Consider the following 141538-nt stretch of genomic DNA (forward strand, 5'->3'; position numbering starts at 1 on the left):
CTATGGGACCAGAGCACAATGCAGAAGCCCAGGATGGGCACAGCAGCAGCAGCAGCAGCAGTGCCCTGCACACCCCACCCCGGGGTCACCTGGCACAGGGAAGAAACCTGCATCCATGGCGCAGTACTGCCAGATATGAGCAGCAGCAAAGCGCCGAGTACAAAGCTCAAACCTGCCCCGCCGGCCCCCGGGCTGAGCTGGGTGCAACCCCCGCCCTACCAGCCCCAGGGGAGCTGCTGCTTCTGCACCTCAACAAGTCAGTCCTTGAGTCCCCAGAGCCTCCGAATGTGAACACTGGCTGGCCCTGGACGCACTTGCCAGAGCACAGCTGGCAAGGGGCAGAGCTGTGACAATAGGTGAACTTGGGACAGCAGGGGCTCAAAGTAGGCATCCAGGGTTAGACCCCAGGAAATGGCAAATGAACACAGGTGCCACAGCTTGCTGCTTGGATAAGTTATCAAATTTATTTATATTTCACCTTTCAAAACTCAAGAGCATAACAAATCTCGCCTCTGGAAAGTTCTTTTAAGAAATACATGAAGTGCACTTAAGCAATTAAGTCTCTTGGTCCTGCCAGTGAGATGGACACGCTTCTCAGCTGCCTAAAACGTGTCTGCACAAACTTCCCTCCACAGTGCTTAGATGGTCACAGCTCAGGGAGGGCGGTCAACTTTTCCAGAAGTGACAGTGACGCAGCTGACGTAACACTCTCTCCAGTGAAACACATCAAAGTGCATCGCCAAATGGCCCTGTCTTTGCTGGTTACCCGCCACCTGCAGCAAGTTCCTTCTTGGTGGGGAGGGAGGGTCCAAGCCTCCACCTGAACCTTGGATCAGAAACACCGCCTTTCAGGCTAGCGAAGTGTGACAGGAGAGAATGACTTAAATCCACTTAAATCACAAGCCTTAGACTGACAGCTTGACAATCATGAAACATGTGTAACTTCAACGCCTCACCAGATGCTGCCTCCCGCTGCGGGCTTGTCAGACAGGACAGGGCAAACAGCAGCCTCTCTGGCTGACATGGAAACCAGTGCCATAAGGAAAGCATGTGTGACAGGAAAGTAATGCTCATCTAAGTTACCAAGTAGAAAATAAAATCGCCTCCTTAGTTACCCTTCTCGTGCTCCAGCAAGCATGTATGCAAGCTCCCAAACAGAAGCAGGCAGGACTCGGCCCCCTGAAAACACATCCTCACCTGACGATCACAGACGATGCTCTCACTGCCTAGCTGACCCTGCACCTGCCGCTGCCGGAAGAGTACACCTGAACCCTGCTCAGCTACCCACGCCGCACTGAGAACAGGCGTACCTGGCTCTAATAAAGGCACCGTGCAGCATTTAAGATGAACTAGTCCATTCTAAGGATCTGCAGGTCTTAGGAAAAGATCACTAATAAAACTTCTGGTATCAGATCATGTGAAAGTTAGAACATCCACCTCAAGAGGGCAGCTGCCGCTATGCAGGTAGGTGCCGCGGCCTAGCAACAGAGGGATGGAGGGGTGGACAGGGACACCAGGGACATCTGCCCAGCCCGTCCTCTGCGATGCTATGTAACCTGGGACTGGGGTTAGGGGCCGTTTGTGCTATCCGTGATGTGGCAAAGGTCCCAGCTGGCCGAGGACCTGAGAGATTAACAGTAGGCGGGGGGGGGGGGGGGGGGGGGGAGAGCAGGCATGACAGGAGAACAGGAAGATGTGGAGAGCTGCACTGCCTTCCACAAGAGGAAGCGGGAGCTCCCAGAAGTAGCTGAGAGCCCATGAGACTGAGAGTCAAGTGACAAACAAGGTTAACAGGGAGGAAGACAACTTTGGCCACAGCCAATGGACAGCAGAGACTCGATGCCCATCAAAGTGACTGTCCCAACAGCGTGGCCAATTCCAGGGGTGTGTACAGTTAAGGAGCAGGAGTCAAAGGTTTCACACTTTAACATATAATGGAGGCTCTAGAGCACGGGAAGGACAGAGACCGCTGCTCACTGGTCGGTGATGGAGCGCCGCAACACCTGGTTCATCATGTCCTCTTCATCCACTTCGTAATCCTGAGGGTGACAGACATCCCGTCTCAGCAGCGGTTCAGGGGCAAAGGCTCACCCCGGGGTAGGAGCACAACAGCTAACTATGTAACCGGGCAAATGACCTCCCCTCTGCCAGCAGCCTCATCTTTACTGAAAACACTTCCCCCACCGTGCTGGTGGGCCCAGGCAGCAGGTCTTCTCCTGAGATATATATATATATATATCCCCAGACTTCTTTTTTTGAGACAAGGTCTTGCTAAGATTCCAGCAAACCTGCAATCCTGCTTCAGCCTCCCGGAGTGCTGCCAGTGCAGGTGTGTACCACCACGGGCCTCAAATCCCCTTCAGGCACTCTGGCTACCCCTCTGCCAAGAGCAAACACTGCAGAGAGGATGCTGAGGGACTGGAAGCCTGCACATGAGTGACAGGCTGAGCTGCTGGGCCTCTAACTCCCCTGTTGAGACAACCAACACCTGCTGTGTCCCCGGGGAGGAATCAGACTCACCACAAAAGTGTCGTACGAAAACTGGTGGCGGCGCTGGATGTGCTCTATGAAGTTGGCGCTGCGGTAGTTGGGGTCTCCCCAGGGCATCGAAGCACAGATCGGACAAACCTTCCAACAAAGAATTGAGGAGGTCTCAGGGGGCTGATGCTGAACCGGCTCCAGCCTTCTGAGGCCGGAGCCTGGACCCCTGCCAGAACCCTTTTTCTGACCCCCCGACTAGGCCTACTTACTCCTTCCCGCACCCATCAGCATCCCAGAAGACACTGCACTCTCCTGGCTCTAGCCACAAGCCCCACTGGTGTAAGCGAGGGTCAGATCTGTGGAAGCCCAGAACAGGGCCTTGCAAGCAGCACTGAAGATGGCCAAAAAGCACCAGGAAAACCAAGCAAACAATCACATGTGGGGGAAAACAAAGCCTATGTGCAGTAATGCTCACATGACAGGGTGAGGCCACAATGGTCTCATAGCAAAGGCTAACTTGGCTTTGAAGGCTGGGTGATAGGTGGTGGCATCAAGCAAATGGCTAGACCAACTGGGGTGGAAGAGTCATGCAGAGAGAAGAGGATACAGCACCCCAGCTTGGACCTGGGACCCCCTGCAGCTACAAGGGAAACAGTGGGGTGGACGAAGACTGGTGTGGAAGGGCGGAAGGCATGCCATGGAGTTCAAACAGGTAAAGACAGGCCTGAGGGAAGGCAGAAGAAAGCTTCAAGCCAAGGAGCTCTTCCATAGAGGAGCTGAACAGAGGGGCAGAAGGACAAAGGCCAAACCAGAGCCATCGCACAGGTCAGGGGAGGAGGCCGCCGAGAGGTGAAACCCAGCTGCAGAGCAGCTGAACAATGAATGGCTAGCAAAACTGGGAGTACAAACAATTCCTGACCAAATTAACCTAAATAATCTGAGGCTCTCATACACAGGGCTGAGGACAGAGCTCAGTGGTAGACCACTGTTTGGTATGTGCAAGACCTTGCATCTGGTCTTCAGCGCTGGAAATTAAACACACACATAAGCACAAAAACTAATTTGTTAAGATAGGGTCTTGTTATAGTTTGTGCTGGCCTCAAACTCAAGGTGATCCCTCCTGCTTCAACCTCCTGGAGTGCTGGGATTCTAGCTGTATCTCACCATGTCCAGCAAGCAAAAAAAAAAAAAAAAATGATATAAAGGCAAAAGAGCCAGGGATTTAGCTCAGCTGCATAAGCACCTGCCTGGCAAGTTCAAGGTCATGAGTTCAATCCCCATAGCCCTATCTTGAGGGTTGGGGATTTAGCTCAGCTACAAAGTACCTGCCTTGCAAGTACAAGGTTGTGATCTCAGGTACCGTAAGTAAATAATAAAAATTAAAAAACTATACTGGGGATCGAACTCACGACCACACATTTGCAAGGCAAGTGCTTATGCCGCTGAGCTAAATCCCCAGCCCCCCCCCCCCCGTTTTTGTACCAGCAATTAAACGTAGGACCTTGCACTTGCCAGGCAGGTGCTATGCTGCTGAGCTATATTATATCCCCAGCCCCCACAAAATCTGACCTTCTCTCTTTTTTTAGTACCAGGGATTGAACTCACGACCTCAAGTTTGCCAAGCAGACACTTACACCAATGAGCTAAACCCTCGGCCCTAAAACCTAATGTTTAAAGAAAATGTTCCTGGGCAACTCATTCAGAACCTCTCCTGTCTCTCAGGAGCTATTCCTACTTCCCATTACATTTTCCTACTCTAGAAAATAAAAATTGTTCTAAAGATAGACATTAAGGGCCAGAGATTTAGTTCAACAACGTAAGCGCCTGACTAGCAAGCGTGAGGTCACGAGTTCAATCCCTGGTACCTAAATAAAAGATATACATTGATATACACTGACATATTTAGGTGGTGACAAAGGGTCATGATCTCTGTAACTTATGCCAAAAGGTTTGGTAAGCTGAGGTAGGAAGTTAGAGGCCAGCCTAAGCTACAAAGTGAGTTTTGAGTTCAAGGCCAGCCTAAACTGTATAGTGAGACATCATCTCAAAAAAAAAAAAAAAAAAAAAAAAAAGGGGGTGTACATACTATATATAGAATATGGCTAAGCAAAAACGGCAAGCTGTTAATTTGTGAATCCAGATGAAGACGAGTACATGGGAGTTCACTGCACTGTTCCTACAATTTCTCTGTAAATTTAATTTTTTTCCAATTAAAAGTGAAAGTCCCTCTTACCACAGACTTGGGATCCGTGCTGTGAGCTACCTTGCAGTGCTCCACAAGTCCTTCCTGATCAAAGTTCTTCTCGGGACAGTAAGGGCAAGGAAAGGTGTAACGATTTGGGACGTTCCTGGAAAACAAAGAGAGACTCTGAGACCACTCCCAGGCAACTCCTCTGGTGTACCCCAACTGGAGCAAGGCCAGGACTCTCACCATCTCCACAGAACCAGGTCACGTGTGGCGGACAACAGCGCTGCTAACACTGGAAGTAACACCACATCTACACCAACCTGTACCAGCTCTGACCAGCATTAACATTTACCCCTCTACTTTTCCAAACCAGTACGCCTCAGCCCTCGAGGGACACATGGTACCCAGAAAGTGAACTTCAGGAAGAAGGTGACAGTCGTTTACCTTGGCTGAAAAGATGGGTTCATCCTGGCAGCCTTTACACCCTCCATGATGTAATTCTGGTATTTGGAGCAGGTGGCCACATGAGCCCGGATCTTAGACAGGAAGAACTTGAAAAGGAAGAATCAGAACCCTCAAGTTAGTGGAAATCTTTTACCAGGCAGAGTCCTAAAACAAGGGCAATCTACACCACCCTAAGTGACAGTCTCACCGTATTCCTAACCACCCCAGTGGGGTGAGACCCTGAGTTCTGTACACTGTCCACTAACGGCAAGGCTAACACTTTACTAGGCCAAATCACATCTACTTCCTCTTAGAGACCTGCTCCACTCAAGATATGCTCTCCATGTACAGACTTGCTCCTAATTGTTTTCTGTCTTGCATTTAGACTAACCTTCCAGCAAGCCAACAGCCACATTTCACCACGTCTGGCACTGAAAACTAATCAGTGAGGTAACAGGGACACAGGTTAGTAACCCTAACCAAACAAAGTATAAAGCACGAGGTTAGGATGAATGAAGGGGGGTGCTGGGGATTTAGCTCAGCGGCATAAGCACCTGCCTTGCAAGCAGGCGGTTGTGAGTTCGATCCCCGGTACCGGCAAAAAAAAAAAAAGAATGTTTAGGATGAATGAAGGGGGTAGGGACTAGAGAGTTGAATCCAGATCAAAAATGCTAGTCAAGTGTCCTATGCCTAAGCCACATTCCCAGCCTTTTTTTTTTCTTAACCTTTTTGAGACAGGGTCTCACCAAGCAGTTAGGTGGGCCATGAGCTCACTTTGTAACCCAGGCAACAATAATCCTCCCACTTCAGTCTCCTGAATGCTGGGATTATAGATGTGCACCACCACACCCAGCTTCCCAGCCTTTTAAAAACTATCTTGAGGGTTGGGGATTTAGCTCAGCTACAAAGTACCTGCCTTGCAAGGGCAAGGTTGTGATCTCAGGTACCAGTAAGTAAATAATAAAAATTTAAAAACTTTATCTTGAGACAGAAAATTTTATCCTGAGACTAAGTTATGCAGTCTGACCTTGCAACCTCAACCTTTTGTTCTCAGTGTAACTAAATGGGATTATAGGCAGGTACTACTATACAGGGATTAACTGATGATGCTGAAGAAACTGAAACCTGAATTAGGTCATATAAAATCTACAATGTGCTACAGAAAGTCAGATGGAGAAACAGTGTTTCACCACAGGTGCTCTCCACCCTCTCACCTCTGCAGGGCTGGGGTAGGAGCCAAGGTCTTCATGCTGAGCCATATTCCTTGACCCATACTGAGCCATATTTCTTATTCAACCTTTATTTTTATTTAAATTTGTTTTCGGTACTGGGGATCAAACTCACAATTGCACACTTGCAAGGCAGGTGCTTATGCTGCTGAGCTAAATCCTTGGCCCTCGATCTTTATTTTTCAAGACAGGATCTTGCTAAGTTGCCCAGGCTGGGCTAGTAATCTTCCTGCCTCAGCTTCCCAAAATTTTGGGATTACTGGTGTGCACTATTATCATGCATGATCTCTATGCAAAGATGGGAACTGAATGCAGGACCTCACACACGCAAAGCACATGCTGACACTTTTGCTGCTCTGGGACAGGACTCGGGTCAGACACACTGGTCAAGCTCTCCTGCTAAGGTACATGCCAGCTCAGATATGCTCTTTTCTTTTCCCATCTTAGGTGTTCTTAAAAAGTGTAAGGAATGAAGACAGGGGGAGAAAGAGAAAAATAATTTTGAGGTGTGCCACACTAAAATCACTGATTTTTTTGAGGCAAGGTCTTGAACTTACAGCACTCCTCCTCCCTCACCCTCCAAGTGCTGGGATTACGGGAGTGCACCAACATACCAGGCTTCCAACAATCACTAATCTTTTTTGTTTTGGCACTCAAGACCTTGTCCTTGCCTGGTCAATAATCATTGAAATGAAGAAAAAAAAAAAAAACATAGGGCAGGGGTAGGGGTGAGAACACCACGCATGCAAGGATGAAGCAATAGGAAATCTCTCTTAAATTTCTAGGGCCAGGGATTTCGCTCATTAGCACAAGCACCTGCCTGGCAAAAGCAAGGTCGTAAGCTTGATCTCCCCAAAAAGAATAGTTTCTAAGTAAAAGAAGCTAAGAAAAAAAATCTTATTACCTAAGCTGTGGCTTACCTTGATAACTGTCTTACCTCGGGCTCATGAACTTGTCGACCTTAAGCACTAACCAAGGTGCCCCCAATACACAGGATGGGAAGCAGCCTTACTCCGCACTGCAAAAGCTCCGCTGGGCGCCCCTAACGCTAACTCACTGTGAACGGAAGGAGGAGGCAATGCATATCTGTGCTGTGGCCACTCCCATGGCAGTGGTAAACAATGAACCTGCCACAGAAAGCTGTCCAATAAGTCAGTGAGACAGAATCTTCAGAAGTGGAAAAAGCACAAGAAATATGTATAACATGATCCCATTAGGTTGGGTGTTGTGACACAAGCCTAACCCCAGCTCTCGGAAATTTGGGGCAGGGTTACTCCAAGTTTGGCTACAGAGTTAAAGGCCAGCCTGAACTTCAGAATGTCTCAAATAAACCCCAGAAAGATCCCATTAGTTTTGTTTTTTTTTTAAATTACGTTTGCTAATACCTTTATATCCATTTACCAAAGACTAGAAGATGCTAGGCAGCCTTCTAAATGGAACTACTTTTGAAGTAATCATCTCAGGAGAACAAGCCTACAGTACTTTATATTTTTGTATGGTCTGGAATTAGTAACATTACCATGACTGAAAAAAATCAATGAGGCGATATACATTTCTTAAAATAGAAGTCAGTAATTTTCCTTTCTAGCAGCAGTTACACTTGACTCTAACAGTTTTACAATGGGTACTTTTCACATGTTAGAAATTGCTACGATTGCACATTAACTTTTATACATGGTTCCTCCCTGCCAAGTACTAAAAAATGGAACCAAACAAATTTTTTTTCTTGTGGTTTGAGACGGCCTCAGTGAGTCCAGGCTGGCCTTAAACTCACTACGTAACCCACCCTGGTCACAAACTCTCAGCTGTTCCCTCGCCTCAGCCTCCCCAGGGCTGGGATTACAGGTGCTAACCATACCCAGCTTGAACCATTAGATTTTATCCACCTAGTGACGTGGATTATGAAGACTCCCTTCCTACTTCATGCGGCAAATAAAAACCTGAGTTACTAATTTGATATTCTTTAAAAATCATGATATTTTGAAAAACTGATTACAGGAAAAAATAGGGGGGGCTGGGGATTTAGCTCAGCGGCATAAGTGCCTGCCTTGCAAGCAGGCAGTTGTGAGTTCGATCCCCGGTACCGGTAAAAAGGGAAAAGACCAAAAAAAAAAAAAAAAAAAAAACAAAAAAAAAAACTAGGGTAAGTGATCTACATGGCTTTCATAGCCAAATATACAACAGCCTAAACTACCTCATTAAAAAAAAAAAAACCCCAAACCAGTGAGGTTACAAAGATGCAAAGAGCAGGGCTGTCCCCACAGATCCAGGCATGCAAAAGTGCTATTAGTCAGTCTCCTAGTCATGCTCCAACTTCAGAGGTGATGTGGCCACGGCTTTACCCCTCGTCTCCACCAAGACACGGGCTCTGTACGGTACTCCCACATACGTTCTTACGGCAGCCATGGCAAGTAGTCCCCGTGCTCTCGATCTGCCGCTCGAGCTCCACAGCTCGGACGCCAGGTGCCAGAGCGCTGCGACACACCCCACAGACAGGTTTCTTCGGCTTCAGACATTCCTGCAGGCATGCAGAGCAAAAGCTAGAACAAGACACACAGAGAACTTCCGTCATGCATCGTGGAGACAAGATGACAAATGGGGATCAACTTTTAAAAAGACATCAATGAATAATGGATTAAAAGCTCATTCCCTATTCCCAATTCAACCCTTCTAGGACAGAAAAATTGCAATGGGGTGGGTGCGTAGAGAGGGACTGAGAAAAACACCTGGATCCATCAGAAATAAATGCAGACTACATTTCTGCATGATCTAGAGAAAGACATCACGGCTAGGGGCCCATATTTTACCGTCTGCCACTGAGGCATCTTTGGCGGGTCAGTTTTCTCTGCGAAACAGACAGGTTTCTACCTCCAGGATTGTTGGAGACAGATTATGTCTAGCAGAGTCTTCCTACAATGTGTAGCACATATAAAATGCACAATAGGGCTGGGGATTCAGCTCAGCAGCATAAGCGCCTGCCTGGCAAGCGTGAGGTCGTGAGTTCAATCCCCAGTACCGCAAAAAAAAAAAAAAAAAAAAAAAAAAAAACAGCACAATGGGAACTGCTACCATTAGGGGTAAAAGCAAAGTACTATGGGAAAATAAAGGAGGGCAGCTAGTTACAACCAAAGAACAGGGCTGGTAATCCTTCAGGCAATCTCTACCTTAGCCTCTGAAAGAATTCACCTGCAGACAAAGGGAGGGCTTATTTTAGGTCTTTAACACTTGAAATTTATAACATACTTGAGAGAGACTTCCTCTTAAGCAGTAGGGAGACACAAGATTTTATTTATTACTGGGAGTTGAACCCATGGCTCTCACAGGCTAGGCAAAAGTTCTACTACTGAGCTACAACCGCAGGCTGAGCCAGAGGCATGTTCACGATGGGGCACCAAGACCAAATCCAAGTTTCACAAAAATAACCCTGGTGAACCTGGACAAAACTGTTTGTTTTTTAGGACAGGTGGTAAGAAAAAAAAAAAAGATTAATGATAGATGAAGACAAGAGATGCAAAGCACTGCTGAGGAAAATGAGAATGAACTCAGGAAATGGTTCAGAGGCAGTCAATACGGTTTAGTAACTTCCCAATTTGGAAAAGCCAAAGATTATGTTTCTAGGCAGGTGGTGACCCTGAGACCGAGTACACAGAAAGAATGATCACAAAACATGAAAAAACTATCAGCTACTTAACCTGGTAGATTTTTCAACTTTTCTTCTGTTTTGGCTTTTTGAGACACATACTTCAGGATGGCCTTCAACTAAGTAAGTGATCAGCCTGTCTCAGCTTCCTCCATGCTGGGCTTGTAGGCATGGCCACTACACCCGAAAGTTTCAAATTTGTGGCTCAAGTGATCCTCCCAACTCAACTTTCAAATAGCTGGAACTATTTGAAAGGCCTGTCCCACCACACCTGTCTCCAAATGCTAAGATTTTAAGGCAGGATTAACAAAATCTGTCCAAAAACTCAGGACACATAATCAAAGGCAATCTTCTGCAAACTTGATGACTGTTTTCCTATCTCTTAGGAATTTCTTTCCTCTTTGTCATTAAACTAGATGTCAGTGCTGCTAGGCAAAATTCCAACTAGGCTGGGAGGTGACAGGGCCTATTCACTTACTTCTGAGAGCAAAGTAGAAAGGAAACAAAGTCATTGTGTTCATAATGGTACATTCTAGAATACAGTACACTGCATGTTCATCTCATAGTGACATATGAAGCAAGGCAACAGACTGGCTGTCTAGAAACAGGTGCCATTTTAATACTGAGACCTGATTAGGATGACAAAGATCTGAAAGCAAAACGTTCCACAAAGACGTGATGCCAACTGCAAAGGAGTGTCTGAAGGGCAGAGAGGAAGCCCCGAGGGGCTGTGGGGGGAAGGGAAGGGGCGGGGAGCAGACCCTACAAAGACAGGTGGTGAGGTGGGTGGGGCCGGGGCAGGAAGCAAAGCCTGGGGGGGGGGGCCATTGCTGTGCAGCCTCTGGCGGGCTGCGTGTGGGCAGCAGCAGCAACTCAGTGATTACTATGTGGCACAACTGGCCTATCAAAATGTTCAGAAGCCCCGTTATGTCTTGAGTTACAGCCAAACAAGTCCTCCCTCCATTAGGGGGCCACTCAGGATCCAACCTAGAGTATCTGCACTGACTACACCCCAGCCCTTTTTATTTCTCCATTTTTAATTTTGAGACAAGGTCTCACTAAGTCCTCAGGGTAGGATCCTTCTGCCTCAGCCTCTCAGGGTGTGGAATTACAGAAATGTGCCACCATGTCCTGCTTCAGCAAGTCTGCTTTTAAACTGCTTCGATGGGTTTCAGTTTCTATTTCCTCCTAATGGTTCTCCTTCAGCCTTCTAGAAACTCTACCTTGTCAAGAGTGCTGTCTGTGCAGAAACTTCCTGTCTTGGGCAGTTAGCCACCAGCCTTTCTCCAGTTTTATTTTTCAAGGTAAATACAAACATTCAGGGCTTGAATTAAAGTTTTAAAAAAAATCCAGTGTCTCACCCACATCTGCCATGATGCTCAAGTTTCCAAGCACAAGAGTTAAAAATCAAGTAGGTAGAGCACAAAGCACTTGGCTGGAGCTAAGGAAGATTTCTCCTGCCTGTATCAAGGAGCCTCCATCTGTCCTCAGAAGGGAACTGAACACTCGGAGCTCTGAGCTCTAATGAGAAACCAAGGCATGCTGAGCCCACTGCCTGTTCAGACGTTAATACCCACCCACACAGAGCCTCGCTGACCCCTCAAATCCTCCCAGTGCACAGTGCACTTGCACAACTGCTTAAACTTGATTAGTACTTATTTGTCAACAATTCGCTGGACTGTAAACTCTGAGGGCAGAATCACCTTACCTGACCCAACAATGTGCTGGAGAGGGGGCATTTGGTCGAGTGGACAGCTGGAATATAGGGTGCAGACAGTGTGATACAATGAGGGGCCAAAAGAAATGGTCCTCATTGCCCTTGTGAACCCTAAGTACTGCTCCATGAAAGGAAAAGGTAAAGGAAGCTCCAGGGAGAGAACAGAGGAAGATAATTTAACCCGGGACTTGAAGTTTGAGAGGGGTTAGTGAGAGGTAAAGATGGGGCGGTGGGAAGGTCCAGAGTAACCGACCTGCAGAGAAGTAGTCTGAAGCTCGAAGAGCTTCGTGTACCTGAAGCAGCAAGCGACAGACACTTGTGTGCAGCCAGTGGCTGCGGAGCCCTCGCCAGTGGCAAGCAGCGTTGGCTGGGTTAACAAAATAGGTGCCTTTGGTTCAGCTGGGCTGAATTAGGCATCTGAAAAGCCTGTCCCGAGTTTATCCACCTGGGTAGGCCGCCAACACCCTCCCTGATCTTGCAACAGAGACACCTGAGGGAATAACGCCCTGGGTCCCAACAAGTGCCTACTATGTCTGCTGATGGGCAAACGGGCTCCCAAGGCCTATGCCAAAGAGATGCCCACGACAAACATCGAGGATGGCCACGGAGAAAATGTTAACTCCGAGATAAAAGGTCACATCCTTATGATCTTTCGGCTGTGTGTGTGTGTGTGTGTGTGTGTGTGTGTGTGTGTGTCGACGCAAGGTTTCTTATGTGTGTGTGTGTGTGTGTGTGTCGACGCAAGGTTTCTTGTGTGTGTGTGTGTGTGTGTGTGTGTGTGTGTGTGTGTGTGCGCGCGCGCAAGGTTTCTTATTTCAATCCCCTCAACCTCAAAGCACCTGGCAGCCCAGGGCCTGTGGCGGCCCCGGTTACACCTTTCATTGTCACACTTGGTCCGCTCGCTAACAGGGTGCAGGCCATCAAAACCAGAAGGAAACCGGCCTCGTACGCCAGGAAGCCGCAGCAGCAGCGCCAGGATCCCTACCCGCCACCCCCGCGCCCTTCCGCGTCCAAGCCGGGCTGCGGAAGGAACTGCCCTTTGTTCCTCAGCCTTGTTATGTGTTTCTCCAACTTCACTGCACTGGAAACACTCACCATAGCTGACACGGGCGCCCGTGGGCCACACTTAAGGCTGCGACACTCGGGCAATTCGAGGGGAACCGTGGCTGCGCCAGGGCGGACCCCGGACCCCGCCTGGCCGCGGGCCGCTGCGACTCCGCGGTCGCTGTCGAGGAGCCCAACACGGCGGGCGCCTGCGGCCCAGGGCCGGGACGGCGCGCCGGCTCGCTCGGCGTCGGGAAAACCGGGCGGAGAGGGGAGGCCCCACGGCCGTCGGTTCTCTCGCCCCCGCCTCAGACCGGCCCGGCTCCATTTCAACCCGGACAGGCGTCCCCTCCACCCCGGCTCGCCACTTACATGTGTCCGCAGGGCACCTGCATCGGCTTCTCGTACACTTCCAAGCACACAGGGCACGTGAAGCGGGCCACGGGGTCGGGCATCAACATGGGCCCCACCAGATCCTTGAGGCCAGCCCAGGCCGTCTCCGCCACCGACGCCATCTTACCGCCGTGGACTGTCGGCCAACGTCCGCCCAGGATAAAGAGCTCGGGGGCGGGGCCTGAGCTCGGGGGCGTGGTTTCTGGAGGGCGGGACTTCCGGCGTCTCCACAACCCTAAGGCTATTGGTTCTGCTAACAACCTGATCTTCAAGAGGGTTCCTCTTCGGTTAAGCCACCATAGATTACACTTTTTTTTTTTTTTTTTTTTCAGAGATTACACTTTAACGGGAACATAAAAACAGGGTTCAGCCACCTTATGCTCGCATTCTTCACCCACAGGAACTGAGACAATAATTCCTATTGTGTAAGGAGCCACAGGCATAGTGGCTGTGTCCCAGCACATAGCAAGCTGAGGCAGGAGGACTGCTGCACGACTAGTTTGGACTGCATGGAGAGACCGTATCTCTCTCTCTCTCAAAAAAAAAAGTTTTGGGGTAACTTGTTATGTAGCAACAGATTACTAATACAACCTTATTGGACAGTTTGCTTATAATTGTTAGATTTAAAATTTTAATTTACCTTTTCTGTTTTCAAGATTTCAGGGTTGTGCTGTGCAATACTTGTGGCTATGTGAATTTAAATACATTTAAATTAAACAGCAGGGTGTCGTGGTGAATACTTAACTCAGCACTCTGGGAGCACTGGGATCAGTGTGGTTTAATCATCAGTGTTGCAAACAAAAAAAATTAGAAGTTGAAGACTTCAGTCTCATCACCCATATTTCTAGGTCGCAGTAGACAGAGTAGATCCAGAATGTTCCATCACTGAAGACAGTTCTGCTGGACAGTGCTGCTGTGAACAGCTCACTGGTGTTGGATGGGCATCTACATACAGATAAACAGGGCGGCACTTGTCAGAATGAAAAGAGGCTGAAGGTACCTTATGTAATGACCAGGGGTTAAATAAACACAGTAGATACAATTGGTGATTCCTCAAGTCCAGGACAAAGCATTTGGTCCATGTTGGTTTGCTGCTGTGTCTTTAGCTTCTAAAACAAAGGATTTGCTGCCAGGGATTTGGGAGACTGAGGCAGGAGGGTGGCCTTGAGTTTGAGGCCAGCCTGGGCTGCATAGTGAGTTCAAAGTCAGCCTGATCTACAAACTGAGACTCTGTCTCAAAAATAAACAACAACAACAACAAAAAATCCCAGAAGATTTTATTAATCTGTGTAGATCTGGAGCCAGACATGGTCGCTCATACTTATAATCCCAGCACTCAGGAAGCTGAGGCAAGAAGATTGCTCAGATACCTTGTAACTGGGGGAAAAAAAACAATCTCCTGCTTCATTTCAGGCCAGATCTCAAGATGAAAGACAAAACAAATGCAGCCACATCCTAAGGATAAACATCAGGGATTGATATTCTAAATAGGTTTTGAACAGTTTGAGGAAGTCAGAAGCTACTAATCCAACGCCCTACAGGCAAAGGCCCTGTTGCCACTTGCTAACTGCCTCGTTTTCATATTGGATCCCAATTTAATGAATCTTGATAGAATTTTAGATGCTACTAAAAAGATAGAAATATGAAATAAAAGTGACTTTTATTCCAAGAATACAGAAAAAGAACCCCTGGCCACTGAGGTCTGGCTTTCTCTCTGTGGGACACGTGGTATGGGGGCATACATGTAACAGGTTTGGGCTGGAGCCTAAGGGGCATTACTGATGCACAGGTAGCTCACTGGAATTTATTTCACACCACAGGTAAATTGCTTAGGGGCAGGGAAGGTGACCTTCAGCCTCCCAACCTCCCACCACTGCAGCGTCCCCTTTAGGGCAAAATCCTTTCATTCCCTTCTTTTTATTATTAGCAAAAAGGGTGAAGTTTTTCTTTTTTTTTCTATTTCCTGCTGATAGGGGCACCATATTGGGGGTTTAGGAGGGTCAACGGGATGATGGTTGATGCCCATGCAGAAGCTGGTGCCAGGTGTTTTAGCCAGGACAACTTTATCACTGGTGAATGCCTGCATGTTAGACTGGAAAAACAAAGAGATAAGGTGTTATGAGGAGGCAGGCCACTATCATATTTAAGGACCCAGGTGAGGTAGAAGGAAAGGTGCCTTTGATTTAGACATGTCATTATTTCAGGACTATGTTGAGGTAGAATCATTGCCATAGTGAGGTAGAATTCTAAAAAATAAGTGTGGGGTTATGAGAGGTGATTACTCCCCCATCTGAAAGGGTAAAAGTTAAGAGGGTAGGAAGGTAAGGCTTGTCTCTGGTATGCATGATGTGGGAGTCTTTAGGAAAGACTGTTAAAGAGTCCTGCTGTAAAAAGAATCATTAATAGAATGTAAGGAATTAGGAACCAAATTGGATAACAAAACATGACTTAGCCTGAGAGTTGTGGCTGTGGGGGCCTTTGTGAACAGGAGACAGGTGGGCGACAGCAGATGAGATGACCACTCAGAATGATCAGATTTAGGGTGGGAGGGCACCACTTAGCCTGAGTGATGTGAAACCAGGATGGGAGTCCAGCAACTTTGCTGTACAGGTTGTCAAGCAGACCAGGTAGGGGCTGCTCCACCTTGGCTGTAGTCCTGTGGATTTAGAACATTTGAGATAAATTAGATCTCCTGGGGATCTGGAAGGATCTGGTTTGGCCCCTCCAGAGGGTTGAGGAAGGCAGAGATCAGCATGTTGTCGGAACAAGTGTCAGAGGAAGGAGAGGACTGGGATATAGTTAATGAGAGGAGGGAGACTTTGGGGAGGAGGAAGATTGTGGAGTAAGAATGGCCTGCCAACTGTGGCCCTTCCAGAGGGAGAACCACCAGTGTCTCCTGAGATCCGCGCCATGCTGGAACTTAGGGCCCTGGGAAACCAAGCAGGCAGCCTGCCTCCCTGCTAAGCAGTAGTGAACTACTGGTGCTTGGTCTAGTCAAACATCCCACTTCCCCTACCCCACTCCCCTGTCCCCCCCCCCCCATTAGCAAATGGGAACCAGAAATCTGGGCATCTCCTGGCAGGCTGACCATAGCAAATAAGGGGGACTTCCTTCTACCATCTCTTTGAAGGCAAATATTTTTATTACTGTTTTGCCTTATTCTGATTAATGGTATTTTTCTATTCAATATTCTGTTTTGATAAGTTCTATAGTGTTCTGTATTTCATTTTATTTTGATATACGTGATTGAAAGAACAACTATTGTAAAGCTAACTAAAAATACTGTTATACCTATTACTGCTATCCCAGTAACCTGCTGTGAAGTTTTGTACCAATTTCACTACAGAGTCTCAGTTGGCTTTATTCTGTCTTGTTCTGTTGTATTTTACTACTTTCAAAATAAAAAAAATTACATTCAAGAAAAAAGAGGGAACAATAGACAGTACAGATGAAAGGATAGAATATATCAATAAACAAATAAAATTGATAGAAAAGAATTAGGTATAGTAAAACTGAAAACTATAATACTGGAAAAAAAATGAATTAAAAAAAGAATGGCCTGCTGTACATGAGTTCAAAAGGACTTAAAAAGGTAGGAGCCCGGGGAAGTTCCCTGAGCTTGGCTAAGGCTAAGGGCAGAAGCTGAGGCCAAGGTTGGTGTAGTTCTAAAGTGAGCTTTGTATGGTGTGTCTTTATGAGGCCATTTGCCTTTTCTATTTTTCCTGAGGACTGTGGATGGTTTGGGATGTGTAGGCACCAGGTGATGTGTAATCTTGAGGCTACCTGTTGAGTGATCTGAGAAATAAAGGCAGGACCATTATTTGACTGAATACCCTGAGGTAGACCAAACCTTGGGATGATTTCCTGTAATAGGACTTTAGTAACTATATCAGGTCTCTCCCTGGTTGTGGGAAAGGCTTCTATCCATCCTGAAAAGGTACAAAGGTGAGAAGATATTTGAGAGTTTTGTGGCAGGGCATGTGTGTAAAATCTATCTGCCAGTCCTGACCAGGATTGTGTCCTCGAAATTGATGGGTAGGAAAGGAAGGGGGTGCTGTGTGTCCCTGAGGAGAGGTCCTGGCACAGAGATCACAGGTGTGAGTAACCTGAAGAATGATAGCCTTGGGGCTGGGGATTTAGCTCAGTGGCATAAGCACCTGCCTTGCAAGCAGGCGGTCGTGAGTTCGATCCCCGGTACCGATAAAAAGAAAAAGACAAAAAAAAAAAAAAAAAAAAAAAAAAAGAATGATAGCCTTTAGAGAGGGGTGTGTGTCTACCGGGGCTAAGAGTTTGGATAGGGCCTGTGAGCTTATGTCGAAACAGTTGTGTAAGTCAGTGCTGATGTCTAAGGCCTGCTGATCTGGGAGAACAAGTTTTGACCTCTGGAAAATCCATCCCTGAGTGTTTTGTGTGTAACCTGGTTTATGAAGTAGCTGTAGCTTCTCTGGTGAATAATTAGGCTGAGGTAGACTGTTTGGGACTAATGGGAGAAGATGGGAAGGATAGGGCCTTTGTGCAGCTAACTAGGCCTGTGAATCTGCAAAGGCATTGCATTGGGCAATAGGAGCTTCAGAATTCTGGTGTCCTCTGCAATGAATAACTGCTGCCTGCTTTGGGAGTAGTGTGCCTCTCGGAGTTTAAGGATAAGAGGCGCATTAATGATGGGGGTTCCCTGAGAGTTGATAAAACCCTTTTTTTGCCAGATAGAGGCATGAGAGTGTAAAATGCTAAATGTATACTTTGAGTCAGTGTATATATTTCTTTTCTTTTTTTTTTTGTCTTTTTCCTTTTTATTGGTACCAGGGATCGAACTCATGACTGCCTGCTTACAAGGCAGGTGCTTATGCTGCTGAGCTAAATCCCCAGCCCCAGTGTATATATTTCTGACTTTGTCCTTTGCTAGTGTAAGAGCCCTTGTAAGGGCAATAAGTTCTGCTCTCTGGGAAGAGGTCCAGGTGGCAGTGGATTTGCCTCTATAACTTGTGACTGGTTAACTATTGCGTATCCTGCCTTCTTTTGGTTGTCTGTGTTTGTTGAACTGCCATCTATGAACCATGTGTCAAAGGCCAAGGAGAGAGGTGTGCTACTGATGTGAGGGGAAGGGGTGGGAGTCATCTATAAAAACTCCATACAGTCATGGTGAGGATGGCCCTCTGAGGTGGGAAGTAAGGTGGCTATACTAAGAGGACCACTAGTTGCAATAGAGTTGCAAGGGTCTTGAGAGAGAGCTAAGTGTACCTGTTGAAGGCGAAAAGGGGTCATCAGGGCAGGGAGCACCTTATGTGAGATAAGGTCACATAGGTGATGAGGTGAGTGTACTGTAATAGATTGCCCTAATGTAAACTTCTTAGCTTCCTGTGTCAGGAGGGCTGGAGCCCATCCTTTTACTGTGTTGTCTTACCTGTTTTGACAAGTAAGCTACTGCTTGAAAAGACCGTGAGACCCGTCCCAAGATGGCGGCACCCACATGATGGAGGGTCTCAAAATGGCGGCTGTCCCCCTCGCGAGCTGCAGCAACCATGTGGCCTGCCGAAGGCTGGAGTGCCCGAGACCTGGTATAGTGAGCAGGCGGTGAAAATGTTGATGCAGGAGAGAGACAAAGACTCCTCAGACAGGACAGATAGTTGTGGCGGAGGGAGTGAGAGGTCGGAGACTGGGGAGGAGCGCTAACAGTGGGGTCCGAGACGCCGGGAGAGTGTTCAGAGGTTTTAGGAGAATTAGGGGCCCCGGGAGAGGGAGGGGAAGCTGACTGTGCAGCAGGACATAATGGTGTAGCAGGAGCAGAAATCTGTAGTTGAGAAGGCTGCGGGGTTTGATCTGGGGGATGGGGAGGAGGGGGTGGGCGAAAGATGCGGGACCTCATCTAGTCGGTCTTGAGGACAGCAGGGGAAAGTCTGTGGCGCAGTAGAGTTAGCTAAAAATATTTGAGCAGGTGTACATGATTTAATGAGAAAAGAACATGTTCTTAGAGTGAGGAAAGCTTGTACATACAGAATTTCTGCTAACTTGTCGCCAGTGTAACAAAAGTCATATAAATTTTTGAGAATAGAGGGGTCAAACGTCCCCTCTTTGGGCCACGGGCTGCCTTTATTTTATTTTTTTAAGTTTTTTTTTTTTTTGTCTTTTTGAGACAGGGTCTCTCTCTATGCAGTTCAGGCTGGCCTTGAGCTCACTTTGTAGTCCAAGCTGGTCTCTAACTCACAACAATCCTCCTGCCTCAGCCTCCCGAGTGCTGGGATTACAGGCATGAGCCACCACGCCTGGCTCACGGGCTGCCTTTAAATTGGTAGTTTGGCCAAGCCTCCTGGCAGTAAAAGATTTTTAGTTTTTATGGTTTTCTTTAATCCAAGAGTACCCAGATTACAAACCAAGCACCCCAAAGGTGTGGTTTTTTGGGGAGAGGAAAAGGTATTTCCCATGATCGAATCACAGTCAAGTGAGCCAACGGATCGTGGCCTAAGTCAGGTCAAGTCGTCACGTGGCCTCTTAGACTGACGGTAATGAGTTCTAAAACTTATGCTTTTTAATCATCACCAAATGGCTCAAGTGGAGTCCCCGTGGAGTACAGTAACGGCTCTGCCTCGGGGCTGCCCCAGGGACATGAGAGCATTACCACAGTCCAGGGCCAGAAAGAAAGTCCGGTGTGGGCCCGGCCCAGCACGGAGTAATCTGGATAGAAATTAGCTCAGCTGCGGTAAATGAACTAGCCTGGTGGTGTTTGCAAACCAGCAGCAACAAGATGAGCAGTTCCCGAGTGTTGAGAAGTGAGGGATTAGTCCAGGATGCAGTCCAGTCCGTGAGTCGGCAGGGCACTCAGCCTAGGAGGGTCTCAGGAGTCACTTGCCCACCGTTCTGCTCAGGGAACCAACTGATAGAATTTTCGGCACGGCTAAAAAGATAGAAATATGAAATAAAAGTGGCCTTTCTTCCAAGAACTGGAGAGAGAACCCCCGACCACTGAAGTCTGGCTTTCTCTCTGCCGGACACATGGCGTGGGGCGTACATGTAACTTAGGTTTGGGGTGGAGCCTAAGGGGCATTACTGATGCACAGGTAGCTCATTGGAATTTATTTCATACCAGAGGTACATTGCCTAGGGGCGGGAAGGTGACCTTCCGCCTCCCAGCTTCCCACCGCTGCAGCGTCCCATTTAGGGCAAAATCCTTTCAAATCTTACCGGAGCGGTTATACTCATTGGTTGGCCATAGTTCTGTCCCATCTCATGCCCACCTGGCGAATTCCCATTTTTCCCCACTTTGGACCTGCTTCACCTTATGGTGTTGCTCTATATAAAATCCCTAGAGAAGGCTGGGGGTCCTGGGCAACCTACTGGGGACCCCTCTGTCTCTCAGACAGAAGCTGTATTTCTCTCAATAAATATTTTCTGCTCTTAACCTTTGTTGTTTCTAAAATTCACTCTGATTTTAGAAAACATATTCATACTGGTCATCTAGTAGGGCGGGAGTTTCTTCCTCCTGTTACAGTGAGACTCTGAAAAAACAAAATGTTGCAGAGCTGAGCAGTGTAATGGGGGAACAGATGGTTTGTGAAGGTGATGGACCAGGGCCCAGGTTTGCCTTAAACTGAGGGGGGCCCACAGCGCAGGACTTTCAAGGCTAACGCTGATGTGGTCTGCAATGAACAGGTGAACTGAGCCCCTGGCGGAGGGGTTCCTGAGAATCTGGCTCCAGGGACTCATTAGCAAAGGAGACCGGGGCTTGGGTCCTGGGTCCTGGGCCTGCAGCAAGACCTGCTACCTGTTGCTGTGTCGCCTGAACCATGTTGCTGGTTTTGTTTCTTTCTTTTGAAAGAGTCTCTGTAACTCAGGTTGGCTTTGAACTCGTGGCAACCTCTCTGCCTCAGCCTCAGCCTCAGCGTCAGAGGATTACAGGTGTGCACCATCACACCTGCCTGCTTGCTTGCTTTCCGGTACTGAAGCTTAAACACGCCTTTGGACTGAGCTACATTCTCAGCTCAAAAGTTTGCGACGGGAACTCACTAAGTTGCATACTTGCCCGTTTATCACTGCACTTACCTACACGTGGCAGAGTTAACTTCCTCGTGTATGCCTACGTTTACAGACCTGTGGGCAGATAATTTTAACTTGATTTCAGCTGGTTCTTCCAGAGTGTGCAAGCTACTAGAGAACCAGGAGGAATTCCTGCCTGCACCCCTAGGGGGCACACGAGTGCTTCACAGAACCACCTTGCCTGCAGGTGGACACGGGCTCCCTCGTTTCCTCCAGTTCTTAAGCATTTGGTATGCCTGGCCATTAGATTACTGCACTTAACCTGGAAATAAAAATATAAAGGGCAGAGCCTCAGCTTGCAAGGAGCTTTGCCAGCTTTACTGGTGTGTAAATGTCTACTTACCCAGTAATTTCTAGATGCTAGGCATCCTGCTAAAGGATATGGTCATGAATCATATCAGCATAAATGATGCAAGACCCTGCCTCAAGCAAACGAACAGAAAGGCTGCTTCTAGCTGGACTTGGTGCCACATACCTGCAGTTCCGGCAGCTGGGAGGTGGAAGCAGGGAGGTTACAAAGTCAAGTTTGTGAGCCCATCTCAAAAAAAGTTAAACAAGAGGGCTGGCGTTGTAGCTAGTAAAAAGGCACTGGATCCAACCCCAGCACAGGAACAAAGTCAGGATTTTACCATCACCAGTTTTTCCTCTAGTTTAAAGCAACTTTCATCAGTGGCTTGTTTTGTTTCACAGGGAGGCCAAGGCAAGAGGATTTCAAATTCACGGCTGGGAAATTTAGCAAGTTCCTGTCTCATAAATGAATAACTAGGCCGGGGATATAGTTCAGTGTGAAGGCTCTGGGTTCAATCCCTAGTATCAGGAAAGGAAGGGAAAGACCTCCATTCTGTGATGTAAGATTCACTCAAGGAAAGAAAAATTACATTTTACTTGAGAGATGTAAACATTTGTCTGTAAAATATTTTGTTTAAGAGGCTGGATGTGGTGGTTCAGACCAGTAATCTGAGCACTCCAGAAACTGAGGCAAGAGGATCTCAAATTTGAACACAGCCTGGGCTACATAGTGAGTTCAAGGTCAGTCTGAAAGGGGCCCAAAAAAAGATTGTATAAGAACCTAAACTGGGTGTGGAGGCTTACTCTTGTAATCCCAGCATTTGGGAGGCTGAGGCAGGAAGATCCTTGGGAGTTCCAGACCAGACTGGGTTACAGGTGAGCTCTAGGTCAGCCTGAACTGCATAGCAAGACCCTGTCTCAAACAAAAAAAGAATGTTGATAGTAATTTGTGAAGAAAATAACCCCAAAGCCTAACATCGCTGTGAACACATAAAGCCAGCTGTTCTGCGGTTGGTAGGGTGTGTGAACCCCTCTGTCAGCCTTTGGCCGGGTTATCTGCTGTCCTACTGATAAGGACATTGAGGCACAGGTGTAGGGTAGGTTGTTCAAGGTCACATACTCGGAAGTCGGTGGCGCTGGGATCTGAGCTCAGGCCCTTTTGCTCCAGAGCCTCTTGTACCTTCTGGCCGGCTGAGGGACGAAGTTGTAACAAAGTTCGTGTGGGTCTGGTTTTCCCCTGCTCCCTTCAAGATGATAGAAAGCACCAAGATGCCTGATTCCTGCCAAGGGTCCTTTGAAAACCAGTACAGTGCTGGAAGAGACTGGAGAACACCCAGAACTCTCACGGGGGCCTGGGCTGCGTGGGTCTCTAATTACAGCCCTTGGTCACAGGGACCTTTGGACTTGTGTACGGTGTAAAGGCTTTGAGTCTATTGGCAGCTGAGTTTGTATTTAGGGAAAAAGAAAAAAGTTCCTTCTTCATGCATTGTGAAGAAGCCTGATGGGCGCCAGCTTTGGGCTCCACACTGCCTTTTCTCGGGTTACAGCCTCCCTGGTGCCTGCTTCTGCCTGGGGGAGCCTGAAAGGCTGCAGTGCTCTGGGAGCCAGGTGGGGTCCTTGGCCGCCAGCTGTGTAACCAGGAGTCTAACCAGCCATGGGTAAGATTTTCAGTGCACTTATTCCCTTCTAGGCACTGGGTGAAGTTTCTCTCCAGCATTATCTGGTTTGTAGTGCAAAATAGCCTCATTGGGAAGGGCCTGCAATGAGCCCCATTTTACAGATGGGGAGACTGAGGCTTAGGCAATGCCACGTACAGTCCAATGTGAGTGCATACTCATAACCATGATGATGCAGGCCTGAGAATGTAGGTTGTATTAGTTAGGGGTTGGACACAGAACAATTAGAATCAGGATATGGAGCTTATGATATTTTTATAATGGTCACTGGGAGTTAACACAAGAAAATGCAGGATTCCATCTAAAACACCAAAGACATAGAATATTTAGTCAAGGCTTGAATCCCACAGCAATGTTTTACATGAGTCCAGATGAAAACCCAGAGCTCATGACAATGCCTCCCACGAGTCCATCTGGAGGTTCAGAGCCCACAAGAAGGAGTCACGCCAGTCTCTTTACGGATCTGTGCTGGGAAGGCCCAAGAGTCAGCGGTGGAAGCCAAAATGTCTATGCCAGCAGGATGAAGGAGCTGTGCTGGTGGGATGAGAGTTCTATGCTGGAGCCAAGAAGTCACACTCATACAAAGACCAGGGTATCCTGAAAGACACCACGGCCATCCTCAGCGACACAGAGGCCCCGAGCTCCTCCTCCGACAAGCACAGTCCAGTACATGCCAGGAAGCAGCGTGACGAGTTCATCCTGGAGACCAAGTGGCGCACGTCTTCCCCTCCGGAGCCAGGAAACACTACTCTACGTGAGGACCAAAGCTTTTCCAAGAGAACCAACGGCTCAAACAGCAACTCGTAGGAGAACCCACAATACAATAATGCCTCAACACTGTAACACCCTCCTTCTCCTTCTCCACCTATTTATGCTGGCAACTTTCCTCAGGTGGAGCATCTTCACTTAGTGCCATGCTGAAGTAAATGCAGCTGGCGTTAAGTTGACCACCAGTTCTTAATCCATAGCATAGGTCGTTTGTTTTTTTTCTTTTTTGTCTTTTGAGACAGTCTCACTATGCAGTTCAGGCTGGCCTTGAGCTCACTTTGTAGCCCAGGCTGGTCTCAAACTTGCAACAATTTTCCTGCCTCCGCCTCCGAGTGGCTATCGGTGAGGTTTTGTTTGTAGACTGGTGTGGACCTCCTGGGAAGAAACGCATCAGGAGCATCTCATTTGGTTGAGAGAAAGGTAGTTAGCAAGCTTTGTCTGTGTACTTAGCACTCTCCAAAGCCTCTGAGGGCTCTTTGCAGAGGTGGGAGTGTAAGAAAGGCTGACCAGCTCAAACGCTAGCCCAGTTCTCGGTGGAGGATGCTGTGGACTCTCAGGTAGCCTACATGTTGGTGTCTTCACCTCGCAGATAAAGAAAGCGGGACACGGAGAGGCATCAGTGTTTTCTCACTGAAGTGCTTCATGCTTGCTGTGAGCCAGGTGAGCAGGTGTAAGGCTACATTCCTGCCAATTTCCAGGGCCGTGGTACCAGGCTCCAGGACGCTATGCTTAGTATCTGCCCACAGTATATGCGCGTAGTCAGCTGAGTTTTCACCTTCTGGTTTTACCTTGGGATGCTTTCTTCCTTGCAAACGGAAGGAAAGCCAGACCTGTTTATGGGTACAAATCACCCAAAACCCCACTCACACACTTGAAGGCTCTCCTCAGTCTCTCAGTCTGTTTGTTGATTGGTTTGTGGGTGTTTTTTTTTTTTTTTTTCGGTCTTTGAGACAGGGTCTCATTATGCATTTTCAGTTTGTAGCCCAGGCTGGTCTTGAACTCACAACGATCCTCCTGTCTCAGCTCCCGAGTACTGGGATTACAGGCATGAGCCACCACGCCCGGCTCTTTTTTTTTTTTTTTTTTTTTTGAAACAGGGTCTCACTGTGTAATTCAAGCTGGTCTTAAACTGACTACATAGCCTAGTCTGGCCCCGAACTTATGGTGATCCTCCTGCCTCAGCCTCCTGGGTGCTGGCATTACAGGTGTGCACCATGCTAAGCTGGTGGCGATGTAATTATGAGCAAAGCACATACAGTTCTGTCCTCATGGAATTCACTGACTCTTGAGGCGAAAGATATAAAAATCATATATAGGCCGAGTGTGGAGGCTGAGGCAGGAGGATCCTTATGAGTTTGAGACCAACCTAGGCTACAAAGTGAGCTCAAGGCCAGCCTAACTGCATAGAGACACCCTGTCTCAAAAAAAAAAGACAAACAAAACACGTAACTGTGCCTGTATCACCGTCCCCAGCTGACTTTATATGTACACATCTACTCCTAGAAAATACATGGTATTGGCTGATGTTTTGATTTTCCATAAAGCCTTTTTTTCATTTCATAGTGTCTTGCAGTTACATAGATTTGCACTCCCTTTTGTGAGTGATGTTTGTCAACATTCGATCTCCTGTTAATGTTTAGCATTGGCCCCCCTTTGGAAGGTTTCTGGTGCTACAGACAATCATGGAACAGGTGGCCTCGAACACTTGTGTGTTTCTGTGACAGATGCCAAGAAAACCAACTGCCAGGTCACAGGGTAGCTTTTTGTTCTACTCACGCTCGGTATTGTTGGAATCATGTGCTACTTTTGTGATTTTAAAAAACTAAAAAATAGAAAGAGGTAGGTAGATGGTTCGTGTTGCTGGCGCTTAGGGAGTGGAGGTGCCTGATCACTGTCATGTGACGTTATATAAGCCACTAATCATTATGTAATAAAGTCTGAAAAAGATGTTCTTCCACATCACCAAGCAGAGAAGTCACAAGCCTTTATCTGTGTTTAAAAGAGGAGAAATGTGACTCTCTTAAGAGACTTCGGGTCTCTTTGGATGGGAGATGACACTGAGTCTCTGTGACCAGGGCTTCCTGCCAGGAAAGCCCTTCTAACCTGTTTCCCTCTTGGCTGCCACAGAACCTTAGAGCTGGAAGGGACTTTTTTTTAGCAGCCTGATGTGAAAATGCAATCTTGTAACACTTGCCAAAAGGGGCGTTTTGGGTTGCTGTAAAGGCAGAAGTGTTCGCTGGGGACAGTTTTTCTCAGCTGGAGTTCCCGTGGACTCGATCGCTTTGCATCTGATTAAATGTGAGCTCATAAAGTACACAGACCTAAAGGTGCTCGGGCAAGCCACACAGGAGGCAGGGTAATTGCTGCTATTTGAATTACTGGTTCCTGGTTTTACAAATGTTTCTCCAGAATTATGTCACTGTCCCCTGAGACAAGAGACACTGGCTTTTAGCCGGGGTCATGGAGAATTACAGAGCCTGCCACCCAAGCACATCTTGGGCACCTGTTGATCACACAGCCACAGAGCTCAGGGGAGCAGGGATGAAACACCTGGGGTCGCGTGAGGTGACAGGTTAAATACACGTGTAACCCACTAGGCTGAGATCTCTGTCTGGAGAAATCAGGAAAGACTGCAGAAAGGAAGTGAGAGCTGAGCTGGGGCTGGGGGCCAAGGAGATAACCGAGGGCAGAGACACCATGGAAGCCAAAGCATCTGGAGACACGCTGGGACGGGGGTGGGCTGGAGTTTGAAGGAGCATCTGCAGGGCAGGCGCTCTGAGCGTGCTGGGGGAAGAGCAGTTGGCACAGAGTAGGCTGTGAGGTGTCTACATGTCTGGGGTAAGTTAGACACCAAATGCGTCCTTCAGTTGTAAGTGATGTTCAAGGAAGCCTTCCCCACCCCCTTCCCATACTGGTATTAATGTGTTTCCATCCCCTCCACGGCTTGTACAATGTGTGATACAAGTGTATCGTGCATCAGACAGTCATGCTTGCACTAGCAGGGCAAGATGCCCAGCAGCAAGACCTAAGCATTACAGCCATGTTGTAACGTTTTAAACCCAGAGCTTCACGCATGGTAAGGACTCTGCCACCGAGCTACATCCTTACCCCCTTTACTTTGCCCAGGCTGGCAGGGAACTTTTGAACCCTCTCCCTCAACTTTCTGAGCCCGGCTAACACAGTCTTGAATACATACTAGTCACCCTGCAAGCACCAGAGATTCAGTGGTGATGACAGTGCAGTCCTCATGGAGCTCATGGTCAACAAAGTGAGTGTGAGCACAGAGAAGCCCGTAGACAGACAGCGGTGCAGACCACGCTAATGCAGCAGGGCTTGGGACCAAGCTGCAAAGCAAGGCTTGTTCTTCCCCACTTCTACTTTCCACATTCAGGGAGGCTGAGGACTGACCGGTTATTTTCCTTGATTTAACCAGGTTAAAAAAAAAAAAAAAAAAGTAAAACCAAAACCAAAACCAAACAAAAACCCCAAATTGTATTTAGATTGCTAGCATATACCAAACGTACTAAGTGGTTTCTCTGTGTTAATTCTGACAATCTTATGAGCCAGGTATCATTATTATTCCATTTTTCAGGTGAGAAAATGACGTTCAGAGAGGTTAGGTAACCTGCCCAAAGTCAAAAATCTAATAACGTGGAACCCTCGTTCTTAACCACATCCCACAGAAAAAGTCCACAATCCTGTAAAAGCTGGAGTTCAGTCTCGCGTGATCTTGACATCTCAGTTGCTCTTTTTTTTCTCACTTGCTCTTTTCGAGCCTCGGTATTTCCGTCTGTAAAATGGGGTCAAAGGATCTGCCTATCACTCTGCTCGCTCAGGCAACAGTCAGTAAGGAGCGCAGCTCGAGGATCTTTTGAATCCGAGATGGAGCCAAATCCGGGAGGTGAAACCCAATTTCCCGGCTCACAGCAGGTTTCCATGACAACTCAACCAGCCACAGTCTAGCGGCTGAATGCCATGCGTCACTTCCGGTTCGTTTATTTCCGGGTCCCAGTCCAACCTACGGCAACGGCCATTTACAGTCCAAAGCAAGATTCTGCCCGTTCTGTGCTCGCTCGTCTGCGCCTTGCTTTTTTGTCTGCCACCATTTCTAGTCACTGCAGTCTCCGGGCATCTCTCTCTGCCCGGGGGCAGCGCGCAGCCGCGGCCTAACCTCCTTTCGGGCCCGCCCCCGGGAAGTCACTTCCGGCCCGAGTGCTTCCGGGTCGCCGCTGGCCCCCGGGTACTGGTCTCTGTACCCTGCTGCCGGCCGGAGAGCGGAGAGCCCAGCGGGGCCCGGCCCGGGCGGCGGCCGCGCCTCCCGTTTGCGTCCTTATCGGGGCGCCCTCGGCGGCAGTCGGGGTAAGTGTGGGGCGGCCGCGAATGGAAACCGTCCCGGTGGAGGGGGCGCCTGATACTGCAGTGCTCGGCGGGCCGGGGAACGAGGTCCTCTCGGCACCCGGGGCGACCGGAGGGCCCAGGTTTTCGGTGCCCGCGGGATCCCTATTGCCGTGAGGCCACCTCGGGGGCTCCCGGGACCTGCTGAGGGTGGCTTGCGGCAGCTCAGGAGGAACACCCCCCTCTTCAGCGATTAGCCTAGCCGGAGGACACCCCGAGGCCCGGACTGCGCAGTGGTCCCCAGGTCAGGCTGTCGTGGCAGACCCGGGCTTGTCCACACTACGTGACCTTGGATAAATCACTTCGTCTTGTCGCCTCAGTTGTCTCATTTGCTAAAGGGAACGGATCTGCTTGCTAGGGTCGGAGTTGGATGAAGTGAGATAACGCAGGTCAAGCACTGCCTGTGGTATTCAGCCGTCATCCAGTAAGTGAATGATAACTCGTGTGACTTCATTCGCAAGCCCGCAGGGGTTCAGGGTGTAGCTCAGTGGTACCGCGCTTGCCCAGCATACCAGAGGCCTCGGGGTCCAGCCCCAGCACCGCAGAAACTAACCCATGGGGAAGCCCGGGGCTGAGACTGGTGTGTTTTTCCCAATTGATATGGCCCTCGGAGGCGGGGGAATCACCTAGCTGGGAATAGCTGTCACCAGCTTCTGTCCACTACAGGGAATGGACACACCTTCCTTCCCAGCCCCTCAGAGGCAGCTGTCCTGAGGGAAGTCGCTTTCAGCCCGGCTCAGGTTATTTTCAGAGGTTTGGGGTGGCCTCCCTGAATGTCTCTGGAGGCTAATGTGGGTGTTGGAACCCTCTAGGGTTTCACAGTCAGGGGCTTTTTTGGATGTGAGTGCTGAGGGTCCTGCTTGGAGCCGGTGCACAGAGGTGAAGTGGGGAGGGCAGAGTGGGTGGGAACCACCTTGCCCTGCTTCTGTTTGGGGGCTGAAGCTAAACCAGGGATGTGTAAACCTGTGGATCCAGGCAGTGCAGGGACCAAAATAGCTTCTGTCTGTGCAGGGAGGGGCGCCTTCTGATGCTGCTTGGGAATGTTTCTGCTTGAATGGGCGAGCTGAGGTAAAGCCAAGCCGGTGCTTTGCCACATGGAGTCATTTCAGTTCTGTTCAGCGGAAATTTAAACAGATACGGTTTTCCCTTTAGATGCTTTTTAAAAATCATTAGAAAAGCCACTGCACCCTTGACTTATGCAGTTTCTCCGCCTCTCCGTGGACTTGCTTTACAAACTGGTCCACATTGTGAGTGCGGGAGGTGAGGACCAGCGCTGCTTGTCTTTGCATTCAGGATATTCAGAGCCGTGGGTTTTTTTTTTTTTTTTTTTTTTTTTTTCCCCTGCTAGCCTGGCACGGCTTGGCGTATCAGTCTTTGGGTTGCTTGGAGAAATTAACAGCTTCTGTCGCAGGGCTGTCTTGGTCTTGTGTAACAAGGCTGTTTTTGCAGAGTATATTTTTTGTTGTGCTTGCAGTGTACTGGGAATAAATTGCTGGCTCTGTGCTCAGAAAAGACATCAGCTATGACCAGCCACAAGGCAGCCTGTGTTCTCCGAAAATGTATTCAGCAAAGATGATGTAACCGCTTCACCGCTGGCCAGCCTCATTCCTTGGCCCTTGAGGTTACATCATAGAGATCTGTGGCTCTCCCAGCCCCATTCTGTATGGGTGGCTGGACATTTTGCTACTAGAGGAATTTTTAGAATTCAGTTCTGCTGGCCCTGCCATAGGTCATTTTAACTGAGCTGAGCCTTTCTTTCTTTCTTTCTTTTTTTTTTTTTTTCTTTTTCGTTTTTATCGGTACCGGAGACCGAACTCACGACTGCCTGCTTGCAAGGCAGGTGCTTATGCCGCTGAGCTAAATCCCCAGCCCCGTGCTGAGCCTTTCTAAGTAGAGCTGTCCAGCGTCGCTGGATGCCTGGTGGCAGTGTCAGAGATTTGGTGTTTGACTTTGGCACACATCCCTTGGGGCTTACAGCAAGTAGGTTGGCCTCCTGATTCTCAGATTCTTCTTTGATTTTGGGGTCGTCATGTAGATATCATTGGTTTTTGCAGAACAGTTGACACAGGGCCTTCACACACTGAATCCCCTGGTAAATGACACCCATTGTAACAGTAAACGAGGAGGAGAACAGGAGAAAACCAGTCCTCAGGGCCTGCCGGACTGAGTTCAAATTTCAGTATTAGCTGTGCATAGTGGTGCACACCTTGTAATCCCAGCAATCAGAAGGCTGAGGCAGGAGGATTGCTGTGAGTTTGAGGCCAGCCTGGGCTACATAGTGAGTTCAAGGCCAGTTTGAACTTCGTAGTGAGACCCTGTCTCAAAAATAAAAACAAAATGAAGCAAAAGAAAATTCCAGTACTGACCCCTTATGGTCTATTGGGCAGGTTGCTCAATGGCGGAAGCTGGCTTCTTCAGAGTTTCTTTGAGAATTAAATGGGGTACAGTTGAAGTGGAGCACCGGGTGCTGGGCACACAGTGGAACCTTACTAATTGTCAGTCTCATTCTCCTTTTCCTTAATTACTTAGTGTTACTTTACTTTTAGTGTTCCATTTTCCCTCACCTTTTCTCTCTCCTTTTGAGGTTGGATTAAAGTTCTTATTGAGGGGCCTGGGGATTTAGCTCAGTGGCTTAAGCGCCTGCTTGGCAAGTGCCAGGTTGTGAGTTTGATCCCCGGCACCAAAAAAAAAAAGTTTTCTTCTTCTTTTTATTGGTACCGGGGATCGAACTCATGACCGCTTGCTTGCAGTGCAGGTATTTATGCCACTGAGCTAAATCCCCAGCCCCCACAAAAAAGTTCTTGTTGGATAGGTTTCCCAACCTTGTTTCTAGAACTTTGAACAGGTCAGCTGTACAGATCCATTTCCTTTTTACTGTTCACAGCAACAACAAGGGTGTGGACTGGGATAGTCTCTCTGCTGCTAGAGTGAGGATGCGGGCTGTGGAATGGTACAGGCCCACAGAGCAGAGCTGAAGAACTGAGTTTGAGGATGGCTGACTTCCACTTCGTTTACAAAAACAAATTGCCAGGCGTGCCAGGTGCATAGCTGTAATTCGAGCACTCAGGAGGCTGAGGCAGGAGGATCATTGTAGATTTGAGGCCAGTCCGGGCTACATAGTAAGTTCAAGGACAATCTGAATAACATAGTGAGACACTGTCTCAAAAACAAATCAGCCTCTAATGGGCAGGGGTACATTTGAGTGGTACAGTGCTTGTGTACTGTGCACCACAAGGCCACAGCTTTGATCCTCAGTGTTGCAAAACAAAACAAACTCTGAGCTTATGGCCGACTTCCTTTGAGAAAAAAAAATCACGGCATCCTTCATGTCTTTTTTTTCCTTCAGTGCTGAGAATCTAGGGCCTCATGCTTCTGGGCAAGTGTTTTACCACTGAACCTATCCCCAGCCCCTTGATGTTGATTTTAAGTGGCTCTCAGACATGCTAGAAAGTAGCCCTGGAACCAGAGGCAGGATGGAAGCTTCTCTTGCAGAAATAAAGCCCAGCAAATGCATAGAGTATCAGCCAGAACAGCAGCAGGCGTCTTTTTGGAAGGCCCCTTGTTAGGTTGGAAGAGATCGCCTTTTTTTTTTGGCACGGGGATTGAACTCACCACCTCACGCTTGCCAAGCAGGTGCTGAGCTAACTCCCCTGCCCAGATCACGAATCTTTGATATTGGGTGCTGAGCGCTGCAGTTACGGAAGGCAGCTGTGTCCCCTTCACTGCGGGCCTCTTCCTGACCTGCTCTGGACAGGAGGTGGGTGCTGTTGGACTTGAGACTCATGGCAGTCGGGGAAACCCTGCCCAGGGGTCAAATGGGTAGGCCAGGCGTGGAGCCTGGGACCGCCTCCTGCTGACCTCAAGGCTGCCTGCAGGGTGTCTTGCCATCTTATGGGTCACATTTCTTTTCTCTCCAGCTGATGCCCAGGATGCATAGGGGAGGGGATCGCATGTGCTCACCTCCTGTGCATCATCCATGTCACCGGCTCTGTCAGACCCTTCCTGTGTGTCAAGGTCTGTGTTAGGTATGGTGGAAAATGGAAGCAGACACCGTCCTTGCCTTTTTGGGGTTTACTGCTTATTGAGGGTGGTGACAGAGAAGTGAACGCCCAAAGTTGATGATTTTAGGAGTGGCCATTCCTGGGTGACGTGACAGGAGGAACCAGAGAGTGGCCGTGATTTGAGATGAAGGGGCACGTGGCTTGGTGGCAGCGCGCCTGTAGTTCCAGCTACTTGGAAGACTGAGGCAGGGGGACCACAAGTTTGAGGCTAGTTAGTGCAACATAGTGAGACTGTCTCAAAATGGAAACGGCTGGGTGGAGTAGGGCAGCGGTGGAGCATTTGCCCATCATGTGTGAGGCCCTTGGTTCTGTCCCCAGCAGTGCCACAAAAAAAAAAAAAAAAGCCTCCGAGCAGGGCCATCCGAGCTGAAGCCTTAATGATGAGGGAACCCAGCTATGGGGAGAATCAGAAAAATGCATGCAAAAGGAACCCATGCGCAAGACCTGGGATGGAAATAAGCACGTTGTAATCTCGGACCCAGGATCCCTGGAGGTGCAGCCTGGCGGGGAAGCCTGCTGTGCTGTGTCCGGCCACGCAGGGTGGACCGTGCTCAGGAGGCAGAATTTCTTCCTGCGCGGCCTGCTGTCTGGCTCCTTCCTCCTCAGGGTTAGCTGTTGCTGTAGCGCCGGGGTTCTTGGGCAGGGTAGTAAGTGGGAGAAGGTGGTCTTTTTGTATCCCTACATTTGTTTTTTTTCTTGCACTGGGAATGGAACCGTATTACATGGTACATATTTTTTGTTTTGTTCTTTTTTTTTTAATCGGTACCAGGGATCGAACTCATGACTGCCTGCATGCAAGGCAGGTGCTTATGCTGCTGAGCCAAATCCCCAGCCCCCTGTTTGGTTTTTTGAGACAAGGTCTTGCTATGTAACCCAGGCTGGTCTTGAACTTATGGGAATCCTCCTGCTTCAGCCTCCTGCCTGCTGGAAATACAGGAATATGCCACCATGCCCATCCCTGGCAAGGATGATTTTCTTAGCCCATAGTTGCCAGGTCCTAGGCCTGTAAGACTCCCCCACTGAGCTGGAGCTAGAGGACTTCATCGGCCATCCCTGGCCCCCAGCAGCTTCTCTCCCAGTCCCCTGCCACTTCCTGTGGTCTGTGGGTCATACGGTACTTTTGGAGCACGTACTCCGCCCCAGGCAGCCCCACTCCATGGTGCTTTGAGAAAGCCTGGCGTCTTGAGGGTAGAGTGTGGTCCGAGCAGGAGCGGCTTTCGAATGCTTCCTCCAAGCCAGCCTGCCGTGTAGCGCTTGCATGCCTTTGTACAGACACTCACACTGACTTGGATTCAGATGAGAAAACACCAGAGAGCTGAGTGATTAGCCCAAGTGACTTGGAGGAGCGGCCCTCTGTTTCACACCCCGACACTGTGGCTCTGGACCCTGTGTTCTTACTTTCTTTTTGTTTTGTCTGAGATGGAGTTTCACTATGTAGCCAGGCTCGCCTTGAATTCACAGTGATCTGCCGGCCTTCTCAGAACTAGATTTCAGAGGTTGCCACCACCTCCGCTTGCCCTCCGTGGTCTGTGCCCGCCATAAACCCTGATTGCCCCTCGAGTTGCTGCAGCAAGAACTGTGCTGGACCTGCGCAGCTTCCCCTGACAAGTGGCTGAGGCCAGAGCGCGACTGCGTAAATCTGTGTCCCAGCTTGGAGCAGGCTCTTCTGTCCGACAAGGGACTTAAAATGCGCTTGCCGCAGAGGCCATGCAGCCGGCACAGCACTGCTGGGGAGACAGCGCCAGAGTGGGGCGCTCTGCACAACTAAATGTGGTCCCATCCGGCTCCAGCTTGCTTTGAACTCTTCAGTGGCTTCACATGACTCTGAATAAGCAAAACATGAAATTCTGTGTTTCCCTCTGTGCCGGGGAGCTAACCCAGGGCCTCACACAAAGCAGGTGTGCTCCCTCTAAGCCCTCACTAAGACGTGAAGTCCTTCATTTCCTCTTGGAGGCCTTGGGTCAGGCCTGCTCCTGTCTCTCCCTCTGCTGGCCCAGCCTTGGCCTCAGCCACCTTCCTGCCTCAGAAAAGCAGGGTGTGGCGGGAAAGGCGTGGACAGCCGCGGTGCCGAGCTGGGCTCTGCCTGTGGGAGCTTGGAGCCTCTGCATCCTGGGTTTGCCCAGAGCCTGCAGTGGCTGCTGTCTCCGAGGCTGCTGGGCGTAAACGAGCCAGCATGGTGGATGCCTCTGCAGCATTCTGCAGCCTTCGGTCGGTCGGCATCACCTCCTCCCTGCGGAGATGGTGCCTACCCCGCTCTCTCACCCGGGCGGCAGGCGCAGCCTCTGTGTCCTCTGAGCTCCTCAAGGCACAGGCGGCCTTAACGGCTCCCTCTCACCTTCACCTTGTGTGCAGGAGCGCTCTGCATGCGTGCTGCCTGGCCGAGCGAGTGGCGTTTTGTTTGGCCTCGGCAGTCAGAAGGTGGGGTGGCCCTTCTCGGGAGTGACACGCTGCTTGTTTCTCCCCCCAGAGCACCGCGCTGGTCCAGCAGGCAGCATGTCAGGGCTTTTGGTGATATCCCTGCCTGCCACCGAGAAGCCATGGAGGAGATGAGGTAGCCTCCTGGATCAGATGGGGAAGCCCAGTTCAATGGATACAAAATACAAGGATGACTTATTTCGGAAGTATGTGCAGTTCCACGAGGGCAAAGCGGACACCACTCCCAGCAAGCAGCGGCCTGGCGGCGATGAGTACCTCCGCGTGGCGGCTTCGACCCTGCTCAGCCTGCACAAGGTGGATCCCTTTTATCGATTCCGGCTGATCCAGTTCTATGAGGTGGTGGAGAGCTCCCTGCGCTCGCTGAGCTCCTCCAGCCTGCGGGCTCTGCACTGCGCCTTCAGCGTGCTGGAGACGGTGGGCATCAACCTCTTCCTGTACCCGTGGAAGAAGGAATTCCGAAGCATCAAGGTGAGTCTGTGGCGTGGCTGGCCACGCTGGTATTCCTTCTCCTTTCCTGTGCCTTCCAGCCCATCCCCAGAGGGGTTCTGCCCTCTGAGCCCCTCCCTCCCCTGCCGTCGGAACCCCAGGGTTCCTGTTCCTGGGAGGGGCAGGCAGGGGCATGGAGGTGAGAGGATCCTGCAGGCTGCCAGGTGGGGAAGGTGCAGGGGGCAGGCGTGTGGTCTTCAGATCTTCACCAAAGGGCCAGAGGGAATCGTCTTGGTGCTTATGGGGAGTTCTCCTGAGAGCCTGTGCCCGTTAGGAGCTGGGTTTGCGCTGGGCTTCTCTGCCTGTGGAGTGGTGCCTTTGTGCCCGCCCAGAAAGCTAGTGGTTTTGTCTCCTCAGCCTCCAAGAGAGGCTGCAGTGCAGTCTCCTTGCTCGGTGCCCAGGGCTTCCCGTGCACGGCTCTGCCCACTGCGGGAGCCGCTCCGAGACTCTGCTCCCCTCTCCTTTCCTCCCGGGCCCTCGGAGCGGCCCTCGCTTTGATGCAGTCTCTGTGTCTGAGACAGCTCCAACCTCTGTTTCTGCCCCTTCCCCAGACCTACACAGGCCCTTTCGTTTACTATGTCAAGTCCACGCTACTGGAAGAGGACGTCCACACCATCCTGAGCTACATGGGCTATGAGCCTGAGCTGGGGACTGTGTACAAGCTCAAGGAGCTTGTGGAGAGCCTCCAGGTGAAGATGGTCGCCTTCGAGCTCTTCCTGGCCAAGGTGGAGTGTGAGCAGATGCTGGAGATTTACTCGCAGGTGAAGGACAAGGGCTACTCTGAGCTGGACGTCGTGAACGAGCGCAGGAGCAGTACAGAGGATGTGCGCGGCTGTTCTGATGCCCTGCGGCGGCGGGCCGAAGGCCGGGAGCACCTGACCACTTCCATGGCCCGAGTGGCGCTCCAGAAGTCGGCCAGCGAGCGGGCGGCCAAGGACTACTACAAGCCCCGCGTGACCAAGCCCTCCAGATCTGTGGATGCCTATGACAGCTACTGGGAGAGCAGAAAGCCGCCCCTAAAGGCCTCGCTGAGCCTGCGGAAGGAGCCGGGGGCCGATCTGGGGGAGGACCTGCAGGACGAGATCATCCGCCCGTCCCCATCGCTCCTGACCATGTCCAGCTCACCCCACGGCAGCCCCGATGACCCTCCTCCCACCTCCCCCAGCAACGGCCTCGGGCTGCTGCGCAGCACCTACTTCTCCGCTCAGGACGATGTGGACCTGTACACCGACTCGGACACCAGGGCTGCGTACCGCAGGCAGGACGCTCTGCGGCCGGACGTGTGGCTGGTTAGGAACGACGCCCACCCCGCCTACCACAAGCGCTCGCCCCCCGCCAAAGAGTCTGCCCTCTCCAAGTGCCCAAACTGCGGCCTGGCCTGTAGCGCTCCCCTCTGCCAGCGCTGTGACAGCCTGCTTGCCGGCCCCCCGACCCCCAAGGCCAGCGCCTTCCCCATCAAGGCTGCCGCCCTCGACAGCCTGGGCCACGGGGCACCTCTGCGGGAGAAGCACTCGGGCCAGGCTCAGGCCCTTGACCGGCTGCCACCCTTGCACTCCAAGTCCAAGCCGTCCACAGCAGCCACCTCGCGCTGTGGCTTCTGCAACCGCCCAGGTGCCACCCACACCTGCACCCAGTGCTCCAAAGTCTCCTGCGACACCTGCCTCAGCGCCTACCCTTACGATCCCTGCTGCAAGAAAAGCGAGCTGCACAAGTTCATGCCCAACAGCCAGCTGAACTACAAGGCCACGCCGTTCTCCCACCTCGTGTTCAGATAGGCCCCGGCACCTCCCGCTCCAAGGGCTACCCCTGACCTCCAGTTCCTTGCAAAGGCGCACTAACGCATCCAGCAGAAGCGGAGGCCTGGACCTGACCGTGGAGGTGGCGGGGATCCGGCTGGCTGCACCTGTTTGGGAGTCCACTTAGGGCCTCCTTTCAGCCGACCAGGAGAGGTGGCACTTATTCCGCGCAGCTTTGCTGATCTCCGCACTCCCTGTTCAGTTGAGTTTGGGTTCCGTTTGGTTTTGCTCTTTCCTCTGAGGAGGATTCTCTCTCCGGGGTCCCCCCCACCCCCCGCAGTGAGACGGAAAGGCCCCTGCGGTCCCCTCCAGATGCCCACCTGCAGCAGCGAGCTAGAGGCCTGTTGGCTCGGGAAATGAGCCCTCCTGCCACACTGGGCCTCTCCTGACGGCTCACCCGCTGGCCATGCGTCCCGAATGCAAGGATCCCAGCCAGGCTCCTGGCCCCCCAACCTTCCTGCCCCTCCCCGAGTCAGAGGTGAGGGGCGAGGCCGGTGTTGCCCAGTGTCCTCAGGGCGTTGCCACCGCAACTGTGTCAGCCAGGGTGTCTGCGAGCCTCCCCCGACACGCTGGGACCGGACTCCGCAGCAGGACCGACCTCTGTCCCTCTCTGTTGTTTGCACATGTCCCTCTTACTGTACTGTACATAGATATTTTTGAGATTTATTTTTAAATAAATATTCAACTTGCTATGTGTTTCAATGAAAGTGGTTAAAAGTTAATTATGTAGCTATTTATAAAGACGCCCTGGGTTCTCAGTCTTCCAGGGGCGGCCTCGTGCCCTTCGCTGTTGTGTCCTCCACTCCCCAGGGTGGGGTGGAGCCCGCGACCGCTTTGCTCCAGTCGGGGGAGAGCCACTGTCCTGCCGCAGGACCTCGATACACCTACCTCCAGGGCGCACTCGCACTCGGGCGGGGTTAGCGGGGGACTGAGGTCTGGCCCATGGACTGCGACGACGACCGGTGGCGGTTCCAGGACCTCGCCCCTCGGATGACAGCCCTGGTCTTGCACCCCAGACTTCCCGGACTCGTCCAGGAGGAAGTCCGCGGGGCTCCCGCTGCCCAGTCCCCGGGTTCCCAGCACTCACCTGCAGCGGCGCTGTCCACTCCTTTGCACTAACAGCGGGCAGCTGCCGGTGCGCCCCTCGCCTCCGCCTCCTGACCGAAGGCCCTGCGTCCCCGTGGGAGTCACGAGATCAGGATTTCCCTCTTGGGGTCAGAACAGGAGTGGGGCAACGATCAGAGAACGAGCTGCCTCCTTGTGAACTTCTGTTTTAGCCATAATTGTCTGAGCTGCACTCTCGGCTGGGAATTTCTGCACCGCGGGGTTTCTGGGAAGAAGAAGCGTTCAGCTCCTGAGCGGGTTTGAATCTGGCTGAACCTGAGGCCACTGTGAATTTGCCGATGTTCTTCCAACTCAGTCGAGTGGTTTTAAGGTTTTCCAAATCTTCTACGGCCCCTTTTTATATCTCTCTGGAAGATCCCGTGTAGATAAACAGTGTGTATATAGAGTTGAGTCCCAGCGACTTTGTTACTGAGGACCAGCCTGTCGGGCATCCATCGTGCTGTGCTTCCTTCTCACGTTTCGGAACTGGGACGCCTGACCCACTTGAGAGCTCTAGTTTTCTAGTTTCCCATTTCTAGATCACTCAACATTACAGTAACTTAGCTCTTCACCAACTGTGATGCCACATCATTTACGGTGGGCAAATTTGTCCTAAAAAACCAAGTCTAGTGTACCTGCCATCATGGAAATACTGTGTTCATAGACGGGAGTAGGAGTCCTGCGGCCACCCTCCTCCTCGCTGTGTATCTTACTGTATGGGGCTGCTGTGATTAAGGTAGTTAAGTATATGCTAATTTAAAACACAGATGTTCTGCATTTGATTCCTACCCAGAGTTGAAATGTTGAGAGATGATTTTAAAATATAATAAAAGTGTCTTCCATTGTTAAATGAAGTATTTTGGGGTTTTATGTCCTCTGTCTTCCCTATTTCTTTTTTATTTTTTATTTTATTGGTACATTTTAGATACATAGTGATCACATTCATTAGAGGAAGTTTATACTTGTACACATTTCTTGATTTTCCCTGCTTTGAAGTTTGAGCTGCAAGCCATGTTTTATGTTTTGCTCTGCTTTGTGTTTGGAGATAGGGTCTTGTGTAGTTCGTGCTGTCTTTAGCTGTGTAGCCAGGCTGGCCTTGAAGTCCTGGCAGTCCTTCTGCCTCCGGCTCCCACGTGCCGGGATTATAGACCTGTGCTGCCCTGCCTGGTTTGGAAGCCATGTGGAGTCCTTTAGGGCGGGACTCCAGTCCCCGCTGCACTAACCTGACAAGTGATAGCTGGCCCTTGAGTGCAGGGCTGGTGGCCCTTGTGCACGGAGACTCCGAGCGTGATCTTTCCATGCGATGGTCCCAGTCGCCACATGCTGAGCTGCTGTTGGTCCCCCAGCTGCCTCGCCTTCCAACAAGAAGACGGGTATCATGCTCAGAGCCTGCAGCAGAATCTTAGCTGAGCTTTCATTTACCTTCTGTCAAAACAGGTTTTACCGTTTTTTCATCTGCCGTAATATTTACTTTACAAGTTAAAGGAAAAATACTGATTTTAAAGGGCTGGGGTTATAGCTCAGTAGCACAGTGTCTGCCTGGCAGTTGTGAAGTCTTGAGTTTGATTCTTGGTACAACAAAAATTGATTTAAAGCAGTTGGGAGGCTGAGGCAGGAGGCCTGCCAACAGTTAGAGACTGGCCCGGACTACAGAGTGAGTTCAAATCTAGCCCAAACTACATAGAGAGACCTTGTCTCTAAAACCTGAACAAACAGCAAAACAAAGGCGCCGGATAGCAGTATGAAGAGAGCTGCTGTGTCTCAGTCGTGCTGGCCTTAAGTACAGCAGGACCTCCGCCTGCCCTGCTGTCCCCTCTTCGGGTGACCTCTGCTGTGGGAGAGGTCTCTCCGTTTCATGCCTGCTGAGAAAGTACCTAGGCCCAGGGCCAGGGCAGGGCCCAGGAAAGGGCAAGGCTGGGGCAGGCCCGGGGCAGCAACCGGCCAGAGGCGAACCCGGGTCCAGGCACAAAGCCAGTCACATGTCAGCATGCAGGGCGGTGGGGACTTCCCAGCAGATTGTCTGTCTGCAGGGGACGGCAGGCGGAGTTCAGCCTCTCCAGCTCTGCCAGCTGCACAGCATCCACGTGCTGCCAGCTCAGGGTGCCGGTTGGTGGCACCCTGTTGTGCCTGCTGGCCTGTCGTGGTGCGTGGGAATTGTGGCAGGCTCCATCTGCAGTCGCCCATCTGCCTCGGTGACAGAGCCCTCACTTTAGATCTGTGGCCACCCAGAAGGGAGGCCGTGTTCCCAGCCTGTCCTGCAGCCAGATGTGGGCATGTGACCTGTTCAGCTTTGTGTGACTTCTAGGAGATGGCCTTCAAAAGGGAGGCTCGCCATGTGCGGGAGGACATTTCCCGAGTAGGTGGAGGGTCACAAGCGCAGAGGTTTGAGATCAGTCCTGGCAGCTTAGCAAAGAAACGGAAGGAAGCTGCCTTTCCCAGTCTGAACCTTCCCCTGGAGCGGCCGTGAGGGCGGGGAGCTAGATAGAGCAGCCCCGCTAGCTCAAAAAGATGTTTTAAAATCTTTTTGTGAAGGATATTGCTATGCAGTTCAGGCTGGCGTTGGGCTCACTTTGTAGCCCAGGCTGGTCTCGAACTTAAAACAGTCTGCCTGCCTCAGCCTCCAAAGTGCTGGGATTACAGGAGCGCACCACCACGCCTATCTAAAAATGAGCTTTATACATTTTAGGTATGCATAATGGTCACATTCATCACAGAGTCTACCTGCACGCATGTAACTGACCTCTCTGTTTCCGCTCCCCTCCCCTCCCGCTCTTCAAGCCCCCCTCCCTGCCCCATTTACAGAGGCTTTGTTTCCATTTTCCCTTTCCCTTTCTATCCCCCCCCCCCATTTGAACGTTTCCTTCCTGTTTCACAGTGTCTGCCACACATTTGGGTCTTTGTCCACACTTGCAGTTTCTCACACCAGGGAAATAGTGTGGTATTTACACTTGTGTCTGACTGACTTCACTTAAGAGTAAGTCTCAAGGCGCACCCATTTGCCTAGAAATGTCTTGCGTATGCCCTTCTTTATGGCAGAGTAGTACCCCATCCTCTAAAAAGCCCACATCTTGGCCCATTCACCAGCTGATGGGCACGCGGACTGTTTGCAGGGTCTGGCGGTTAGCAGCGGGGTCGCTGCAGCATGGCTGCGCGGGGGTCACCGTGCTACAGCTTCTTTGGGGAAGGTATTAGGAAGAGGGACAGCTGTTTGCAGCAGTCCTAGCTTTTTTTTTTTTTTTTGTTCTTTTTCGTTTTTATTGGTACCAGGGATTGAACTCACGACTGCCTGCTTGCAAGGCAGGCGCTTATGCCGCTGAGCTAAATCCGTAGCCCCAGTCCTGGGTTTTTGAGAAGTCTTCACTGATTTCCACAATGGCTCCCCATCTACCACTCCCCCCAGCAGCGGAGAAGGCTCCTTTCCCCACAGCCCCTGCAGCCTTTGTTATTCTGTAATGTCTTGATAGCAGCCATTCTTTCTGGGGCAAGATGGAATCTCAGTGCTGTTTTAATTTGCATTTTTTGAATGATCAATAGTGAACATTTTTTCATGTATTTATTTGTCCACTATTTCTTCATTTGAGAAGTGTCTGTTCAACTTCAGGTGCTCAGTTTTTGGATCTTTGAATTTGAGGCACCTGCTATTTCTGAGTTCTTTATGTAAGTCTACATCGTAGTCCTTTGTCTGAGGAAGAGCTGGCAAAAATATTTTTCCCACCCCGTACGTTGTCTCTTCACTCTGTTGGTGTTTGTCTTGTGGCGCAAAAGCTTTTTTTTTTTTTTCTTGGTCATTTTGAGTCATGGGCTTGCCGTGCAGCTCAGGCTGGCCTTGAGCTCACTTTGTAACTCAGGCTAGTCTTGAACTCAGTGATTTCCTGCCTCAGCCTCCTGAGTGCTGGGATTGCAGATGTGCACCACCACACCCGGCCAAAAGCTTTTTAATAAGATGACATCCCAGTTGTTGATTCTTTGTGAAAGTTCCTTTGTAATTGGTGTTTTAGTCATAATGTCTGCCTATACCCTCTGAGTTCTACCCGTTCTCTCTTCCAACAGAGTGTTCTGTCCTAATATTTAGATCTTTAATTCATTTCAATTTTAGTTTAGCGCATGGTGAAAGATACAGGTCTAAACTTAATCTTCAGCATGTGGAGGGCCAGTTTTTCCAGCACCATGTAGTAAAGAAGCTATCATTTTCCCGATGAATGTGCTTGGCCCCTGTGTTAAAGGTGGCTAAGTACTCTGGAGTTGTTTCTGCGCCTTGTACTCTGTTCCATTGACTCTAGGGTCTTTCTCTCTGTCTCTGTCTGTCTTTTCTTTTTTTGGGCAGGTACCGTGCATGCTGTTTTTATCACAGTAGCTCTGTAGTATAATTTCAAGTGAGGGATTGTGATGTCCCTTGACTTCCTCTTGTTGCCTAGAATTACCTATGCTACTCTAGGTCTTGTTCCAAATGAATTTTAGGATTGTTTTCTCTAATTCTGTGAGATAGGCAGTTGGAATTTTGATTGGAATTGCATTAAATCTGTATAACAATTTTGGAAGTGTGGCAATTTTCCCTATACTGAGTCTTTCTACCCAAGAGCAAGGGATATCTTTCCATTTTCTGATATTCTCTTCAGTCTCCTTTTTCAGATTAGCGTACTTTTTAGTGCAAAGATCTTTTATGTTGTTGTTAGATGTATTCCTGCGTATTTCTTTGTTTTGGATGGGACTGTGGAAGGTACTGTTTCCCTGAGTTCTCTCAGTGTTTGTCATCTGTGTACAGAAGGCCAGTGATTGTTGAGGGCTGACTTGGTATCCAGCTACACTATTGAGTTTGGTCATTAAATCTAGAAATCTTTTGGTGGGGTTTTTGGTGTGTTCTACGTAGAATATTACCTGTGAATAATGATAATTTAATGCCTTTTCCCCCCTATGTTTTTCCTCTTATTTCTTTGTCTTGTTTAATTGCTCTGGCTAAAATTTCTAGAACTGTATTGAATAAGAGTGGTGACAGTGGACCTCTTTGTCTTGTTCCTGATTTTGGGAGTAAAAACTCAGTTTTGGACCATTTAGTATGATGTTGGCTGTTGGTTTGTCATAGATGGCTTTTAGCAGATTGAGATAAAGACCATCTGTTGCAATTTTCTGTAGGGCTTTTATCATGAATGGGTGTTGGACTTCCTCAAAGCTTTTTCTGCCTCTATCGAGATGGTCATATGGTTTTTGTCCTTGGCTCTGTTAATATGGTGCATTACATTTATTGATTTGCTTCTGTTGAACCATCCCTGTATCCTTGGGATGAATCCTGCTTGCTCATGGTGTATAATCTTGATTTGTTGCATTCTGTTTGTGAGTATCTGGTTGAGTGTTTTTGCATCTATGTTCAGTAGGGAGATTGGCCTGTAGTTTTCTTTGTTGGTTGGTTTCTCTCTGGTTTTGGTATCAGGGTAATGTTTGCTTCCGGGAATGACTTTGGGAGCTTTGCTTCCCTTTCAATTTCATTAAAGAGCTTGAGAAATAGCAACATAAGGTCTTCTCTAAATTCCTTGTGAATCTGTTAGGTCCTGGGTTTCTCTTTGTTGGTAGGTTTTTAAATACATCTTTAATTCTATTGATTGATACCGGGTTATTTAGGATTTTTGTATCTTCTTGATTCAACTTTGGTAATTCACATGTATCTAGCAATGTGTCCATTTCTTCTGCATTTTCCATCTTACTAGAATACAAGTTCTCAAAGTAGGTATAGATAATTTGGATTTCTAGAGAATCTGTGGTGATTTTACTCTTTTCATTCTTAGTTGTGTGGATTTGAGCCTTCCTTCCTTCCTCTTTCTTTCTGTCTGTCTTTTCTTTCTGTCTGTCTTTCTGTCTTTCTCTCTCTTATTTATAAGGTTGGCGAAGGGTGTTTTGACTTTATTTAACCTTTCAGAGAGCCAGCTCTTCAATTCATCGAGGCTTTGTGCTGTCTTCGTAGTCTCCATTGCCTGAACTCCTGCTCTGATCCTTACAGTTTCCTCCCTCATGTGAGCTTTGGGCTTGGCTGCCTCTTCTTCTTTTTAGAAGCCTGAGGTTCAACATTAAGTTGTTTCTTTGAGCTCACACGTATTCATTGCTGTAAATTTCCCTCACAGCGCTGCTTTCATAGTTTCCTGTAGATTCTGTATGCTGTATCGGCATTATCATTTAATTGTAAAAACTTTAATTTTTTAATTTTATCTGTGTCCCATTGGTTGTTCAGGAGGGTGTTATTTTTCATGTGTTTATGAAGTTCTTGTGGGATTTTTTGCCACTGATTTCCAATTTCATTGCACTGTGGTCTGATAACATGCATGGAATAATCTCAGTTCCTTTGCATTTATGTAAGTGTGTTCAGTGAGTTAGTATGTGGCATATTTTGGAGGACATTCTTTGTGCAGGTGGGAAGACTGTGTATTCTGATGTTGTGGGGTAGAACGCTCCACAGTCTACTGAGTCCATTTGTTCTAACGTTTGGTTCAGTGCTAATATTTCAGTCTTAATTTTTTGTCTAGTTGATCTGTTTGTGACGTGGGGTACTGAGATTCCCAGTACAGTTCGCATTAGCACTTACTTGATTCTTCATGTCTGTTAGTATTTGTTTTATATAGTTGGGTGTGTGTGTGTATGCTTGTTGTGTCTTCCTGTTGGATCATTCCCTTTATAGGGACGTAGTGACCTTTGTTTCTCCTAATCAGGCTTGGCTTGAAATCTGCTTTGTCTGCACACAGAATAGCCGTCCTGCTTCTTCTGGGTTTCTGTTGCATGGAACATTATTTTTCATCTTTGACTTTCAGTTTTATGTTTTCTTTTTCAATTAAATATTTCTTGTATGCAGCATAATGTTGGATGTTATTTCTTGATCCAGTCTGCCAGTTTCTTGCTTTTGATTGGTGAACTGAGGCCCTTAGCGCAGTGGTTGTAGCGTGTGTGTTGACTTATCCTTGTCATGTTATTTTTCTGTTGCTCCCCCGGCCCCCATTTAATTGCTTGCCTTCCTTGGTAACCTCATTCTGTTGGTGTTCATGGAGCTGTTACCTCTTTCTAGAATGTCCTTTAGAGCATTCTTTCCGAGTGGTGGCTTGGTCTTAGGAATTTCCTCAGTGGAGCCCAGGACTTTTGGGTGGAGCTACATTCCGGCCCTTTCCATTTGCTTTGATGCTGCCGTTAACTTAGTGACCCTCCTGCCTCGGGCCTCGGCCGCCTTGAGCTCACACTGTAGCCCAGGCTGGCCTCAAACTCATAGCGACCTCTGGCCTCAGTCTCCCACAGTACTGAGATGACAGACCTGTGCCATTCCAGGTTTTTTAGGTGAAAATCTGTTACCTTCTTAAGTGTCATTTTCCCTCATTTGCCTATTGTAAGAACCTTTTTTATTTACAAGAGAAGGGCAACTAGTGTAATGAACTCTTGTGAACACTGAGTCCACTGTTAGCTACTCAACAGTTACAAACTGTGACCAACCTGTGTTCTCTCTGTCCTGTCCATCCATCTCTCCTTCTTTTTTTTTTTGTCTTTTTCGTTTTTATCGGTACCAGGGATCGAACTCACGACTGCCTGCTTGCAAGGCAGGCACTTATGCTGCTGAGCTAAATCCCCAGCCCCGATTTCTCCACTTCTTTGAAGCAAAATCCAGACGTGTTTTCTTTGTGAAAGTTTCAGTGCCTATATGCATAAGACAAAAGCTTTTTTTTTTTTTTTTAGGGGGCTGGGGATTTAGCTCAGTGGCATAAGAACCTGCTTTGCAAGCAGGCGGTTGTGAGTTCGATCCCTGGTACCAATAAAAAAAAAAAAAAAAAAGCTTTTTTTTTTTTTCTGAGACAGGGTTTCACTGTACAGTTCAGGTTGGCTTGAACTCACTATGTATAGCCCAGGCTGGCCTCAAATTCAAAGCAATCCTCCTGTCTCAGCATCCTGCATGCTGGAATTACAGGCATGTGCCACCTTGGCAAAACAAGATTTTAAGACAGAGTACCTCTAAGGACAGAATATTTGTGTCTCTCGAGGTCTGTATGTTGGAAATCATAGCCTGGTGTGCCGGCATTAGGAGGTTGACATTTGGGAAGAGATTTAGGGGATGAGGTGGAGCCGTCAGCATGGAGTTAGTGTCCTCCAGGGCTAAACTGAGCATTTCTCTTGTGCCAACTGAAGGCCTAGCAGGAAGACCCTGTCAATGAGCCAGGAAGGGACCCACCAGACACCAGTGCGCTGCCGCCGGTGCTGGGCCTCCTGGCCTCCTCAGTGTGAGGAGGCCGTTTCCACTGCCTGTGAGCCATCTGGCCTGTGGTGTCTTCCAGCTGGAACAGACCATAGACGGTGTCATCACCCAGATCTCCAGCCAGTGTCTGCATGTGCAGTTGGCTTAGCCATGAATGTGGACTTGTGCTTTGTGTCCCCGACAGCCCAGATGAGTCCCTGACACTGCCCCTGATTGCTCTGCCGGTCACCTTTACTTTAGGTCACCACTGTGGTGCCCATGTTCTTGGTTTTCCTCAAAATGCATCTGTCAAAGAAGCTCGAGTTTCGCTTAGGGTTTGCATGTATACCTTTGGCTTATTTGAGGTCCCCCCCCCCCCTTTTTGGCTCAGGCTCTCACCATGCAGTTCAGGCTGGCCTTGGGCGCCCTCTCTAGCCCAGGCTGATCTCGAATTTGCAAATGATTCTCCTTTCATTCCCATTTTATTTAACATAGTCCTCCATTCTCTCAATGTCCTAGAAATTGGTTGTTGTTTTTATTTTTCCCATTTCCTGTTTATTTGCACATGTTGTACAAAAGCAGAAAAACAAACATTCCTCTCAGACATCATTAGGGGCTTCAGCTGCGGACACAAAGGCAGCGAGGAAGGTGGTGGGTGGGTGGGCTCAGTGTGCCCGTGGGGCCTGGGGTCCCCTCTCTGGGCTGTGCCACTCCCTGCTAGCAGCACGAGAGTGGACACCAGAGCAGCTGAACTCGCTCCTCCCGGCTCACGTCCTGTGCCAGGGCCAGTTCCCTCCTCCCTCACCTCCAAGGCAGCGCAGAAGGAAAGGCAACGTGGAGGGGCCGTGGACACTGCACAGAGCACTGCGGCAGGAGCCGGCCCGCTCTCCTGTGTGTGCAGGTGCGTGTGCTTATTCTGCTCTCACTGTGTGAGTGCCCTGAAGCGCACGGGCATCCCTTCTGCTGGTTCAGCCCTGAGCTCTGATGTGAACTCTGCTGTAAATCTCACCAGACGGGCACCTGGACAGCACAGCGACCACAGAAGAGCTCGTCCAGAACGTACCCGTTGGCGACAGAAGGGACTATGGCCAAGTCAGGGGTCTCAGGGCCAGCACAGCTGGTCAGGCTACTCCAGCTCTCAAGGGAGAGAGCCCCTTCCTCGCCATGTGATAAAGGGGCTGAGCACAAAGACCTCGGCTGCAGCTCTGGGCTCCCTCCCTTACCGACAAGGGGGCTAGCTGTCCCACTCTCTCTCCATTGCACAGTAAAATGAGTTTGCTTCCCCATTTCTCTTCCCTTTCTGATAAGGCGATTTAGTTTCTCCTTCTGAACTTATATAGCTAATTCTTTTACTGATGGAAGGGTTTTTTTTTTGGGTACCAGGAATCAAACTTAGAACCTTGCGCCTGCCTGGCAGGCACTTATGCCACTGAGCTATATCCCCAGCCCTTACATTTTGTTTTTGTTTTTTGAGACAAGGTCTTACTTCGTAGTTCGGGCTGGCCTTGAATTCACAGCCATCTGCTTGCCAAAGTGCTGGGATTACAGGCATGAGCTACCATATCTCAGGAGGTGTTTTATGAACCCTAAATAAAAATCTACCCTCACGTGATGTGATAGTACCTTTTGTACTTTTTTTTTAAGCAATTTCCTGGATGATTTTTTTTTTAATAGTAACAATGTTTATTTGAAAATATGAAGAGGGAGAAGCTGGCTCTGCAGAGTGATCTTGGGCTAATAGGAGAAAAAGCAAACTGAGAGTACACCCTGGAGCACGCAGGGCCAGCCACTGTGAAGAAAGTCCTGACAGCAAGTCCAGCCATTTTTAAATTAAAAGAAATCCCAAGGTTGGGTATAGTGTCAGCCATCTATAATCCCAGCACTCAGGATGAGGCAGGAGGACTACCACAGTGCTGAGCCTGTCTGCACGACATAGTGTAAGGGCAGCAGGACTACGTAGTGAGACCCTGTCTCAAAAAGAAAATTCCATTCATCTGTGACTTGGTATAGTTTAGGAAAGAGGAAATACAGGTAGGTGTGATGGCACACACCTATACTCCCAGCACTCCTGGTGGCAGAGGAAGAGGACTGCAGGCTGGGGTCCTGATAGGGTTACGATCAGTTGGTCTGGGCTGGAACTGTTCAGAGTGGGTCCACTCTGGTTGGAACTGGACTAGACCAATTTGGACAAGTTGGAACCATTTGGAACTGGTATGGGCTGACTGGAACCAGTCCAGTCCAGTCAGAACCGGTCCAGTCTGATCAGATATGGTCAGGTCTGGACAGACATGGGTGGAACCAGTCAGGGTTGGTTGGAACTAGTCCAGTCGGGAGCTGATGGAACCAGTTGAAACAGATTGGAACCCATCTGGGCTCATTGGAATTGGCCAGGACCAGCCAGAACCAGTCTGGGTCAGTTGGAACCAGTCAGAATGGTTAGACCTGGCTTAGTGCAGGTGAGGCCTATTCATTTTATGACAGTCTCTCTGTGTAGTTCAGGCTGGCCTTGAACTTTTGGTAATTCTGCTTCAACCTCTCACTGCTGAGATTGCAGGGGTGCATCACCATCACCACATCCTACTCAGATTTTATTAATTTTTTTTTAGGGGGCAGGGACTTGAGACAGGGCCTCTCTATGGAGTTCAGGCTGGCCTCAAAGTCACTGGGTAGCCCAGACTGGCCTTGAATTCGCAGCAACCCCCTGCCTCAGCTTCCCAAATGCTAGGATTACAGGTTCGTGCCACCACACCCAGCTCCATTTTTTTAGGGTCATGCTACCTAGTTTAGGCTGGCCCTGACTCTGTAGCCCAGGCTGGCCTCAAATTTATGGTGATTCTTCCACCTCAGCCTCCTGAGGTGGGGTTACAGTGGTGTAGTTGTGTGCCACCATGCCCAACTCAAAGTAAATTTCAAAACGCAGGCTGCTGATACAGTTCAGGGTGAAGGCCCTGGGATCATTCAATCCCTAATACCACTTAAAAAAATCAGGTCCAAAGAATTTTTACTTAACATCATCTTTTGTCCTCAGGCTGACTCCTGGTTCTCAAGGGCACCAGGAAGCTGCCACGTTGAGATTTTGTCACTGTGAAGGCCCCTGCTTCTGACTGCTGAGAGGGGGCCCTACCCTGAGCCTGAAGATCTGTTACTCACCCCAGAGCTGGCCGCTGGGCAGGCTGGGATTGGACACACAGGACAAGCTTGTCGCTGCCCCCTGCTGTCAGGAGGCAGAATCCTCAGGGCAGAGCTGCAAGGTGGAAGGCAGGATGGCTGTCGGCGGCCCTCAAGGGCGATTCCTGTCCTTCGGCCTGCCGGTGGCCTCTCCAGCCTCCTCACACTGCCCCCCTCAGGACAGGATCTCACACAGGATCTTTATATGTCCTTGCAACATATTCTTCTGAAGCTTGCTTTCCTCCTTAACTCTAAGATTTTGTTGTTTTCTTCATATTGAGGAGTGAAACCAGGGCTTTCACACTGAGCTACATTCCCAGCCTTAGTTTTTAAATTTGAGACAAGATCTTGCTGTGCAGTTCAGGCTGGCATTGAATTCCTATATATCCCAGGCTGGCCTCAAACTGACGGCAATCCTGCCTCAGTTTCTTGAGTCTGGGATTATTCAGCTGTGCACCACCATGCCTGAGCTCTCCTTAGAACGAATGAAGGTTATGGGCTCAAAACTATGCACAATCTTTCTCATATCCTTTCCCCAGCTTTATGGCCTCAAGGAAAATAATTTTTTCTCTTTTTGGATAGGTCTCCCTATGAGTTCAGGTAAGTCAGGTTAGCCTCAAACTTGCATCGATTCTCCTGCCTCAGCCTCCTGAGTGCTGGGATACTTCTGGATTGCTCTCTCCCCTTTACTCTGAGGGTCCCTAGGAGTTCAACGTGAGTGTAAGCTGTAGGTGCCCCTCCGGCCACTCAGGATCTCTCCCCTGCCCTCCCCTCTTGGCAGCAGCCCCATGAGGATCAGGCTAATACTGGCTCAGGAGACTTCATTGCTCAGGCTAGAGACCCCCTCACTCCGGTGTCTTCCTGACACCCACGCCGAGTATCACTGTCCATTGCAGTAGAGAAACACTTGTCTGCACCCAGGCCTCCAGCCGCCTGGACTCCAACGCTGGTTCTTTTGGGAGAAATCGGGAACCCCAGCTGCAGGCAGGGCAGGGACAGGAGCACGTCGTGGCCACCACCCTAGACGGCCTTGGACACCTGTTTGGAGCACATAGTGGACAAATGCTCCGGGCAGCCTCCTCCTGGCAGGATGAGTGGCTGGGCTCCTGCAGGGAGGGCTCACCTGCCCCTCCTCTGGGAGGTGCTGCATCTCCGCAGCCGTTCTGTCCACTGGCTCTCCCGAGATGGAGACACACAGAAGCCAGCTCGGATTCACAGCATTTTTATTCCTAAATAAATTATCCAGTGACATGACTTCCACCAATTTCGAATGCCTAATGCCCAGCGACACAAGCAGGGGCTCCCAAAGGTCCTAAAGATGGAACCCCGCAGGAAGTAGAGAATATAAGCTGGAGAACCCCGGGAGGTCGCAACTGGGGACACCTAGGGTCCCTTCCTGCGCCACCTGTGGGGTCCGCTGCATCTTCCCGCCTAGTCCTGGGCCAGCCTCGGCCCTGCTTCTCCTGTGGAGAACCAAGGGCAAGGATGCACCGGGCAAGGAAGGGCCCTGGCTCCTCCAGGGGGCCATGCGGTGTGGGGGTGCAGAAGCACAGGGGTCTGCAGCAGTCCTCCCTGCTCTCCAGCCCAGAACAGCCCACAGCATGATTGACAAGCAGCAGCAGATGAAAAGGGGGTGGGAGGCTGGCTCCTTACTCTCAAGAGCCTGTGCTTCAGCCTGAAGTTTTTTTCCTTTTTTCTTTTGAGATAGGGTGTCTTGCTACACTGTTCAGGCTGACCTTGAACTCACTATGCAGTCCGACCTGGCCTGGAACTCACAGCGATCCCCCTGACTCTGTGCTCTGCAGTGATGGCGTTACAAGTGTACACTACCCACCATGCTGGAGTTTTCACCTAAAACACTGCCTGGGGCTCTGCGGTCCAGGACCCAGGTGGAATTTAATGTCCTGGCGGCGTGCCAGGTGGAGCAGAGTGCCTGGGTTTCCAGGCCCCAACCCAACCACCCCACAGGGCGGGCGGCCTGTGTTCTGGAGTGCATTCACCGGAGACGGAAGCCACGGACCTGAAAACAATCCACCTCCAGGGCTTTTGACTTCTACAAGATGAGGCGAGGTCACCCTCACGTGGTTGCAGGATGCCCACTTGGCCAGCAGAGGGCAGATGGGGCTCACGGGAGAGCCAGGCTGGCGCGGGTCCCCAGAGCAAAGTTCCCCGCGTCGGCCCAGCGCTGCTTTCGTTCTCAGCCAAAAGGTGGGCGGCAGGCGTGGTGTGGCTGCGGCATCAGACCTGCTGATCCCGGATGGTCTGAACTGAGATCCAAACTCTTCGTGGCTTAAACCAGGAACTTTTTTTTTTTTTAAAGTAGTGAGGACTGGGCCAGGGATTTAGCTTAGTGGCAGAAGAGCCTGGCTGGCAAACACGGTCATGAGTTCAATCCCTGGCACCAAAAAATAAAAAATAAAAAAGTACTAAGGGTTGAACAGCGTCTTTGCACTACGCTATATCCCTAGCCTTTTTAAAAACATTTTTTTCCCCAAGTTCTTGCTAAATTCTTAAGGTAGCCAGGCTGGTTTTGAACTTGTGATCCTCCTGGTTAAGCCTCCCACAGAACTGGAATTACAGGAGTGGCACCACGGTGCCCAGATTGAACTTAACACTTAAAAGAAAAAATGAAGAAACTTTGGCAAGCTATTGAGCTTGCAAAGCAACCTGTAGCTCCTGAGATCAGATCCCAAGTTTCAAGAGAGAAAATAAATTATTCTGAGCTGGGCTCACAGCACAGTACGCTTAGTCTGGCTGCACTCAGGTGCAGGCAAAAGTCCTCTTCCCCTGGCTTTCTTTATCCAGGAAAGAAAGTGCTGGAGGCCAAAATCATGCAAGGCAAGACCAGCTTAAACTACGGGATTCAGGTGAGAGATACAGCAAGACAACGCCCGCGTTCAGCTCTCCAGCCCTCCTGATAACTTCCTGAAAGGTGAGGGGCGGGCGGGAAGGCCCGTGGGTCAGAGGTCGTGCTTCTGCCGCCCCAGCGACCAACCCTGGGCTTCTCAGGTGCACAGGGGCCTTGAGTCCCCACCCAGAGCCCTGTGAGGAAGCTGTCAACAGCTGACAAGATCAAACAGGTATGGTAAGGCCAGGTGAGCCAGGGTGCGCGCGTGGGTAGGAGTGCGCATGCGCACGGGAGCGCAGCACCGAGGCTCCCTGAGGGTGGGGCCGGGGAGACCTTTTCTCAGGGTTCACAGGGGTGCTGGGACCCAAGATGGTAGGCAACTGGGGAAGGGAAGAGGAGGTAAGTGCAAAGAGCAGGGAAGGTGGCACCTGGGTAAGGGTGGAGCTGGGAGTCACGGAGGAAGGGACTGACGGGGAGCAGCCACCAGCCTCCAGCACCTGTGCCAGTGCACACTGGAGCTGTCCAGGCAGCGCTGGCCGCCCTACACACCACGTATTTGTCGCTTTCCAGACCCAAAGAAGGCCCAAAGCCTGCTGTCCCCATCTGCAGGGGTGAGGCTTCCAGCCTGGCAGAGCCGGGCCCCTGAGGCTTGATGCCCACCAGTGTAAACACCCCAGGAAGCCAGGGCGCAGCTGCCCGCAGGAGCTGGGCTGGGTGGGCCCTGAGAGGTAAAGGGAAACGGTCAGTTTCTGCCCCAAGGACGGGGCATGGGAGTCACGAGGCTCACAACTGCTGCGGTGACCAGAGAGGCACCTGGTGACTCAAGCAGATGGCAGCTGCTCCTCAGGTCACAGTGACAGCGTGGCCGGGAACATCACACCTCAGTTGACACAGCCCTCTCCAGGGCTCCCTGAGGACTCCCCTGTAGCCTCCTCCTCCAGCAGGCACCCCCAGAGCAGGGAAGCAACAGCAGCACAGAGGTTGGCAGGGAGGAGGGCGATGCACATTTCCACAGCAGCTGGCACTAGGCCTGCAGCCCTGTGGTGCCCTGGGCGTCGGGGGCACCCGCATCCCAGCACCTGCCCCTTGGTCAGAACAGCTCCTGCTCGTCGTCCTCGGAGCCCGACGGGCCCTGGCGCACCTCCTCGTACCACTTGTTGGTCAGGCTCTTCATCTGGATGCGCCCGTGGTGCAGGTCCTGGGTGAGAGACAGCGAGCTGTCAGTGTCGGCGGCAGGGTCAGGCCGAGGAAGAGGGCAAAAGATGCTTGTCTGTGCGTGTGTGTGCATGTGCCTGCGTGTGTCCGTGTGTCCATGCATCGGGAACAGCACAGGCGATGTCAGCATTGCCCGGCCAACTGCAGCAGGGCCCTTCTGTGTGTGGTAGAGAAGAGGGGCAGTGCTGGCACACCTGACAGTCTGATGGTCAGCAACTGCCGAAGACAGCCCCGGAAACCAACTGTCAGCCAGTCTATTACCGCACAAGAACTAAGCAGGGCAGCAAGGCAACAGGTGTGGAGTCCCACAAACCACCGGCACCCCAGCCCCACACAGCCTCTGGCCCCCACCCTGCTCCCACCCTTGGCCACTGCATGTCCCAAGCAAGGGAAGGGGCGTGTGGCACCATGGCACGGCCCAGGCCCCACCTCCTGCGTGAGTCTCCGTGTGAAGAAGGGGTTCAGGTACTTGGCGTCCAGCCACAGGAAGCCCTTGAGGTCCTGCCGCCGGATGTAGTGGGCTTCGTACTCCTCCTCGGTGAGCTCCGACAAGTGCTCCGACTCAATGGTGTTGCCCTGGGCGACAAGGCAGCCAGAGGCTGTCACCTGGAGCCCTCACACCACCCACGCCTCCCTGTCATGGCCACCAGTGTCCCCAGCCCTAAGTGTGCTTTGTGACCAGTGCTAGGTGGCAGTGGGCACGGTTCCCAGGGAGTCAGGAAATTCCACGAGAACGAACAGTGCCCAGGGAGACGCCTGGCAGCTGTAGGACAGCCATGAGCTGGTGCAGGTGTAGAGGCCGGAGGGGACGGCGTAGGTCTCAGGTCCGGCAGGTGTCCCACTGCCCTGGCCCTCAAAATTTGCTTCCTGCTGCTTCTCAGTGTTGCCCCAAGACGCCACGGCGGCAGCATGTCCTTCCCCCAGGAGCAGCGCCCAGCAGCCAGGGAGAGACGCTAATTCTTTTGGGCACCACTCCGAATTGTAAGACCCTCACGGTGAGGGCCAGTGGCCTGTGTGTGACAAGCCTGGCACTCATTCTGATACCCATGAAAACATTTGGGAACCTATTCAAGAGGTTTTGGTTGTTTTGTTTGAGAGAAGGTCTTGCTGTGCAGCTTTGGCTGGCCTTAAATTCACTATGTAGCCCAGGTGGCAACCCTCCTGCCTCAGCCTCCCAGTACTGGGATTACAGACATATGCCATGAGGTCTGGCCCAAAAAGTTTTCATAAAAACACACAAAAACAAACTGGGCGTGGTGGTACACACTGTAATCTCAGCACTCGGAAAGCTGAGGCAGGAGGATCAATCACTTCACATTTGAGGCCAATCTGGGCTGTTTCAAGGCCAGCCTGGATTACAAAGATCCTGTCTCAAAAAAACCAAACCAAACCAAAACCAACCACAATAACAAAAACCACCCAAGAAACCAGGAGTGATGGCACAGGCCTGTAATTCTAACACTTGGGAGGCTGAGACAGGAAGATTGCTACAAGTTTGAGGCCAGCCTGGGCTACACAGTAAATTCAAAGGCAGCCAACTACATAGCAACTCCCTGTCTTCACACACACACACACACACACACACACACACACACACACACACACGGGCAGGGGAAGGGCCTCTGCACAAAGAACAAGCCTGCTGAGCCCAGGGCAACTGAGGTACTGCCAGCAGCACCGCTGAGGGGCTGGGGTGAGGCCTCGGTACTCCAGCTTAACCCCATATTGGAACGGCCACATGAAGACTGCTGGGTCGTTAATGACTGGTGACCTACAATGAGGCACTAGGAAAAGACGCATCTTGGAAGGTGAGCAGGTGGAACGCACGGAGGTGGGATGCAAGGCACCCGCAGAGGCCTGGCTGCAGCAGGCAGCAGTGGCAGGGATGGTGGAGTCCTCTGTCCTGGAGGAGGCCACCTCTCGTGCGCCACAGTCACTGCAAACCACCCTCCCCTCCTGGGGCCTGCAACAGGAGGTACAGCAAATGTTGGGCAACGATGTGATTTTGAGCCCTCGGTGTGGAATGCGGCCTGCTGGATGGCTGGGCGCCTGGGCACCTGGGAGGGCAGGGAGGAGGCAGAGAGGAGTCTAACGCGGGGCCCTCAGGCTGCCTGGGGAACCCAGGGCACCTGTCGTGACTTCTGTGGCTTCAGCAGGTCAGGGGTGGGCCTCCACTCCAAAGAGCCAGAGTCAGCACACAGCTTTCTCCGCCTCCTCCTCAGCCCCCGCGGGAGCTGTGCCCCTCTGGGCCCACCTTGCCCACCCCAGCCCGGGCCCGCCAGCACTGACCATCTTCTCTGTCTTGCTGAGGTTCACGTCCTTCTTGCTCCTGCGCCGGGCCTTGGCATCCTCGATGTCCATGAGGCGGATGAGGGGCATGGTGCTGCCGCCCAGCAGCAGGATGGTGAAGAGCACGATGACGATGGTGGTGGTGCCGATGAGCTGCCGCTTCTCCATGGGCTCCAGGTCCAGGTGCAGGCTCAGGGCGTAAGGGATGGCGCCCCGCAGGCCTGAGGGGACAGCACAGGGTCAGCGGCCAGCAGGAGAGGAGGTATAGCATCCCTGGCTGGGTTCAGCCCAGCACCATGGACACTAGGACACCAGGACAGACCCATGGAGAGGCTAGGAGGGTGCAGAGAGCAGGCTGCAGCAGAGGGACAGAAGTGGCCCAAATTTACAGCCCAGCTGGCCGAGCCATCAGCTCCAGTCCACCAGGTGCTTATGCAGGGGGCCACTGAACCTGTGACTCAGGTGACTGCTGCTGTGGGCCAAACTCGTCCTGTGTGTGGCCCGGCCCTGTGCTAAGCGCTCTGTGTGCTCAGTGTCACCGACTGTCACAGGAAACCCTGAGCAGCGGGCTCTGGATCCCAGAGGGAGGCCTGGTGAGTGGGACCAAGATAGCTGGCACCACAGCCAGGGAAGGGGCAAGTCCTTCGAGCAAAGCGCGGACCACAGGTCAGCAACAGGAGGCTCCTGCCGGTGAGGTCAGCCCGGGAATAGCCGGGCCCTGGGGAGACTCCAACCAAGGGAAGGGCTGGTGTGCTGGGAGATGGGCCAGGAAAGGGGCTGACCAGCAGGGCTGGCAGCAGGCGGCCAATTCTAGTGCAGCAGGTAAGAGGTGACAATGTGGAGAATGGGTGACTCATGGTGGACCTAGCCAAGAGGTGACCAAGGGGACCAGCCTTGGAGGGGGTCGGGGGCAGGACTGTGGCCTCGGTTGCTGGTTTTCTGCTGGGAAAGAGGAGGGTGTGCTGATGGGAGGGGCGGGGGCCCTGGAGGCAGGAGCTGCCCCACTGCCTCCCCATCTGGCCCTCCTGCCCTGGGGCTCTCACCATCCTGCCCCTTGCTCTGACACTTGGCTGAGATTCTTGGGGACCCCATGCATGACCTTGCGTTAACTACCTCACCGTACAGTTTTCTCCTCACTAGCATATACACTATGAATACACACATACATATACACACCTCACACACCTTTGGAAACAAGGCTTTTTGAAAGGAGAACTCTGGGGCTGGGGGTTTAGCTCAGCAGCATAAGCACCTGCCTTGCAAGTAGGCAGTCGTGAGTTCGATCCCTGGTACCGATGAAAAAGACTATAAAGCATATTGTTATATCCCAATCCACATGGAACATTCCAATTATACAACAAGAAAGCATAAAGAACTCCATATATTCCTCAAAAGTAAATTTAAAGATGCATAAGGACTCCCGTCCAGCCGGAGCTTTACTGCTTTTGGCTCGGGAGGTGAACGGGCTCCCCGAGGGCGCCCCTGCACCCTGTTTTTCTCACAGGCCCCTCCCGCCGCCGCCGCTCACCACTGAACCACATGATGAACATCATCTTCGGTGTGATCTTATGATCCCGGAAGAAATTCAGGAGGTAGGAAAGAGGGAAAATGTTGACCGCTCGGCCAAACAGCACAAGCACCTGTTAGCAGAGAGCGACAGCCGTTAGCACAAGCCGAAGCCTGTGGAAGCTGACGCAAACCGGGTCCTCGGTGACACAAGGCAGGCGAGACCCGCCCCGCGTGCTGGTGGAGGCACCAGGTTCCATGTGTCCCCGTAAAGCTTGGTGCATTGCTTGGGAAGAAAAGACCGGTGCAGTATCCACACAGACCACAGGATGCCACAGGCCAGGGCGGAAGTCGCCAGGGCTGTGTGTCAGGGCCTCAAAGTTCCTCCTGGTGAGCGCCTCAGGGACAGCTGGACCCTGGGGATGAACCCAAATCCTCTGCCCTGAGGCGCTCTGCCAGTCCTTGTCTACTTTGGGACAGGGTCTCACTCACTCCCTAAGTTGCACAGGCTGAGCTTGAACTTGTGAACTTCCTGCCTCAGCCTCCCCAAATCCTGGGCTTAGAGCTGCATGCCAGCACACCTGGGTGACAGACGAGGTGTTCCTGCTTCTCCTGTGGGGGCCGCTCCTCCGGCCAGGAGGGAGGATTCTGAGGGCTGGGTAAGGAACACATAGGCGTGTTCCCAGAGAAGCCGCACACGCCTCGCCTAGCCAGCAGCTGCCCTGGTCTCCGGGTCCTAACGGAAGACAGCTCTCTGCGGGGCCTGGGTGGTGTTCCTGCCCAGCACACGGGAGGCCCTTTGCTTACGCTAGGCCTTGGGTCCTATTCCCAGTGCGGCAGAAGAAACCAAAACAAAATATAGCTTTATGTACAGTTTAAATCCTACCCAAGTGGGGGCTTGGAACTGTTTATTAATTTATTTTCCTTTTCATCCTGGCTCCCCCATAGCTAGCTGAACAGCTCGGTAGAGGCTTGCGGATTCCAGGCTTCATGTTTATTCTGTCCTGGCGAGAGCCTAGTGTGCGTCAGCGGTCAGGTTAACAGCAGCTGCCCCCCATCATCCAGCTCTCCTGCGCCGGACACTATGTGAAGCACATTATGCACTCTCTACGTGGCTGCATTTAAATCTCTGCAGTGGTTTTATGAAGCGGGTGCTATCGCCTCCACTTTGCAGACAAGGAAACCAAAGCACAGAGAGGTTAAGTAACTGGTCCAAGATGACCAGATGGGAAGAGGTAGATGCAAAACTGGCTCAGGCCCCAGTGTGCCCGGGCTGCAGAGCGGAATCTGAGGGTGGAACCGTAAACACCCGCACCCCAGGCCCCTCCTTGCCCAGGAGCTAGCTGCACTGGGGTGCTCAGGGAAACTGAGTTACTGCCCCAGGGCCCCCTCGCACCCACGGGGTGGCCCTGTTTCGCCCCGATATGCAGTCTTCATTCCTACATTTGGGTGTTGGCTCCCATCAAATGTGGCCCCTTCTCCACAGTGACCACGCTGGGATGATCACGGCAAAGGCATCTGCTGCCACTCTGCTGTCCTGAGACCTGTGTATGGGGACAAATGGCTATGACAGATAGCAGCAAACTGCTACCGCCGGCCGGCGGGAGGTGGAAGCATGCGGGTGGCAAAGTGGCTGTCTCGTGGGCTCCTTATCTTCTGTGGCTCAGTTTGCCCACGTGCCACAGAGGTTGGTCTCACCAGTCTGCACATGGTGTACCTGTCTGAAACCTGGCAGAGTGGCTGCTTAGAAGACAAGTTTGCCTCCTGATAGCTGTGTTGTGACAAGTGGCAACACAAGCGAACTGACGGTGCATTTCGCTACACTCCAAGGGGTGCCTTAGCAGCGCACCGATTAACAGGGTCTGAGGAGCCAGCCGCGGACTAGCTAGACAGTGAGCCGGCAGCAGGGTCTGCGAGCGATGAGCTGGCAAGGAGGGAAGAGACGGGGCAGGAGGCAGGGGAGGCCGGTGGGGCTGTGCCCCGAGCTGGATGTCACCGAGGCGGCTTGGATTAGACACTCCAGGGAGCCGGCCTCTTAAATGCTAAGCACACTCCTCCCGTTTCATTCCCAACAAGGAAGGATTTTGATTCTGTTGCAGCTGATTAAATTTTCCTTTCCTTTCTGCCTGGCATGGTGGTGCAGGCCTGTAACCCCAACACTCAGGAGGCTGAGGCAGGAAGATGATTTGAGTTTGAAGCCAGAATGGGCTACAAAGTGAGTTCAAGGCCAGCCTGAACTGCAGAGTAAGACCCTGTCTCAAAAAGACCTAAATAAACAAATAAATACACAGTTTTCTTTCCCTTTTTTAAGAGTGTGTTTTGATTTTTACCCTGCTGCTATGTCCAGTCCAGCTGGAACCAGGTTCCCAAATGCTGATTATCAGAGCTGCTTTGCCCCAGCCGGCACCCAGGGAGGGAAGGGCCTGGGCCCAGTGTGCAGGGTCAGCTTAGCAAGGGGCGCATCTGAGTAAAACTGAGTTAAGGAAGGACAGTCACCATAAATTATTCAGAAAAAGTAGACAATAGGAAAAACCTTCCAGTTTTATAACCACTGTGAACATGTGGCAGTGTTTTTTTCTTCTGTACATAACATTTTTACATAATTATAATTGTTAATCAATTTTGAAATCTGCTTTCACCACCAACCCAACCAACCAAAAAAAAACACATAAACTTATAACATTCCAGATCACTGAAAATTAAAAAACAAGAGACCTTTCCCAAGGACATTCATTCACTTAATTCTACTTCTTACATTCATATTATATGTTTGCAGTTTTTTTTTAACAAAAGAGACTTTAAACACAAGAGTGTCTATGTAGCTGTTGACTTTGACTAGTTAACAGTTACATAAATGAATCCAACATGTGATTACTGATCTGTGAATAAGCAGTTAAATAAAAAAACAAGGAAAATACTTACTATGCACCAGATGACAAAGGAAATTTCAAACTTGTGAGGAAAACTAAAAATGGACAGGCCAAGAAATGCAAACACACATGTTTCTGAAACAAACCAAAGAATGGATTATTCAGCCCCAACTATTTTCTTAGAATATAGTGGTAAATCATTAAGCAAGTAAACATTCAGATATCCCAATCCAATGTAACACTATTTTCTGAAAAATTCTGTAACCAATACTTTGGCCAGACTTTGTACTTAAGCTTGGTGTGGTGGTGCATGCTTATAAACCCAGCACTTGGGAGGCTGAGGCAGGAGGATCATTGTGAATTCAAGGCCAGCTTGGGCTACACAAGCAAGTTCAAGGCCAGCCTGCACTAGTGAGACCCAATCTCAAAAAAACAAAACAAAAGAACCCAGAGTCCTGCCTCTCTGTGTCTGTCTGTCTGTCCCTCTCTCTTCCCCCCTGCTATCCACTGCTATTCAGAATTCCCCAATGTCATGAGTCAGCTGTCAGTTACTTCCCCAATAAACACGAGCGCACTCTGGGAAGACGGTAAATGTAAGAATCCCTCCATGTGCAGAACACTGTGCTTAGCCACGATCCTGCGGCAAAGTGGCACAAACTCAAGCAAGTGACGGCAGCGCCACATGACCAGGATCAAAGGGCCTTTTGTTAACTTGCCAAATGACTGACTTGACACACTGAACCATCCTGAACCAGCAGCATGATTCAGGACGCGGCTCAGCCCAGCGGGGCCTGCAGGAGGAGACTCACGTCCAGCTCTGGGCTCGGCTCTGTGAAACACAGGAGCTCAGTACTGCTCTAGGCTTCGGTACATATCTGAAGAGAATGCACCTATAAATGTCCAGGCTCCCTACTGCAACTGTGACATCCCCCAGAATGGCCCGAGAACTGGGGAGACACAGACTGGTTATATTCAAATGGTTGAACATTGTAAAATAAGTGAGCTTGTTCTAAAACATTTCAGTGATGTTTTGTCTTCCAATGTAGATCTTTAAAAAAACAAACAAACAAACAAAAAAAAAACAGGCCCACATGTGGGATAATATACTCACCCCTTTCCTTCCTTAAACATTTTTAAAGTATTTTTGTGATCAATTCCAAATCAGTGCATTTAGAACATTCTCACATCTAATTTGTGCTGTTCCCTGACAGAACAAATTCTAGTCCACAGATATATAATATGGACAGATATCTTGACTCGCAGATAGATGCTAACAAATGAGTCTCCCAAAGAGACGGCCCATTGCACACATCTGCTCCCCGGGCCTAGTTTCTACTCCCCATGCCAGGAATGGACACTTCCAGTCTTGCAATTCCCCAATCTGATTGATGGGAATAATTGAGAGCTTCTTGTTTGTTTTGAGATATGGTCTCTGTTAGCCCAGGCTGGCCTTGACCCTGCAGCACCCCTCCTGCCTCAGGACAGGTGCTGGGATTACAGTCATGGGCTGCCACACTTAGGGTTTTTTTTTTTTTTTTTTTTTTTTGTCTTTTTGAGACAGGGTCTTGCTATGCAGTTCAGGCCGGCCTTGAGCTCACTTTGTAGCCTAGGCTGGTCTCGAACTTGCAACGATCCTCCTGCCCCAGCCTCCCAAGTGCTGGGATTATAGGCATGAGCCACCACACCTGACTCACACTTAGTTTATAAAACAGAATTTGATGGCTATTTTGCTGTGGATTTTTTTAAATGTGAGGGGCAGGGTCAGAACCTTTAGGCTTGGCCATCGGACCTTCCTCATCGGAGCCGCCATTCTCTGCAAGGCCAGCCCCTCCTCCCCCGGCAGGTGACAAAGTGGTACCAGGGCTCCAAAGGGGGATAAAGTTCAGGAAAAGCCAGGGGATGCTGGCGATGGCAGCTGGGCACAGCCAGTGGGCCAGCTCCAAGGGACAGTGTGAGTGTGGCTCCTCCCCCTCTGTGGAAGGGGGAGGCAGGGAGGAGCTCAACTGCGGTCCCCTACCAGAAGCTCCCCGGGGTCCATCACAGTGCAGCCAGGGTCACTTGCTTAAACTCCCCAGCCTGGCCCTGGAGGGTGCTTTTGTCAAAGGACCCTCTGAGGACAAGTTTGGGAAGTGCCAGTGACTGTCCCCTTCTTTGTCCCTCAGCATGAAAAGCCTTGCAGCCCTGGAATCTGCTCAGTAGAAACCAGGAGCCCCTCATTCTCTTTTCATCCTGGAGCCTTTCTCTTCTAGCCACCGTCAATGTCATTTCCAAGCAGTACATTTTGGAAATGTCACCTTCCTACATTAGAAACACATGTCTCAAATGTTCACAATCAGTAGTTTGCATTATTTTTGGTCTTAAAATTGTTGGCATCAATGTTCCACTCAGCAGGTGTTAGGCCTACTTTATGGAACTGCACAGCTGGAGGGACAAGCCCAGGATGAGCGGTGGGTGCCCTGCTGCCAGGGGACATTGCCGCAGACCCCATAGCAGGCCAGGAAGCCCACTCACTCCGGGTGGGCACACACACAGGGACACCAAGGCTCAACTCACCACACAAGAAGGCCACAGTCCGGAGGGTTTGCTGCATGAGTATCTGGGTGACTGGGGAGAGGTTGTGGTGTGTGTAGTGCGACATCACGATGCCTGAGAACAGGATGGCCATGATGCCTGCAGGGCGACACAGGGGCAGAGACAACAGGCATGAGCACACTGCAGTGCACTTGCATGTGACACCCACACCAGATGCACACTCCTATGAGTCCCCAGAGCCTGGGTCCTAGGGGTTTAGGAAGAAGCAAAAGAGAGGAAACTTGAGGCCTCCTGGAGGCTACTGAGAAGAACTAAGGGTCTTGTCTTGCTCTGGGACCAGCTGGGTGACCTGGGCATCCTGTTTCCCCTCTCAGAAAACAGGTCTGTTTTCTCGTCTTAGGAGTGCCCGTAAGGACGTGAAGTGGTTATCACAGGACCAGGGCACCCAGCTGTCCTCAGGTGTAAGGGGCAGTGACGCGCCAGGAGTGGTAGGGAGTGTGCCTGGGAATCTGGGTGTGGGGAATGGGCAGATTTCAGTGGACTTGCTGGTTTTCTTTTTCTTGGGACTGAACCCAAGGCCTCTGCACCGAGTTACATGCCAGAGCTTTCCTTGCCTTTTTGTTTTGTGGTAGCGGGGATCGAACTCAGGACCACACACTTGCAAGGCAGGCGCTTGTGCCACTAAGCTAAATACCTGGCCCTTTTTTGGTCTTTTTGAGACAGGGTGGTCACTGTGCAGCTCAGGCTGGCCTTGGGCTCACTCTGTACTCCAGCCTGGTCTCAAACTTGCAACAATCTGCCTGCCTCAGCCTCCTGAGTGCTGGGATTACAGGCGTGTGCCACCACTCCTGGCTTCTTGCCTCTTCTTTTGAGACAGGGTTCTGGTAAGTTGCTAAGTTGCCCTGGCAGGGCTCAACCTTGTGAACCTGCTGCCTCAGCCTCCCCAAGTCAGAGCTGGTTTCACGGACTTAGGGACATGGCTCTGGGTTCTCTCGGTAGATCCCATGTAGCAGCAGGAAAGGGGCTTGTATTTATGTAGGGAAGCTAAGGTTTTTTGTCTATTTTTTTTTAGGAAATCAAGTAAGATGCTAAAATACATATATAGCAAGGAAATCTTTAGAAGTCTTAAGTCACTCTTGGGATTTTGGAGAAATAGGGCTTAACTACTTCACCTCCATTTCTAAGACAGTGAAGTTCCCAGAATTACACTGCAGACATCCTGGCTGCAGACCTGGCTGTGGACACACAGCCCTGCCAAGCCCTGCTCCCTGGCTGCCCAGGCTCATGGTCTTCCGCAGGGCACAGCTCCCAAAGAAAGGACGCGGCTGGCCAGCTCAGTCCAGGGCACTGGGCCAGGGCCAGGTAACAAAAATATAGGCTGAAGATCAGGGGGAAACCAGGGGCCCAGGGCCCCAGGAGAAGGAGCAGCCTGCACTGAGCCCTGTAGCTACAGAGTGGAACCTCACCCTGCAGGGATCACACATGCTGTTTTCTGCTGGGTTTTTATTTTATCAAAACAGACATTTATTTAAGGTAGGATGTTTGCAGACTAAATAATTTTTCTTTTTCTTTTTTTTTTTTGGTACCAGGGATCGAACTCATGACCTCATGCTTACCAGGCAAGGGCTTGAGCTGCTGAGCTAAATCCTTGGCCCCATCAAATAATTCTTAAATTGTATGTTTCAGGCTTAATCAAGTTCATAAAAATATTTTGAAGACAGTGGCATCCACAGACTGCAACTGTGTGATTCTTTGCCACACTTCTCTCTTTTCTGCCCCAAATAACCTGTGAGATGTGGTTCAGATATTATTTACCCTCCTCCTGGTCTGTCCAGCGCTCTCCAGGCAGGATCTGATGCTTCAGGCTCAGGTCCAGTGCGCTCTTACTTCGAAACAGCCTGCCGCTATACAGGTCCTTGGGAAGCCTTTTATGGCTTCTTTTACATCATCATCTTCTACTGCATCCTCTCACAGTTAGCCCAGCTTGCTGAGTCCGCAGCACTGTCACACCACTTCCGAACAGTGTCCGGCCACCAGTGGTGGCTGCAGGTTGGCCTGCCAACTGTTACCGCCTTACTGGGTTTTTGAGCAATGCCAGGAACCTGTTTCTTTTGGGAAATTTTCAAACTTTTTGTGGAAACAACTGGGACACTCAACTGTATGACACTTTCCATATGGATAAACAAACCCCTTCTGGGGACTGAATTCGGATCACAGAGGCCGGCTGCATCCCCAACACACTGATACTAGGAAAGGCCATCTGGACAGCCCGAGAGGAACAGTGCTTCACCCCAGGTCTGTGTGTGGCAGGGGCAGCTGGGCCACAGCAAAGAGGCCAGGTGAACAGTAGGTGTCACAGCCAGGGGACACTCAGCAGCCTGTGCATGCTCCTTCCTGCAATAGGGGTCACCAGCACCTAGAGTATCCTGTCTGCGGCAGCGCCACTGTGTAAGTTGGAAATCACCATGGGGTGAATGGGGTGCAACCCAGGCTCCGCTTCCTAAATGAGCTGGAAGGTACGGCTATCTACACACAGTAACACCCTCCATGAAGAGGGCAAGATCTTGCTGGGTGTGGTGGCGCAAGCCTGCATCCCAGGACTTGGGAGGCTGAGTAGAAGATTGCCTTGAGTTTGAGGCCAGCCTGGATTACATGGCAAGAACTGCTTTCAAAAAGCCACACACCCAAGTGCACACACATAAAGGAAAGCAAGATCCTTTAAGAAAGCAAGTAATAGGGGCTGGGGATTTAGCTCAGAGGGGCTAGGGATTTAGCTCAGTGGCATAAGTGCCTGCCTTGCAAGCAGGCGGTTGTGAGTTCGATCCTCGGTACCGATAAAAAGGAAAAACACACACACACACAAAGAAAGCAAGTAACAATGCTGCAAAGACCTTTATCTGTGTTCTAAACTCGTGGGACCAGGGAAACGGTTCACCATTCCCAGTGAGTCCTAAGATGTAACAGTAGGTCTTGGAATTCTTTCCACAGCGGGGCCTCATAGAAGCCAGGGAAGCTCTTCCACTGCACTATGCCCTCGGCCCTCAAGTTCACCTTTTATGAGGCTGCACAGTATGCCCCGCGATCTTTCTCATTCCTGAAGAACACGCAGTGCCTCCAATTCATCTCCTCCAGGCAGCCTGGCAACGGCATTCCCTGCACACGCGCTGTGCAGACCAGCGGTGTACAGTGCAGTCCATCTTTGGCCAACGTGGTGCCAACACGTTCCAGAAAATGCGATGCCCTGACTGACCCTATCACTTTGTCCACCCCACAGTGTTCCCTCCTTTGTGACTCATCCTGGCACCGTCTTTCACCCTGTCCCCAACCCAGCTTTCGTTAGGCTATGTCTGTCTAAAGGGGAGGCTGAAGCCCATTCACCTTTGGATCTTCACAGCCAGAGGGCAAAGAGGTCCTAAGAACTAGTTTGAAAGAACAATAAACTAGTTAAGAAGTCAGGTTTGGTGGTACAAGCCTATAATCCCAGTTCTGTGGGAGGCTGAGGCAGGAAGATCACAAGTTTGAGCTTCACCTCTGCAACTCTGTAACTTAGTGAGACTCTATCTCAAAAAATAAAAAGGGGCTGATGATGTAGCTCAGCCTGTCAGTGTGAAGGCCCTGAGTTCCACCCTCAGTACTAGAAAAAATTTCACACTGATGCACTTCGAATACAGAGTCTGAGAAGAAGTTAATGACTATGTCATTAACTAGGGAATTACCTGATGTGCTATTGAAACCACAAAATTTTTTGAAAGGATTGTTATTAATTCATTGTGTTGGCACAACAGGGGTGCCCTGAGGGTCACAGGGTAAGCCAGGAAGTCAGGCAATCGGTAATACCCACTTCTGTACCATTGTGCCCCGGGCAGCCCTGTCACTGCGTCTTCCTCACAGTGAGGAAGCAGAGCTCAGAGCAGGCAGGGTGCAGGCTGCGTTTACACAGCGACTGACAAGCGAAGTCTCAGCCCTACCCACCCGTGCTAAACAGGCGGGCTTAGGGAAGCTGCTCGTGATTCCTCGGGAGAGGCTGTTCTACGGCCTTGAGGGCCACCCACTGTCAGGCCTTTGTGACAGGAATAAGGGTGCACAAAAAAGAAGGGAAGACAGCTCTGCCCCTCTTTCCTGCTGGTGCTCCTGCAGAACAATCTGTGGCCCACACGGCTTGAGAGGGCCACGCAAGCCCTCTCCAAAACTCTGAGTGAGCGGTGTGCCCAGGCAGTGAGCAAGTCGGCAGAGCCCGTGCCCTTGCTCCGCTGCAGAGCACGTCTGGGGTCCCTCGGCTTGACCAGCAAACCTTACACAGAGAAAACAAAGCTACTTGGAAGAAAAGACAAGAAAAGCACTCCTTTATTTTAATCACAAATTCCAAGCTGATGCATGAACTCTTTCTTTACCAACAAGTGTTCAAAGCTAATCTTGAGTGGGTGGAGGAGCAATTTAGAAAAACAGAGGTAAAAATAGCTAAGCTTGAGCCCAATGACTCACAGGTAATATTTATGTAAGCACCAAAGTTCAGTAAAGAGAAGAAAGAGATCCCAATGGCAGATACCAGGATGAAATTATCCTTTCGAGCTGGCTCAGGATTAAAAACGAAAGCCCGAAGTTCATAAAAGGTCTCGGGGAAAACGGCAGAGGCCTGTCTGCTTGCTCTGAGGCAAAACACGTTCAGGAGCTGACCTTGGAGAGCAGGCTGCAGCGGGGGCCGAAGCTCACACCAGAAACCACTGCGGTTCTTCTGCTCTGCCCATGGAGAATGACCGCGGTGCTACTGCTGCCCTGGTGAGCAGACAGCCTGCTACCTGGTGTTCAACACCACTGTCTTCCCGTGGGGATGCCAGGCAGCTCGGGTGCAGAAGGGAACTGGGCCATTCTGTCCCCAGGCACTGCCCATGCTTCCGTCTTGCAGGTGACTCCCTGCTCAGAGACTGGGGCAGGGGAAGCCCACAGAGCCTGCCAGTCTGTCTGGCTATGAAGAGGAGACTAGGAGGGAAGCAGGAATGGGCAGCTGTGCAGAGAGCTCGGAATTCACCATGAGGTCCCCTGAAACCTTAGGTGCACAGTGATGTGTGTGTGTGAGATTCCAAGCAGCTGGGAAAGAACACTGAGAAGCAGCCCAGAGACTTCCGAAGCTGACATGGGGCAGCCCCAGCCCGAGGCAATGACCTCACAGGGCCCTGGGAAGGGCCCGCAGCAGGGTGCTTCCCTGCTCAGCAGTCTACTGGGGACCTGCCCTAGTAAGAATGTTTCAATAGGACTGCTACACGCCTGTCAGGGTGGCTGGACTTTTTAAAAATTAAAACAAGTACTGTGAAGCAGTGGGGTTGCTCTCACATTTTGGGGGAACAGAAAAATGACCCAGTCACTGTGAAACATTTTACAGTTCCTAATAGAGTATGTGTTTAGAGAATGATCAGCCCCTGACGCTGAGGGATTTACCCCAGACGTGAAAACACACAAATGTTCATAGCCCGCAGGCCTTCAGCGGCGCTGGGGCACTGCATGAGGAACGCATACACATGGGAGGCACAGAGACAAACTTGCCCAAAAGTTACTTAAAAGAATGAGACACCAAAGACTATATCAGAGAAACCAGTGACAGTTCTGTGACAGACAGGGACCTGAACACAGGTCACCACGGACAGGGAGCCACATGGGGTGAGGGACCCCTTCATGTCCTGCCCTTGGTGGCTACATGGCTGTGTATATTTGTGACAACCTGCAGAACGTATACTTAGAATGGGTGCTGTTTACTATAGGCAAATTATATCTCAACAAGGAGGAAAATGAAGAACAAGAAACCGCCTTCCTGTAGCAGAGGTCAAACCAGCTGCTGCAATGGGGCTCCCTGTAAGCCAGAACACAGCTGTGGAGGGCCTTCACTCAGGTGGGATCAGGGTGTCTCTGCGGGCAGAGCCCCGCCCCCAGACACGCACACGGAGACACACGCACACATGCACGGAAGGCAGGAGCCCTGCTCCAGCTGCCCACTTCCGGGTCAGCGCTCCTACAATCCGACTGCAGTGCAGGCTCCACTGCACCGGGGTGAGCGACTGGCTCTGTCACGCCTGTGGGCAGGGGCTGCTGACAGACCCTGGGAGAGGAGGGGAGGGCTCCAGGATCACTAGTGAGTGCGCTCCTCCTGCAGCCGCGAGCACCAAGTTCTAGAGTCACAACCAGAGGCCCTGTTTGAGGGAACTGTACTGTACCTCCTCCTCCCTTGGGTGCAGGGAGAAGGCTTGGGGTTGAGATTGTTGTGTGAATCTCACGGCCACCACTCACTGTCTGTGTAGCCGTGAACTACTGCCTCATTTTAGCCTTCTGGCCTACTCCATGGGGTGGCAGAAGCATTCCAAAACTGATTGCAGAGGCAGGAGGATCGCTGCAAGTTTGAGGTCATTCTGGGCCACAAAGTGAGTTCAAGGCTAGTTTGAATCATACAATGAAACCCTGTTTCAAAAAAGACCAAAACAATGGGCTGGGGATTTAGTTCAGCGGCACAGTGCCTGCCTGGCAAGCGTGAGGTCATGAGTTCAATCCCCAGTACCAAAAAAACAAAAAACAAAAAACAAAAACAAATCAAACGACGCAAGCAGGGCACAGTAGCACATACTGCTCAGCCTCAAAAGTCAAGATACTTAAACAAAAACTTCATACAGGTTTACCGTGTCTGGTAAGCCCCAGTAGAACAGCATTACACCACGGTCCCGTGTTGCTCGTCCCCCTAACTAGTGCACTTATGTGGCTTCGTGATGGTCTTTCTTGAGGAGCATTACGAGCACTCATTCTTTTGGGTTTCTGAGATGAGTCCAAGTTGCCCAAGCTGGCCTCGGACTTGTAATCAGCCTGCTGTGCAGGTGGCACTACATATATGTGAACCCTGCACTTGGCTTGAATATGAGTTTTTTTTTTCTTTTCTTGGGTTTTTCTGAAATAGGTCTGCTGGCTATGTAGTCCAGGCTGGCCTCAAATTCACTCCTCCTGCCTCAGCCTACTGTTATGGTTAAGAGCTTCCAGGGCCAGTCTAAGCATTGGTTTTTGAGTCACAACAACCACCTAGGAATGGTTGTTCGACCAATTCCAGCTAGGATTGTGGGTCAATGTATTTAATGTCTATCATTGCTACCTCATCGGTAACACAGAAATCTTTAGAGCACTTCCTTCCTGCAGGCCATTTATGAAGGAGCCTCATACGGCGGATGAAAATCAATGACAGAAAGCAAGGAACTGTGACTGTGACACCAGCGTGACTATCTGAGCCCCTCCATCCAGCCAGGTCTGCATCCGGAGTATTATCCCCTAGGAGCCAACAAATCCCTGTTATCACCTAAGTTCTCCTAAGACGTGACTCTGTTGTTCCTCATGACTCAACGTGACCCAGTGACAGAAGTTCTTTCACCAGTAAGGACAGTAAGCCATGGCCACAGCATGGCCAGACCTTGTCACTCACCTGACAGTGAGATTCCTTCTGCGAGCCCATATGGCAGGTAGGCAAAAATGATCATCATGCCGAACTCCAAGGACGGTGTCTTCCTCAGGTCGATGTGCTTCAGCACGTAAATGGCAACACGGTCAAGGAAAAGGGGTTCGGAGCACTTGATGGGGAGATGCGGAGATGTCACCAAACTGCTGCCTTTCAAATATATAAATAAATACGAAAGACTTGGAACATTTCAAGGTTACAACTGACAAATTATTATGGATTTTTCCTTTGTAAAGACACTGTTGTTAAAAACCAAAGAATTGAACAAAATGCTACAGAATTCCTGAGACAAATGGAGGGCAATTAAAAACCAAGCCAGGTCAACTCCTTTGAAAACACCGACCTATGGGGCGAGACTGAGCTCAGCGCTACAGTGACTGCCTCGAGAGCGCTGGCAGGCCCCGGGTTCCTTTCCCCGTACTGAAGGAAAACCAAAAGCTGCACCGAGGACTGGGAATGAGCTAGAAATGCCGAGGCTGCGGATGTGCTGAGGATGGTGCAAACTGCCACCACTTCCAGAACACCAGAAGCGATCGCCAAGGGCAGACACCATCTTGCCTTGCAGGGACCTGATGTCCTGCTGAAGAACTGTCCCCATTCCTGGCCATTTCTACACCAGGGCCCTGCGGAAGCGGAGGCTGTGTAGACGCAGATGCTGTTCCTAAAGCCCGCCCTGCAGCCCAGACTCTCTGTTTACTTGGCTTTGGAACACTTCTGAAAAACATAAATACTGAACTGGACCAAGGTTTTTCTTCTTTTCCGTTCTGTTTATTGGTACAATAATGTCTGGCCGAGAAGCTGTCAGCCAGCTCAACAGGGCTTTTAACTTCTGGACAAAGGAGCTGATGGGAAAACTCAACAGAATGGCAGAAAAACACAGCTGCACCAGGCGCGTCTTTCCCAGCCATCTGTGAGACAACCTGCTCGGGGAGGGCCAGGCGGCCACATCCCGGGGACACAGCTCAGGCGTGCACACAAGCAGCCTGGTGGCCTGTTTTAAACAGGATGAATTTCCAATGGGAGTGAAGGTGTCGTTGCTTTAACAAGCCTTTCCTTCTCTGGCTGGAATGCTCGTGGCTGTGAAGCAACAAAATCTGCAAATAACTTCAATGGAGCTCACTCTGGAAGCCCCTTTCTAACCCTTCAGATACGCATTTTCAGTGAATAAAGAGTATTTTAAAATTCATTTTCTTTCTTTTCTTTTTCTTTTTTCTGTCTTTTTGACACAGGGTTTCGCTATGCAGCTCTGGTGGCCTTGAACTTGTAGTGATCCTGCCTCAGCCTTTCGAGTGCTGGGATTACAGTCGTGCACCACTATGCCTGTCCTCTCAATTTCGCTTTCAAAGAAAATTTTATTTCCAGTTTTCTGAATGTGCAAACAGAGACAGTGGAAAAGAAGTCATGTGCTTATGGTGGTTGCCCTCTGGAAACTGAGAAGTCTCCTAAGTGATACCTCATACTCAGTAGGATGTGTGCTTTTTAAGCTTTGAGCAGTAACATGCCACATTTCATCAGCTCAATTTAAAAACCCTTGAATTTGTGAATCAGAGCATTTCTCAAACCAGAACTCAGCATAAAAGTTTCCCTTTAAACAAAACCTTAGATGAAAATTGCCCCCTTAAGAGACAGGAGAAAATAGCTGGAGATGCATATAATCAAGAAGAATCTCCTCTACTCCCTGTGCCATCACATTAAAAGGATATTAAAGCAGAAATTAAGCCAGTCAGAGTGCCGAGTGCTGCGGAGCCAAAGAACATTTTGAGGAAGTAGCCAAGGGCTTGTAAAAATGTTTGCCACCCACTGACATCTGACGTATTTTTTCTTGTTAAACCTTCAGCTGTGCTAGGAAACAGAAAACAAGTTAAAATGTTACAGATAAAGTTCTCAGGTATTAATGTGTGAAAAGCTTATTTCTGGTTTATTCATGCATTCGTCCATTCCATTATTCAGTTGAGCAAATGCTTATCTTATTTTGTTAGTTTCCTGGGGTTCAGAGGTGACACTGAAGTAGGTGCCCCCGAGGAGCTCCCTAAGACTAACGATAAGAGTGATGCCAATCTGGGAAGGGTGAATGGCTGCAGAGGCACAGAATGGCATCTGACTCAGACGGCAACACAGTCCCAAGGGAATGTGGGCCAGGCCGAGCTGGGATGGAGTCCACCAGAGTTCACAGAAGGGAGGCCCAGCGCAAGGTGCACGTCATGGAACACGCGCACACACACGGGTTAGTGAGGCTCCAACCTGGGGAGCAGGATGGGGGACGGGACGGGCCAGGCTGGGAGACACTGGCCTATCACCCTGAAGGCCAGAGTCAATGGCATGTGCACAGGGAGTGCAGGCTAAGGATGAGGCTGAAGCCCTGCCTACGCCCCAGGCAAAGCAGCACCAGGGTTTTTTGGCAGTGAGGGTGGCTTTGGGGACACTGAGGAGGAAGAACTAAGGAACTTTCCTTTCACTGTAACAGAACAAACAAAAATGTCTGAAGTCATTAAATATAGCTGCCTGTTTTAGCCTCAGGGAAAAAAAAGCATCATGCCACACATGCGTGAGGCCATTTGCTGTAAATATCCTCCTACTCAGTTCTCTGGACTCTCAGCTCCGTCCTCTCCTATCTTTGCATCAGCTGTTCCCCCTGTCCAGTCCTCAGCTCTCAGTGTGTCCACCTGTCTCCCTTCCTCTCCGATCTCCCACTCCAGATAGTGCCGCCCTTGCTGTGGTCACCCCTGTCTTGCTACCAGCCCAAGTGACCTCTTTAAAATGCTTACCTGGCCTGTTCCACTCCTAGGCAGTGTGTGCCGGCCCCAGGAGGAAGCCCAGGCTTAGCAGGAGGAGGCTCCCTCCCCTCTCTGACCTCATGCTCTCCCCTCTCTAGGAGGACCCATTGTCACTGGCAGCTACCCATGGGCCAACTCCGCTGGCTAACTCTGTCATCTGCCCCGTGACCAAGAGCAAGGGTCAGTGACACTCCCCTGACCCCTCACACAGGCAGCTTTACAGGTCCTCACAGCCTGCTTTCCCACCACAGTGAGTCACTCTGCGAGCCTCTGTCCATCCGGCTGGGGCCTACAGCACGGCCCAGCACACTTTAGACACTCGTGTGTTTCACCTGAACTGTAAATAAAGCCAAGAATCGTCGACAGCACTTCATTTTTGTTCTTTGCTTCTTTTGTGAGACAGGATCTCATTATGCAGTCTGGCACTGACTTAACTATGTAGCCTGGGCTGGCATCAAATCATGGCAATTCTCCTGCCTCAGTCTTCAGAGTGTGCGGACTGCAGGTGTGTGCAAATGTCCAGCTCTTCTCATTTCTCTTTCTTTCTTTTTCTTTCTCTCTCTCTCTCTCTCTCTCTCTCTCTTTCTTGTCCTTTTGAGACAGGGTCTCGCTATGCAGTTCAGGCTGGCCTTGAGCTCACTAGCCTAGGCTGGTCTTCAACTCACAAAGATCCTCCTGCCTCAGCCTCCCGAGTGCTGGGATTACAGGTGTGAGCCACCACGTCCCACTTCTTCATTTCACTTTTAGCAGAATAATCTCTGACAAGCCAGGCGTGGTGGGGTTCCCAGCCTGGCCTCAAAGTGAGACCAAGGGTGACTGAATTGCATAGCAAAATCTTGTCTCAAAAAGGCAAACAAAGAAACATAAATGTCTGACAAAAGGGAAACGTGGGTAAAGACCTAAAGAAGCCTTTTCTGGAGATCCACAGCTAAGGACAACAAAACAGATTCTGAGAAGTCTTACAAAAAATAAATCTGCCTTTCTGGACACAAACTCTCAGGACTCTCCTGAACACACTATCTCCCTTTCTCCTGTCTTTCCCCGCAGGTCATAGGTTAAAGTTCATCTTGGGGACTGTGGGGTCTCTCCTTGGAGCAGGGCTCTGGAAGGTCACTGTCACCTGTGGGGACTGCAGACCACACGCTGAGTGTCACCACTGCTGAATGCAGGCTGTTCTCGCTGCTTCCTTTTTATACTGAGGGAGCCGAAGCCCAAGGAAACTAACAGCTTAACAGCAGGCCAAGCTACCCACGGGCTCTGGTCTCCACATCAAGAAGACACATTTGGGCTCTTCCAACTTGGCAATCCTTAGTTATCTTTTGCTGTTCTTTCGTTTTGTTATTCTTTCTTTTCCACATGCTACTTCTTACAGTCGCACATCTCCTGTCTTGAGACTCACAGGACAGTGCTGCTTCACCACCCGTTCCGTATTCTTAGGTAGTAGTTAGAGAAGATGTACGGTTCTCTGCGTCAACTGGTATGAGAATAAACTGCCACTGAAACACACTGACATCCAAAATAATCTAAAGTTAATAAGGAAACAGACAATACTTTGCTTTCTGCTAGTATTCAGGAAGGTAACAGCACTTAAAACGTAGTCGTTTGTTCTCTGAGTTGCAAAGATGAAAGTGTCAGGTCACTCTTCTCAACACCCCTCTTAACTATGAGGTGTGACCCCAGCTCCTAGCCCGGGAACGAGGACCACAGCTCCCAGCAGCTGGGGTTCCGGTGGCACCAACAGAAGAGGCCAGCTCTGCTCGTCCTTTCCTCCCACTGCGGTCTGAAAGTGGCCCCTGGTCTTGCGGGCTTGGTGCACACTGAACAGCCTTCCTGAGTCCTGCACACTCACTGGTGCCTCTCGCTTACTTCCCTACAAGCAGCTCTCACCTACAGGGACCAAGACCCTGAGAGCCCCTGGTCTTTGAGCAGCCGCTCATAGAGGGCTCCACCCAAGCAGCCAAGCAGCTGCGCACCCTCTGCGGCCACTGAGTGAGGAGACCCCTGAGCTGGCCTGCGCCTCCCTGGGGAGGTGGTGGAAACACCAGGTGCACGCTGTGCCCAAAGCCAGCTGTGAGAACAGGCAGCACAGGTGATCTGGCCTTCAAAGGCACTTTTCCAGTAGGAACATCTGTCTCCATACAATGGTGCCACCATTTCTCATTCTTTCAAAAATACCTTCTTAGCCTTTTTGTAGCAGCAAGACCTGGAAAAGTTCACAAAAGGTCCTAGCTCTGACAGATCTTTTTCTTTAAATAAATCAGAGAGAAAGCAGTTGAATTTAGCTCCTAATATATAAAAATAACTCATATGCCATCTCCAAGTTGGGCAAAATTCCTTATCACAAATGTTCAATATGCACAGCAGGATATGAGATAAAAGTAAAACCCAGAGAACTAAGCAGCTTTCAGAACAGATCGTAGGTAAGAAAAAACATTGCCATCAGAGTTTTTAAAGGTCTTGTAGCATGAGGTATGATAATTTCCTAACAAAGCTATAGAAACATGTGCCAAGACAAATATGGAAAAGCCAGTGAGAAGAAATATATCACATCATAGTAAATCTAAAGAAAGCAACACTGTACCCAGTAAGATGATGTTACAGAAGACTATCATTATTTTGTTCTGGTTCAGGCAGGGTCTTGCTATGTAGCTTCCATGGCTTCAAACTCTCTATGTAGCCCAGACTGGCCTTAGAATCCACCTGCCTTGGGCTGGAGATTTAGCTCAGCAGCACAAGTGCCTGCCTGGCAAATGCAAGGTCATGAGTTTGATCCCACCCCACTCCCAAATCCTTCTACCTCAGCCTTCCAGGTGGTGGGACAACAGGTACGTGCCACCAGCCCACCTGAAGATTACTGTATTAACTCTGTTCAATGAGAAAATGTTATTGAAATATAAGCTCATGTAAATAAAATATATGTACACTTACATCAAGTTGTTAACCATAATTATACACAGTAAAGATTTGTGTAGCTTTTTCTTTTTTGCTTGTTTTCACTAAATTTTCTGTGAATATACATTATTACTTTTAAAGTAACAAAAAATGCTCTAACATACGGTTTTAGAAGACTGTTAAATACTTCTTCCAATTAAGTAATATTTGGTAAGCTCTGCCTGCAAAGGTAGGCAAAACCAGGCTAAAATGGTAGAAATTCCTGGTGGCAGGGCTGAGGAGGAGGACAGGGCCTCACATGTCACACAGTGCAGCGTCTACCCTCAGCTCTTCCTCTAACCCGAGCCTGAGGGCTTCGTAGCCTCGTTTTATGGCTGAGGAAACAGGAGCTCCCAGAGGCACAGTGGCTAGGCCAGCCTCATACAGCCAGTTGGCACCAATAGGCCCCGAATCTGGGGAAGCCCGACTTCAAAACCTGGGCTCGGGCTGGGGATGTAGCTCAGTGGGAAAGCAGCTCCCTAGCTTCTGTAAGGCCGGAGCTTTATGTCCCAGTGCCAACAAAAACAAACAAAAAACCCTGGGCTCTTTCCCCTACAGAACACCATTTTATTCTGACATTTTATAATTTGGCTCTAATTTCTCAGATCCCATCAGATAAGGCAGTAATGCCAGTGAACACCTGAAAAGACCTGCTATTTCCAAAGTAGCTTTTTTTTTTTTTGTCTTTTTGAGACAGGGTCTTGCTATGCAGTTCAGGCTGGCCTTGAGCTCACTTTGTAGCCCAGGCTGGTCTCGAACTCAGAAGGATCCTCCTACCTCAGCCTCCCAAGTGCTGGGATTACAGGCGTGAGTCACCACGCCTGGCTGCACCAAAGTAGCTTTTACACAACGGCATCTTCCGGCAGGACCCCTACTGCACAGCCGTGAAGGGGGGAGAGTAGGGAGTGTGAGGGGGAGCCTCTGTCTGCTGCTCTTTTGTTTGCACTGTGGCTGGAACCTAGGACCTCGCACATGCACAGCAAGCACTGCACTTCAGCACTGCAATAAATACCCAGTCCCATGCTTCTTGCTTTTTCTTTTTCTTTTCCCTTCTGAGGCTGGGTTTTGCCATGGAGTTCAGGCTGGCCTCAAACTCGCAGCAATCCTCCTGCCTCAGCCACCTGAGTGCTGGGAGCTTCTTGCTTTTGTCTCCAACAATGCTGCCCAAAGCTGATCCTTGGGCTGGCTGCTTATCACCACCTGGGGAATGCACTAAGACTGAAGGTCTGGACTCACAAAGGTCAGCTGAATGAGGCTCAGAGGTTAAGTTCTCTCAGTGATTCTGATGCTGATGAGAAGCTGGGCTCAGCAGGCACAGTAAGAGAGAGGTTGGAAGAGGCGGGCTCTGCTCTCCTCATCACTGACCCAGGACCCTCACACAGCCCTGCAGTGCAGGATGGCTTGTGGCCGGTGGAGATACAGAACGCCAGCAGATGGGCTGGTCACCCAGGGGACAAGCCGCCTTCAGGAAGCTGAGCGGACTGTCTGACCTTTTGTTACAGGGCCCCTCTGTTCTGTCAGGCGTGTACTTACTTGGTCAGGACAATGGAGACTGCATCGTTGAGAATACTTTCTCCGAAGACCAGCATGTTGAGCACGGGGTCCACGTGCAGAGCATTGAAAATGGCGATAGTGGCAACTGGGTCGACAGCAGATATTAGGGACCCAAAGGCAAAACTGGAAGGAGACAGAGGGAGGGCGGGCGCTGTGAGGCATTTCACCTGGCCCATACACCAAAGCGTCGGCCAGCCACCATGGTCCACACACCCCAAGGGCACATGCGGCAGCTGAAGAGTGACAGAAGACAGCATTTTTTCCCTGGCATCTGCTGCTGGACACTGAGGGTGGGTCAGAGGCCACCCTGGAAGAAGAGCTGGGAATGGCCATGTTCTACCTGCCAACACTGACACCTGATCCTGCCCGGAGATGCATGAGGCTTCTGCTCAAATACACGGCACGCTGCCCAGCTCTGCTGGTCAGAGTAGCCAGAGGCCAGTAGTCCATGAGGGCTGGTCTGACCTCCGCTCTGCCTCTGCCACCAGGCTGAGTGCCATCGGGACCAGCACTAGCCTCCACTCTGATGTGCGACATCTAAGAACACAGCACAGTCACCGTGACTCCGGAGGCACAGCCTGGGCAGCTGACGTCGTGCTGGCTTCCAGGTCTCAGAGAAGGAACCCAGCACAATGCTGCCACCTCCAACAAATACTCCCCAACTGCCTCCTCTGCTTCATCCCCCAGCACACATTTCTGTGGTGCTCGCCACACCCCAGGCCTTGCCCTACCCTCACTGCAGGCACTAAGCCAGCATCGCTGCCAACTGAGGACAGCCGGATGTGTGTGAGCCCACTTCGTCAGGGGGTCAGGGAAGCCCTCTGTGAACTACGTATTTGAACAAAAAGCTCCGTGACAAGAAGTGGCCAAGATACTTGGGACAGAGGTGATGATGAGTACTCCGAATCTGGGAGTCGGGCTGGCCGCCTGTGAAACAGGGAAGCTGCGCTGGTGCTGGCGGTGGCGGGGTGGCAGGAGACTGCAGAGGCCTGTGATGGAGGCCCAGGCCCCCGGATACCTCAGGGCTACAGGGAGAGTCTGGAGGGTTTCTCTCCCCTGGTGCTTGGCGACTCCCTCTAGTGCACCTGCGGGCCTCCTTGTCCTTGGCTTCTGTGAGGCCTCCTAGCTGGCTGAGCAGCACTAGGCCTGTCCCCGTACTCAATGGGGGACAAAATATGTAGCCTGAGGGTGCAGCGCTACTGTAGTCACCAGCCCCCAGACTGTTACCAAGCATGCAGTCTGCAAGGGCACAGTGACATTGGGCGTGGGGCAGGGAGCTCGTGCCTCTGCCCCAGCAGCCTTGGCAGAGGGGTGCAGATGGGAGGAAATGCCCGCTGCCTTGCTGACGGCACAGCCCTTTGTGTACTGCTTGGGGTTTCTGTGACAGCTTCATCCAGAGGAGCCTCTGATCTCAGGGAGGGCCGGGTCCCCACAGGGCCTCTGCTCAGACTTCATCCCCAAGGCTCACCATCCTCACAGGGGAAACTGCCTGCGTGTGCTCCCTTCGCAGGGCTGCCCCACGACCAGTGCTGCGCACAGCCCAGATGCTTGTGGGAGGGCAGAGAGGAAAGGACACACAGCAGAGGCAGCAGCTGCAGCCGGGGCCGTGAGGCCTCCTCTTATTCTCACCCCCTGCTCACAGCAACTGGGAGGGTGCAGGGGAGGAGGGCAGTGAAACGCGAGTCCTGAGGGAGCCGGGCCACAAGGGCTGTGCGTGGCTCAGGGTGCCGCTCGCATGGCCTCACTCCTGGATCCCAAGGAGTGCAACATGCGGCAGGGTGGACAGCCAACACGCTCCCTGTTCAGCACCCACACGCCCTGGTCTTGGTAAGAGCACCCCTGTCTTCCTATGGGGAGCCCTAGGGGCATCATCAGCGCTCTATCAGGTCCCAGGAATAGGCTGGCCCTCTCAGGAGGGGTGGCTGAGGGGACGCTGTGAGCCTGGGCCAGCAGCGCTGCCATGGGGGGACCGTGTGCCAGAAGGAGCCAGTCAGGGGACTGAGCTGAGACCACTAAGAACAGGAGAGTCCCAAAGCTGCAGGCCTTGGCGGTGTCACACCAGAAGCCATTTCCCTGGGGGCACCAGTCCTGTAAGCCAAATTTCCTTCCTTCCTTCCTTCCTTCCTTCCTGAAACACGGCCCGGCCCCAGAGGCCTGCGGCTGCGGGCAGCCTGGTCAGCAGTGCTTCCACGTCGGCCTCCGCAAGCAAGGCCAGGGGTGACAAGTGCAAATTTAAAGGGTGCTTTCATATTCCGTCACCTCCACAAGTAGCAACATCAACCAAATGAGAATGAAATTGACTGCGCTAGGGAAATCACCCAGGCATTTAGGGTGAACTCTGTCACAGAAATATCTCTAATACCACAATCGTGCCACGAGGTCATTTTTGTGTTTTTCACAGCGCAGAAGTTGGGACAAGTGCTGTGTGCCTCATATTTAGCCTGTCTGGTGTTTCTGAAGCTGGTAGAAGCTGTCGACATTTAAAAACAGGAACAGATTCCCTGGCAACACCCAGAACACTGGGCTTTTTTTTTTTTTTTGTCTTTTTCATTTTTATTGGTACCCGGGATTGAACTCACGACCGTCTGCTTGCAAGGCAGATGCTTATGCCGCTGAGCTAAATCCCCAGCCCCAAACACTGGCCTTTTAATAAAACCTCTGTTTCAACAGGACCAGGTGTTCTAGTGGCAGAGTCTGTATACGGCTCTGCATTCCATCCCTGGCATCACATGGCAAGGAAGAGGTGAGCACTGTCGCCTTCGGGCAAACGTGTTCCCCTTCCACCCTGGCAGGCTCCCTCCTGAGGGAGCGGTCTCTAACAGCAGGGAGTACCCGCCCGCTACCTGCCCTCACCCCGCGTGTCTGCAGGCGAGCCCTGGTGCCCCTCCACCCGTCACCCCAGCTCAGTCTCACGAACAAGTGTCTGGCACCACCTGTGTCTCTGGCTGGGTGTCCCCCCGCAACTGCGGTGAAGGTCTGAGTGCTGACACCTCCTTCATGTCAGTGGGGTTCAGAGTTATCTAAGAAACCTGGGGCATCTGTTCTGCTTTATTTCCAGCTCCTGTGGAACAGGGATCAGACTGTGGCTATTTGTTTACATAGGAAAACTTCCTCAAAATTATACAGTCCAAACTAACTCTCAGGCAGGGCTGAGGGAAGATGGGAATGGAATGGGGATAATATCAGAGCACAGTTCTGAGAAAAGGGTTCCAAGAGTCTGGGTCCAAGGAGCTAGGTCGCTGCTAGACTGTGAGCTCTGCCTGCCCCAGGAAGGGCCTGGGGCTGCACACCTGGCAGTGAGAGAGAGGCCGCATGTTGCCAGGACTTGGTGGGGCTGCACCTGGCCTGGCACATGTTCCGCACTAGATCTAGTACTTTCTGAGACAGCCACCGCGACGGCCTTCTTTTGGGGGAGGTTTACAAGGTCTCACTATGTAGCCCAGGCTGGCCTCAAACTTATGAACCTTCTGCTCCCAGAGTAGTAACTGGGATTATTGGCTGGGCATGGTGACATCCACCTGTAACCCCAGCACTTGACAGTCTGAGATAGAAGGATCACCACAAGTTCAAGGCCAGCCTGGGCTACACAGCGAGACACTGTCTCAAAAAAGCAGAACAAAACTAATATATATATAGCCAAAGTAACTGGGAATACAGGGCAGGCCACCATGCCAGATTGCTCCTTACTAAACCAATTAAGGAAATTCTCAGGCCAGGTGTGAAGGCACACACACAATAATCCCAGCTGCCTGGAAGGCCAAGGCAGGGGAATCTCAAGGTGGATGCCAGCCTGGGCAATTTAGCAAAATCCTGTCTCAACAAAACAGTCAGGCATGGGAGGCTGAGGCAGAGGATCAGCGGTGAGTTCAAGGCCAGCCTGGACTACAGAGTGAGGTCCTGTCTCAGAAAACAAAGGAACAAAATAAATAAAACAAAGGGATATAGCTCAGTGGTAGAGTGCCCTTGGGCTTGATCCCCATTACACAAAAAGAAACGGAAATTCCTAGACAGGCTCCCAGACAGCACTCTCTGCCCAATGCTCACCAGCACAGCTCTGGGCCAAGAGGACATCACCACAGGGCCCTTGCACTGCCTGCTTCGCCTTCACCAGCCCGCCACTCCAGCCTTGCCTAAAAACTGAGAGTGAAGAGTCCCACTTTATTCTCCCCTCCAGTTGCAATCTATCAGAAAGACACTTTTACAGTACAGCTGTAGAAATACTGGGAAATTAGCTGAAGCTGATTTTTTTGTATGTTTGAGACAGGGTCTTGCTATGCAGTTCAGGCTGGCCTTAAACCAACTATGTGGCCCAGGCTGGCCTTAAACTTGTGGCAACCCTCTTGCCTCTGCCTTTGCAGTGCTGGGATGACAGGGGTGCACTACTATGCCCAGCCACGGCTACTTCTCCATAATAGTCAAAGGCTAGTGGTGCACTGTATGTGTGCACATGGGTGGGCAATTAGCCACCCAGTTACATCCTCTAGAGCTTAAAGTGCTCCCAACCAGCAATGCTTAGACTAAGAGTCTTCAAAAGTCCTCAATATAATTCTGATTCCTTTTAGAGATGAAAATTAATTCAGAATAGATTCTACAGCAGAAATCACCAGCAGGGGAGAGGGAGTGAAGAGTGAAGCACCACGCCCAGAAGCCACATGGAGCAGCGTCCCCAGCCTGCACGGCAGCCGCAGGGGAGTTGCAAAGTAAAGGATTTACCTGTCTGTCATGTTGAGTTTAGAGATTACATCAGCCTGTAAAATAAAACACACAAACACACAGACACACACAAAGAAAACCCCTGGAGAACAGTCAGGAAGATTAAAATGTCCATCAGTGCTTTATTACCAACTAATAAGGACATTAATCTTCAGTCCCCAAACCACTTTAAAAATAAAACACCTAAGTTTTGGGTTAAGCATGCATTCAATCACCATACCACAAAAACAGGGAACAGAATGCTACACTCTCCAAGCCCAGCTACGCAGTTTTCTTCCCTATTCCTCTTTGATACGAGAAGCTGAACAACGAAGAAAGCTGCATTAAGACAGATTTGTTCCTTCCAGTGCTGTCTAGGCAGTGACGGGGGAGGAGGTCAGCAGAAATGGGCTTCAGCTACCACGAGAAGAAAACCGCTGACACCAGGAGTGCTCTGCTGGCCGCCCAGGGCCTGAGCCGCAAGCTTTGGACACTGGGGGCAGCAAACTTTCTGCAAATGACAGTAAAGGAACTGGCACGTGCATGGACATGCATGGCGCAGATCTGCAGGCACTGCTTCCTAGGTGCATCTGATCTGGGTTCATGCATATTTAATTCAAAGCTCAAAGTGCAGAAGACTGGACTGGCCGCTGCCAAGTGGTCTGTAAAGTGGGGAAATCCGAGGTATATAATTCTACGGGGGAGGGCTCAGAACTGAGTGAAAAGACTCAGAATCATCTCTGATTTAAAAGTGAATTATTATTTTAAAAAATATTCAAACCTGACTCTGTCAACTCTGTAACAAAGCTGATACTGTTACCAGCGGCAACCCATGACAGTCTGTCATGTGCTGCATCGTTAGGCCTTTCAGTTTAAGACACTACTGAGCTACTTTGGGAGACTGTGGGAAAGATTCACTCAGTTCCAGACACTACAACCCTAGCTGGGAAAGTGCTTAGAGACACCCTTGCATGCTCCTGCTGTGCCTCCTGCACTGGGGAGCCCTTCCAGGAAGTCAGGGAGACTGCAGACCCAGGCCCAGGAGGGGGCCCCACCCCACTTCCTACTGGAGCTCTCAGAAGGTGAGACTGTCAAAGTCTTTCAAAGATATTTTTCTTACCTGGCCCAGAAAATAAATTCCTCCACCTACTACAAAAGCAGAGATCGCCGTACCAAATACAGCAAACAAGGTGATGGAGCCAATGTTCTGAAAGAAGTTGCCCTGTTTAAAAAAGCACACAGAAATGATTACAGTGGCCTGCCACTGCATCTGCCCTTCTGGCTGGCTGGACTCTCGGCAAGGGCACCACAGCCTGCCTGCAGGGCCCTGGAGTCACACACAGCCCCCGGCCCCGCCCCATCAGCTCTCCCTAGACCACACACACTCCGGGTCCCTCTCCACTCCCTAATGCTCCCAGAATGATCCTCGCAGAAGACAAATCTAAGGATGCTGCCTTCAAGCGACCCCACTTCCTCCTGAAATGCAGCTTAATGTAATCCTGGATGGCTCAAGCCCTGGGAAGGCCTCTGTGATCTCTGGGCAGCACACTGGCCTTTGTGTGCTGGCTTCTGCGGGCATTTTCATTCTTCCTCTTTGCATGGAGAACTTTCAGTATGTGTGACTTCAAGACACTTACTTCCTGCCGGGAATTTAGCTCAGCGGCGTAAGTGCCTGCCTGGCAAGCGTGAGATCATTGAGTTCGATCCCCAGTACCAAAAATAAAATAAAATAAAATAAAATAGTCACCATTCAAAAAAAATAAAAGACACTTCCTGAAGGATGGCATCCTCGGTCCCTTACCTGGCTCCCAGCTGGGGTCCTGCTCTTACGTGTGGGCCATTCCCAATGGTATCAGACATGGCTCAGTCACCTACGTAACTATTTGACTAATATCTGTCTTTCTCACAAGGCTGCAGGCTCAATGGGGCAATGAAATCAGCTTTTATACAACACAGTCACCCCCACGCTGCCTGTCAGATGGAAGAGGCCTGTAAACAGCTACAGAAGGATCAAGTGGGTTTCAGATCTATCAAGGCCTAAAAGCTATACAATTATAGTTTTTCATTTAACTAAGAAAAGGTGATTATAAAGAATATCAAGATAACAGATTATACCATCAGAAACTTTCTGTGCCGTCCAGGTCTTTTAATGATTTTATCTCATTCTATTGGTATCATCATCAAATTTTGGGGGAGGGTCTTTCTGAGAGAAGAGCTCACTATGCAGTTCAGGTTGGCCTTCAACTCACTTTGCAGCGTAGGCTGGTCTTGAAGTCACAGTGATCCTCCTGCCTCAGCCTTCCAAGTGCTGGGATTACCGGCCTGCACCACTACGCGCACCTTCAATTTTTTTTTTTCAGAAATTTTTTTTTTCTTTTTCCTTTTTTGTGGGTACCGGGGATAGAACTCATGACTGCCTGCTTACAAGGCAGGTGCTTATGCCGCTGTGCTAAATCTCCAGCCCCTCAATTTTGTTTTTTGAGACCAGGTCTTGCTATGCAGTTCAGGCTGACCTTGAATTCACTATGTAGCCCAGGTTGGCCTAAAACTCGAAGGATTCTTTTGCTTCGGATGGGATTACAGGCCTGTGCCACCATGCCCAGCTCATCACCCAGTGTGTCAGATAAAATATGCATGTACCTATCCTTCACAATATTTAATAGAAAATATTTAAGTCCAAAGAGCACAATAGGCCAGGGATTTAGCTTAGCAACATAAGCTCCTGCCTGGCAAGTGTGAGGTCACAAGTTTGATCACTGGTACCAAAAAAAAAAAAAAAAAAAAAAGAACAACACAGTAACATCTACCAGATTTCACAAGGATTAGCTCGGCATATAATATGTCACTCTGGGAGGCTAAAGCAGGAGGATCTCAAATTCAAACCCAGTTTGGATATCTTAGTGACTCAGCAAGAGCTTGTCACAAAAATATAAAGAAGGGCTGGGGGGACAGAGCTCAGTGTGAAGGCCCTGAGTTCACACTGTAGTACTGCTTAAAAAAATCCATAGCATTGGCCAGGGATTTAGCTCAGTGGCTTTAGCGCCTGCCTGGCAAGCACTAGGCCGTGAGTTCGATTTCCAGTACAAAAAAAAAAAAAAAAATCTGTAGCACTGAGGCAATGAAGCTGTTAAATTCTGTGGGCTCTACTCCATCCTAACTGTTGGTATAGACAAGAATCCTAGTTTTTAGCTAGGAATATTGGTTTACACCTGTAATCCCAGCACTCAGGAGGCTGAGGCAGGAGGATTACCCCCAAGTTGCAGGCCAGCCAGGGCTACATAAGTGAGCTCAAGGTCAGCCTGGACTACACAGTGAGATTCTGTCTCAAAAATAAATAAATAAAAACAAAGAATAAAATACTTAAAAGTCAAGTTTCTGTCTTCTTTGGTGGAGAGGAGAGGAGAGAGTAGACAAGAGTCTCGGAGTGTGGATTCCCAAATCCCATCAGTCCCTTTCATATCAAATATCACACTTTTCTCTGGAAACTCATCTTCAAAGAAATATTTTTCTACAAAACTATTATTTTCCTCTGAGTTTTAAACACACTTATCTTCAAAAAATTAGGCAGGGCATGGTAGCCCGCTGCTGCAACCCCGAGTGTGTACCATGCCTAGTGTAAGGGCTCACTATGACTCCCTAGGGAACGGGATCCTAACCCCAGACAGTGACAGTGACAGTGTCGGTGACAAGCAGACCAGAGCAGCAGCACTCCACTTAGTTAGTGCAACGAGCAGTGCTGTGCTTCCATCTCTCATCCAGCCTAAATTTCTACACAATCTGGGAAGCAGGGTTTGGGGGTGCTGAGCTTCTACTTTTAACTTTTACCTATCACAGAGCCTGCAGGGGACACCGTACGGTCAGGCCTGCGGGTCTCGGCATCCAGAGCCCTCTCAGGCTCCTCCTTCCCCTTTAGAGTTGGTCCAGCCTTAGTTCTTCCAACACGCACCATTTGAGGGGGCGTCTTTCTGAGACAGGGTCTCGCTACACAGGTCAGACTGGCCTTAGGCTCACTTTGTAGCCCAGGCTGATCTCAAACTTCCAACGATCCTCCTGCCTCAGCCTCCCGAGCACTGGGATTACAGAAGTGTGCCGCCATGCTTGGCCAACCCTCACCATTTTTTTTATGACATTCTCAAAATACCTGCTATATTATTAAATTGAATCACTTTATTTAGAAACTCAATTGCATTTATATTTAAAGAAGATTAACACAGGAGAACATACATCAACAGGTGTGAAAGGCCAGAGCCACACTTGAGTTGAAGGGCAGAGTCTTCGACACTGCTGGCTGGGAGCTGGGAGGCAAGAATGGGCAGAGCAACTGCCCAGGAGAGACCAGGCCAGGGACCTGAGCATGACCGGCAGGGACAGAAAGGGTCTGACTCCATCCTAAAGGTGAAGCCAGGCCAGGCAGAGCAGAGAGACGGAGGCCCAGGGGTGGTGATGAATAACTGTGAGTTAAAGCACAGGACAGGGCACAGAGAAGAGACCAGAAGGAAGGATCCGCCCAAGAAGGGACAGGACTCCCGGGAAGTGAGCGGAGAGAAGCAAATGGCCTGAGGCACATTTCCTTCTTCCCTTAGGACAAAGAGTGTCCTCTTACTAGGTGTGAGTCCGCATCCAACACGAGAGGTCGGTGTGTCATCTGCATCTGTGTGCCAAGGGAGCTCATGCTGGCCATCTTCCCTGGCAAAGCACTGTCCTGAGCAAGCACTGGCTCGCAAGTCACACAGCCTGGAGCCACTGGAGCAGCTAACAGTTCTTGTCTGTTACTACTGTGTGCCCCCAAGAAGGAAAGGGGCGCTGCTACGTTTACACCCAAACTCTTAGGAAACTTGCTCCTGGACACGAAAAGCCTTCCAGACCAAAAGCCCCCAAGTGCCAGAGCCTCACCTTGTGTAAAGAATATCCCGACTCAAAGATAATAGGTGGAAGCAAGAGCAGGAAAAACATATTCGGACGAAACATTTCTTCTTCCTGTAAATATAAAGTGGACATTTTCAGAGGCACGGAGTGTATGCTACTAAGAAATCAATCGGTGAGGAGGTGAAATCCTCATTCTCTCAAGAGTGGAAACGAATGCTGCGTGAATGACTACTGGATAATAAAACCACGCAAAAAGAGGCCAGAAGGTAGCTGCATTTGAACATGTAGGGATTTTTTTTTTTGAAGGGTAACCAGCAAAAGAAACAGCACAATGGACTGCTTCCAAGCATAACAAGCATGCTTTTTATTCCTTACTAAGGAAAGACAATTAATTTTAATTAGCTTTAATTCACACACATGCAAAAACAATTCCACAAATTGGAACCCTCCAGGAAAAGCGTGTGGTCAGCCCCTAAGGGTCCACTTAGAGAACAGAGGAGCCCACATGTGCCCCACAGCTCTGCCTGCCCTGTGCCTATCGCACCCTTTGCCATCCGCCTGCATCGCGCTGATGCCGTGGGAAGGCCGCAGAGCAAGCCCTGCGCCAGGTTTCCTGGCGTGGATTTAAATGCCACAATGAAATGATGGCTCTTCCAGGGAGGAAACAAGGAGAGCGCTGCCTTCTACATTAATGGAGCTCTTTAACTGCTGGTAGGGCCAGGGCAAGATCCTTAAGCCAAAAATGCAACGCGTTCTACCCAGGTTATTTTATATCACAGAATTAGGCTCCTTTTCCTATTAATGCTCCCGTCACAATCTTGACAGTCTCATTTCTTGTCAAAATCACTATTCAAAAGGATGACAAAGTGTATTCTTAGAAATGTATAGCTGTTACCTTAAAGTCTAAAATAACATCCAAAAAAGACTCAAAATAGAACCAAATGGTGACTTCTGAAAAATGTCCCATGACGTCTTAAAATAGCATCACCACTTGCTTGTGACTCAGACGGGGCCCCTGTGAAATCCAGTGGGCTGCGCACTGCATGTTTCGGGGCAGACCAGTCTGACCACCAGGCAGCCCTTCTGGAGATCCAGAAACTAAACCCCGGGGGATGGAGAGGCCGAGGCCGAGGGGATGCCCAGCGCCCCTCCCCCACACCCCCTTCCGTCCTCTGTCCTCGGCCTCCCGGAAGTGGCTCTCCACCGGGACCTCACGTGGAAACGGTCTCTGTGCGTGGGAGGGTCAGGATCCAGCTAAGGGAAGGGCAGTGAAGGGATCACACCTGGACAGGGCACCTAAGCCCAGCGAAAGTGAACTTGTAGGAGACAGAAAAGGGCACAGGGACATAGAGAAGGCCACATGAAGCCAGGGACAGAGATGGGAGCTATGCTGTCATAAGCTAAGGGACGCCAGGCCCATGGGACACTACAAGAGGTGACGAAGGATTCTTCTCTACAGCCCTTCCCACACCTTTATTTTCATTTCTGGCCTTCAGACTGTGAAGGGACAAACCTATTTGGTGTAGTTTTGTCTTGTTTGTTGAGACGGGCTCACTTTATTTTAACGTAGCTGGCCTCAAACTCTTGGTAATCCTCCTGCCTCAGCCTCCCAGGCATTCACCACTGAGACCTGCTCAAATCTGTGGTTTTAAACCCCGATCTTTGTTCCCCAATTGCCATGGTACCCTTAGTTAAAATCAAGTTTTAAAAATGGGTTAGTAGGTGACACACACATCACCCCAGCCCTGGAGAGTGGGCTTCCAGCCTGTGACTTCCCTAACATGAGTCACTTCTGGGGTGGTTAACTTTCTTTACATACCCACCCTGCTACTTTTTTCCCATTCTCCAACTTCTCCTCCAAGTGGTCAACTTTAACCAAGGGGCAGAAGGGCAGAGAGAACGCTCCCCGGGGGTATTCCGCCCCACCCACCTTCCCCATGTGCGGTATTCTATACACACCAGGCCTTTGTCTGCGCTCTATTTCCTGAATATCCTTTTTCTCCCCTGAATGTTACTTATAATAATTTTAAGTTGTGCTTTAGGTCGGGCCATAAGGCTTGCTTTGCAAATTTTATAGTAGACGTAAATTAATCTCAGTTCCACCAAAGTACCTGTGTGCTAAGTTTTAACCACACAATCATGATTTTAAAACAATCCTTATTTTCCTCCACAAAATGAATTTTGTCCTCCACACATTAATCTCTCTCCACTCAATATGGAATCTAAGTTGAAATTTGACAGCAGTTCGCCCTCGGACTGCAGGTGACATTCACACCCGGGGTAAACAGATCAAACCAAGAACAGCCAAGTGGTGCGGGAAATGCAGACTACACCAAGAGGGGGCGCTGGACACCAGCCTCAACTCAGCCACCTTCTTTCTAGTTTTGCAACCCTGGATGGGTCCCAAGCTCTCTGGGTACCTCTTTGTCCTCTGCAAAAATGAGGTGACCTCAAATGGCTGTCGTGAGGACAACACATGCTGAAGCGAACAGAAAGTGTGGTTAACAGTGCCGGACAGACACATTTCATTATTTTCAGCTGTCAGAGTGGAACTGGCGCGATAAACAGTGTTTAGGGTTAATTAGAGATCACCTCTCATAAAGTAAATTAGTGTAGGATTATAAAAATGTACACTACAAGAAAATATGACACTGAAGCTGGGCATGGTGGTGCACGTCTATGAGGCCAGCACGTGGGAGGCTGAGGCAGGAGGATCACCAAGAGTAGGCAGCCAGCCCGGGCTACATAGTGAGCCCAAGGCTACTCTGAACTACATAGTGAGACCCTGTCTCAAAGAACCAAAAACCAACCAAAAAAACCCACACAAACAAACAACCCAAAAAAACCCAAGACACTGAGTGCTGTCATATTCACTTGAAATAGTGGGCAATTTATGCTTGTTCTAAAAATCATATGGAAAGGTACTGACTTGAATCTAAGCATTTAATAAAGTAGTTGAAAAGTGATGGAAAAAATCCACCCATCCTGGGCTACATAATGAGTGCAAGGCCAGCCTGGATTGCAGAGTGAGACCCTGTTTCAAAAACAAAACAAAACAAAACAAAAAAAACCCCAAAACAAAACAAAACAAACAAAGAGTAATGAGACAGGCCAGTACACACTTAACTAACCCCAGTGCTCTGGAAGACTGAAGCAGAGTATCAAAAGTCTGAGCCCATCTTGCGTAAACCAACAGCGAGATTTGTCTCTGAATAAAAAAAGGGCTAGGAATGTAACTCATTGTGAAGGTCCTGGGTTCAATCTCCAGTACCGGGGAAAAAAAACAAAAATTAATGGGACAGTGTGCAATGACAAGAAAGCCAGTATCAGCATCATGTTACTAAATGAACCAGCAAAAAGGACATTATACAACAGTCAGACAAACCTACCTTCCAATTTGCCAGTTTTTTAAATTCTATAATTTTTATAACTGCTCCCATGAGAATCCCTGGAAGAAAAAATAAAAAGGTTAACACAAACTTAAATATGAAAGCTCATGCAGGCTGATTATTCCAGAGAAAGTGAATACTATCCATTGTGTCTCCAAAGGGTTTCAATGGAGCTCTGCAAGTTTTCGGTCTGAAAATTTAACAGAAATCAGTGTAAAGTTTTATAAGTCACACAAGTTTGTCACCTGTATCTCAAGCAAACACAGAAATCCAGAGGTTTGCAAGGAGGGAAAGGCTTTACAAAACAAGGCCTAAGAGTCTCTGCCGGCCCGACGCGGTATCCATCAGTGTGTGCCCTGCTCTTTCTCATCCTTGCACCTCTGTTTCATGTGGCATGCAGAAGCAGTCGGGCACAGGTGGCACACATCTATAATCTCAGCACCCAGGAGGCTGAAACAGGAGAACTGCCACAAGTCTGAGGCCAGTGTGCACTAGATGGTAGTTCAAGGCCAGCCTGGAATACAGTGAGATCCTGTCTCAAAAAAAAAAGCAAGCTTACAAGCCAGATTTATCATTACAAAAAAAAAAAGCCCAAGCTCACTCTCTCAGATGCAGACTTCAGACGGCAGCTTTATGTTGAATATTTAAATTGGAGATAAAACCCAAATGCTGAAAATAACCCGAAGTAAAAGCTCTGTGAATTCCTGGAAGAGAGCAGCCTGCCTGAGTGCAGTGTGTTTCCATGAGCGTGACAGGCTCATCACTCTCCCCAGAGCACTCGCCAAAAATAATTCCTGATGAAGCAGCACAGATGTAAGTTGTGACTGCTTGGTTACTTGTTGGACAAATCACTCTTAACCCTGCTGGTTCACTGGAATCTCAACATCGGAGCTTTTTATAAAACAACGATGTCAGGAAGACTGCAGCCTATGAAGTCACTATCTGGGGAGGCGGTGGAGTGGGGCAGGGTTGGGGTGACCACGGAGGCCTGCGGATTGCGCCTCGGCCATGGTGCTCAGAGGAAGCTGCGCCTTCCAGGAGGAGCGTGTCCTGGCGGCAGCTGCAGAAAGGACCAGGCCAAGGGAGCCAGTGGACAGGCTTTGGGGGCAGGAGGTGTCCACTAGCTGCCAGGCGGCAGGCGGCACAGAGCCCAGCTCTCCTGCTGCAGTTCCCAACACTTCCTGTCCTCATCTTTTCCACCCTGTGTATTCTATTTTAAAAGGTTTTAAGACTTTTTATTGGTCTAACAGTGATGAATACCATGTAAAAATTTATAAGAAAAAAGCCCTCTCTGATCATATCCTGCCCTCACTCCAGTCTAAATGAGTCTGGAGACCATGTAGCACAGCTGCTTCTCTTCTTACACCCAGACGCTTACCGGCACACTACCCGGATGCAGATACATGAATGACACACTTGAGCACATTTAGGTAAAATTTATGGCCTTACAGTACAGCATTCTACTACTTGCTAGGTTGCTAGGTCCCAAAAATCTAATTGTGGATTATTAGCCGGTTTCCCCATTCCTTTTAACAGATTTACATGAAAATACTATAATATAAATACCTACTTCTCCAAAGAAGACACAAAGATATTCAATTCTCAGTACCAAAAAAAAAAAAAAAAAACCTCAAAAAACCCTAACACAGAAAATGATGCTCAATATAATAAATCATTAGGGAAGTGAAAATCAGAATCACAATGAGATACACTTCGCACCACCAGGACAGCTATAATAGTACTCTTTTTTTATTTTTTAAGGAAATTTGAGCTGGGCGTGGCGGTGCATGCCTGTAATCCCTGCACTTGGCAGGCTGAGGCAGGAAGATCACTGTAAATCAGAAGCCAGCCTGGGGTACAAAGTGAATTTAAGGCCAGCCTAAACTACATAGTGAAACCTTGTCTCAAAAACACCAAAAAAAAAAACAAAACAACAACAACAAAAATTAAAAAACAATAAAAACAAAACAAAAACAGAAGCTTGGCTCAGTGGTGCATGTTTGTAATCTCAGCACTTTTGGAGGCTGATGCAGGAGCACAGCAAGTTTGAGGCCAGCTTAAGCAATCTATAGCTCACTGAAAAACACTGGGTTTAATTGCCAGTACTCCAAAACAAAACAAAACACAGGGGGAAAAACCTCACACAAGAGTTGGCAACGATACGGAGAAATCAGTACCTTCATAAATGGCTGGCAGGAACTTAACAGTGTAGCTTGGCAATTCCTCAAAAGTTAAATGAAGCTACCAAATGACCCAGAAACTCTAACCAAGAGAGCTGAAAACGTATGCTTAGATCACATATTTTACCATCCATTTATACAAAATGTCCAGAACAGCCGAACATACAGGCAGAAATGGTTTCCTAGGCTTGAAGAGGTTTTAAAGGCTATGGTGGTTCCGTTTCAGGGTGAGGAAATGTTCTAAAATCAACTGTGGTAATGGCTGCACAATCCTGTGAATATTCTAAAGCCACTGAATCGTACCTTTAAAACAGGTGAGTCATATACTATGTGACCTACAGTTCAATAAAGCCCTTACGTACACCAAAAGCACTCCATGATTTCAGTTATATGCAATGTCCAGAATAACAAATTCAGAGACAGAAAGCAGCTCAGTGGTTTTCAGGGGACATAAGAAGAGGGAAATGGGAAGGGACTGTTACTGGGGATGGGGTTTCATTTTGGGGATAATGAAAATGTTCTGGAGCTAGAGGCGACAGCTACAGAATCCGGTGAATAGAGTAAAAACCACTTGTTAAAAACCCAACCGTAGGGCCGGGGATTTAGCTCAGTGTCATAAGCGCCTGCCTGGCAAGCATGAGGTCTTCAGTTCCATCACTGGTACCAAAAAAAAAAAAAAAAAAACGTAAGCCTGGCATGGTGGCACATGCCTGTAATCTTAGCACTCGGAAGGCTGAGGCAGGAGATCACTGTGAGTTCAAGATGAGCCTGGACTACGAAGTGAGCTCAAGGACAGCCTGAACTGCATAGTCAGACCCTGTTTCAAAAAGACAAACAAGCAACAACAGCAAAAAGCTTTAAAAACCCAACTGTACCCAGGTGTGGTGGCACATGCTTATAATTTCAGCACTTGGGAGGCTGAGGAAAGAGGGTTGCCATGAGTTCGAGGCCAGCCTGAACTATAGTGTGATCCTGTGTGGAAAAAAAAAGAACTATGTACTTTCAAACGGTGATGTTTATGTGATGTGAACCGTATCTTGATTTCCGACCACCTTTTTAACCACCTCCCCGTGGGCATGTCTCCACCTGCGTCCTGTGGGCAGCAGTGCCGCAATGAACATGCCAGAATGTTCCAGGGAGGCAACACCAGCAGCCACGCCTGCTGGATCATGAGAGTACTCCCGTCTGTAAAGATGTGGCCTGACTGGGGGCTGGGGATTTGGCTCAGCGGCATAAGCACCTGCCTTGCAAGCAGGCGGTCGTGAGTTCGATCCCTGGTACCAATAAAAAGTTAAATAAAAAAAAATTAAAAATTAAAAAAAAGATGTGGCCTGATCATCCCCCAGTGACCATGTCAATGGACAGTCCCACAGCCGTCCATCTTCCCCAAGGCTGGACCTGGATAATCACCAGATGTCAATGATTCTGCTGATTTGATAGTAAGAAACAGCACTTTAATGTGTCAATTTGCATTAGTTATTCTGGATTGCCAGAGGCGCTGAAGTGTTTTGGTTTCTGATTTCATTTTTTTTTTTTTCTGATTTCATTTTTAAAGCTGCTGTTTTTCTGCTCTGCTAAAAGCTTCACTTTCTTTTCCCCTTACAGAAGCGCGCTACACTGTTAATATCATGAAAATGCTTTCATAATTACACACTCAACAGTTATACCTAAAATAGTGATTATCCTACTGTCCAAGCCTGTGTCTATATTACTGTTTATGATGTGCTAGGAAATTCTGTAAAATATGATGTGATGCTATTACTACTACATGAGAAATCCTTTCAAGATTGACCCTAGGATTAAAAGTACGATGTCACATGAAACTGGCTAACCTGTTTACTGTTTTCATGTTTTTGTCACTTTGTCACAGTGGAGACTGAACCTAGGGCCACTGCACTGAGCTGCATCTCCAGCTCTGCATTCTCCTCCTTCTTTTTTTAAAATGTTAAGAAGTAACCTTGTTAAAATGCTCATACTGTATTCAAACTTGTGATGCCCCTGCTCAGCCTTAAACAGTGCCTGCATTACAGGTGTGTACATGACCTGCTGCAGAGGAAATGAATTTATAATCACAACCCTGGCCACCAGATAGTTTTCATACATTCCTGCTTGTAAAAATAAAAGTATACTCTCAAATTACAAATTTTTATATTATCATTTTATAAAAGTATTACTTTGATCCCCAGTACGAAAAAAGAAAGAAAGATAGAAAGACTCCTGCTGGGCTCGGTGGCGGATGCCTATAATCCCAGCAATCAAGTGTTGAGGCATGAGGAGCATCGCAAGTTCCAGGCCAGCCTAGACTACATTGTGAGACTGTCTCAAAAAGCCAAAAAACAACAAAAAAAGTGCTACAATGTTCATGTTTTCTGTTTTTGTCCTTGAGAGGAGGTCTTGGAATGTTGCCTAGGCTGGTGTCCAACTCTTAGGCTCAACCAACCCTCCTGCCTCAGCCTCTTGGGTAGGGAGACTACACCACTGTGCCTGCCTTTATACTAATATATTAAAAAAATTTAAAACTTATAAAAGTGAAATTAAAGAATGAATAGAAACACAAATTGCACTATTTTCTTTTGCCTCCAGAAGCTCTTCCTGCAGACAGCTCCTAGGGACACCTCCAGCCTTCCACAAGGTGTCTGTCCGACTCCTTCTCCAGGCTTTGTCTCTATGAATAATCTCTAACCCTCTAGACGTCACCTGGGAAGGAAGGCTGGGAGCTTAAGTAGCTTGTGTGCGTGCTGGGGCCAGGAGGGGGGCTCTGTGTGTGTGAGAGGTGGCCTGCTGGCTCCTCTCCCCAGTGAAGACACAGGGAGAAGCTGCACGCCTGTGCACTGCTGGCTGCCTCTAGCCCTGTAAAACAGCGGGTCCCAGGTCCTCAAGGTCACAGAAAGATGCTGAAAACACACTCGTGACAGGTTACAGGACAGAATGTGCACATGCTATACTAGCTCCCGTATACCAACCAATCAATCAATCATACATTTATTTGCACTGTGTTAAAAATGCATACATATATACCCATACCGCGTGCCAGGCACTGCACTGATGTTTAATTTTAATTATATTATAAGGTAATAAAACCACATATAAAGCCATGTAACAACAATGATAATAGTATTAATAGGTGCCAGCAGGTACTGGCTCCTTACAAGTTAGGCATTCTATTAAGTGATTTCCATGAGCCATTCTGTTGAATGGCTATACTGCCTTCTGTATTTTACAGATAATGAAACTGAAGCTGAGGCCCAGTCTGCTTTAGCTTGTAATTAGGAGATCCAGAATGGTTTTGAAAATCAATTATTTTTGTTTGGTTATACAACAGGTACACATGGTATAACAGTTTAAAGATACAAAAGAGCCAGGTTGGGACAGGGATATGGCTCAGTGGCCCAGCAACTGCCTGGCAAGTGCGAGGTCGTGAGTTTGATTTCCACTACCCCCCACTCCCCAAAAAAGAGCCAGGTGTTATGGATATGCCTATAATTCCAGCCACTCAGGAGATTACGGTGGAAGGATAGCTCATTCAAACCCAGCCAGGCAAATTTGCAAAAACCAAACCAAAACAAAACAAAACAAAACAAAACGGGACGGCAGTGAGCCTAGCGCGTATAAGGCCTTCACTTCTATCCCTAGTACCACACACAGACGCAAAAAGTATAGAAAGGTAGGCAGTGAAGTGGCCCGGCCCTGTTTCCTTTTCTCCTTCCCAGCGTTACCAGCATCTTGGTAATTCTGCACATTTCTTTTGAGAGTGTCTGTTCCAAAAATCTTAGGACAAACAATAGTACAACAGTCACATCTGATTTCTTAACCTAATGTAAATCTTGGAAAGCACTGCAAACTATGTGTGGTGGTGCACATCTATAATCATGGCACTCGAGAGGCTGAGGCAGAAGGATCACCGTGAGTTCAAGGCCAGCCTGGACTATATAGCAAGATCCTGTCTAAAAAAAAAAAAAGAAAAGAAAAGAAAAGAAAGAAAGAAAAGAAAAGAAAAAGAAAAAGAAAAGAAACTATCCCATGGCAACATAAATGGCTACCCAGTACCTCTGGCTCCACTAGTGGCTGTGGAATGTTCTATCATGTTCACACGCCAGACACCAACTGTCCCAAGTAACAGGCATGGCATGTTTTCCAGGCTTCCAGTGTCACAGCCAAAATACACAGTACACAGCAGTGGCCACGTGCCAGTAATGACTTCAGTTACAGTTATTTACACTGGCCAGATGGACCTCGGCTACAGACATTATTTGCACTAAGGTCCTGGAGATGCAGCTGCATTGTGCTCTGTCGACACAGAACCTGACACCTCTCAGAACCCCCTTCCCTTCCCTTGCACAGCAGAGGTAGGGTGCCCATGAGCCCTGACCTGTAGGGACCGACAAAAGCCCTTGCTTAATGTGTACCACTGAAAGGGACCAAGAGAGGAGGAGAAAAATGTCACCCCAACAGAAAGCCACGACCTACTGCCCGTTTCCAGAGCTAAGCCCATTCTTGGATCAGAGCCCGTGGATACTGGATAGCCAGGGACCTGAGGAAAGACCCGAGTTGCCGCAGCAGGAGTAATCAGGGATGATGGCCACTCCTCCCTAAAGAGACCTACAGCCACGCAGCAGACAACTATCGACCGGGAGAAGAGGAAGACTCAGTTCCTCCAAGGCTGTCAGCAAACAGGGCCAGGCTGCCCGGATCCCAAGCACCGCTGTGGCTGCCCTGCTAGGGTAAAAGCAGGTAAGTCAGGTAAGAAGGCCACTCCTGCCCAGGTCCACTGCAGTCCGCTTGTCAGACAGATCCCGGTGTACCTTTCTCCTCGTCCAGAGCAGCCGGCAGAACCCTTGCATTAGCTCTTGACCTTTCATATAAAAGTTACTGCAGTTGGAAAGGGCAAACGGAAATGCCTACATCCGTCCCCAGCACCTGGGCCCCCACAAGTCAGCACCCTGAACAGAAGAGCAGGGTGGGCCACCGCAAACACTTAAAAGAACACAAGGGCAACGTCTGTCTGGTCCCCGCAGAAGCTGAAAGGATCTTAGTAGACGGCAGAGGCCTAGAGCAAAGGTAACTAAGTAGCTTCCCTAGACTTCGTGACAGTGCTCAAGGGACGGAATCTGAGGACAGCAGAGCAGCAGTCTCAGGTCTGCCGTGAGCCTCCTGACCTGAAAACTTCTCCTCACCACTACCCCCGTAAGGAAGAAGAATCAGAGGCAGCCCAGTCCTGTGGGACAGATTTGGGATGTGCTGTGGCCTTGTTTCAGGACTAGGTCAATGCCTCCTTTCTGCAGGAACAGAGTCCCAAAGGCCCAGGGCCACCTGGATATCCCACAGCAACACGCCAGCCTACTGTATCAATAACATCCTGCTACTCGGATGGGACGAGCAAGAAGTGCTGAGCAGACACCTGGGGAGGCGCACAGACTTCACAAGACACAAAGGTGCAGGACGCACCTGTCGGTAACGATTTTAGTGCTTGTTGTCTGAGGTATGCCGTGACAGGCCTTCTAAGTAAAGGACAAGAGGATTCTATCCCTAGCATTAGGAAAAGAGTATGCTGCCTGGGAGGCCTCTTTCAGATTTTGGAGGTAACAAACCCCTCACTAAGAAATGCTGTCTCCAGCAAGCCCTAGGAGGGCGGCTCAGCACAGGTCTCTGGGGTTCTGAAGCGAGGCTGCACCGTCTGCAGCGAACTACGTGCCATCACAAAGGCTGCCCCTGTGTCCTACTGCCTTGCAAAGACATAGCTTCTCAGCAAGGGACATCATGCGCGCACAGAGCCGGACGTGTCCTTCACCAGCTGAGCTGTCAAGACTATGAAGTTACAAGGCCGGGAGGGCCCAGCAGCGCCCTAACTGCACGAAGGCATTACACCAGAGACAAGCCACGTGCAGGTGCAAAGGCCACAAGCACACATGTGAACAGCGGCCCAAGCTCCTGACAGCGTTTCTTTACTGCCTATGCTCCGCATCGCTGGGCCAGCTGGCAGAGGGAAAAACCCAAGCTCGCTTCTTGGATGCTTTAGCCAGCCTCTGACCTTGACTGCTTCGGTGTTAGCGCAGCAGATGTGAAAGAGCCGTCACGATCACAGAGCTGCAAGATTCGCAGAAGCCCAAAGCAAGAGCCTCCCATCAAGCTGATCCAGCTCAGCTCAGTACCTGACACGACCCCCACCCTGGGAAGACCATTGACCTGCGTGCCCACCCTGGGGAGGGCACTGAATGTACCAGCCAGTATGTCTTTCCACCAGCACTGCCATTCAAGGACCCCCAGTGTCTGACCCTGTGGGATCCTGTGTAACTAACTCAGAGTGAAAGAGTCACTTTATGCCAATGGACCCAGGCACACGACTGCAGATGCTGCGTGGTCCTGCATCATGTACCGCGCTATCCAGCAAACGCCAGCCGGCCAGAGTGGTAAAATGGTCTCTTAAAGATGGGGCTAAGGCACACATGTGATCCCAGCACTCAGGAGGCTGAGGCAGGAGGACTGCTGCGTGTTTGAGGCCAGACTGGACTACACAGTGAGTTCAAGACCAGCCCGAGCTACACAGTGAGACCCTGTCTCAAAAAAACACAACAACAACAACAAAAAAGACGAAGCTGAGGCACTAGCTTACAGACACTATCCTATGAGGGCTGGAGGCAGGATGCAAGATATTACTTTAAAACACTATGAACAAGTGTGTCCCTAACACGTAAGTTACAATGACAGGATGAAGTGGCAGGGAATTTCTCAGCCGAGAACGTTAGGCTTGGTAGGTCGGGAAATACAGCTCTCAGGAAGGGATATTTCTGCAGGGATCCCTAGAGAGACCCCATGGGCTGCCTTTGTGGTCACTCAGGACTCCGAGTCCCGAAAGATGGCAGCCTACAAGTGGGGCTGGTGCTGTCAAGCACCAGGGAAACTGACGGGGCAGAGGTGGGGACCAGAGGAATAGGGTTACACTGATGCTCCGCATCCGACCACAGAGGAGTTTTTAAAAACCACGTTGATACCCTCAGAGCACACATTTCACTAAGGGCAGAATAGAACAGCAGTGAGACATTGCAGGAATCGATCGTCACTTCTCCTCCATGTTTTCAGAAACACTAAGGGAAAAGACCACGCTGACAACTCTCGGAATACAACAGCCTGGAAAAGCCTTACAATCTAGCATGGGCATTTTGTCAAAGTGACAACCAGTTCTGCTTCTGACTCACCTTCCTAATACCAACAAATGAATACTTGCTTCTCTAAGAAAAAAATCAAGCCAGGCGTGGTGATGCACACCTGTTTTTGAAGAACTTGGGAAGTTGAGGCAGGAGGATTGAATTTGAGGCCAGCCTGGGCTACAGCCAGAGCTACATAGTGACACTCTGGCAAACAGAAGCAAACAAACAAAAAAATCAAAGCCGGCAGGCACCATGGGTTACTGTACACCACATCAACCTTAGTACTTAAAGTAGTTATAGTTACATTTAGAGTTCTTTTGATGTTTAAAAAAAAAACTTTAGAACTTAAATGCACTGAAATGTAATTATTAGATCACCTTTTCCAGAACTGTCTTTAGTCAGTAATTCAGGAACTGTTGTTTTTCATCATCTTCCACTTAAAATCATCGTTGACAGAAGAGCCCTATTGTTGAAGCCAGGCATCGTTGCACACTCCTGTAATCCCAACACTCAGGAGGCTGAGGCAAGAGGATCACTGTGAATCCAAGACCAACCTGGACTACAAAGTGAGCCCAAGGCCAGCGTGAACTGCCTAGCAAGACCCTGTCTCAAAAAGACAAAGAGGGCTGGGATTTAGCTCAGTGGCTCAAGTGGTTGCCTGGTAAAGTACAAGATTGTGAGTTTGATCCTCAGTACCAAAAGAAAAGTCCTATTCTTAAAATTAAAAACATAAGGAGGAATTAACATAATTAAAAGCACAAGCATGGTTAAGATGGGGGGGTGCTATTGGGTAGTCTATTTACTCAAGTTCAGAAAAAACCTTTAACCCTACCCTAACCTTTTCTCAATCTAGAATAAAGCATGATGGGAGAAAGGCTCTTTGCTATTTACAACCGAGAATATGGGGCAATACAAGTAATTTACTTTCATTCCTTGCAGATTTTCACCCCAAATACATTAAGTGAGTCAATACTACAAGGTCAATAAAAAGAAGTATGTGAACTTGAATAAGAAAGTTATGGAAAGAACAAAAAAGGAAAGAACACATACACACAAAATATGTCTATACTAGGCCTGGAAGAGAATAAAGCATAATAAAAATAGCTGAAAACATCTAAAAACAGGACTGTTTTTCCCATACAGTAGTTTGATGGGGGAATTTTTTTTAAAGCCAAAACTACACAATTCTATAAAATACAGGAAGTATCCTGAAAGTTTTTTTTTTTTTTTTTTTTTTTTTTTTTTTTTTTTTGTAGGGGTGGTGGTGGTGGTTTTGTCTTATTTTGTGTATGTGTGTGTGTCTTTTTTGAGACAGGGTCTCTCTATGCAGTTCAAGTTGGTGTTGAGTTCATTTTGTAGCCCAGACTGGTCTCGAACTCACAACTATCCTCCTATCTTAGCCTCCTGAGTGCTGGGATTACAGGCGTGAGCCACTATGCCTGGCCATTTTGTTTGTTTTGTTTTGTTGGTGCCAGGGTTCGAACTCAAGACCTCACGTTTGCCAAGCAGGCACTTATGCCACTGAGCTAATCCCCCGGCAGGTTGGTTCATCTTTTTGAGACAGTTTCCCTATGCAGTTCAGGCAGACCTTGAGCACACTTTGTAGACAGGCTGGTCTCAAACTTGCAACCATCCTCCTGCCTCAGCCTCCCAAGTGCTGGGATTACAGGCATGAGCTGGCTCTGAAAGCTTTGAACAAAGGCCATGGAAATCTTTTCAGATTTTCATGCTGACTTAGCTACTTGGAAAGCTCAAAATAAAAAGAGCTGGGGGTGTAGCTCAGCAGCAGTGTTTGGCTAGCACATACAAGGCCTGGGTGCGATAGCCAACACTGCAAAAAGCAAACTTCACACTGATGCTCTTTTCTATAAAGAAGGAAAAAATGACAGGACCCTCATTTGAAAATACAATAAAGTGGGGGGGGGAGTGCTTTTAGGTGCAACGAGGCGCATGTTCTTTTCTACCAGAGCGTTATGTGGGAACAGGGAATGTGGGATGGTAACACGGAAGGCCAGTCAGGGCGGCGCTCTGTAACCTCTGGCTGGAGGTGTTTACCCCTGAAAGGACAAACCTCGCTTTCTCTGGGTGCTTCATGTAGATTCCTTCTTTCACAAAAGTTGGCTTTTCTTAAAGTTGGCCATTTTGGTAGTTATCTCAGAATTTGGTTACACGGTGCTCTAGCTGGGGAAAAGTTCCGCCTTAGCTTCTACAGCGATGGGAAAGACCGAAGATTTTCCCTGCTTTGCCAGCATTTTTAGATTGAACAGAAAGTCTTCTAACATAGTACAAGTGCTTCCCGGACCCCTGTGCTCTTTCCAATGTGCTCGATGCTCTCCAGTCACCCAAGTGGGCAGAGCAGCGTTGAAGACAGGCCTAATCCCAGCACTCGGGAGGCTCAGGCAGAAGGATCATTCCAAGTTTAAGACCAGCCTGCGCTACAAAGTGAGTTGAAGGCCAGCCTGAACTGCATAGCAAGACCGTCTCAAAGAGACAAAAAAAAAGTAGGCCTTGCTGCCCACAGCCGACCCCAAGGGCTGGCTCAATCGACTGCAGATCCAGTAGGGTCCAGGGAGACACGTCAGCCACCCCAGCACCACTCCACCCCCTTGCAGGTTCAGAGCTGGCCGCAGTTTGTACAACCTGGGCGCCCGAGACAAGGACAGCCAGCTTTCCTGCAGCGACTGCTGCCAGCCTGCCTGTGTCAGAAGTCCGAAGCAGGGCCACAGAGCGGGCGGTGGGCTGCGGGCAAGTGGAGAACCGAGCTGGAAGGCCCGACCCAGCTGTCGAAGCAGCTGTCTGAAGCTCGAGCTACTCACAGTTTTTCTTCAAAAGCCACGAACCGTGTGACCCCTTGTCCACCAAACTATTCTTTAAATCCATTTAAATTGGGTCTGGCCTCTCGAAGTGGAAAAAGTTCGGTGACAGCAGCACTCTGAGCTGCAGGTCAAAGGTCGCTTGACTAAAAATGGCTTCAACGATAGATGCATGCTGTCAGGCGGGACAGGCAGCACCGAGCGAGGCAGCTCCGGTGGTGCCCCATCCCCAGCAGCAGCGCGGTGCGGCATCTGGGCTGCTCCTCCCTGCCCTGGCAATGCTCACCATTCCAGCTTCTGTCTTATTCCCTTTGCTAGGACTGGAAATGGAACTCAGAGCCTTCACACTGAGTTCATCTTAAGTCTTTTAAATTTTTTTAATTTTGAGACAGCATCTTGCTAAGTCTCTAAACTGCTCAGGCTGGGTTTGAACTTGTGATTTTCCTGCTTCAGCTTCATAGGGTATGAGCCCCCACACCCAGCTCTGGCTTTTGCCTTTGAGCCACAGTGGTTTCAACACAGCAATGGGTGCCCCAGACACCACTTCCTCAATGAGCAGAATTAAAGGAAGGAAGGGGTCATGTTCTCATTTCTGTGAGGAAGGAAACATTTCCCAGGGGCCATCCCCAGCACACTTCCCTCTACGGTCTCCAGCCAGAACAGGCTTCACACCCTCATCACCGCCACGCCCCCAGCCAGGGGAAAACGCCTGTGTAATTACCAAGAGGACAGAGACCAAGCTTTGTGTAAAAACAATTTTTTTTTTTTGCTTCAGGTTGAACCCAGGGCATTCTCATATAAGTACACACCCAGCCTGTGTTTTATTTTGAGACAGGATCTCACTAAATCATTAAATTGCCCATAATCCACCTGCCTCAGCCTCCCAGAGTTCTAGGGTTACAGCTGAGCCCCACCATGTACACTTGTAAAAACCAAACCTGATGCTGCTGGCTGCTACCCACAAGCCATGTCCTTTTCTCCCTGAAAACAGATCCCTAATTCTTTTATTAAGAAAGAGGAAAATGGCTCTTGGGTAGGCAAGTGAGAATGCTGTAGGCCCCAATACAAGCACTGGTGTTTAACAAGCCATGGTTCATCCACACATTCAAGAGACAACAGCCAGGTTTGGTGGTACACACCTGTAATGCCAGCACTTGGGAGGCTGAGGCAGGAGGATCATAGGAATTAGAGGTCGGCATGGGCTACACAGTGATTTCAAGGTCAGCCTGAACTACAAAGTGAAACTCTGTCTCAAAAAAATCAAAGAAACTATGAAACTGACCACAAAACTGTAAATTCCTCTGAAGTATTTTTTAAGCCTTTACCAAATGCCCCCGAGTATGAGTATTAGCTATGTAGGTTACTTTCAAAGCCTCTCATAGCAGGAAAGGAATGAGAAATCTTCCCATCGCAGAGCTATAGCACCATCTGTTAGGTTGTTGGAACCTGCTGAACAAGGAATAGGAGCTCTGGATAGAACCGGTTTCTTTCTCTGGACTGAAGGGCAGTACCACCAGGTGGGGACTGTAAAACAACCTGCAGGTTCCAAACCTAAAACTGAGACTGCACCTGCAGCCTCACAGCCCCGAGCGCAAGTGCGCAGTGTGTCCAAGGCACACAGAGGAGGGTCTGCTCCAGGCGGCAGGAGGGCAAGCCACGAAGGAGAAGGACACGGCTGGCGAACACAGCCTGAACGTCCACGTCCAAAGCTACAGGGCTCGTGTGGGCAGCATTTATACCAAAGCCGCTTCCACCACAGGCATATTGCATTAAAGCCTCAGCACCCCATTAAACAAGACCTGCGAGGCAAAGACACCCTAGATGTGTCAGTGGGATAAGGAAACAGTGTTTATCAGCAGGCAAGTGCAAACTAGCAAAGTAATGGCAACACAGTCAACTACTAACCCTCAGGCAACCTCAGTGAAACCACCTGTGCCTCGAGCAACCTTTCTCCCATTTCAGCCCTGAATTTGTTGACACTAATGAATGTCCCCGCTTCTTCCTTCAGTGAATTAACCATTCCATGAAGGAGCCTGTGTTCACAGCTGTTATTACACACTTCCCTCCACTCCACCAGCCAATTATCTTAACTGCCACAGGAAACAAGAGATAGTAAGTGGCTACCTCTAACATTAGGGAGCCGTTTCTCCTCCCTGAACTGCAAGGTCAGTGTGCTCAAGGGAAAAGCAGCAGCAGCTCACAGAAGGTGCCTGTTGCTAGGGTAGCACTCAGGAGGCTGAGGCGGGAGGACTGCAGTGAGTTCAAGGCCAGCCTGGAATACACAGTGAGACCTTGTCTCAAAACAAAAACAAAGAGAAAGGGACTTGGGTTTGGGGGGCAGGTGGTGCTTATTGTCTTCACTTTTATTGTGGGGTTCCAGATAAGCACTTACCAAGAGAAACAACAGCAACACTCTCTGGCAAGAAATGCAGTCTGTATCGGATGAGTAAATGCACCAATATGATGCAGATAGCTGTGGAGGAAAATAAGACATTGTTTTAAAAGCCCAGTTTTGACTAGAAAACACCAGGTTCAAGGCAGTCATTAGCCTGTCTGTGGGGCCGTCAAGATAACAGACAACCAGCAATGAGACAGAGTAATCGTCTCTTATTGTCGTTTCTTAACCCAGAGGTGGACTGATAGTGCTTATTATGTTCCTTTTACTTCTTTGTATGCCTGAACTACTGTTCTCTGGTGGTTAGCTTTTTAAGGAACTTTAAAACCCAATACAACCATTTATAATTATGCAAATTTTCCTGACTATAAGGCAGGGTCCTGCTGTTTTGAAAGAGGAAGTGAGTGAAATTACTTACACATAAATGCAACTGCAACAGATCATGTGGACATGAAATATTTTGCACCATGTGACCGGTTCTCTTTTACCACAGAAGTAAGTGAGGGTATTTTACAACCAGGAAAAAGTAAAAACTCTGATGACAAGAACATTAAAGAAATTTAAAGGTGAGTCAGTCCTGCCCCCCAGCTGGCCCCAGCAGCTGGGGACGGACGGCACTTTCCAATGCTCCCTATTTTAGTCCCCCAAACGTCCTGTAGCTGTCATTGCCATGATGTCCATCGACTGTACATGACAAAAGCAGCTTCAGGATGTCACTGCAGCACAGAGTCTGATTCAGACTAGGTGGACTTAACTACGGTGTACCCCCCACACACCTTGCTGGTGGCCTTCGTTCCTTAACTTCTCGATAATGCCTGACTTCTTTCACTGGGTGCTATCAGACTAAGAAAGGTTGGCACTCTGGCACATGCCTGTAATCCCAGCACCAGGCTGAGGCAGGAGGATCCCAAGTTCAAGTTCTGGCAACTCACTGACTTAATAAGACTCTGTCTCAAAACATAAAAAGGATGGGCTGGGGATACAGCTCAGTGGCCAGCACCTGCCGGACAAGCACAAGGTCCCTGGTTCAATTCCCAGTACCATAAAAATACATAAATAAGTAAGTAAGGCCTGGGAGTGGAGCTTAGTGGCACAGTGCTCAAGATGGCAAAAAGGGAGGAAAAAAATGGAAGGAAGGAAGGAAGGAAGAAAAAAGATATCAATCTATTCAAAAAAAGTATTTCTCAACCAAAAATAAAAAATAAGAAAAATACTGCCCTTTCACATGAACAATTCCCAATGTGATTTCATGCCTCAAATGTTAGCAGGCTACACTGCCTCATTAATCACAGTATTAACAGTACTAAACATAACTCTGCTTTTCTTTTTTAAAAAGGAAATGTTTAAACAATCTGTATGGCTGTTAACTGGCTACCCTCAGAGCCCATTCTGACAAATCAGATTTCTTCAATCCCAACAAAAAGTACCAGGAGGCCACAGAAAAGAGTATCTGTTCTGTTTTCATTTTGGGCTTTAAACTATCAATCTGTGAGGTTGTTTTAATGTAAATATGTAACCTTAAAAAATTTAACCTGGGGGGCTGGGGATTTAGCTCAGCGGCATAAGCGCCTGCCTTGTAAGCAGGCGAGTTCGATCCCTGGTACCAATGAAAAGGAAAAAGGCAAAAAAAAAAAAAAAAAAAAAAAAATAACCTAGTTAAAAAATCCCACTTTAAACACTGAAAGCATGAAAAAAGCCGCAGTGCATAAGCTCAGCACGTGACTCCTGAGCAGGCCTGGGTGTGAGCAGGAAGTGGACAGAAAACAGATTGAGGAAATTCAGATTTTGTTCTTGCTCTGCACCAAGCTGGACTTTTAAAAACTCATTTAGCACTGGATATAGCTCAGTGGTAGAGCACTTGCCTGGGGTGTTTGAGACCCCTCAGTTCAACCCCCTATGCCCCAATAAACCATTCAGTCAAGCTTACTCTCACTGGGTGCAGTGGCTCATGCCCCCATTTCCAGTACTTGGGGAAGCTGAGAGAGGAGAATTCTAAATTCAAATCCAACATAGGGACACCTGTAATATAAACCAGCATAGCGGCTCATGCCTGTAATCCCAGCATCAGGAGGCTGAGGCATGAAGATTGTTGTGAGTTCCAGACCAGCCGGGGCTACAAAACAAGCTCAAGGTCAGACTGAACTGCACATGAGACCGTCACAAAAAAAGAGAAAAAAAATCCTGTAACATGCCTGTAACACAAATCTACATTTTCACTTGGTTTATCTATAATAATAAACAAATGTAATCCAGGTTTGGAGGGCTGCAATCTAGAATAAATTATGGACCAATTTCTCTCAATTCACTACAGCTCATATACGCAATCAGTAGTCAGCAAGTTACTTATTTGCAGACATTTTTAAACTTATTTTACTCTGTGTGTATAATTTTTTGAGTCAAGGGCTCCCTATGTAGTTCAGGCTGGTTTTGAACTCACAATGTGGCCCAGGCTTGTCCTCCCGCCTCAGCTTCCTGAGTGCAGGAATTGTAGGCCATCGCATCCAGCTAGTAACTTTTTTTTTTTTTTTAACTCTATCAGATGTTTGGACATCTAATCAGGACCAAATGACAATGATATGTGAGATCAAAGAGAAAAAATGCCTTCAATTTTATGTAAAAAGAACATATCATCTCATCCTGTAAGGCAACCACGTCAAGCTAAGTAAAGATGCTGACCCTCAACGGCCTAGAATCCAAGTAGGCGGAACCGAGACAGCCTCGTGACCCTCGAGCCTGCGTTTACGATCAGTTCAAAGAGAAGACAAGGAGAGCACAGCTGAGCACTTTCTGACCCCCGAAGTACACTGACACCGGGCAGGACTTGGCCTCCCCTGGGACGCATGTCACCAAAAGCGCCTTTGTTATTTGGAACTGGACAGAGCACTGGATTAGCACAGGCTGACCTTAAATGCGCCGCACCCTGAAAGCTTCTTTGGAAATCTTAGTGATGTTTTTCACTCTCCCTTGAAAAAGATTACAAAAGTTTTTTCCAGGCTTGCCTTTTACAGGTTTTAGCGTAGCAAGCTGACAGAACTGTAAACAGAGTAACAATACACAGCCCTAAAAGGAGACTTCTGATTTCTTGAGGAAAGAAATGCTCTCCTTTTTTGTATTCAACTACTGAACAAAAAAGCAAAATGAAAAGAAAACGAAACAAAACAAAAAGGAGTCCTTGGTTCACAGGGTAAAAAAAAATGTCCAGGGTGTATTAAGTCTACCTGGGATATCTATACTGGGATACCGTATACTTCTGGTTTGTGTACTTTCCTGGTATTTGCTTTAAAAATTGTTTAAACCCTACGACACATAAGGATGAATCCTCCATTTCAAATAAAATTATTATACTGTTGTAATTTATTTGATCATTTATCAGGCTGGATACAAATGTGAAAGAAGTTATACTTTTGCTCAAAAACCAATCCTAAAACACAGCAGAGAAATCCACAATAAAAACCCAGTTCCACCTTTGAGTCTTTTGAAAAGATCTAATTTAATTTGAAAGATGACTTTGATAATATTTTTTCAAAAAAGCAGCAAATGTAAATTTCACTTTCAAACAAGTGTTTGGACTTGGCTCACTTTTAAATTCTTTCTTCCTTAGCCAGCTAATCCAAAGTGGTTGTATAGTTTCAATCTGAGTTCTTCTGTCCAAAACAATTATCTACTGTTTACAGGAGTTTTTGCCTGTGGGTGTGTGTATGATTGTGTGGTACTAGAGACTGAACCTAGCTAGGGTCTTAGCACTGAACCACATCCCTGATTTCCACCTCACTTTAAATTCTGAGGTAAAGTCTCGCTAAGTGCCCACATGGCCCAAGCCAGGCCCAGGCTTGTCGTCCCCGGCCTCAACCTTGACAGTTTCTGCCTCTTATTTAAACCTTTTCTCTGAGGTCTGGCAACCTAGATACCAGCCTCTGGTCTTGCCCCAACCAGATGTGCCAATTATTTGACATCTCTGAGTTTAAATTTGCTCACTCACTAGAGGAGGAAGGGGAGCTAATGTTTTAAATTTAAATGAATCCAATTAAATTACATTATTACGTAAGAAACAGTTTTTTTTTTTTGTTTTTGTTTTTTGGTACCAGGGATCAAACTCACAACCTCACACTTGCTAGGCAGGCGCTTAAGCCACTGAGCTAAATCCCCGGCCTAGAAACAGTATATTTTTAAAAAGGGAAAAGCTAGGCTTGGTGATACATGCCTATAATCCCAGCACTCAAGAAGCTGAGGCAGGAGAATCCCTTTGAGTTTGAGACCAGCCTGGGCTACAAAATGAACTTCAGGCCAGCCTGTATTACAGAGCACGACCTGGTTTCAAAAAAGCCAAAAAAAGGAAAGAAAGAAAGAAAAAGAAAAGCCAGACATGGTGGCACATGCCTGTAATTGCAGCACATGGTCGTGGCTGAGGCAAGAGGATCCCTGTGAATCCGAGGCCAGCCTAGGCTACATAGTGAGTATAAGGACAGCCTGCACACATAGTAAGATCCTGTCTGAAAAAAATAACAAAATCGAATAAAAAAAAGTGAGACCGTATCAAAAAACAAAATTTACATCAATGCCTAATAAATCTAAGGGTCAAAATGCTGTTCCCACTGATTCCTTCACATTTGACTCGCCTATCTTTTGCCACCACCAGCTACACACACATACACAAGTGTAATACACACTGACTCCAAAGAGCAAAAATCACATCTAATTTAAATGTTCAAGAGAGTCTCAATCAAAACTTCTTTAGTTTTTTTCTTCCAGAGGCCACCTAAGATAATGCACCAAGGGTTCTTCTATGATTTCCTAAGGCCAAGGGAGCGTCCTGGTATGAAATTATAAACTGGTGGTTTGTCCTCAGTGTTAGAAGCAAAAGTCAGGTGGAAGACTTGACAAAGTACACAACAGAGACAGGGTTAACACACAGACACTCCTGACGGGACATATTCACCTAGGACAAGCAGGGTGAAGAAAATGGTCATGCCACTGGACTGCTCCTCCTGCTGAGCCTGCTCCCCTGTCTGCACCGGGAGGATGGGCTTGGCAGGGGTTGGGAGCACCAGTTTTGTGGTGATGCCCAGGGTGGTGTGGAGGGTGACATTGAAACTCTCATGAGTTGTGTTGGGGAACCTGTTGGAAGACACAAAAAGCAGCAGGATTAGATAAAAGTTTACAAAGGCTCTAAAGTATCAATATGCACACTGCAAACTGGAAGGAGAACTGGGGGACAGTGTTTTCTGGGAGTCCCAGGTTTTGTAAAAGATGAAGGAAACCCTTGCCCGCACAGCAGGAGGGTCTCGGGCTTTTCAAAAGATGAAGGAAACCCTTGCCTGCACAGCAGGAGGGTCTCGGGCTTTTCAATCTAGCCACCTACAGGACAGGAACAAGGAGAAGCAGGCCTGGCACTGAAACATTGCTTGTTCTTCAATATTTGATGGGGGGCCAACTGCAGTCTCATCACAACCCAAGGTTCAACACTATTTAGTGCTTTTATTTCTCCACTTTATATTTCCCTCATTCTTTCTGCAAGTTGAAAAAACCACTTGTCTAGTTCTCGACTGGGTCAGCATTTCCTACCCCACTTTAAGAAATACTGACTGGGGATTTAGTTCAGTGGCTTAAGCGCCTGCCTGGCAAGCGTGAGGTCATGAGTTCGATCCAGAAAAAAAAAAAAAAACTTCTCAGATTTCCCAAGCTCAGGTTACCGCATGTAATACCTCACTCCACCCCACAGCTATGTGCCCACACTCTTCCTCCATTATGTTGGGGCTGTGAACTAGTGCAAACTGATATCATAATAGTGATTATGAAAATTGTTATTTATCCAGCCCTGCATCATTCCAGGAAACAGGTAACACTACACTTCTTGAGAGCTATAACTTGGCCAACATTTCCGTTAATGGCAGAATCAAGCTTTCAAACTCAAATCGCTGGGCAACATCACTTCTTCTGTTTTGTGCACGTAAGGCCTAGTGTAGTGTCTGGGTCAGAGCAGATGCTCAATAAATAAATTTACTAAATGACTTAACACTCACTTGACCAGAGACATCCAAAATGTTGTCAGGTGGTAGATACCAGTATCAATCAAGGGATTCCCTTGTTAATCTTTACATACTCCACGGAAAAGACATCTATGTAACACCAGGCAGACGGTGGCCATCTCCAGGTATGAGGATGGACTAACAGTGGTCTACAGGAAACAGACCCTCCCTCCACCTCACTATATACAGCTGGTCCCGTGTGTACCTCAAAGTACTAAGCAATTTCTTGCTCACGGCCTTTAGGACATGCGGTCATCCTTCCTATCCCTCCGTTCCTTGAACTCAAACGTCCCTTCTTATGGATTTCCCTACTCGCCCACCATTCTACAGTACGCCCTTCAGAGTGCTTAACAGGATTCCAAACCACCTTGTCCATTTATGCTCTTCTGTCCCGATTAAAGTATAAGCCTCCTGATCTGCCTCCTTTGCTACTATGTGCCCAGGGCCCAATCACCTAGATGACCAAGTTAATGAATGAATGAAACTCAGTGGATGACACAGACGCGACATCTAGTCGTTACACAGCTGACTGGGCTTAGTAGGGGTGCGTGTGGAGGATGGGGAGGACTTCCTGGGGAAGGCTGAGCACTAGCAGTCTTCAGATAATCGGAAACTGGGAAAGTGAACTATGGCTCGCGGTTTCGCCGAAAGTGATCTCATGGTCTGCACTGGGTGGCGGATCCCACGCCCGCGGGTCCGGCCTGAAGGAGGCTGTCGGGCCCGAAGCGCCCACACCCACTCCGCCCTCCTCGTAGGCGCCGGCACGGCTCGCGTGGCCAACTGCCACAGGGAGCTCCGCCTTCCAGGGCCAGAGCCTCGCCGTCACCCGCTGGGGCCCAGCCCTGCCGCCTCCGCAGCCCCGGAAAAACCCACTCACTCCTCTTCCGCCATCTTCTCCCCAATCCTGCGAACCTCCAAGACCACCGAGTTCCAAACCACGGGGGTAGCAGGGCCCACGTCGCTTCCGGCTTCCGCTAGAGGCGCGAGCGGGCCGGCGGGCGAGGGGGCGGGGCCTCGGCGAAACCTGGGCGACCCTCTGTCTCGTCGTCTCAGTGGCCCGGGGTGGGAAGGAAGTGCGTGGGCGGACACTGCCGGGACGTTCAGCGCGGAGGTCCGGAGTGGGCGTCCTGACTGCTACCACCCGGGTCTGAATGTCTCCATTGCTGGCCGAGGGTGGTTTCTGGTAAATTGTGAGGTCACTGTGACTCACTCTGAAAGCTAGTTCCTTCCATCCCACCCTCTGGAATTCCCACTGCTAAAAGTAGCGGGGAGGACTCAGTGTGAAGCCTCCTGTGTGCTGGGCATCTAGGCGGGGCGCTTTGCAATCCTAGCCTCAGTTTCCCGCAGCTGTTGAGAGGAATAACCACGTGGACTTTGCAGGATTGTTCAGCATTCCATCTGTAATCATTTATGACTGACATTAAAATAGTGCTGGAAGGCGGGTGTGCTGGCGCACACCTGTAATCCCAGTACTCAAGGCCGAGGCGGGAGGATTGCTAAAAGTTCCAGGCCAGCCTGGGCTACATAGCAAGACCCTGTCTCAAAACAGAGGTGCTGACGATGGAAGAAGAGTGGATCAGTCTCATTGATTGCTTTCTTTCTTTTGGTACTGGGGATCGAACTCGTTCTCATTGATTTCAACAACACCTTTTTTTGAGTGCTGATGATTGACCTCAGGGTCTGAGCTATCCTAGGACCTGATTCTACAAAGTCTTGTGTTTTGTGTCTATAGTTTGGAGAAATTGAACCCAGGCTAAACACTGAGCTACAACCCCACCCTTGTTTTCATTCTATTTTGCGGCAGGCTCACCCTGAGTTGCTGGATTGCCCGACTGCTGAAATTACAGTTGTGCCCACTGCTTGGCACCCAGTAGACTTCTGCTGTGTGCCTAGCAGTGCCATAGGGAAGGTACAAGGGTGGGAGGGTAGGTAGGACCCCATCAGGAAGGCTAATACCTTATCCTAAGACCTTTGAGTCTGATTGACCCCTGCTGCTTCCTTTCTGTCCAGGCCACAGTGTCTCATCTGAGTAATCACAAGAGCTCTCTAAATGATCTCTTTGGTCTTCCACATGTGGATCAAAGCCATCCCTTAAAACTCTATATAATCAGTCCTGTGCTCAAAACCTGTAGTGACTTCCAAGTGAAAAAATAAAACCTTGGGCAACCTGCAGGAATCATACAGAGGCACACACACTGACATTGTCAAGAGTTTGGAACTGAAATGTCTCCCAAAGGATTCATGTGTTCAGAAGTGGGGTTTTTGGAAAGAGATTAGGTCATGAGGGCTTTGACTTCATCAGTGGATTAACCCATTATGGGTTCATAATTTGATGGTATTATTGGGAGGTGAGGAAAACTCAGGAGGTGGGGATGTGACCTTGGGAACCGTATCTTGTCCTTCTGTCTGTCTGCTCTGATTCCTCCTCATTTTTACTATGAGCCAAAATAATCCTTTGAGTTGTTTTTCTCTGGTATTTTGTCTCAGTGACAGAAACTCCCTCAAGACACATTTCTTTACTGTCATCACGGTGGCTCCCTCTGTGTGCGCCCAACACCAAGAGCACTTCTGCCTTTGCACTGGCTGAGCCCTGTGTCTGGAAGACTCCATGGTGACCCCTTGGGCTGTCCTCTCACACGTTCCAGCTTTTAACCATCGTGCATTAGGCCTCCCTGACCACCTGTGTAAAATGAAATCCCTCCCAGGTTACCTTAACTGTTTTTACACTGCTGTCCCAAAATACTGTGTGTTTTGCTCAGATACTTGTTTCCTGGCTCCCTCAGTGTGAATGGACCCTTTGTGAACACAGGAGTGGTCGTCTGTTTTGTTTTTCCATTTTACCTTCAGTGTCTTAAAAAGAGTACCAGGCACATAATAGATGCTCAACGGCTGGAAGATAAGTAACTTAGTTTATTTTAGGTATGTCAGAAAGCCACAGAAGGGTTTCGTTCTGAGAATGGGACCTTGGCTACTTGGGGAGAGAGGAGTGGAGGGGAGTGGGATTCTAGAACAACAGCCCTAAAGTCACCCAAGAAACTTTGGGGTAATCTAGATGCAAGTGGATGGCAGTTGGACAAAGGTGGCACATGGAGGTGGCACAGTGCCTGGACTCGGTGCAGACCGAGGGCAGGGTTTGCTGATTGACTGTGGCAGGTGAAAACAGATGAAGTCAAGGTTTTGGCCCTGAGAATCTGGGCTGAGAAGAGATCTCTGACTGAAACTGAGTTCTCAGTGTTCTTGAGTTAGGATCCTCAGTGTTTACTGAGTCCCGCCTGCAGGTGTGGTGCTGAGCTATTGTTTCCTTCATTCCTAAAGTAATTTTGCACCATAATCCCCAAAAGGAAGCCCAGGGAAGCCGACCCATCTTCTTGGAGTCACATAGAGAGCAAGTGCTAAGCAGAGCAGGTTTAGGAGCAGAGGCCTGGTGGGTTGGAACTGTGTTTTCCTGGCTGTGAAATGGGCCTGACAGCCCGCTGCTGTCACTTAGCACAGAGCCTTGGGGGAAAGGCAGGGGCCACATGCTGAAGAGCTGGGGGCTGTCTGGCCACTTAACTGAGATTTCCTAGCTTTTAACTTTTTCTAGCCCTTTTAACCTTATGAAGGCTGAGACAGAGCCCAGGAAGGTTCTTGTCCAGCACACTCAAGCCCCTGGCCTCTGTCCGCACACCGAAGTACAGCAAAACAAAACCCACAACATAAATACAAACGACAGGGGCTGGGCCTGGTGGTGCACACCTGTAACTCCAGCATTCAGGAGGCTAAGGCAGGAGGATTGTTGAGAGTCTGAGACCAGCCTGGGCTGCATAGCAAGACCCTCTGTCAATGCCCCCCCAAACCCCCAAAAGACAGCACCTGGCTAACCTGGTATGGTGGTACACTACCGTAATCCCAGCACTTGGGAGGCTGAAGCAGGAAAATCACTGTGACTTCGAGGCCAGTCTGGGCTTCATAGTGAGTTTAAGACCAGCTTGAATTACAGAGTAAAACCCTGTCTCAGAAACCAAAGCAGAGCAAAACAACAACCTCCAGCTGGCTGATGCCAGGGATGCCCCCAGCCACTCACTGACCCGCTGCCCTCTCCACAGTGCTTACAGGCTCGGCCCGGTCAGGGCTTTGTGCCAGGGGTGAGGCCCCAGCCTTGGCTTCCCCTGGGCTTGCTGCCAACCCCCAGGCTGCAGAGCTCCACCCCTTCCTACCTGTTCCTGTGAATGAATCTAAAATCTCGGGTCACTGCCCCGGGAAGGCAAATAAAACCATCAGACACACAGATCCCAGTGCTGGTGCCAAGCTAGGTGGACGAGTCACTGACACGGGGCACATCGAGCCTGGCACTCTGGATGCCACTCTGGGGCCTGGGAGGCCTCAGCACCCCAAGGCCGTGTCAGTTTTGGACAGCACCCCCCTCTCTAGAGGGCTGTGAGCAGATTAGACTGCGCCCACCTCTGTTCTCGGTGCCCCTTTGAATCACCTTGGTTTAAATGTCACCTGTTCCTGGAGGCTGCCCAGGCCACTCAGCAAAGAGCAGGGTGGGTCAGCAAACTTCTGCTCTAAAGAGCTGGCATGAATTCTGTGGGCTTTGTGGAGCTTGTGACCGTGAGGTGCCAACTGCACTCCAGAGTGACAGCAGCTGTGGGAAATGCAAACAGGCATGGCCATGTCCTAATAAAACTATGGAGCCGGGCGTGGTGGCTCATGCCTGTAATCCCAGGCTGAGGCAGGACGATCCTTGCGAGTTCGAGACCAGCCTGGGCTACAAAGTGAGCTCAAGGCCAACGTGAACTACATAGGAGACGGTCTCAAAAAGACAAAAAAAAAAAAAAAAAAAACAAAAACAAAAAACCTTTATGGGCACTGAAGTTTGTCATTTCATTTTCATGTGGCACAAAATACCATTCCTGATTGAATTTTTTTCAATCATTTAAAAATGTCATCCCAGCACTTGGTAGGCTGAGGCAGGAGGATTGCTGTGAGTTCATGGTTAGGCTGGACCACACTGTGAGACCTTGTCTTGAAAACACTAAAAAAGAAAAGGAAAAAATAAAAATAGAAAGCATTCCCAGCAGATGGGCTGCAGGGAACCAGTCTTAAACACAAGAAAGTGTCTCTAAGACACGTGTTGATATCAGCTAGTTGTTTCCTGCTTTTCTCCTCCCCTCTTTCCCTTCATTTCCCCTTCCTGAATTTATTTTCATTTCCCTTCCTAGGATATAAGCTTGCAGAAAGCAGGAATTTAATATCTATCCTTCGTCTCTCCCATCCTTTCTCGCTTCTATTTTTTTTCTTCCAGTATTGTATATTGAATCCACTGTCTGTTCATTGAGCTACATCTCCTGGCTTTTGATCTAGAGGCAGGGTCTTGCCTTCCAGACTGGGCTAACCTTTGTGTGTGTGTGTGTGTGTGTGTGTGTGTGTGTGTGTGTGTGTGTGAGACAGGGTCTCACTCCGTAGTGCAGGCTGGCCTTGAGCTCATGGCAATCCTCCTGCCTCAGCCTCCTGAGTGCTGGGATCACAGGCATGTGCCACCACACCTTGTGCTGGGCTCAAATTTAATGATCCTTTTGCCACATCCTCCCAGAGTGCTAGAATTTCAGCACCTGGTGGCTTCTCTTAAACACTTATTTTTACCAGGCATTTTCCCAAGTGCTTCTGCTCATTTACTTAATCCTGTTGTAACTCGAGAGATAGTTATTTTTATTGGCCCATTTTTACAGGTATGGAAATAAAGTCTTGTTCATCACTTTTCCCTAGAGCTTAGAAAAAGACAACAAAATGGGGACCAATGAAAACTTTTTAAGAAAGTTGATATTTCATTTAAAAAATTGGGCTAGAGGATATAGCTTAGTGGTAGAGCTTTTGCTTAGCATACACAGGATCTGAGTCCAATCTCAAGTCCCAGAAAGAAAGTGGGTATGTGTGTGTAATATTTATGGCACGGAATCATCTTAAAGCAGCACAGATTTATTATCTCACATTTTTATTTAGCAGCTTCAAGGTATTGAAATCAAGGGCTCAGCGAGGTGTGTTCCTGCTGGAGCTCTGCGAGAGAACTCCTTGACCTCTCTCTGTCTTCCAGTCCACCAGATCCATCGAGTTGGCCCTCTGCGTGCCTGCAAAGCCAGAACCTCACCCCTGCGCCCTCAGCTCTCTCCCCACCCTTCCTTCCCTTCTGGACCTTTGTGATTACATTTCCTGCCTCAGCCTCGAAAGTGCCTGGAGTACAGGTGGTGCCACCATGCTGGGTGACATCAACATTTTCACTGTTTACTTTCCTGTACTTTCTTCTTTTCTTTAGGGCTTTATTTTGTGTGTTTTTGTTTTTGTTTTGTTGTCCCGTATGCTGACATCTTTTTTTGTTTTCCTGTTGTCACAGTAGGTCTTTGTAATGCTGCACTTGCCTGTTCACCTGTCAGCTCCCTGGTGTACTGTACAATTTTATTTTTTGCATAGTTCCCTGGGCAGAAAAATATTTGTTTCTCCTCTGCTGTAAGTGATGTCTTATAAGCTCCAGTCCCGATCAAGAAAATTTCCCTGTGATATTTTGCACTTGTTATTTCTTTGTAAATTATCAAACTATTTATGCCATGAATGTTTAGGATTGAGTAAAACATAACCACTGGCCAGGTGCTTTGTGTTTCGAGTGACGTCATAGCTGGTGCATAACTCATCAACAGCGTGTACTCCCGTTCAGTTTAGCTGTTGAAAGTTTCCTTCTCAGGTTTCTGTTTTGTCAAAGTTTCCATATCAGTATTTCCATGATGATAAAATACTGGCATCCGGAGTACCAGTTTGCTTCTCTTTGCCATATATAAGCCTAGGGTTTCATCTCTGGAATTCAAAGAGTGTACTGTACAGTTCTCTGGCTTGACATTGCAACATTTCATGTGGAATTTCTGCTCTGTCCCTGTGTACAGTTCCTGTGCTGGGCAGTTTGTGCTGTTAGCAAATGTATCATCCACCAGAAACTGGGAAACCAAATGTCAGATGTTCTCCAGTGAGATCAGGTTCCACCTGCCCACCATGCGGCCTCCTTGACAACGTGCTGTATGACTTCCTCCCCTTCCCTGTCTCATCTCCATTCCTGCATCTGAGCAATGCAAAGCAGAACCTTCCTCCCTGAGAAGTTGTTTTTTTAGACAGAGCTTCCCTTTGTAGGCCAGGCTGGCTTCTCAGGCTCCCGGGTGCTGGGATGGCACGGTGGCACACACCTGTAGTCTGCAGCACTTGAGAGGCTGAGGCAGGAAGGAGGATCAGTGTGAGTTGAGCCCAGCCGAGGCTGCCTAGTGAGACCCCATCTCAAAAACTAAAAAGGAAAAGAAGAAAAAGAATTTCTTGTGGTAAGCGCACTGGTAACCACCTCTAAGGGGGATCCTATTCAATGAGTATTCCCATGCCTGGGCCAGGGATGTAGCTCAGAGGCACAGCACCTACCTGGCAAGTGCAAGGTGCTGAGTTTGATTCCCAGTACCCCTCACCTGTCCTAAAGAAAAAAATGAAAGAATATATTACATATTACCCGTGCTTGCAGTGTGGCCAGCCCTGCTGTTGGCGTGAAGACTGCAGGGGTCAGGCAGACCCTGTGGAGAAGATGTGGGATTTCAGTGGACACAGGACGTGTCCTTTTATGATCAGCCCATGAGACTTTGGGGAAAAGGTGGCAGAACGAACATGTGTTTTCTCTCTCTCTCTCTTTTTTTTTTTAGGGTACTGGGGATCAGACTCATGACCTCACGCTTACCAGGCAAATGCTTGAGCCACTGAGCTAAGTCCCCAGCCCCAGTGTGTTTTCACTTTTGCTATTTTCTGAACAACAAACAAAGACGGTACAGGAACTTTTTTTAAAGGCATAAACCCCTAAGTGCTGGAGAATAGGAGAGGAAACAATAGTAAAAACATTTTGAAGAATTAAAAAACAGGAAAAAAAAATAGAGAACAGGGACCAGGGATTTGGCTCAGTGGTGTAAGCATGAGGTCATGAGTTCGATCCTCAATCCAAAAAAAATGAATAGAAAACAGATGGATGAACAAGTAAACAACTCAGCAGAACCAAGGAAAATGAATCTTCAACCTGTAGTGGAGAAAGACGCGGCCAGCCTGGTTTTCTCTTGAAAATTCTCAAAAACTATAGGCTCACGCCTGTAATCCCAGCACTCGGGAGGCAGGAGGATCCTTGCAAGTTTGAGACCAGCCTGGGCTACAAAGTGAGCTCAAGGCCAGCCCAAACTGCATAGTGAGACCCTCTGTCAAAAGACAAAAAAAAAAAAAAAAAAAACTCAAAAGCTCAGGAACTGGTCCAGCAGGTACTTTTGAAACTAAAACTGAAGTAAGTGGGATCTGTGGAGAGAAGGATACAAAATAAATTGACTAAAAGTCCATTTGAGAACCAGACTTTCAGACCTTGCAAGAGTTTTGTGAAACTTTAAAATTTGAGAACAAAAATGCTTTAAAGTTCTAAAAGAGCCAGATGTGGTGTTGCATGCCTGCAATCTGAGCATTCAGGAGGCTATAGCAGGAAATCTGAATTGGAAGCCAGCCAGCGCTACACAGTAAGTTCAGGACAACCTGGACTACACAGCAAGACCCTCTCTCAGATAAATTATTATTGAAGAGCCAACTAAAATAAAAATATTTCTGGATAAAAAATAAAATAACTATACACTGCTGGATGTGGACAATCTCAAGTTTTCTACTAGCCACCTGCCCTTTCTCAGGGAACTGGAGCCTGCGCCACCCTGAAAGGGGGCCAAACAAGGAAGAATAGGATGCTCGAGCCAGGAAGCAGGATGAGGAGACCCCAGGGGTGCAGTCCAGGTCTGAAGACCGCAGGAGGAGAATGGTAGCACAGTAGACAAGGCGGGAGCCTGAGAGGACTCCAGACCACTCGGCAGAGGGTGTGGAGCGGAACTGACGATGGATCCTGGGAAATTAGCCAGGGCAGACAGGGGAACAAGAAAGAGGATCCGAAACTGTGCACAGAGTAGGGATCATCGGAGCTCCCCAGGGAGCTCAGAAGCAAATGCGTTCGCGGAGTTGTAATGAGGAAAATAATAAAAATGGATGTCACTGAAGGTCATTAATTTTCCTTTCCTTTTTTTAACATTTATTTTTTGTCTTTCTGAGACAAGGTCTCTCTAGGCAGTTCAGGCTGGCCTTAGGCTCACTTTGTAACTCAGGTTGATCTCGAACTTTTGCCAGAATCCTCCTGCCTCAGCCTCCCGAGTGCTGGGATTACAGGCATGCACCATCATGCCCCCCCCTTTTTATTTCTGAGATAGATGTGTTGCTCTGTAATTCAGTCTGGCCTCAGATTCATGGCAGTCCTGCTGCCTCCGCCTGCTGAGTGCAGGGATTATAGGCTTTCGTTAGCATGCTGGACCTCACTAAATCTGAGCAGCTGGTGGGATAGCCAAGGTGTGTACTTACTAGAACAGGTGTGGGAAGGAAAGCCAACCGAGCCCTCAGCACCTGGGGTAGCAAAGCCAATTGTACTAAAATCTGAAGCAGTAGGAAGTTCCAATTAGCTGGGTGTGGTGGCACACATCTGTAATCCCAGCACTCAGGAAGCTGAGGCAGGAGAATCATTGTGAGTTTGAGACCAGCCTGAACTGCATAGCGAGACCCTGTCTCTTAAAAGACCAAAAAAAAAAAAAAAAAAAAAAAGATGGTGGCAATTAGCTGAGCACAGTGGCACACAGCTGTGATCCCAGGAATCTAGGAAGCTGAGGCAGGAGGATTTCAACTTTAAACCCAGTGTAAGCAACTTGATAAAACCCTTGACTCAAAATAAAAAACAGAGCTGAGGTACAGCCAGCTCCATGTGAAGGTCCCATTTTCAATCCTCAGTATAGAAGGGGAGAGATGAGATAGTAGAATGTTGTTTAATGACAGGAGTCAATTACCAAAAAAATCAGCTCAGAGGGTTGTCTTCGGGGGAGCAAAAGGGAGAGGAGACAAAAGGTGGGATTTCTGTCCTTGGAAATTATTTTCTATCTTCAGAAAACTTGACTCTTCAATTTATGTGCATGTGTTACCTCAATTCAAATAAAGCCTAAAAACAATATGGGGGAGTGTTAAAAATTTAAAACCAAAACATTTAAAAGGAGCTGGGGATGGTGCCCCAGGCCTATAATCCCAGCTATTCCAGAGGCTGAGACAGGATGATCTCAGTAAGGCCAATGTGGGAAATTGAATAAAACATCTGTCTTAATGTAAAATTTTAAAAAGGGATTAGGGTAGTTCAGTGGTAAAGCCTTTACCTTCTACATGCAAGACCTTGGGTTTAATCCTCAATACCACAAAATAAGTAAAATAAAATGAGTCTGGTGTGGTGCTGAGCATCTGTAATCCCAGAACTCTGGAAGGCTGAGGCAGGAGGATCATCAAGTTTGAGCATATCCTCAAAATTGCATGCTTTAGCAAGGTCCTGTATCAAAATGAAAATAAACAGAGCTGGAAATACAGCTTAGTGTCAAGATCCTGGGTTCAGTCCCCAGTATCAAAATAACTAATTGTAGTGGCACAGTTCATAATAGCCAAGTGTTAGAAATAGCCCAGATGCCCATGAGCTGATGAATGATAAAGATGTGGGGTTTTATACAATGGGGTACCACTCTGCCTTAAAGGACGATAAGCTGGAGACTTCTGGAGCTAAATGGATGCACCACTAAGGGAAATGAATTGGACACACAAGTTTAAACACCGCATTCTTTCTGTGCTATGAGAAACAGGAAGTATAAATAAGGACTGAAATGTATAATAGATGTTGGGACATGGGAAGAAAATGTCCAGATGAAAAGGGAACAAGGGAGGGGGAGGAGGAAAGGAAAGAAGGAACAAGAGGAAAAACAGAGGGGCAGCATGGGGGCCGGGGATTCAGCTCAGCGGCACAAGCGCCTGCCTGGCAAGCGCGAGGTCGTGAGTGTGATCCCCAGTACCAAAAACAAAACAAAATGGAAAGAAGGCAAGCTCTTGTAAATAAAGTGAGGAAAGGGGGTTGAAGGGAGGATAGGGGAAGGGAGTGGGAAAAAAGAAGCAGTGAGGTGTATCATGGACAGGTACAAACTCCTGTGATGAGTGTGGTCACTATGTACTTAGCAGTTAAATGTAGGGGAAAATAAATACATAAATGTCAAAGGAGGGCTGGGGATTTAGCTCAGCCACATAAGCACCTGCCTTGCAAGCGTGTGGTCATGAGTTCAATCCCTGGTACCGATAAAAAAATAAAAATAAAAAAATAACTGTCAAAGGATAAGAATAATATCTATCAGCTGGGCTTGGTGGCTCATGCCTGTAATCCCAGCACTTGGGAGGCTGAGGTGAGAGGATCCTTGTGAGTTCAAGACCAGCCTGGGCTACAAAGTGAGCTCAAGGCCAGCCTGAACTGTATAAACTGTATAGCGGGACTCCGTCTCAAAAAAAAAAAAAATAATATCTTTCTTTCTTTTTTTCTTTCTTTGGTATCGGGGATGGAACTCATGACCTCGCACTTGACAAGCAGGTGCTTGTACTGTTGAGCTAAATCCCCGTCCCAAAGAATACCTATTGAAATGTTTTGAGAATGAGTAACTCTGAATTGTGGATCACACACTTTTGTCTTCCTTTGGTTAAGTTTCTCATCACTTTTAAGCAAATGACGTGGTCTGAAATATGAAAAAAATATTTGTCTAAGGGAGGGAGGAAGGATGAGCCCAGGGCGGCCTGGCAGTGAGTGTTCCCATCTGTCACCAGGTCTTAGGGTGCAAAGGCGACCTGGGAGGTGGCAGGGAGAGCATTGCTAGGGTTTGGTGCCACACAGAACAGGAGGGTGAGGCAGCATCAAGACGAAACTGTCAGCATGCCACAGGCTCGGCTTCCCGTGCTGGGCAGGTACATCAGGCTGGCATCTGTCTAGCTGAGCATTGCCGGTCAGCCTGGGGCCAGAGGCTTTGTTCTCCGCCTTGTTCTCCCCTCCTCCTGCCATGTCACCTGGCAGTCAGCAGGCTTGGCTTCATGTCTTCCTCTTTTTTCTGTGTTTGTTTCATTTTGCTTGCGATGGGGTCTCACTGTGTAGTGCAGGCTGGCCTTGAACTTGCTATGTTGACCAGCTGACCTTAACTCCTTGCCATCCTCCTGCCTCAGCCTCCCAAACTGGAATTACAGGTGTGTCCCACCACATCTGGCTACATTATGTCTTCTGAAGAACATTATGTCACGTTACGTCAAAATCAGCTCATGTCTCCTCTTTTGGGGGTACCAGGTATCAAACTCATGACCTTGTGCTTGCCAGGCAGGTGCTTATGCCGCTGAGCTAAATCCCCAGCCGGCCTGGTTCCTCTTTTATGGTGAACAAAACCCAGATACCACTTAGTGGTGTGCAAGGTCCTGCTAGGGCTGCTTCCTGCGCCCCGGGGTCTCGACACCCCCTGTACCTCAGCTCACTGGGCTCAAACACCACTGGTCTGCTTTGAGCCTGCCAGCTCATGCCCCTCAGGACCTTTGTACTTGCTGGCCTTCATCCACCTGAAGCTCCATCCAGATCGCTGCCTCCTGCCCAGTCCCAGAGGGAACAGACCTGCCCGAGGTCGTCTCCTGCCTGCCCCGGCTGCGGACCGTCTCTTTTGGAATTTCACTTTCTTGCTTTCATGGCACAGAATCATAGGAAATTATCTTGTTCAACTTTAAATGTTTTTTAAAAAATTTTAAATGTCTTAAAAATAATTTTTAGGTAGGGCCTAGTGGCACATGCCTATAATCCCAGCACTCAGAAGGCTGAGGCAGGAGGATCGTTGCAAGTTTGAGACCAGCCTGGGCTGCAAAGTGAACTCAAGGCCAGCCTGAACTGCATAGAGAGACCCTGTCTCAAAAACAATTTTTTTTTAAAGAATTCATAGAATATAGACTTCCCTGTGTGTGTGTGTGTGTGTGTGTGTGTGTGTGTGTGTGTGTGTGTGTCTGTGCGTGTGGTTACTAGATTAAATCCTGAGCCTTTGTACTGAACTACAAAACCCCTTTTTTTTTGGTTCTGGGAATTTAACTCACCACCTTACACTTGCCAGGTAGGTGCTGTGCTGCTGAGCTGTATTCCTGGCCGCAGCCAAGCCCTTTTTTATTTTGAGACAGGCTCTCACTGCATCAATAAATTGCCCAGGCTGGGCTGGAACTTGTGCTCCCCTTGCTTTGGTCTCCTGGAAAGCTGGGGTTGCAGGCTTGTGCCACCATCCAGGCTCCCTTTTTCTTCAGCTGAGTATTGAACCGAGGCCCCTGCATGTGGGAGACCAGCACCAAGCTACACCACCAGTCCTTTTTAAAAATTTACTTTGCTGAGCATGGTAGTGCACGCCTGTAATCCCAGCATTTGGGAGGCTGAGGCAGGAGGATCACTGCAAATTTGAGGCCAGCCTAGGCTACAAACGGAGTTCAAGGCCAGCCTGAACTGCAGAGTGAGACCTGACTCAAAAATCAATAAATAGGGGCTGGAGGTTTAGCTCAGTGGCATAAGCACCTGCCTTGAAAGCAGGCAGTCGTGAGTTCGATCCCCGGTACCGATAAAAAGGAAGAAGACAAAAAAAAAAAAAAAAAAAAGACAATAAATAAATAAAGTAGTAAGTAAGTAAATAAATATTGGAATCAAGTGTGGAGGCACAGGCCTGTAATCCAAGCACTCCAGAGGCTGAGGCAAGAGAAGAACCATGAGCTTGAGGCCAGCCTGGGCTACATAGTGAGACCCTGTCTCATAAAACCAAAAAAGGAAGAAAAAATTATGTTAAGACAGGGTCTCTCTAAATTAGCCAGGCTGGCTTCAGACTCTCAATCCTCCTGCCTCAGCCTCCTGAGTGTCCGGGATGATAGGGCCCTGCACCATCAGGGCTAGCTTTGCTTTGCCACAGCTAAGAGTGCATTTTGGTGGCTTTTAACATACTCACTGTGTTGCATAAGCATCGGCACTCACCAGTCCCCTTGTTTATCACCCCAGCAGGAAGCTCTGCTTGTTAGGGGTTCACTCCTCCATCCACCCCGCAACCTCTCTTCTCTCTTCATAGAAATAGAATAAAAATGTGTCTGGCTTCTTTGACTTAGCATGAGATTCTGTTTCTCTTAAAAATGTGCCTCCTAGGGGCCGGGGATTTAGCTCAGCGGCATAAGTGCCTGCCTTGCAAGCAGGCAGTTGTGAGTTTGATCCCCAGTACCGATAAGAGGCAACAGAACACTGCCTGCAAAAGCCGTTCAGCGTGGGTTATGTGTTTATTATGTGTTTTGCACACAGTAGCACAAAAACCTGTCCCAAGGAAACCATCTGTCTAAACTGTTTTGTTTGTTTTTGAGACAGAGTCTCACACTGTAGTTCAGGTTGGCCTTAAACTCACTTTGTAGCCCAGGCTGGCCTCGAACTTGCAGTGATCCTGCTGCCTCAGTCTCCAAAGAGCTCAGAGTACAGGTACGTGCCACATTGCTGGCTGTCCAGCCTGTCTGCTCTTCAGCAAGCTTCTGTCCCTTCTAGCCTCACCTGGGGGCTGCTGAGGGGTGGGAGGCCAGTCTGGGGACGGCTCCCCTTCCCAGCTCTGTGCCAGCCCCACTGTCACATGCCAGCCTGTGACAGAGGACACCAAGCACCAGCTTCTAAGGGCTCTTGCTGGCCCAAATCGTACAACAGTTAAGGTGTTTATCTTACATCCAAGTGGAAAGGGACACAGGTGTGGAGAGTGCACGGCTTTGGGGTGCAGAGAAGGGTCCACGGCGGTCAGAAGGGACCTCGGACCTCAGCTGTGCAGCTTGGAGGAGCACTCCAGTGAGCCTGGAGCAGACCCTTCCCAGGTGAGGGCTCGGGTGGACGGCATCTCGAAGTCAGCCTGTGGCAGCCCACGCACAGGACACGACAGAGCCTGCGAAGCTTGGCACTGGCAGGACAGGGGCAGGGAGTGGGCGCTGGAAAACAGAACAAGGAAGACAGTGGCCGTGCTGCCTTCCGCCCTGAGCCAAGGCCAGGCTCTCTTTGGGGACCTCACGGCTGGCCACATCCCTTGTGCCATGGGGTACACAGGGGCCAGTTAGGAATTGAGGACCCTGACACCAGAGCCATGTTTCCAGGTTTGAATCCCAGTCCTGCCTCAGTTAGCTGCTCTGTGCCTCACTTTCCCCAGGTTACGTGTTAGACCATTGTTTTTGGATTAAATGAAGCGTTTAGAACCATGCCTGGCACATGTGCCCTCTATGGGTGTTTAGCAAGTAACCCCCGACCCCGTGCATTGGCCAATGTGTGTGCAGATGGGGTAACTGCACGGGGTGGGGTGTGTGTGCTGCTTTCCTCAGGAAAGAAATACAGGTGGCAGGGACATCTAACCACAGTCCTCTTACCTCACTTATAGCCCCAAAAGGAAGTTTCTATTTCCTAATAGCAGAAAAGTAGAAAATCCTCAGCTGTCCATGAATATGAGAATAACCGCAGACACCCCAAACAATGGCTAACATTAGTGGATAGTAACTTGGGAAGGGACACTGTATGGTGGCCCTGAAGCCACACTGCCTGTGTGTGAATCTCAATGTTGTGTCTATACCTGTGACCATGGGGGAATAACCAAATCTTTCTGTGCCTCAGTTTATCCACCTGTGAAATGGGGTTAATAAGTTTGTTTTTTGGTGGGGTTTTTTTTTTTTTTTTTTTTTTTTTTTTGTCTTTTGAGACAGGGTTTCCCTATGCAGTTGAGGCTGGTCCTGAGCTGACTTTGTAGCCCAGACTGGTTCTGAACTTGCAGTGATCTTTCTGCCTCAGCCTCCTGAGTGCAGGGACTACAAGCATGCAGCTCCATACCCGACTTCTTGCACATGGTAGGCAAGTGCTCCAACATGAAGCTATAGTCCCAGCCTTTTAGAAGTTTATTTTGAGATAGGGTCTTGCCAAATTGCCCAGACAAGCAATGCTCCTGCCTCAGCCTCTCAGGTAGCTGGAATTACAGGCATGTGCTACAGCATCAAATAAAGTGGGGTTAAAAATAGTGCTCATGATATAGGACTCTTGTGCATATAAAGTGAATTAATACACAAAGAGCAACTAGTGCTCAAAAGATCTTAGATATTACTGTTTAATAAAAAGTTCAAGTTTACAGTTTAAACATACAACTGGACATTGAAAAAACCTGCAGTAATTTAGGAAATGCTCTAAATTTGTGACTGTTTTCCTGCTGTCTTCTTCACACTGTTTTGTATCATCTGAAAGCCATATTGATAGTTGTGAGCCAGCATTACTTTTGTAATCAGAAAAAGAATGAATTCCATTTGGGGGTGAGGTTTAAACAGCAGCTCTGAGTCCAGAGTCAGGACGGTCAGTGAGTTATTTGCCTGGCTTCCTTGTGTGTTTAAGGATGGCTTTGAGCCGGGCGGGTCTTGGTTGGACACGAAGTCACCCTTGTTTGCCCAAGTCTTTTCCGCGTGAATCACGAGGAGTCCATTAAAGGCAGGGTGGGCGCTCCGCCCTGCTCTGTGTTTTGGGGGAGGAAGCGCTGACCCACCCACGTCCTGTTTTGCAGTCACAATCATTCAGTGTGGTCTGAGAAGCAAACACATCTCCATAAACCGACTGATGGCTGCCCTGTGTTCATCTCAGTCACAGCCACACCTGCTGCCCTAGAAAGAGACTGTGACCACGCTGTTCTGCAACAAACCACCTGGTAACGGAATGGCATTTAGCCAACAAATGTGTGCAGGATACTTAGCCACCCTCTTAGGGCCCGAGGGACCCCGCAATGACAGTGTGTGTGTGTGTGGGGGGGGGGATCCCCGCTGTCATAGAGCTGACATTCCGGTAAGAGCAGAAATGCACAAGCAAGGGAAGAAAGGCGTTAATTTGGGGAGACAAACCTTATCTAACCCATGAGCTCAAGGTATCTTTACTGTCCTTCTCTCACAGATAGGCACCTGAGACTCCTGGAGATCAGATGAGAAGCCTGAGGTCAGGCAGGGAGCGGACTTCGGACTTCCATCCAGCGCTTCTCTGGCTGCAGATTCACCGCAGGCACAGTTTTTAAGCGCTGGGAGCCTGAGTCCCTGTGAAGTGAGACTTCCATTAGCACCATTCTGCAGATAAGAGACCTGGAGGAAGAGGTGGCTGTTGGCAGGAAGGCTTGCAGATCTGAGGCTTTGCTCTCTAGCTTGTGATTCAGAGCCAAGAAGAGAAATCCATCAGCTGGAAGGGAGCAAGGAAATCCTCAAGGCTACAAAATGCCAGCATCTGGGTCGGGGGTATAGCGCAGCGGCACAAGGGCCTGCCTGGCAAGCATGAGGTCGTGTGTTCGATTCTCAGTACCCCCACAAAAAGCCAGCATCTGATTCTGACCCAGGAGTACTGGGAAACAGAGACCCCAGGAACTTATTTGTTCTCTCTTTGGATTGGCTGTAAATTAAATTTGAGCCAGGAATAGTGGTGCATGCCTGTATTCCCAGCGCTCCAGAGGCTGAGACAGGAGGATTGCCATGAGTTCAAGGCCAGCCTGAACTGAACAATAGTGAGACCTCTCCTCAAAAACTCTCTCTAAAAGATACAAAATCACACAGAGAGCCAGGGACGGTGGTGCACACCAGTGATCCTAGCACTCTGGGAGGCTGAAGCAGGAGAATCACAGATTTGAACCCAGCCTGGCAACTTGGTGACTTAGTGAGACCCTGTCTCAAAATAAAAAGTATGGGAGTGTAGTTCAGAGCAAAGGTTCTGGGTTCAAGTCCCAGTCCTGCAAGAGAAAAAGAAAGAAAGAAGGAAATAAATTACACAAGGAATAGTCACCATTTTAGAAACACTGGAAATACCAGCACAGAGTAAGCTCCCACACATACTTCAGAATCTCCTTGTGGCAGTCGCCTTGTGCCTCTGTTTCTCTGGGCAGGTGGCCAGGAAGCCATTCTGGGGAGGTGGCTTTGGAGCTGAGCCCTGAAGGGTGGGATGGGACCACCACGTGGAGCGTGCTGGGACAGATGGCCCAGCAATGCAAAGCTCTGTGGTGGAAATGCTCCTGGCCGCTCATAGGGACAGAAGGAGACCAGTATGGGGCCAGGTGGTGCCAATGGCCTGCACAGATGCGGGCCAGTGATTCAAGCAGATGGTTAATGAATCAGCATCAGGCTCTGGGGAGTGGGAGACACTGCCAATCAGCAGAAGCATGCACGTATGTGTGCACATATACGCACACGTATGTGTGTGCATATACGCACATGCATGCACACACACACATGCACGTGGCTCTAACCCAGGGCCTCCAGTATGCCCCGCAAGCGCTCTGCCATGGAGACACATTTCCAGCCCCTGTCCAGTGAAGTTTGATCAGGGACCTGCCCAGCCTGCCCCAAGGTCTGCGTTCCGGCAGCCTTGGCTTTGAAGATCAGAAATTCAGGGGCAGCCAAGGCTGTAAAGGGCATTGTTCCAAAGCAGACACCTGCCAGAAACAACTGTGAGCTGGGCCTGGTGGTGTATGCCTGTAATCCCAGCACTCTGGAGGCTGAGACAGGAGGATTGATGCAAGTTCATGTCCAGCCTGGGCTGCTTAGTGAGTTCAAGGTCAGCATGACTACATAGCAAGACCCTGTCTCAAAAAGACAAAAAAAAAAAAAAAAAAAAAAAAAAAGGAAGTTTCTTGGGAGGATTCAACAAGCGATTACATGCCGAGTGTTTAGGAGGTGGCTGGCAAGCAGCTAAAGTGCAGAGTAGGGAAAGAACTCCCTTGCGTTACTGTTTGGCAACTGCAACGCACAAACCCCGCGACCAAGCAATCCCGCTTCCTGGAGAAGCTGTCAGTCAGCAGAGCTGAGCGTGGTGTTTTGCCCATAACAGGCCAGAAGCAGCCCGGACTGAGTGGGTGCCCAAGGAGGATGCAGGAACCCTCAGTGACGCGGTCCCGTAGTGGAACCACCAGTAGGTGGTTAAAATGAACAGACCAGATCTTAAATTCATAACGTTGAGTGAGAAAAGGGACTCGCAGAAATAAACAATTCTTAAGATGCCGTTTATGTAGGCATTAAAGCCACAGGATGATGTCTTGTATGTAGGACTAGTGGGGGGCACTGAGATAGTTCACGGCTGGCAGGACCCGGCACTAACCTTTTGTTAAAGTTCCTATCATTAGGTCAGGGATTTAGCTCAGCGGCATAAGCACCTGCCTTGCAAGTGTGTGGTCGTAAGTTCCATCCCTGGTACCAAATAAATAAATATATCTAAAGCTCCTATCATTAGAACCTCTTCATGTGCATATGGGGAAACTGGGGCACATAGCAGCTAAGAAATCTGCCCCTGGTCAAAGGATTATATAGGACTATTGCAAATAAATACTAAATGACATATGTTAATGTCTTAGCAAAAAGTCTGGCACTGAGTACTTGCTTGAAAAATGTTAGGAGTGTTGCCAGGCATGGTGATGCACACCTGTAATCCCAGCGCTCAAGAGGCTGAGGCAGGAGGATCGGCTTGGTGCAAGTTCCAGGCCAGCCTGGGCTACAGAGCAAGACCCTGTCTCAAACAAACAAACCAACAAAAATATTAGGCATATCACCATGTTGTTGCCCTGCTCATAAACCTTCCATGGCTCACTGGTGCCCATAGAGAGTTTGAACCCCCAACATGAACCACACGGCTACAGGACGCTCCCTTCCCGCCTCTCTACCCCGCTTCCAGTTTCCCCTTGTTCTCTGTTCTCCAGCTCCCTGACCCCCTCTCAGCTGCTCCCACTCCTCTCTTTCTGGACCACTGGGTGTGATGTTTTCCCTTCCCTGGAGTGCTGTTCCCCCCAGCTGCTTGTCTGTTGCCCTCTCAGTGCTCTCACAGTTGGGGATGATGACACCTCTGTCCTTATTAGGTCCTGTTAGAGGGAATACATTCTTGCTACTTGTACTAATTTCCTTATGTGATGTTCATTCCGGCATCCAGTACAGACTGGCTCACTCTCAACACCCATCGTAATCCCCTATACGCATCCCATCCCCTATGTGACACCTGTACCATCATTCCTAGAGGGAGAGAAAAACTACATTTCCCAGACTGCCTTGCAGTAGGAACACCATATGCAACCGGGTTTCCCACATGAGCTTGGCAGCCAGAGTGAGTGGCAAATGGAGGGTCGCTGGCAAGCACAGTGGCTGTGGACCCTGTGGGGAACAGAGAGGGTTTCAGCAGCCAGGCTCTAGATTCCTAGTGCTGAGCAGAGGTGGCGGAGGCCACAGTGACTTTTCTGCTGAACAGCTAAAGGTGAAGCTAAACCGTGAAAGCAACATTTCTCCTGGCTCTGGTGCTCCTGGCGACACACATTGTTGGGATCGTTTAACATTTAGGATTCTACCAGATGCATTTAATAAGGCTAAGCCATTCTTGCTAAGCTGGCTCTGGTTGGTTTTGTTGTCTGCAGTTTCTAATGCTTTTCCCAAATACTCAGTATCTCTTTCTCTCTCCACGAAAACACAAAACATTTTATTCTCTTCTACACTGAAGTATTGTTTTGTGGCTGGCTGTGGTGGTGCACCCTGTACCCCCAGCACTTGGGAGGCTGAGGCAGAAGACGGCAGTGAGATTGAGGCCAGCCTGGGCTGCGTGGCAAGACCCTGTCTCAAAACAAGAACCCCAAACCAAAAAACAACCAAATAAATAAAGGAACAAAAAACCCAAATGAGCCGAGGATATAGCTCAGGGGTACAGCAGCTGCCTGGCAAGTACAAGGTCCTAAATTTGATTCTCAGTACCAAAACAAACAAACACAACCAAAAAAGAAACAAACAAAAGCATACTTTGTGAAGGACACAGAGATAACTTATCTTCAATGTGTGCCACTCTTGCTGAATAATCTCCTTGTGTATCAGTGTTTCTGAGAGCAAGGAAGGGGAGAAGGAAGGAAAGAATGAACAGAGCGCAGAGGCCCCTTAAGACTTCCCATCCCTGCTGCCCTGAGCCCCGAGAGGAAATATTTCCATCTGTCTTTGTCACCCACCCTGGGCATTCAGGGCTCTTTCAAAGGTCATGGCTGGGGAGATGACGTGAAATGCTCTTATCACTGGCAGGACTGGAGACGAGGCCTTGCAGTTGAAAGAGAAGGAAGGAACTGGGCCCATCTCTGGGGCAGGGAGTGGGGAGCTGGTTGGAACGTTTGTTGCATAAATCTTGAAACCTTAGGCAGAGAAACTGAGAAGTAAAAAACGGTGTAAGCCAGGGGTTGTAAAATCTTTTCTGTAAAAGGTCAAATTCTAAGCATTTTATGCTTTGCAAAACACAGTCTCTGTTGCATATCCTTCTCTTTCTTCATTATCCAACCTTTAAAAAATGTAAAACTAGCCGGGCGTGGTGGTTCATGCCTGTAATCCCAGCATTTGGGAGGCTGAGGCAGGAGGACTGCTTTGAGTCTGAGGCCAGCCTGGGCTACAAAGTGAGTTCATGGCCAGCCTCAACTGCATAGCAAGACTGTGTCTCAAAAAAAAGAAAAAGCAACACCATTTTCAGCTCGCAGGTTCAAGACACCATTTACCAACCCTTTGTGTAATGGAGGAGTATAAGACTTGGAGCCCCAGAATGTAGGATTTAATGTTTCCTTGCCACATGAACTGGGGCGAATTCTTTCATCTTTGGGTTTCAGTTCTCTAGGTAAAAACGACCATATTTGCAGGGAAGAGTGACATACACCTGTAATCCCAGGAGTCAGGGGGCTGAAGCAGGAGGATCAGTGAGTTTGAGGACAACCTGGGCTATGTAGTGAGATCAAGGCCAGCCTGGACTACATAGGGAGACGATCTCTCTCTGTCTCTCTCTCTCTGTCTCTGTCTCTGTCTCTGTCTCTGTCTCTCTCTGTCTCTCCAGAGAGAATATTCCTCTCTTATGAGGTAGATCTAAAACATAAAGACAGTTACAAGGTGTGCATTAATCAGCGTTGTGCCTGTAAGGAAACACCTAAGAGTGTTTACTTACAAAGAGAAGCAGGTTTTTTTGGCTCACAGTTTTACTTTGTGGTTTTTTTTTTTGTTTGTTTGTTTGTTTTTTGTCTTTTTCTTTTTTATCGGTACTAGGGATCGAACTCACGACTGCCTGCTTGCAAGGCATACTTTGTGTGTTTTGAGACAGGGTCCCACTATTAGTTCAGGTTAGCCTTGAACTCAGAGCAAACCTCCTCCTGCCTCAGCCTCCCGAGTGCCAGGATACCAGGAACGTACCACTGCATCCAGCTTTTATTTCTTCTTGCAATCTTGGAACTGAGTCCCATAGCTCTGGTGTAGCAGAACATGCTCCTCCGAGCCAGTACACTGCTGTCTGTTAGTTGTCCAGGTAATAGTTTCTGTTCCAGCTCCCTTTGTTCCTGTCTCTGAGGAACGACTGGTCACTGTGACACACACTGTATAAACCAACCCCCAATGCACAAGCCATGCTGCCTCCGAATTTCCTGCTTGCTTATCCCATAAAAGTCCTCGGCCACCAGAGATCGGGGCCTGGTAGTCTGGGAATGATCCCGACCAGTGCTCATTGATGTAAATAAGTCTGCCCCCAATCCTGGGTGTCCCTTCGGTGTTTCTGCTTGCCATTACACTGGGACCAGCATGGCCACCTAGGGTGGGTGCTCAGGCACCTTCTGGGCTGTCACTTGGGCATCCTGAGAGGTGTCCTTTCCACATGACCCAGCGGCTCCCCAGCATGGTGTCAGGAAGTGGGATGGTGAGGAGCAGGGCAGTGCCGCTCCTGTGGCAGGAGGTGGGGTGCCCAGGATTCAGTCAAAGCAGAGCGTCCTGTGGGCTGTAAGTCAGTCACATGGCTGCGCCCCGCTGTAAGGGGTAAAAGCCCCGGAAGACGTGTGCCACGCAAACTCGGGGAAAGATAAGAACAGGAGTTGGGGGATATTTGCAGTCTTTCCCCATAACATCTTCGCGGGTGTATTTGAAAGGCGAGTGTACACATTAGGTGTTAATACCGTGCCGCAGGGGAGAATCGGTACAACAGGATTTAAACCTTTATTTCACGACCTTGGCAAGTGACCTAATGTCCCTGAATTCTGTCACATCGTTTCCATCAGGGCAGAGCGAAAGGAGACAGTGGCTGTCAAGCATGACCAGTGTCTGCCCGAAGTGTGCTTAGGAGACGCTGTCGCACGGTGGTGTGTGGCGAGCTTGGCGATCACACGGACCTGGGTTCACGTACAGACTGTCCACTTCCTGGCTGGGTAAATCTCTTACCCTCTCTGTGCTTTAGTCCCTTGCTCTGTGACATAGAGCCGGTTGACAGTTCCAGCTCACTAGCTGGTGGCGTGAAGGACACTTGGGACCTTGCAACCAGTCATGCAAAGTGAGTTGTCAGTTCCTTTCCCTCTCCGACCTCAGGAAGACACGGGCCCCAGAGAAGTGGCACACAGGAGAACTGGGGCGACCTGACATCTTGAGTACAGTTCAACGACAGGCATAGAGAGTCACAGGGTCTGGACTCAGAATGCTGATTGTCACTGAGGAAACAGACTGCAAGGCGCTGTGGTGATGGAGGAGTGGTCTCTTTTTAAATTTACTGTTCCGTTTTTGGGGGAGACAAGGTCTTGCCTTGAACACATTGTGTCACTGTGGAGCCCAAATTGGCCTCCAACTCCTCAAAATCACCCTGCCTCAGCCTCGCACATGCACCGCCACACCTGGCATGTTCTCTTCTTGATCTGAAATCTGTTTCTCTAGTCTGTTTAAGCAAACGTATGGAGCTGGGTGTGATAGTGCATGCCTGTAACCCCAGCACTTGGGAGGTGGAGAAGATTGCCAGGAGTTCCAGGCCAGCCTGGACTACGTAGAGGGTCCAGGGCCAGCCTGAACTACAAAGTGAGAACCTATCTCAAAAAAAAAAAAAAAAAAAAAAAAAAAAAAAAAAAAAAAAAAAAGAAAAGAAAAGAAAAAGAAAGAAAGAAAAAAAATATGTGTGTTATGTCTGTGAAAATTTATTGTGCTGTCACTTATGTGCACTTTTCTGAATGTACTTTACACTTCAATAAAAACACCTCCCTCTGAAATGACTGTGGTCTGCTGGAAGTGGGCAGTGGCAGAGGGGCAGGGAGACTGGTGGGGGTGTCCTTCCTTGTGGGCCACCACAGTTTCTGTTTTGATTCCAGATACAAGCGTCAGCTTTGCTCCAAATGCTCAAGTTGGCACCCACAACCCAGCCTCGAGGTTCCCGCCACCCCGGTAACATGGCCAGGTCACCACATCCGGGTCCAGCCTGGTGCCAGCCCACCTGCCTGCTCGCGGGATCATTCCCAGAACTGTGTGAGCTTCTTCAGGCGGGGAAATGTCAGCCGGCAGCCCTGAGCACCGATGTCAGGTTAACTCACAGTGGAGTTGGTGCTCTTCTTTCTTTTTCTTGTAATTTAAACCACACTTTTTGGGCACCTGAGATGCACATGACCAGAGACAAGAAGGCTTTGATTAGGACAAAGATGCTTCCACAGGGCTGGGGATTTAGCTCAGTGGCATAAGCATCTGCCTTGTAAGCAGGCAGTCGTGAGTTCGATCCCTGGTACCGATAAAAAAAGGGAAAAAGACAAAAAAAAAAAAAAAAGATGCTTCCATTTATTTTTTGTTTTGATTTTGAGTCAGGGTTTCGCTATGTAGCTCAGGCTGGCCTTGAACTCCCATCCTCAGCATTCGGCAAACCTATCTTGTATCAAAGTCAGTTTTCTGAATTTTGTAATAGAGAATAATATCCTTAGAGTTCTTAGAAAATATCTGTAGAAACATTAAGAGACAAGTGATGTATGTGACCTATCTCAAATAGTTCAGAAGAAGAAACACTGTTAATAATAAATACATTCACACCCAAAAAGCCATAATATAATGACCATAATGAAACAAAGTATTAAAATAGATGGGTTTTAAAACAATAGGTGGTTCTGGACAAAGGATGCTCCGGAATTCTTGGAATTATTCTTGCAATATTTCTTGCCACGTGCCTACCTGTGATCCCAGCAGTTGGGAGGCTGAGGCAGAAGGATCACTGCAAGTTTGGGACCAGCCTGGGTTACAAAGTGAGCTCAAGGAGCTGGGGTTTAGCTCAGTGGCATAAGCACCTGCCTGGCAAGCACTAGGTTGTGAGTTCGATCCTTGGTACCAAACCTGCCCCCCCCAAAAAAAACCCAAAAAACAAAAAAGTGAGCTGAAGGTCAGCATGAACTGCATAGTGAGACCCTCAAGAAGAGAGAGAAAAAAGATTAAACTAAGGTAGCAGGGCATGGTGGTACATGCATGTAATCCCAGCATTTGGGAGGCTGAGGCAGGAAGACTGATGACAGTTTGAGGTCAGCCTGAGCTAGAGACTCTGTCTCCAAAACAAAAAGAATAAACTGGGATGTAATGTGTCATGAGTCAAGCAATAATGACTTGCCCAGAACCTTTATTGCACCAAAAGTCAATTTCCCCATAGTTTTCAATGCTGAGCAGTGCTGGGAGTTCTAGAGTGTTCTAGGGTGAGGGAGAAACAGCCTCTGTGCTAGAATTTCTAGCAAATTGCCTAAGAGATCCCAAAACAGAGTCCTGACTCTAAGCGCCCAGCAATTTGCAATGAATGGTGATTTTGCTGGTTAATAAGTTGTCTCACCGGCTCCCGTACTTACATTCTTATTGTAAAATTGCACAAACTTCAGGACCCATCAACCTGCCCCACCCAGGGTCAGCTGCCCTGAGTGACAGAGGGCACTTGACCAACTGAGTGGTCACAACTCAGTGTCTTGTGACCTGGTGGAAGGGAATAGAGTCAAGGGTGGCCTTGACCCCGTCACTCAGTGTCCCAGGGCCACTTTTCCCTTTGTCCTGCAACCCCTCCGCCGAAGTCCCACTTGGCCAGCAGTTGAGATTTGACTGCTTGCTTCTCTGCAGTCCCCAGCGTGACACGGGAGTGACTTCGCCCCTCGAAGGAATTGCGCACATGCAGCCCTTGGCCTCCGTGCCGCTCTCTGTAATGACTCGAGTTATCTGCACCACACACAAACACCTGGGCCAGGAGACAGAGCCCTTTGCCAAGGTTCTGCAGTCATGTGGGAGAGGCAGAATCAAGCGCGGGTAGTGGTGTGCTCTGCCCCCCAGGACCTGGCGTCATCTGTGGCTTACACCTGCCCTGGGCCCCAGGTGCCCTTGGGGGAGTCACCCTGCCCCCCAGCAACCTTGTGGCTTGGGTGGAGCTGTCCCTGCCTGACCCAGCGCATCTGGATGGTGAAGTCACCTGGCTGTGGCCCACTAAAGCAGCAAACCCTCCTGGCCGTGGTGATTAGCTCAAAGGTGACTCCAGCTAGGGCATAGGAACCTTCCCTCAGGAGCACAAATGTGTACCCCCGGGGCGGCCGGGATGGCTGAATCTCATTAGCTTGGAGCATGCAAGCTAACCTTGTCACCTGCTTGACAAGGAAGGCAGCACAGGGCAGACCTGAGGTGCCTGATGGAGCCAGTTGGAGAACCCCGGCCCTGCTCACACTCCTGGGCCCAGCCACGCCCGGGATATCCCCACACTCTTTGTTTTTGAGATGGTCTTGCTATGTAGTGCAGAGTGGCGTTGAATTTACAGTGAAGCCCAGGCGACTCTCAAATTTGTGGCATTCCCCTGCCTCAGCCTTAGTGCCGGGATTACAGGTGTGTGCTACCACGTCCAGCTTTTTTTTTTTTTCCACTCCTGGGCAGTTGAACACAAGACCTTTACATTGAGCTATATCCCCAGCCATTTTCGATTTTTATTTTGAGATAAGGTCTTGCTAAGTGGATAAACTGGCCTGGCTGGGTTTAAACTTGTGATCCTCCTACGTGGACCTCCCAGAGTGTGTGCCACCATGCCTAGTTTGTTCTTTTGATGATAAGCCTCAGCTGCCAGAGACAGCACACACTCAATAGATGGTGGCTGTAGGCCTGGCTGTAACGTGGTTCCCTTCTTCCACTTAAACAGAACTTGCCCGGATGTCTTCCCTAGGCGCCCAGGACACCGCTTAGCATGTGCCCTCGGCCTCCAAGTGAGGCGTCTTTCGCCTTAGGAAACTGGCTAATTTGTGGCTGAATCCTCGGGGCCCAGCTGACTTTCCCGAGCCCTGTGTGGATCGGTGGATGGCACGATCTTCTGATGATCCGAGGAAGGATGACACATTGACTGAGACACAGAGGCTGAGTGGTGTCAAGTGGAGGATGTGAGAACCCGGGGCTGAGTCAGGGTGCTGGGAGGGGTCCGAGCTGCGGTTCTGGAGGCTGCCTTTGACCTCATCCTCCCTCTGCTTCCTCCCACAGTGTTGGTTGACAGCACTTGAGTTCCTGGGGAGGAGACATCCTGTCCAGCCCCTCCTCCCTGCTCTCCCCCACCCAGAACAAACCTTCTGGTTACTCCCGTCTCCTGGACCTGGACGCCTCTCTGTCACCCTGGGGTTTTGAGTTTAAAGGTAAACTTTTCTGGGAAGCTTTCTGCAATTGGGATCTTGCCTTATCTGTGCAACATGTGTGTCCACCGGATCGGAAAACAGCACCTCACCCCAAACCATTCCCTCGTCCCCCTTCTACACAGGCTCGAGGTAGGAGCCCACCTCCTGCCCTGGGATGAGTGCGGCTTGGGCTCCTGCAAAAACCCTACTTATAGTGACTGCTTATGAAGGTGTTTTTCTCCCACCAGGCTTAAGCTGTACCTAGGTACAAAACAAAACAAAAAACAAAAACAATTTTTGTGGGTCTACATGGAGAGGCAGAGACCAACATGAGAGAAGAGATTATTCATGTATCCTGGCATATTCCAGGACAGTAATTATGAGGTGGACTTATCACTTGTTAACAAAATTACCTGGGTATGGTGGTGAAGCCTACAAACTCTGTATTCTGGGAGGCTGAGGCAGGAGGATTCTGAGTTGAATCTCAGCCTGGGCAACTTAAGTTAGCAAAAGCCTGTCTCAAAATTAAAAAAATAAAAATTATAAAGGGACCAAAGAGTGGTGGTAAACAGCTGTGTTCCCAGCACTTGGGACACTGAGGTAGGAAGATTACCATGAGTTTGAGGCCAGTCTGCACTACATAGTAAACCCAAGGGCAGCCTGAACTATAGAATGAGACTGTGTCTCAAAAAAACCAAAAACATGTAATCCCAGTACTTGGGAGGCAGAGGCAGGAGGATTGCTGTGAGTTCAAGGTCGGCCTGGGCTGTATACTGAGTTCAAACCCAGCCTGAATTACATAGAGAGACTCTACCTCAAAAAACAAAACAAAGACAAAAACAAACAAATAATAAAAAAGACTGGGAGCTGCATGTGGTGGCACAGGTCTGTGCTCCCAGCCCTCAGAGGCTGAGGCAGGAGGATTGCTATGAATTTGAGACCAGCCTGGGCTACACAGCGAGCTCAAGGTCAGCCTCAACTATGTAGTGAGACTCTGTCTCAAAAAAACAACAGGGCTAAGGATTTAGCTCAGCGGCATAAGCGCCTACCTTGCAAGCGTGAGTTTGATCTCTGGTACCGACAAAAACAACAACAACACACAAACAAACAAAAAACCCCAAAACAAAGAAAAAGGCCTGGGAAGGTAGCTTAGTGTGAACACCATGGGTTGAATTCCCCCTACCACAAAATAAATAAATAATAAATAACTAAATAACCTGATTAATTGGGGGCTCCAGGCATAGCCTAGTGGTAGAGCTGTACTTGCCTACCACGTCCAAGGCCCTGGCTTTATGCTCAACACCAAACATACACACAGACGTGCACACATACACACAGATGTGCACACATACATGCCAAAGCTTATTAAAACAACGAAAGCAGCACAAGCTTAGTATACAACTGAATGCAAACAATTGAAAAGTGTACACAACGTAAGGAAAATATAGAAACAAAGCTTTTATGAGGAGGGGAGGAGGTGAAATGAGGGAAAAAACCAAGTTATATCATGTGCAGGTACAAACTCTCTCAGACGAACATGATCATTACATACGTCTAAAATGTGCCGACCAAGTCTGATTAAGAAAAAACAAATTAAGTGTGTTCAGTCCCCCTCACCCGAGGAGGCATCCAAAGCCCCAGGGGATGCCTGCCTGCAGGGTACTACCAAGCCCTAAGGATACTTGGTATTCTCCTGTGTGTACAGACCTAGAATAAGGTTTAATTTATAAACTAAACGCAGTGAGACATACACAAGAACTAATAAGGAAATAAAATAATAACAATATGCTCACACTGCAACAAACAGCCTGCTCCCAGGAAACCACCAGGCGGGCGGAGGCTCAGGGTGCATTATGGGGACAAAAGGACAGCTCCCCTCTGAGCTGCTCAGAATGGGGTGCAGTTTCAAACTTACGAATTTTTTCCGGAATTTTCCATTGAATAATTTTGGAGCGTGGTTGACCACTGGTGATGGTATTTGTAGAAAACAAATCCAAGGGTAAGGCAGGACTACCGTACCCAAAAGTGACAGTTACCTGGCCTCTCCTAAGAAGTACTTGCTGCATAAAGGAACAGAAGTCACACTTCTATAATTGATGAATAAATGTTTGAATAAGAAGACAGACTTAACCCAAGGTGACTCCTCAACCCCACCCCATCCCCAGCAGGCCAGATGGTTTCCTTCAAACTCTGGGCCTGGAGCCAAGGTTTTATGACTTTTGGGGTGGGCTGGTATCTGGGAGCCCTTGTCATGGGAATGGGAAGTTCGAGGAGTGACTCATAGGGCTTTTTATGAAGTCCCCTGATGACGACGAGAGGTCACTTTCCTTTACTTTGCTGTGTAGGCTTCTCAGAGGTGGCCGACAAGAGATACTGGTCCTGGGTAGCTTGGGGATGGTGGCTGTGTGCCACAGCCAGCTCCCAGCAGATCCCTGCGCGACACGTGGTATGCACAGCCTGCTGGCCTGGAGAGCAGGGTCTAGGTCTACTCCTGCAGTGCTGGGCAGCCTTTCCTTCACCAAAGTGAGGGGTGATAACATGGTGGACCAGGGGCTGCCTGCCAAATACAGTTCACAGAGCCCCAAGGGGGGAAAGCACAGGATCACCATGTGACTATGGGAGCCGGCCCCTCGCCAGCCCCAGTGTTTGTGTGTTCAAGTGCACGCACACACATGAACATGAGGAAATCTTGTTTATTCTTTTTGTTTTGTTTGAGCCTGAGTCTTGGTATGGGGTTCAGGCTGGCCTCAGATTGGGAGCCCTCTTGCTTCAGCCTCACTTAGGCTCGGGTGTGTGCTGCGGCCTTTGAATTTCTTCCTTTCTTCTTTCCTTCCAAGTGTCTTTGGAGAAGTGGGAATCTCTGTGCCTTATGTTCTCCTCTAAAATGGGGATGGCTCTCACATTCCAGTGTTTGCTGTGAGGCTTAAAAGTAATCCCCCTGAAAGGCCCAGGCACAGCAGGACAGAGCAACAACTCATTAGACAAACAGTTTGCTTAATTCTTGAAGGACACCCTGTTGTTTCAAGTGATAGTTATCTTACTAATTTCCTTTATTAGTCTGGCTGACCTCATTTGGCAAATATGATTACTATTACGGTAAAAATAAGCAGAATAAATTTCAAAAGACAGGAGAGCATGTGAAAGGCTGAGGGAGCTGGTTATGAACTACTGAGA

The 141538-nt window shown here is 49.2% G+C and overlaps 3 protein-coding genes across 5 annotated transcripts; 1 reads left to right on the forward strand and 2 right to left on the reverse strand.

The window, feature by feature from the left end:
• Window positions 1-442: 442 nt before the first annotated feature.
• On the reverse strand, window positions 443-13323 carry Rnf114 (ring finger protein 114). The gene is made up of 6 exons (XM_003467720.5): window positions 13116-13323; window positions 8732-8882; window positions 5114-5220; window positions 4715-4829; window positions 2521-2628; window positions 443-2039 (listed from the first exon to the last, which is right to left on the reverse strand). Exons 1-6 carry the CDS (start codon window positions 13256-13258, stop codon window positions 1974-1976), a joined length of 690 nt encoding a protein of 229 aa, XP_003467768.1. The 5' UTR covers window positions 13259-13323; the 3' UTR covers window positions 443-1973.
• An 11052-nt stretch (window positions 13324-24375) lies between these two features.
• Window positions 24376-39028, forward strand: Spata2 (spermatogenesis associated 2). Of its 3 annotated transcripts, none has more exons than XM_063248188.1 (3): window positions 24376-24556; window positions 34820-35256; window positions 35826-39028. In XM_063248188.1, the coding sequence occupies exons 2-3, from the start codon at window positions 34921-34923 to the stop codon at window positions 37047-37049; spliced, it is 1560 nt and encodes a 519-aa protein (XP_063104258.1). In that variant the 5' UTR covers window positions 24376-24556; window positions 34820-34920; the 3' UTR covers window positions 37050-39028. The 3 variants fall into 3 exon arrangements, with proteins under 3 accessions (XP_063104258.1, XP_003467767.1, XP_063104259.1); XM_003467719.5 differs by lacking the exon at window positions 24376-24556 and adding an exon at window positions 27923-28255; XM_063248189.1 differs by lacking the exon at window positions 24376-24556 and adding an exon at window positions 28694-28715.
• Window positions 39029-50739: 11711 nt separating this feature from the next.
• Window positions 50740-112026, reverse strand: Slc9a8 (solute carrier family 9 member A8). The gene is made up of 16 exons (XM_005002814.4): window positions 111913-112026; window positions 109946-110124; window positions 105007-105087; window positions 90477-90535; window positions 87115-87198; window positions 83342-83443; window positions 82243-82277; window positions 77509-77652; window positions 71974-72112; window positions 70238-70343; window positions 62815-62931; window positions 60314-60396; window positions 57414-57525; window positions 55886-56106; window positions 54026-54172; window positions 50740-53579 (listed from the first exon to the last, which is right to left on the reverse strand). Exons 1-16 carry the CDS (start codon window positions 111924-111926, stop codon window positions 53472-53474), a joined length of 1731 nt encoding a protein of 576 aa, XP_005002871.1. The 5' UTR covers window positions 111927-112026; the 3' UTR covers window positions 50740-53471.
• Window positions 112027-141538: the final 29512 nt, after the last annotated feature.

Source organism: Cavia porcellus, unplaced genomic scaffold (assembly GCF_034190915.1).
Source record: "Cavia porcellus strain 051 isolate PalLab524CR breed Dunkin Hartley unplaced genomic scaffold, mCavPor4.1 scaffold_5, whole genome shotgun sequence".
In the NCBI taxonomy this organism is placed as follows: domain Eukaryota; kingdom Metazoa; phylum Chordata; class Mammalia; order Rodentia; family Caviidae; genus Cavia; species Cavia porcellus.

What these genes read in the sequence shown, in the direction of transcription:
- Rnf114 (XM_003467720.5), bottom strand. Translation starts at nt 13,258, where the DNA reads ATGGCGTCGGTGGCGGAGACGGCCTGGGCTGGCCTCAAGGATCTGGTG. An exon ending in GCCATGGCTGCCGTAAGAAC is followed by an intron (nt 5,221 to 8,731) that starts GTATGTGGGAGT and finishes TTCCTTTTCAAG; the next exon opens with TTCTTCCTGTCTAAGATCCG. An exon ending in AACCCATCTTTTCAGCCAAG is followed by an intron (nt 4,830 to 5,113) that starts GTAAACGACTGT and finishes TTTGTTTTCCAG; the next exon opens with GAACGTCCCAAATCGTTACA.
- Spata2 (XM_063248188.1), top strand. Translation starts at nt 34,921, where the DNA reads ATGGGGAAGCCCAGTTCAATGGATACAAAATACAAGGATGACTTATTT. An exon ending in AGGAATTCCGAAGCATCAAG is followed by an intron (nt 35,257 to 35,825) that starts GTGAGTCTGTGG and finishes CCCCTTCCCCAG; the next exon opens with ACCTACACAGGCCCTTTCGT.
- Slc9a8 (XM_005002814.4), bottom strand. An exon ending in CTGGCTTAATTTCTGCTTTA is followed by an intron (nt 70,344 to 71,973) that starts ATATCCTTTTAA and finishes GTTGCCATTTAC; the next exon opens with GTGCTGAAGCACATCGACCT. An exon ending in TCAGCAAGACAGAGAAGATG is followed by an intron (nt 54,173 to 55,885) that starts GTCAGTGCTGGC and finishes CTTGTCGCCCAG; the next exon opens with GGCAACACCATTGAGTCGGA.